General features: G+C 48.2%; 2 protein-coding genes across 8 annotated transcripts; both read left to right on the top strand.

The window, feature by feature from the left end:
* The first annotated feature begins 16,216 nt into the window (after positions 1-16,216).
* ABCC8 (ATP binding cassette subfamily C member 8) lies at positions 16,217-105,510 on the top strand. Of its 7 annotated transcripts, none has more exons than XM_049890578.1 (39): positions 16,217-16,631; positions 18,024-18,165; positions 23,313-23,434; positions 30,019-30,080; positions 32,494-32,736; positions 33,579-33,767; positions 44,543-44,707; positions 48,533-48,688; positions 51,284-51,418; positions 51,795-51,957; positions 65,195-65,235; positions 66,666-66,811; positions 69,478-69,583; positions 69,746-69,862; positions 70,440-70,515; positions 71,346-71,451; positions 79,182-79,214; positions 80,794-80,829; positions 81,781-81,879; positions 83,220-83,304; positions 84,020-84,100; positions 85,459-85,596; positions 87,260-87,385; positions 89,611-89,710; positions 89,927-90,168; positions 90,263-90,429; positions 92,507-92,576; positions 93,602-93,759; positions 95,719-95,811; positions 99,708-99,810; positions 100,368-100,481; positions 100,832-100,952; positions 101,084-101,214; positions 102,204-102,282; positions 102,537-102,645; positions 103,125-103,228; positions 104,025-104,158; positions 104,692-104,754; positions 105,296-105,510. In XM_049890578.1, exons 1-39 carry the CDS (start codon positions 16,484-16,486, stop codon positions 105,431-105,433), a joined length of 4,641 nt encoding a protein of 1,546 aa, XP_049746535.1. In that variant the 5' UTR covers positions 16,217-16,483; the 3' UTR covers positions 105,434-105,510. The 7 variants fall into 7 exon arrangements, with proteins under 7 accessions (XP_049746535.1, XP_049746534.1, XP_049746533.1 ...); XM_049890577.1 differs by having other exon boundaries at positions 29,914-30,080; positions 69,755-69,862; XM_049890576.1 differs by having other exon boundaries at positions 29,914-30,080.
* A 3,992-nt stretch (positions 105,511-109,502) lies between these two features.
* Positions 109,503-111,668, top strand: KCNJ11 (potassium inwardly rectifying channel subfamily J member 11). The gene has a single exon (XM_049889891.1). The coding sequence runs from the start codon at positions 109,714-109,716 to the stop codon at positions 110,884-110,886; it is 1,173 nt and encodes a 390-aa protein (XP_049745848.1). The 5' UTR covers positions 109,503-109,713; the 3' UTR covers positions 110,887-111,668.
* The last annotated feature ends 5,139 nt before the right edge of the window (positions 111,669-116,807 follow it).

Genomic DNA, 116,807 nt, shown 5'->3' with positions numbered 1-116,807 from the left:
GCATTCAAAGCCCAACATCACCTGGCCCCTGACAACTTTTCCAGCTCCATCTCTTGTCAATCATTTCCTTCCTTTCAGCTACACCAGAAACTCTTCAGTTTCCTGGACTTGACATGCTCCATCACTTCTCTGTATCTTTGCACATGTTCACAATGCCCTGTCCTCCTCATGAACTTCTATGCATCCTTCAAGGCCCATGCCAATTATAAAATGGGAGCTCAGTAAGTGTGAGCTTGCTGCTCCCTCCTGGGGTAGGCTGTTTGGGTTACAAGTGACAGAAACCCAACTCCAAATGAACTTTTAAGGAAAAATTCTTGAGTATTTGATGTCAGGTTTGGCTGGATCTAGGTGCTAAAAACAACGTCATTAGGAATTTGTTCTTGCCACCTCTTGGCTCTACCCTCCTGTGGTTGGCTTCATTCTTAGATGGGCTCTTCCTGTATGATGCCAGGGTGGCCTGTAGTATTCCAAATGTATTCTACCAGGTAGTGCAACCCCAGTAGAAAAATCGCACTGTTTCCTAATTAACTCCATTGCTGTCAAGTCAATTCTAACCCCATAGGCCAGAGGAGAATTGTCCTATAGGGTTTCCAAGGAGTGCCTGGTGGATTCAAACTGCTGACCTTTTGGTTAGTAGCCGTAGCTCTTAACCACTATGCTACTGGGGTTTAGTTCTAGCTAAATCCTGATCGTTTACTCTGATGAGCCGGACTTGGGGGTATGGCCATCCCTGATTGGCCAGACCTGGGTCACATGCCCACCCTTGGAGCGAGCGGTGGAGTCACCTGCAGCAGCACCACATGGACTGAGTGGAGAGGAAAGGGTGGTTTCCAAAAGAAAATCGGGGTGCTGTTAGAGAAGAATGGGAAATGGATCTGAGCAAACAAAAAGGGGTGTCCACCAAGAGTCCCCTGTCCCCAGCAGCTCCCTTCTCCCTCTTTTTCTTCTTTTTCCTCTCCCTGTGACCTACTTTGGAGGAACCTGAGGCCCAGGAAGCCAGGGGCCCCCTTGTGCCATCTCTGCAACCTTCGGCAACTCTCAGGACCCACTGCTTGGGTACTGGTTGGGAACAAGAAATGGAAAGTGGGGTGTCTTCTAGGGCTGACATACTTGATCTCCAAATATCCGAGAAGGAAGAACTGAAATCTGACCTTGGTCATGTTACTTAACCTCTCTTCATCTCATTTTCTTCAACTATGAAAGGGATATAAATAGTGCCCACTTCGTAGAATGTAAGTATCAAATGAAATACAGATGATGTGCTTAGAAACAGTTCTTGGTTCTCCAATTAATGTTAACTTCTTAAAAACCTGTGGTAGATGCTGTAGAAAGAGCAGCCTGGAGCCCATTTCACCCCTCATGTGGCTGCCTAAAAGTGGACTCTGAGGCAAAGCACTGTTCCTTACGCTGCCTCTGTATCCCCCACACTTACACCCACAGCAACTGCAAGGGGGCTGTCTCCCCTTTCCCCACATTAAAGAGGAAAGTCCTCCACGTACCTTCTCTTTCCCTAGGAGAGCAACCACTGCTTCCCAACAGGCCTCTAGCAAAATGCGTGCGTGTACACACATGTATGTTGGCTTTACAATATTCATTTTTATTAATTTTATCCTGAAGGTACTCACGAGGTGTTATAGATCAGAGATAGATTTCTTATTAATCACCTTATTAATTATTAATTTAATTAATTACTAAATAATCAGCATGTAGCCCCCCCCCCCCTTTTACCTTTAGATGACTCACTGAAAGCCAGGGTGGAAAAATTTATTATATGCGTGGGAGGACTCTCCATAGGTAAAGGGCAAACAATGGATTTCTCCACTTACATACGAGAGAGAGAGAAAGCCACTCCCTCTCCCCCAGAAAGGAGATGGGGAAAAAGTTGCTCCTTTGAGGCAGATGGAAGGGATCCTGGGTTCTTACCAGAAACTTTTGGAATGTAAATACCTAGGAAGATAGTGCTCTGGTCTTCCTGGCACCTTGGAAGCTTCATTTAGGGACCTAGTCCTGGCTATAAGCATGGCTCTCTCAGTGAGATAAAAGAAGTTCTATTATTTTCTTGGATCAGAACGTTAACAAATAGCTACAGATCTAATTCTTATGGTATGTAAGGAGTAAAATGCCTCTAGGGGAAGTGAGAGCAAAGATTCCTATCTTTATATCATGGGGACAGGAATGTGTCTCAGGAGGCTAGGACTTTTTACAGAAACACAGAGAAATTCAGGGAAGTTTAATTTCCCTCCAGTCCATGTACACAAATGAAGTATGTTGGTCACAGGTGGGCAAATAGCAGGTTCTCCACAAGCATCACTGGCAAGCCGTGAAGGCAGCCGCCTCAGGGGAAGCGGAGTTTCTCCCTCTGCCTGTAGTGGCACTATTGACCACTCTAGCCATGGACTCTTCATTGGTCAAGGGTCATCCAAAATCAGTGAGCCAGTTCAGACTCTACTATCAGGTCCCATTTACTCACCTGGCAGGTACCATGGGGCAAAATTCTGCCTGATGCAGCTTCAAACCCTTGGCACAGATCAATGACACCCACCTAACAGCCACCTCAGGCCTCCAGTTCCTAACTCAAGACTCCACAGGTAGATTTAGGGAGAGTTCATGAATCCCAGCTTTAGATTGCCTTTTAAGGAATGGGTCCAAAGCTTTTCCCAAATTTTCAAAAGTGTCCCTGACCCAAAATCTACTCTCATGAAAAGGTGATAATTTAAACAAACAAAAATTATTACCGATGAAGAGGATGGGGATGTCAAGAACACCCGGAAGATTAAGTAGTGAGCTCCTTTGGAGCCCTGGTGGCACAGTGGTTACAAGCTCAGCAGCTAACCAAAAGTTCAGCAGTTCGAATCTACCAGCTGCTCCTTGGAAACCCTATGGGTAGTTCTACTCTGTCCCATAGAGTCTCTATGAGTCAAAATCGACTTGACAGCAACAGGTTTGTTTTGGTTTGGTTTATGGGGGCAGGCACTGTATTCACCACTGTATCCCCAGCATTAGTAGGATGTCTTTGGTCTGCAGGTCACCTTTCAGCCAAATAATAGATTAGCTTATAACACCTGTGAGTAATGTGCTCCCTTAAACAATCAACTATATGACACCAAAAGGTCAACATTCAGCCAAAAGCAAAGATGAGAAGACAAAGAGGGGAAGCGAAGTCAGATCAATGGAAACAGGACAAAAAGAATGGAAATAATGAGAATGCTGACACATTGTGAAAATTGTAATCAATGTCATGGAACAATTTATATAAAAATTGCTAAATGGGAACCTAATTTGCTATGTAAACTATGCTAAAACACAGTAAAATATTTTTTAAAAAAGAATAATTTGTCAAAAACAGACAAAGAAAATGCATCGCTAATGATGTAATGTAAGTCCATGAGAAAGTCAAGTCCAATTTATAAACATCTGCTTTTCACTCAACTTGGCAGGCACACAGCTATGATGGGTAATCATCATCACTGATTGATTCATTCATTCATTCATTTATTAACAAGTCATTTACTGTGATTGGACACCTACTCTGTGTCAAAATCAAAGCAATATAAGACCTAGTCTCAGCCCTCAACTGACTTCTAGCCCAGTGGGGCAGACGACTCTTCAATATATCATCACAATACTGCTGGTAAGTGCAGGGACAGGGATTATACAAAGTGCTGGTGGCAGGGCAGGAGGGCCTGGAGAAGGGATCTCCAACACTGCCTGCCTGTGGAGAGGGTCAGGGCAGGCTTCTCTTAGAGAGTGACATTGTTGTTGTTGTTAAGTGCCCTCTAGTCTTCGGTTGGACAGTCTTCGGTTGGACACACAGCAACCCTATAGGACAGAGTAGAACCGCCCCATAGGGTTTCCAAGGAGCTGCTGGTAGATTTGAATTGCTGGACTTTTGGTTAGCAGCCGAGCTCTTATCCACTACACCACTGTGCTCTGAGGGAGTGACATATGAGCCCTATGTTGAAAGCTGAGAAGCAGCTTGTCAGGTGGCCCAGGGAAGTGGGAGGAGGGCTGTCCCCACAGAGAGGACAGCACAGCCTCTGGGAAGCCCTGTTTTTAGCTTCCATTGTCCAGTGCTGGGCACACACAACACGTGCTTCCTAAGTGCTGCTGTAGGGGCAGAACTAAATAGGGAGCGCCTTAGCTGGAAATTCCAAAGCACTGGAAATCCCTCCCTTCCCCCGTTATTTTCCATGACTCCCTTCAGTGCACCCTCACCCCAGCAAGGCTTGTTGGTTAACTCAGTGCATCTTGAAAGTTTTATTCCAGCCGCCTGTCACTGGCATCTCCTCTCCAACCTGGGGGTCTCCAACTCTTCTCCATCTGCATGCACTGGGCCATTCTTTTCCCCTCTGGCTTCCGGCAGGTGCCAGTGCTAGGCTACCTCTCTGAGCCCAGATAACCTCCAATTGTTAGTCACTCTTTCTTTTTTATTCAACTCTCACTCCTTAATATCAGTCAGTGTTCAAATTTCCTCGCTTGTCTAATTTTTTTCTTAATAGCTTATTCATATCAGGATCTAAAATAAGGACCATATATGGCCTCTGTTGATGTGTCTCTTATGCTGTTTTTTCAAAATTATTATTCTATTGTAGTCAAATATATATAACATAAGCTTTGCCATTTTAACCATTTTTAAGTGTGCAATTTAGTGGCATTAATTATATTCCCAATATTGGGCAACCATCACCACTATTTCCAAAACTTTTTATCACTCCAAACAGGAACTTACCTTTTTGTTTTGTTTGTATGTTTATCTTGTTTCTCCAAGCAGACTGCAAACTTCTGAGGGCAGGGAACATCCACTACTTTTTCTTAACAGGAGATAATGTGGTAGACAGCAATGATTCTCAAACTTTAGCATGCATCAGAATCACCCGGAGACTTGTGAATAAATAGATTTCTGGACCATACCAAGTTTCAGATTCAGTAGGTCCAGGGTGGGATCCACGAATTTACATTTCTAACAAATCCCAAGGTGGTGCCCATGGCCCAGGACCACACTTTGAGAACCACTGTTACGGGAAGCATGGAGGTTGTGGACCCAGCTGAACCATGGTTCCAGACTAGGCTCTATCTCTCTGGCTGTGTGAGCTAGGGCAAGTCCCTTAGTCTCAGTTTCCTAAGGACACAATGATATTCACTTCGCGTGTTTACAGGGAAGTCTAGAGGGTACACGGTGGGGAGGTCCTCAATAAATGCCTGTTCATTGATTGGCTGATTGCCTCAGTTGTAGAGCACCTGTTGAACATCTGTAGGCTGAGCCAAGATATTTTCCCCAATTAGGGGGATAAGCAACACCTCAACACCCTCCGCCAGGGGCTGGTCTCTGGATCAGCAGCAGAATTTGATTTCTCCAGCTCCAATGGAAAAGGTGATGCTTCTCGACAAACTGGGCTCTTCTTAATAAAACTTTTCCAGGCTTTGTCCTTTGCTCAAGCCCCAGGGCACCCACATCATTAAATAATTGTCTCCTCATGGACACACTCACTATCCAAATAAGCTTCAAATGGAATATATTCACCAATTTGAATTTTTAATGCACACATTTTAGCTAAAAATAGCTTTGGGCTCTACATGGGTTGGGGGCACTTTAGCAATGTTTCCTTAGAGCAGGTGAATGCTAAGAGGTGGCTGTGAGTCTCTGTCTTGGTGTCTCTCTCACTCCTCCCCCATTCTCTCTCTCCCTGTTAGATCTCTGATCTTTCTTTGACCAAGTACCAGAGTGAAGGGTCTTCCTCCTCCCCCCCAGAACCACAGTCTCAGGCCTGGGCACATCTGGCTCCATGCGTACACCAGTGCACACGGAAGTCAGAGATATGCCTTATGTACAGGTGCACACGCTCAGACTGGCCAAGTCCAAATAAAAACAGGGGGCTTGCTCTGCAGACATCGCTCCTGGACAAGCCACTCCCTCCCATCCACCACATCATGCTGCCTTCCAAATGGGTAACTCCCACTCTCTTTTTTGCCCTTTGTGCCTTTTTACCCCATCCCTACCCCAGCTTGGTCCTGTCTTTCAAAAGGATGCCCAAATAGGAGCTCCGGCTCTGCACCTACCTTGCTGGATGACCTTGAGCAAATGACTTTTCCTCTCTGAGCTGTCTCGTTCTGTGTGTAATGACGATTATATCACTTGCCTCAAAGGGAGATGATCGCAAGCCAGATAATGCAACAAAGAGCTTGGCACTAGGTAGGCACTCAATACTATATATACCTGCTGCCATTGAGTTGATTCTGATTCATAACAACCCTATAGGACAGATGAGAACTGCCCCATAGGGTTTCCAAGGCTGTAATCTTTAGCGAAGCGGACTGCTACATCTTTCTTCCGTGGAGCGGCTGGTGGGTTCAAACTGCTGACCTTTTGGTTAGTAGCGGAGCATTTTAACCATTATGCCACCAGAGCTCCTCAATTATATATATATTTATATATGGAGCCCTGGTGGCACAGTGGTTAAGTGCTTAGCTGCTAACCAAAAGGTTGGGAGTTCAAATCCACCAGCTGTTCCTTGGAAAACCTATAGAGCAGTTCTACTTTGTCCTGCGGGGTCATTATGAGTAGGATCAACTTGATGGCAACAGGTATATATATACAATAAGTATCTTGGGTTTTGGGGTAAGAAGCCCTCAGCTGATTTCTCAGAGTGTTTACTGTGTGTCAAGCTTTCTCACACACATGACCTATAAGGGAGAAGTTGTTGTTGTGAGCTGCTGTTGAGCTTTCCCCAACTCATGGCAACCCCATGCACAAGATAACACTGCCCAGTCCTGCACCATCTCGATAATCAGTTGCTCATCAGGCTGTTGTGATTCATAGGGCTTTCATTGGCTGGCTGTTGGAAGTAGATCACCAAGCCTTTTTTTCTGTGGGTGGTGGCTGCAAATGAGGGGCACTGGCCAAGAATCAGAACCAAATCTCCCACATAGAAGGAGAGAATCCTACTACGGAACCACCAGTGCCTGAAGGGAGAGATTAGTCCTCGGATTTCCAGCTGCGACTCAGTGAGGTTGACTTGCCCAAGGTCATGAGTCTGGTCACTGGTGGAACCAGGATCTGAACTCATCACTCCCTGAGCAAGAGTTGGGGTCCAGGTAGCCTCTGCTCAGGGGATGGAAGCTGAAGTCCTTCTAGGGGAACGGGAGAAGGACGCAGGGGAGGTGAATCACTCAGCAGTGACTCACCTGGCCTCAGCCCCAGCTCTGGCCAGGCCCTCCCCCCGCAGACAGCTGAGGCCATGCTGTGCCTACCAGAGGCACCTGTCAGGGGCCAGGCTGTGCCAGGGAGGCATCTGTTTGGCTTAGCCATTTGTCAAGATTCTGCTGCAGTATGGCCTCAGGTGGGCGGAGAGAAGGGCTAGGCATCACACCACACAGGATCCCGCAGCGCTGGGCCAGACTGTGAGCCGCCTCCCTATGTAGCTCACATACAACCTTCCCCTCTGTCACTAAGGGGAGTGGTCTCCAAAACAAATCACAGTGGGGTCATTTGCATGCTGGCTTCATCTACAGGGTGAGTCCCCAGCTCAGCAGGACCCCCTTCACACTCAACTTCTCCCATCTGGCCTCCTGACTAATGCCAGGGATAGGACTAGCTCTTTCCTTGGATTTCTAACACAAAGAAAAGGCTAAATGCACATATGCACTTATTTTCCCAAAGGTCTGTTCTCTGGGGCCTGAGCAGCCTAGCTAACTTGCCTGTACTCCTTCCTCAGGAGCTGAAGTCTCAGAGACAGGGAAATCTTTGGTACCCCCAGAATCCCTTTGGGAAGTGGTTAACAGCACAGGCTTTGAAACCAGGCCTAACTGTGTTTGAATCCTTACTCTGCCAGTTCCCAGCTGTGACCTTGGGAAAAGGGCTTAACCCTCTAAGCCTCAGGTTTCTCTGATAATGGGAACTATAGACAGGGTTACTGTAAGATTTAAAACAGGTAAAGTACACAGCACATGCTGAATAATTAACATATGTTGGTGAAACAAAAGGGAGAAAATCTTATCTTCCCATTTCCCCATCTGCCCAGGAAAAGAGTAGTTTGGGGGATGGTCAGCAACTTGAGAAGGGAAGGGAGGCATGTTTGAAAAACCTGAATGGGTATGTGAGCTGAAGGCAAATGCTGAATTGTTCTGGGGTGGCGGGGCGGGGGGGGAGCGGTGGATTGTAGTGTTTTTAAAACATGGCTGTGTGGAAGAAAGAGGACATGTGAAATAACACATGGGGAGAAGAACATTGAAGGAAGAAAGAAAATGGGGAATTTTACTAGGTTTCTGCTGTAAAGTGTGTGAATGATGTCTTTTCCACTCCCCTGTAGAGTTTGGAGCCCTGGTAGTGCAGTGGTTAAGAGCTCAGCTTCTAACCAAAGGGTCAGCAGTTCAAATCCACCAGCTGTTCCTTGGAAAACCTGCGGGGCTGTTCTACTCTCTCCTATAGGGTCACTATGAGTTGGAATAGACTCGACAGCAACAGGTTTGGTGAAGTTTCAGTAAAGCCTCCATGTTTTATCCATGCACTGAGGAGCTGGAACTTTTGAGGGAATGTAATAAGAGACTGAGTTTGACCTCAAGTGGCTGTGGAGCAACCAGACCATGCACACGAGTCATCCTTTTAGGTTATGCTACTGTAGAGGGTGATCTCAGACCAAAACATGAGGTGACAAGAACAAGAACTTTATTTAATTTTAAGCTCAACTCCCCATAGTCCAGCAACCAGTAACCAGCTGCCATATGGTCAACTTCAACTTAAGGTGACTCCAGGTGTGTCAGAGAACTGGGCTCCATGGGGTTTGTTCTTTTTTCTTTTTATTTATTTTTGTTGTTGTTGAGAATATACACAGCAAAAACATACAGCAATTCAAGTTTCTAAGTGTAGAATTCAGTAACATCTTCAAATTGTGCAACCATTCTCACCCTCCTTTTCTGAGTTGTTCCTCCACCATTAACATAAACCCAATGCCCCCTAAGGTTCCTGTCTATACTTTCGAGTTGCTGTTGTTAATTTGATCCCATATAGATAGCTCTCAAAAGAGCATAATGTTCAAGGCAGACATTCTTTACTAGTTAAGCTAAACTATTGTTTGGTTTAAAGAAGAATTCAGACGCTATTTCTGTTTAAGGTTTAAAGATTATACCAGGGCGATAGTTTCAGGGTTTTATCCAGCCTTGGAATTAAGTCGACGGCAATGGGTTTTGGTTTTTTGGTTCTTATGGCTCTGGAAATTTTGGATTCCATGGTAATTGAAATTATGTTCTGCACTTTCCCCCTTTTGATCAGGATTCTTCTATAGAATCTGCGATCAAAACGTTCAGTAATGGTAGCTGGGCACCATCGAGTTCTGGTCTCATAGCAAAGAAGGCAGTTGTTCACAGAGGCAATTAGCCACACATTCCTTTTCCTCCTCCTATTCCTGACTCTCCTTCTTCCTCTGTTGCTCCAGGCAAATAGAGACCAATCATTGTGCCTTGAATGGCTGCTTGCAAGTTTTTAAGAATCCAAGCACTAAGCAATAAACTAGGAGATAGAACAGAAGCACTAAACATGTTATTAGGCCAATTAACTGGATGTCCCATGAAGCCATGACCCTAAACCCCCAAACCAAGGAACCAAATCCCATGAGGTATTTGGTTGCACGTAAGCAGTCTCAGTAGCTGCTCTTTTTTTTATATTGTTGTTGCAAATATATCTATTGCACAACTTTTGCCATTTCAACTTTTTTACAGGAGTAATATTTACTGACAGCAATTGCATTAATCGATTGTACAACCCTACCCTTAATCAATACAATTTTTCCATCACTGTAAACCCAAACTCAGTACTCCATAAGCAATAACCTCCCCTTTCCCCCTGGTGGCATAGTGGTTAAGAGTTTGGCTGCTAACCAAAAGGTCAACAGTTAGAATCCACCAGGCACTCCTTGGAAACCCTATGGGGCAGTTCTACTCTGTCCTATAGGGTCGCTATGAGTCGGAATCACATCTACAGCAAAGTGGTTTATTTATTTATTTATTTTTTGTCCCCACCCCTGATGTGGTTGTCGTTGTTGTTAGGTGCCATTGAGTCGGTTCTGACTCATAGGTACCCTAGACAACAGAACTAAACTCTGCCTGGTCCTGTGCCATTCTCATGATCATTATGCTTGAGCCCATTGTTGCAGCCACTGTGTCAATTCATCTTATTGAGGGTCTTCCTTTTTTCACTGACACTTTACCTTACCAAGCATGATGTCTTTCTCCAGGGATTGATCCCTCCGGATAACACGTCCGAAGTATGTGAGATGAAGTCTCGCCATCCTCACTTCTAAGGAGCATTCTGGCTATACCTCTTCCAACATAGATTTGTTCATTCTCTTGGTAGGCCATGGTATAGTCGATATTCTTTGTCAACACCATAATTCAAAGGCATCACTTCTTCTCAGGGCTTCCTTATTCACTGTCCGGCTTTCACATGCATATGAGGTGATTGATAACACCATGGCTCAGGTAAAGCACACCTTAGTCTTTAAAGTGACATCTTCGCTTTTTAACACTTTAAAGAGATCCTTTGCAGCAGATTTGCCCAATGCACTGCATCATTTGCTTTCTTGACTGCCACTTCCACGGGTGTTGATTGTGGATCCAAGTAAAATGAAATCCTTGACAACTTCATTCTTTTCTCTGTTTATCATGACGTTGCTTATTGGTTCAGATGTGAGGATTTTGTTTTCTTTTGTTGAGGGTAATACATACTGAAGGCTGTGGTCTTTGATCTTCATCAGTGTTTCAAGTCCTCTTCACTTTCAGCAAGCAGGGTTGTGTCATCTGCGTAACACAAGTTGTTAATGAGTCTTCCTCCACTCCTGATGCCTAGATCTTCATATAGTCCAGCTTGTCGAATTATTTGCTCAGCGTACAGGTTGAGTAGGTATGGCAGAAGGATATAACCCTGACGCACACCTTTCCTGACTTTAAATCACGCAGTATCTCCTTGCTCTGTATTACATAGAGGCCACATAGGATTCATCTTGTTCTCATATTATCCACCCACAAAAGTTATAGAGCAGGGTTCCCTGCCTCTGTCAGCCTAGTGGCTCTGCTGTGGAACAAGGGACACTTCCTTCAAAGCAGTCCTTGTATGGACTTTCTGACACAATCCACGCACAGCCTTTTCCTTTCTGGGATCTGGCTGCTGTCCTCCACTCACGCCCACAGCAGGCAGACAGGGAGGTCAAGCACAGGCTCCCTCTCTCTAGAATTTGTCCCCTTCCCTTCTCCTGACAGCGGGCAGGATGGGGATGGGGGGGAATCTCTTGTCTCTCGCAGGTTTCCACCAAGACATTTTGTTTATATATCAATCCCCTCTCTTTCACTGGTCCTACAGACGTCTAAGTCCCGTGTGGACACAGGCTTTGAAACAACAATTTTCTACTCTCCACCTGGCCACAGCCTCAGCCATCTGCCTGAAGGGGGTGGAGAGGGAAAAGCAGACATCTTCCCATGTCGGTACAGATAGATGGATAGACAGCTGCCTTTGTGCTGACTGACTCACAGCAACCCCATGTACAACAAAACAAAACATTGTCAGGTTCTGCATTATCCTCATGATCACCAGCATTATTTGAGACTGGGAGCATGTTCAAGTCCATTGTTGAGTCAGTACATATTTATTCTCAGTACTTGTTGCATAGAATACCACAGCATGGGTGATAGCATGTTTGTTTCTGTTTTTAACTTGCTCCCTATTGACTGGGGTTATTGAAAGGGTTAATTTCTTAAACTATCACCCTGCTCCGTTACATCACCGTTATTGTGATGACTCCCTCTACTATGGCCACTGGCACACCTGGGTCACTGGATAGAGACAGGACACTAAGGCTTGAACAACATAGAGCTGGAAGAGATCTTTTTTTTTTTAATTCTTTTATTGTACTTTAGATGAAGGTTTACAGAACAAACTAGTTTCTCATTAAACAATTAATACACATATTGTTTTGTGACATTGGTTGCCAACCCCAAAACATGTCAACACTCTTCCCTTCTAGACCTTGGGTTCCTTATTACCAGCTTTCCTGTCCCCTATTTCCTTCTCGTCCTTGCCCCTGAGCTGGTGTGCCCATTTAGTCTCGTTTTGTTTTATGGGCCTGTCTAATCTTTGGCTGAAGGGTGAAACTCAGAAGCAACTTCAGTACTGAGTTAAAAGGGTATCTAGGGGCCATGCTCTCAGGATTTCTACAGTCTCTGTCAGATCAGTAAGTCTGGTCTTTTTTTGTGTGTGAGTTAGAATTTTGTTCTACCTTTTTCTCCATCTCTGTCCGGGGTCCTCTATTGTGATCTCTGTCAGAGCAGTTGGTGGTGGTAACTGGGCACCATCTAATTGTGCTAGATTCAGTCTGGTGGAGGTTGTGGTCCATTAGTCCTTTGGACTTAATCTTTCCCTATGTCTTTGGTTTTCTTCATTCTCCCTTGCTCCAGATGGGGTGAGACCAGAGGAGTATCTTAGATGGCTGCTCACAGGCTTTTAAGACCTCAGACGCTGCTCACCAAAGCAGAATGTAGAACATTTTCTTTATAAACTACTTTATGCCAACTGAGCGAGATGTTCCCTGAGACCCTGGTCCCCACAGCTCTTAACTCAGTGATTTGGTTCCTCAGGGAGGAAGAGACTTGTTTGGAGTTCTATGTTAAACCATCCCTGCACAGGTCCTGCCTGAGCCCACGCCCACCCAGTGTGTCAGTGAGAACAAGAATCCAAGTCCTGTAATCCCAGCCCAGGTTTTCCATTTTGCCAGGAGGATGGCAGTGAATTCTCAAACTGGGGCATCCTTACTTGGAGCAAGCTCCTCGTGTCTTGGGGCATCCTTACTTGGAGCAAGCTCCTCGTGTCTATCCTTTTTCCAGCCCCCTGTATCAGAAGCAGGACAGCATCACTGGAGTTGGGGAAGCTGCAGGGACCCAGTGCCTCCCCATAGAGACATGGGCAACTGTGTGTCTGTTTTTCTTGTCTCAGGGATGAATGGTTTCACGTGGTACATGCTGCTCTGCATCTATATCTAGGACATCTTTCCACATCAGTATATATTAAAAAACAGAAAAGCGAACAAAAAAACTACCAAATCCATTGCCATCACATCCATTACCACTCATGACAATCCCATAATCCTATTTTATTCTCTGCACTTGCTTTTCAGTATTCCACAGCATGGATGTTGTTACTGTTGTTAGGTGCTGGCAAGTCAATTTCGACCCCATGTGAACTGCCCTTGGTGGCACAATGGTTAAGCGCTCAGCTGCTAACCAAAAGGTCTGTGGTTTGAATGAAGCCACCAGCTACCCCTTGGGAGAAAGACTTGGTGATCTGCTTCTGTAAAGATTGTTGTTGTTGGGTCTCATTGAGCCAATTTCAACTCATAGAGACTCCACGTGACAGAGTACCCCTACCCCACAGGGTTTTCTAGGCATTTTTTTTTTTTTTTTTTATCTTTATGGGAGCAGATCTCCAGGTCTCTTTCTCTTGTAGAGCCGCTGGGTGGGTTTAAACCACTGGCCTTTGAGTTAGCAGCCAAGCACTTAACCATTACACCACTAGGGCTCCTCCACACTATGGATAAGACAATGTTTTTTGTTTTTATTGATGTTTTAAGGCATTGATGGACACTTGGGTTGTTTCCAAGAATACAACCTGGGGTCGGCAGAAGTCCTTCCATGCTATTTTGTGTACCTGACTACACTTTTTAAAGCAACTCTCACACCCAGAGCTAGGCCAGGCTTTGTTTGCTTATTTCAAATGGCCCAGAAGAGACAAGCATTCGGCCTGTGCCAGGCACTGTGTGCTGAAAGGAGGGAGAGACCACTAAATAGCCCTCATTGATTGTATTAGTTTCCTAGGGCTGCGGTAACAAATCACTCTAAAGCAAGTGGCTTAAAACAACAGAAATTTACTGTCTCATAGTTCTGGAGGCTGAAGTCTGAATTCAGGGTGTATGCAGGGCCATGCTCTTTCTGAAGGCTCTAGGGAAAGATCCTTCCTCGTCTCTTCTAGCTATGGTAGCCCCATGAGCTCCTTGGCTGGTAGCAGCATAACTCTAATCTCTGCCCCCACATCCCATGGTGTTCTCCCCTGTATGTCTCTACGAGTCAGAATTGACTCAACAGCAACAAGTTTGGTTTTTTGGTTTAATCATAAACAGATTAGGACCCACTCTAGTGACCTCACCTTAATTAATTACATCTGTATTTACAAATAAGGCTGTATTCATAGGTGCCAGGGGTTGGGACTTCAACGTATTTTTGGGGGGGAACACAATGCAACCCATAACGTTCACTGAGGAGCACCCCTGTAGCCTGCGCCATCTCCGCAGTTTACAAACCACATTCACACCCGTCCTCTTATTTTAATACTCCAGGATCAGCATTATTATCTTCCCCATTTAGAAATGAGGAAAACAGAAGCACAAATCTCATAACTAGTAGTGATGGAGCCAGGACTGGGGACTCTGTTCTTGAAAATACATATATTATTATTATTAAAAAGAAAAATAGCACCGCTGAAAGAGTGAAAAACAGAAATTGTAACTGCAAAAAATCAAAATGACAACATTGAGGAAAGTACGAAAAAACGTGGAACCAAAAAAAGCTCCAAAATCTAAAAGAAAAAAATCTTGCCGTGTGACCATGGGTCTATGAATCTTAGCGGTCTCATTTTTAAAGCACAGGGATGATAACAATAGCAATCATAATAATCACCATCGCAGCAATGGTAGCTAATGTATACTGAGCACCACCCTAATGCAACAGCCAGTTCCAAGCCTGAGCTTCCCCTTCGGCTTGCATTCAAACACACATATTTAAGATGCCTATAATCATAAGAAACACACAATTTTGCTTCCTGCTTTTTCATTTGACATTATCTCATAAGCTTTTTTTCCACTTGGCTACATGGACCCAGGTATCACCCTTGCACCAGCTGCATTCACCCTGGTTAATTAACTCCTGTCCCTGGTGCTGGACATTTACTGCCACCAAGTTTTTAGTATTTTGACTGATGCTGCAGGAAACATCTTTCGGCTTCAGAGAGATTCCCAAAAGTCAGAGATGGTCTGAGGCCTTTGGACCCTGTGCTCCCCAGCTTGTTCCTCCATTCCCACCTGCTCTGCACCCTGGTGTCTGGCTCTGCCCTTGCCTACCCCAGGCCAGGGCCAGAGCCATGGTTTTGTCTGACAGCATCCTGGAAAGGCTGGGGGAGGGGGAGGTGGGAGGCATGGGGGTGGGTCAGAGTATCTCAGAACAAAGAAGCTAGCAGAGATGAAGCTCCTAGGGCTGAAAGGATCTTCTCTTGGTGCCCCCCGGCTCCTCCTGAGAACATATGCATTTATGCTCCATACCCCTAACTCAGGAAGTTCTTTAATTTCATCTAAAATCCCATTTTCTCTTTTTTCTTCATAGGCACAGACCAGTGAGAATCTCTCCAGAAAGTGTTATCTTTGTAGGAAGAAAATTTTGTTCTTTATTATTTTATGAGGTTCTGGAACCCCTAAGTCTGTCAGGTTAAGAATACAGTCTAAGGCGACATCCCCTCTCTTGGCTCCCCGCTGCCTGGCATCCCTCTTGCCAGATGGGATCCCACAATCGCCTCTTCCAACTGGACCCAAGATCCATCTACCCGTGATTGTAATGTGTTAGAGGCACACGTGAGGGAGATGGGGGAGGGGGTATCTGAGGAGCTGGGTTCAGGTTCTGCTTCCCCACTTGCTAGCAGTGCGACCTCGGGTCTGTCACGCAACCTCCCTGAGTCTCATTCACCTCATCAGGAAACAGGAGAGGAATTATAACCTGCACTTAGCAGAGGTGTTGAGAGGACTCACTTGTGAAAGGGCTGGATACACTGTTAAGCACCTTTGAGCATCCAGAGCCTAGGGTCACTTTTGAAAACATTCCGAGGGTCCCCCAAGGTCACGTCTTTCGCCACTTTTGTTGTCCAGAAGGGTGGGGCCTTGTGCCACTCAGCCCCAACCAGGACCCTCCGGTCTAACTATACCGGCGCCTTGCCCAAGCAAGCCCACACCGCAGACCCGCGGGCAGTGAACTTGCCCTCTGGGACCCCGAACCCGCCCACTCCAGGCCCACGGGGACCTTTCTTCTCTCTTCTGCTCCGCCCCCACTCTCCCACCTAAACTTGAGTTTACCCACCCACGCACCCGGTATGCCCTACTCTCCCCCTGCGCATGCGCGAAACGGGCACTCACAAAGCGTCCCAGAGCACATCTGGGCGCGCGGGCCGCACAGCTGGAACACGGGACCCCGCGCGGCCCCGCCCGTCGGGCTCCGCGCCGCTCCCCGGGCCGGGCAGGTAGTGGAGCAGAGCCGGGAGCGGGCGGGCTGGTGGGGCGGGGCCGGCGCGGGGAGAGGGGGGCGGGAGCCTGACAGCCGGGCCCGCCGCCCGCCGAGCAGCGAGGGACAGAGGCGCGGGAGGCGCGCGGAACCAGCCGCAGCCCTAGCCAGAGCCGGAGCCCGCGCCGCCATGCCCCTGGCCTTCTGCGGCAGCGAGAACCACTCGGCTGCCTACCGGGTGGACCAGGGCGTCCTCAACAACGGCTGCTTCGTGGACGCGCTCAACGTGGTGCCGCACGTCTTCCTGCTGTTCATCACCTTCCCCATCCTCTTCATCGGTGAGCGCGCGCGGCGACAGGCAGAGGAGGGGAGGAGAGAGGCGAAGGGGGAGGAGGAGGAGGAAGCACCGGGCGCCGCTCGGCTCCGCGTCCCCTTCCGGCCCCGCGACCGCCGCTCGCCTCCCTCTCGGGGTCTCCTGCTCCGTGCTCTGCCTGGCAGTTACGGCACTCACATGCCGCTCATCCCCTCACTCCCCGGACACCCCCAACTCCCGCGCCTCCTGACTCTCCAGGGTGCCCCCGAACCCGCGCGGAACACAGCGGACGTCCCTGACCCAGGGGACCCCAAGTTTCCTCACAGCAGGGCGGGAGCTGGGGTGGGGAAAGGGGAAAGCAGAGGTCTCCATTCGCACTGGAAAGGTCGGGAGGGGGTCGGGCCGCGCCCTCGGTGGAGCAGCTTAGGGAGCCGGGGTTACCCCTCCTCCAAGACACCCTTCCTGCTGGTCGCCGCTGGGCCCAGGGAAGAGAGCAACCTGCGCCTCGGAGGCCGGAATAGAGGCCCCGCCAACTCCTGCGCTTCCCCCGGGCTGAGCCAGGTTGTTGCCTCTGACAATCCCCGGCCCCGCGCGCCCTGGGTGAGGGGAGGCAGGATCCAGGGACTTGGATCCCCTTCCTCAGCTACCTCGCCGGGGCGCGTCTCGGTCACACAACTTCTCAGGCTCTGTGCCCGAGTAGCCCGGACTGGCGGGCGCAGCGACCCTGGCGGCTCCGATCGCCCCGGCCTGAAAGCCTTCTGCAAAGTTGGGCGCCCCTGCCGGGACTGCAATGTGTGCCTTTTCGCTCGGGACCCCTCACCGCGCTCCAAGAGCTAGAATCCCCCAGGTCGGTCAGCTCTGTCAACTTACAGGATGCCCCCTGCCTCCCCCAAAAGTGTTAATTCATTTTAACTAAGGGGGGGAAAAAAAACGTTTACATACAGCTTATAGGGTCGCTATGAGTCGGAATCGACTCGATTTCCTGGGAGGAAGCTTTTTTTTTTTTTTTTTTTTCTGGGAGGAAACGGAAGATTGTCACAAAATTAAAAAGAGAAAGGGTACTGCAGAAGCAGGATTACTAGTTATTGACAAACAACTAGGCTGAAATAGGAAGCATATGCAACATATATTCATATGCGTATCAAAAACTGTACTAGCATTCAACTTCCGTTCTCAACCCAACAGCTTATCTACCTGATGACTTGTCACATGAGAGCCGCATATAAAAATGAGGTGCCTGCCCATGTGGGCCTGCATGGCCTGGTTTCATGTGTACCACTGGGGGATCCTCATGCACACATGTACAAATGTCTACGCTTCCCACGCCTCACTGTGGATCTCATGCACCCTCCTGGGACCCACCAGGTCTCCCCTAGGTGGGCCAGGCCTGCCTGCCTCTCACTGTCTCTCCCTGCAGGATGGGGCAGTCAGAGCTCCAAGGTGCACATTCACCACAGCACGTGGCTCCACTTTCCGGGACACAACCTGCGCTGGATCCTGACCTTCATGCTGCTGTTTGTCCTGGTGTGTGAGATCGCGGAGGGCATCCTGTCTGACGGGTGAGTGAGAGTGGGTCTGTTTCACAGTGCTTCCCGAAAGGCCCAGAGAGCCCTCAGCTCACCTGCATTCTATGAGCCAGCATCATTTCCTAATAAATCTGGCAGCTGTTTACCCCGCATCTTGTATGTCAGGTGCTCTGTGCTGGGTGCTGGAGACATGGAAACGAGTGAGACCCAGGCCCTGCCCTCAGTCCAGGAGGCTAACAGGAACACAGACCTGACTGCCAAGGCCCAGTAAAATAATCCTAGAGCCTGCTAGATTGCCTCAACTCCTGTGGAAGATGCCAGGCCTCTTCCACATTCTGCTGGAGTTACCTTCTTCGGGGGGGGGGGGGGGAATTCTAAGCATGTCACTCACTTGCTTAAAAGTTAAAACCCTTCTTTGATTCCCAGTGGTTTACAAGGTGCAGTCTCAGCTCCTCAGTCTGGCATCCAGCTTTCTCGGGGTCAGCCTCACCTGCCTCTAGCCTCAGTCCTAAACCTTCTTCTCCTGCCCACCTTCCCTGTAGCCTCGCCACTCAATCCTCACACCTCGCTCCTCTCAACCCCTGCTAGCGCACAGATTATATTGTATGTTAAAATCTATCTATTTGCCAAAATGTTTCCCCCTGAGTCAGAAAGCATCTCAGAGTTGGAAGCTGGGTCTTTTTCATCTTTATATTCACAGTGACCCCGTTCAATAAACATTTATTGAGTCCTCAGGAGACTCAATGAAATACTGTTGTAGGTAAATACTCGGGGAGGGGAGGGAGGGGAAGGAGGGCTTGGTTCTGATTAGGAGCTGGGCAGGCTTCAGGGATAAGGGAGATTCTGAACTGAGCCTGGAAGGATAACTTATGTGTTGATAGGCAAGGAGTTAATAGGAGGGAGGACCAGTGGCGCTGGAGCGGGGAGGGAGGAAAGCAGTGGTGGTGGGGAGCAGTGCAGAGTGGCCGGTGCATAAAACACATGCAGGGGAGCGATGGAGGCTGAGGCTGGGAAACCAGGCTGGGACATCTCAGGGAAGGCTTTGAATGTCAGGCTGAGTGTTTGGGTTGGGTTCTGCCAGCAGTTTGGAGCAGAAGAGAGATGTAATCAGTGATGTAATTAACTTTTAGGTGAGGACCTAAGTGAGGGAGGGTAGTGTCCAGGACATGTTGGAGGCAGGGTGAAGCTGGAGGTAGAAACAGCACTGTTATGGATTGAGTTGTGCCCCTCAAAAATGTGTGCCAACTTGGCCAGGCCATGATTCCCAGTCTTGTGTGATTGTCCACATTTTGTCACCTGATGTGATTTTCCTAGGTGTTGTAAATCCTACCTCTATGATGTTAACGAGGTGGGATTAGCAGCGGTTATGTTAATGAGGCAGGACTCAATCTACAAGATTAGGTTGTGTTTTAAGACAATTTCTTTTGAGATATAAAAGAGAGAAGCAGCAGAGAGACAAGGGGACCTCATACCGCCAAGAAACAAGAGCCAGGAGAATAGCGTGTCCTTTGGACCCAGGGTCCCTGCTCTGAGAAGCCCCTCGACCAGGGAAGACTGATGTCAAGGACCTTCCCCCAGAGCCGACAGAGAGAGAAAAGCCTTCCTCTGGAGCTGGCACCCTGAATCTGGACTTCTAGGCTACGAGACTGTTAGAGAATAGATTTCTTTTTGTTAAAGCCATCCACTTGTGGTATTTCTGTTACAACAGCGCTAGATGACTAAGACAAGCATTTAGGAGGTGATTTCCATAGTCTAGGTGAGAGATAACTGCAGCTAGAAATGGTGTGTCAGCAGCAGAGCAGCCATCTCACTAACCAGGCATGAGGCATGAGGCATGGAAGCTTTGGCAGGCTCAGGGATTGCCTGACGGAAGGCATGGCAGTCGGATGGGGGGTGGGCTGGGACATTTGCCTTGACTATCCGAGGTCCTGCCCCTCTAAACTGAATTCAGGTCATGCCCAGGCTTCTCTCCTGCCAGCCCTGGCTCCTGTAGCTAGAGGGCAGGAGGATGGGATGGGATGCTCCCCATTCCCCCCACACCTCCCACCCCTGTCACCTCCCAGTGACCCTGCATCCTGGCTTCAGCAGTCATCTTTGTGATAACTGCTTGCCTTAGGGTGGCAGCGACTCCTGATTATCCAAGTCTGCCATTCCAGCAAGGAGGTCAGAAGGCATACTGCTACATAACTAGCAGGTGACACGTCTGCCTCCCACCCCAACACCCCTTCCAAAGCAGCACAGATGCTAGAGAGGGAGGGATGCCTTGTGAACCCTCAGATCAGAAATACTCCTGGGCTATAATTAGCTGGGGTGACAGAGAGGAAAACTCTCTGACTGTGGAGAAGGAAGACAGGCTTCTGCTATGTACCAGCTATTGACAAGTCATCCAACCTTCCTGGGCCTTACTTTCTCTACCTGTGAAATGAGCACGGTAATCCCTGCCTGGCCTGCCTCATGAAGCCATGGAAGATGTAATTCCAGTGTGGAGAGTCAAGAGCATAGAGTGGCAGAGCCCTGGGCAGAAGTAAGCCTCACGATGGTATATTCCAGAATTTGGGAAACTGGAGGAGTCAGGTCAGGGACTCCCTCTTGCCTGCTATCCAGCAGCTCCTCCTGTATGGGGCTGCACCTCCACCCAAAACTCTCCAGCTCAGTGCATTTGGCCATCTCCTCCCCAAGGGGCAGGTCAGCACCTTTCATTTGGTCTTTGCTGACCTCCATCTGTGAACTCACATCTCTGGGCAGGCAAGCATGGAAGAAGGCTTGGAAAGGGGCAGACAGGAGGACAAGCCATAGACCCTGCCCCTGTGGCACCTCCAGTCCATCCCAGCTTAGGTTTTCAGACCTGGCTGAAAGCTGACGGGGGGGGGGGGGGGTTGGGAGGGTGGCAGGTGGAGAGGCAAGTGGGAGTAGGGGCTGGTTAAGGCCAGGATTTTTCAAACTCGGATTTGGCTCGGGGTAAGTCTCATTTAATGATTAACTAAACCCTGGTGGTGTAGTGGTTAAAAGCTACAGCTGCTAACCCAAAGGTCGGCAGTCTGAATCCACCAGGTGCTCCTTGGAAACTCTATGGGGCAGTTCTACTGTTTTATAGGGTCACTATGAGTCAGAACCAACTCGACGGCAGTGGGTTTGGTTTTTTGGTTTAAGGTATCTTAAACCTGTAGAGCTTTCCTGTCTTCATTTAAGTATTATTTCTGTGTGCAATGCTCTGAATTCGGAACAACCAAAGCAGCGTAGATTAGTGAGGTGTCTTAGTTATCCAGTGCTGCTGAACAGAAATACCACAAGTGGTGGCTTTAACAAACAGAAGCTTAATTTTCTCACAGATAGGAGGCTAGAAGTCTGAAATCAGGGTGCCAGCTCTAGCGGAAGGCTCCTCTGTCTGTCTGCTCTGGGGAAGGTCCTTGTCTCTTCAGCTTCTATTCCTTGGCTCCTTGGGGGTCTTCATGTGGCACGGCATCTGTCTTTCCCCATCTCTGCTCACTTGCTTGCTTGTTTAATCTCTTTTCTATCTCAAAAGAGATTAAGATGCATGCTATACTAATACTGTCTCATTAATGTAACAAAGAAAACCTATTCCCAAATGGGATTATAACCCCTACAGGGGTTAGAATTTACACCACATATTTTTGGGGGGCACAGTTCAGTCCATAACATGAGGTATCATTCAGCAAGGACAAAGGGGGCGTGCTTCTCATGTGCCTCTTTCTTCTGAGGGAGATCATACTGTGCAGACTTTCATCTCGTTGGCAGGAATTAGGTTATGTGGCGGCCCTTAAAGCAATCACTGGCAAAGGGGTATGGAATTGCATGGCTTTTTGGACTGATGGTGATCCGTCCCCAGGAGCTGGGCGCATTGCTGCTGGAGCAAACCTGTAGTTCTTTTAGCAAGGATGAAGGGGAGAAAGCTATTTGGTGAACAGCTCACATGCTCTATATCTACACCCCAGCCCCACCAGACCCCGTGGGATCCCAACATGGCTGCTATGCCCATCACCCCTTATCTGTTGAACTCTTGCTCATCCTTTAAAGTCCAGCCTGGTGCCATCTCCTTTGTGAAGCTTTCCTGGTTCCTACCCCTTCCACTGGGCTCTCTCAGCCTTCTGCCCATTTGAGGTATCACTTACATAGACTGCCCAGTTGGACAGTTAACTCTGGGTATGATTGCCCCTCCTGGCTGTCATCTTCTCCAGGGAAGGGACACCTGGTACTCTGGATAGAAGGAACAGAATAAGCAAGGGCAGCGGGAGATTATAAGAGGCCTTCTGAGAATGGAGAGGGTCCTGACATGGCTGAAGCAGGAAGAGCAGCCTGAGCAGTGCTTGCAAATGGACTCAGTCCATGTCACCTGGGCCTTTGGTGTCAGGCTGAGGAAGGAGCCACGGAAGGGCACAGTCAGGGCCAACTGAGGTGGGCCACCTCACCTGAGGAGAGGAGGTCTGGGAAGCCTGAGGTCTGGGAGAGGGATCTGACTCCCTGTGGGTCTTATCACCAGGCCAGGCTCCACCTACCAGAAAGGCTCTGTGAGTTAAAGTGGGGAGGGGATAATCTGGTATTGCCCATCCCCCTCTTCCCATCTCAAGGGAGGGAACAAAATCAGTGACCTTGGGCATGTTACTTAACCTCTCTATGCCTCAGTTTTTATCTACTTCATGGGGTTTTATGAAAATGAAATGAGTTAATATACATCAAGTGCTCAGAACCAAACCAGTGGCTGTGGAGTCAATTCCGAATCATGGTCATCCCATGTGTGTCAAAGTAGAACCGCGCTCCTTAGGGTTTTCAATGGCTGTAACCTTTTGGAAGTAGATTGCCAGGCTTTTCTTCCAAGGCATCTCTGGGTGGATTCAAACTGCCAACCTTTTGGTTAGTAGCCAAGTGCTTAGCTGTTTGTGCCACCTAGGGACTCCATACTTAGAAAGGTGCTTAATAAATGTTGACTATAATTAGTGTTGTTTTATGCCACCTGGGGAGGGGTGTCAGTGCTGCCTTGTGCTGTTGGCTGTGCCCCTTAGTTACCAGGTATGTTTGGGGCATGGGCTGTGGGCAGAGCAGCCAGTATATGGAGTAGAGCTGGAGGGCCTACTGTGTGCTGAGCCATAAGCACGAGGCGTGGGTCTGCTCTACTGGGGTACTCAGCACATCTACATCCTGTCTCTCTCTTGCCCCCATCTCAGGGTGACTGAATCCCGCCATCTCCACCTGTACATGCCAGCTGGGATGGCGTTCATGGCCGCCGTCACCTCTGTGGTCTACTATCACAACATCGAGACCTCCAACTTCCCCAAGCTGCTCATCGGTAGGGGCAGGGCAAGGGATAAGGAAGGGGAGGGATGGGTGCCTTCATTCATTTCTTCAGATAATGTTTACTGAGGACCTACTCTGTGTCAGGCACTGTTCTAGGCACTAGAGATTCAAAGAAGTGAAGAAGACAGAGTTCCTGCCTTCATGGAGCTTACTGTCTGATGGAGGAGATAGATAGTAAACACACATAAATAAATAAATAGATGGTGATGATGCAATGAAAAACCTAAAGCTGGGTAAGGGGTAGAGGATGATAGAGGTGTTGCTGTTTATAGCGGGCAGGGAGAGTCTCTGAGAGTGAGCATGCAGATATTGGGGGGAAGAGCGTCCCATGCAGGGAAAACAGCAAAGCCTTCTAATAGGAACAAACTTGGCAAAGAGGCCAGTGTGGGTAAGTCAAGTGATCACGGGGGAGAGTGGTAGGAGATGAAGTCAGGGACCAGGAGAGGAGCAAGGAAGACTCCTAGGATTTGGGCCTAAGCGCTTGGGTGAGTGGTGGTACTAATAGCTTATATGGCAAAGGCCGTGGAAGGAGTAGGCTTTCTGGAGGGGCGGGGGGGAAATCAAGTTCCTGTTTTGGCCATGTTGGGTTTGAGATGTCACTAAGACAGCCAGCTCAAGTGTTCGGTGGGCAGTTGGATAAACATACAGGACATTCGGGGGGAGGTCAGCACTGGAGATACACACCCAGCAGTCGTGGGCAGCTTGTAGGTGGCGTCTATAGCTTGAGGCTGGATGAAGCTTCATGGAGAGAGAAGGGAGAAGCCCCGAGACTAGACCCTGTGGCTTGCCTACATTTAGAAAGGATCAACGGGGAGAAGCTGGCAAAGGAGACCTAGGAATTAGTGCCCGTTTAGGGCTTCCGATGCTTGTGACTGAGGTCTCAGACAAAGACAACGGTAATACCTATATTGCGTGGCAGGCTCTGTGCTCGGCTTCTTACACGGATAATCTCATTTAATTCCCCAAATCCCCTCTTGGTAATGTTACTACCCCCATTTTACATATGTGGACATTGAAACTCAGAGAGATAAAATAACAGTGAACACTCATTGAGCCAGGCACTTTCCTAAGATTTTACTTATATTAACACATTTAATCCTTAACAACAACCCTGTGAGGTAGGAACCACTACCATTTCTCCTTTACAGAGCAGAAAACTCAGGCTCAGACATTAAGTAGCTCGCACTAGTCCGCTCAGCTAGTAAAGGGGCAGAGCTAGGTTTAGATCCTGGGGACTCTGCATGTGTTTCAGAGACTGCGTGTCTAAGGGCTGTACCTGTGTCTGGTCCTCAAACTGTGTGCTTGAGCCAAAGGTAGAAATCCACAGGTCTGCTTCTGTGTTTTGGGCTCAGTCTGCATGTCTAAGGTGGGGTTGTATACCTGGCCGTTAGACAGAGTTCAGCTGTGTATCATTAAATCAGACTGACTTTTAGCAGTCACAGCACCTAATTGACATCAAGCCAGTGACACCACAGTGTCATGAGCAGGCAAAGGGTGTTTCCCAAGCTAATCACAGGTCTACCTTCCCATGTAAGGTAGGTGGACTCCATCAGGATCTCCCAGGTGATCCCCTCACCTCAGGGCCCCTATGTGAATGTGGATGGGGGTGGGGAGCAGCAGGTTGAGAGAGAAGAGTGTTAAATACAGGTGTCAGAGAGCTGCCCACTCAGTTTCTGATGCAGCTCCTCATCCGCTGAGAGCCCCTCATTAACCATTGGGGCCTGACTGACTGGCACCCCAGAAACACCCTGTCTGGGCATCTGATGAGTTCATTTTACTTTCTCCAGCAAGCACATAATGTTCTCTCCTCAAAGTATAAATTATCACGAATGAATGGACTGATCATCTTCCAGGGAACAAGGACTGCATAACTCCTTGCATTCCCTTTTGTTCGAGCTCTGTTCCTGGGAAGAGGCTCCGTAGGGCCAGAAATTCTAGAACATGGAAATGTGGAGAGAATGCATCCCATGAGCTGTGGGGTAGGGGGCAGTGGGTGTTGAGGGAACAGCGAGCTCTTTTAGAGGTTAATGTCTGGTCACAGGTCTGGTGTCCCAGAGAAAGATAAACTACAATGTAGCTTATATTATTCTATGGAAGAACCAGGATCCTGGAGCCCCAGATGAGGTCAAGGAAACGTTCCGTGAGAAAGTCATGCGTGAGCTGAGAATTGAAGGGTAGATAGGAATTAACTGAGAGATGGGTGAGAAGAGTGCTTCAGGCAGAGAGAACAGCATATGCAATAGTCCTGAGGCAGGAAGAACAGAGCATATTAGAAAATCTGGAAAAACAACAGAGAGGCTGGAGTGCAGAGAGCATAAGGGAGCTGGACTTTGAAGGCTGGAGTGGCAGGAAGGACCTCAAAGGCCACACAAATATTAGTCTTTATCCCAAGAGCAATGAGAAGCCAAAGAGGGGTTTTAAACATGATCATTTTTTTTTTTTTTTTTATGGAGGAAGGTGAGAGGGAAAGTGGAGAAACCAGTGAGAAGGTTCTCAAGGTGGTCCACAGGAGAGACGGTTGTGGTCTGGACTCAGGTGGTACCACAGAGGTAGAGAGAAGTTGATGGATTCAAGATAGGAGGTAAAATTGACAGAACTTGGGATTGGATGAGATGTGGGCTGAGGGAGAAGAAAAGAGGGGAAGAGAGAGGAGTAATGGGGATTCAGAGCTTAGAACTCTCCTCTGGCAGCCCCTGCCTTATACCATTTCCTTTTTCCTTCTTTTCTCAACCAAGCACTAAGCTTTTGCTGAGTATTGCTGTGTCTGCTCAGCCCCTAGCACTGCAGGGTAACCAAAAACCAAACCCATTGCCTTTGAGTTGATTACGACTCATAGTGATCCTATACCAAAAAAAAAAAAAAAAACCCAAACCTGTTGCCGTGGAGTCCATTCAGACTCATAGCAACCCTACAAGACAGAGTAGAACTGCCCCCTAGGGCTTCCAAGGAGCAGCCGGTAGATTCAGTAGGACTGTGGAAATAACCCCTGGGCTTAGTTCTGGATCCACCACTAACTCCCTGTGAGACCTTGGGAGACCCAGTTTTGCCACCTGGGCAGAAATAGTAAGGGCCTGCCTAAGTCATAGGGTTGTTAAGAAAATCAAATCAGACCATACCTGTTTCGTGTCAGTGGCAGGACTTTGTTGTTGCTGTTGTTAGGTGCCGTCGAATCGGTTCTGACTCATAGTGACCCCACGCACAACAGAACGAAACACAGCCCGGTTCTACGCCATCCTCATAATCATTGCTATGCTTGAGCGCATGGTTGCAGCCACTGTGTAAATCCATCTCGTTGAGGGTCTTCCTCTTTTTCACTGACTTTCTATTTTATCAAACATGATGTCCTTCTCCAGGGACCGATTCCTCCTGATAACATGTCCAAAGTATGTGAGATGTAGTCTCACCATCCTTGTTTTTAAGGAGCATTCTGGCTGCACTTCTTCCAGGACAGACTTGTTTGTTCTTTTGGCAGTCCCTGCCTACTATATTCTATATTCTTCCCCAACACCACAATTCAAAGGCATCAATTCTTTGGTCTTCCTTGTTCATTGTCCAGCTTTCACATGCATATGAGAAAATTGAAAACACCATGGCTTGGATCAGGCACACCTTAGTCCTCAAGGTGACATCTTTGCCTTTCAACACTTTAAAGAGGTCTTTTGCAGCTGATTTGCCCCATGCCATGCGTCTTTTGATTTCTTGACTGCTGTTTCCATGGGTGTTGATTGTGGATGCAAGTAAAATGAAATCCTTGACACCCTCAATCCTTTCTCCATTTATCATGATGTTGCTTATGGTCTAGTTGTGAGGATTTTTGTTTTCTTTCTGTTGAGATGTAATCCATACTGAAGGCTGTGGTCTTTGATCTTCATCAGTAAGTGCTTCAAATCCCCTTCGCTTTCAGCAAGCAAGGTTGTGTCAGCTGCAGGACTAATGAGGCATATTTTTAAGTCTTGGCCCCAGCAGTTGATCCTCATTAAGGGCTAAAGAGGCTCTGATGTACGGGGTTGTGTCTGTCTGGAAGAATAGGGGTGTGGAGGCAGGGGGATGGCCTCCAGCAGTGGGATTCCTTGTGACGTGGAAACCAGACCAAGCTGGGGGCACATCATCCCTGTCCTAAGGGCTGGGACCAGAAAGCAGAGAATTCTGCCTTATAGTTCGAATCTGCCAGTCTCTCCTTGGAAACTCTGTGGGGCAGTTCTACTTTGTCTTACAGGGTTGCTATGAGTCAGAATCTACTCAATGGCAATTTTTTTTTTAATCCTATTAGGATACTAATGACTAATCCTAATGACAGCATCAAGCCACTGGGCAAGCTCAGCTCTGGCCATAGGGTAGGACTTAGTGTCTTGACCTGGTTCCCAGCCCAGGACAAGGCCGAGGCAGGCTCTAGCTTTGGTCCCCAAGGGACACCCTGGCATTCACATCCAGGCCCACCTAGGAAAGCCTCTTTTCTTCACTGTAGTTCTGGCGAGGAAGGAGCTGGAAGGAACTTAGGCTGACCTTATCTGCATATGGAGGGAAACCCTAGTGGCACAGTGGTTAAGAGCTATGGCTTCTAACCAAAAGGTCAGCAGTTCGAATCCACCAGGTGCTCCTTGGAAACCCTATGGGGCAGTACTACTCTGTCCTATAGGGTCATTATAAGTTGGAATTGACTTGATGGCAATGGGTTTATCAGCATATGGAGCCCTGGTGGTGCAGTGGTTAAAGTGCTAGGCTGCTAACCAAAAGGTCGGTGGTTTGAATCCATCAGCTGCTCCGTGGAAGAAAGTGTGGTAGTCTGCCTTGGAAACCCTATGGGGCAGTTCTGCTATGTCCTGTAGGGTCTGTATGAGTCAGAATTGACTTGACATTAGCAGGTTTTGGGAAAGGAGGACTTTATTAGTTATTGCTTTTTTGTTGTTACCAGCTGATAGTGGCTTATGGTGGTGGCTGGGAAATGAGAAGTCAGAGATAGATGGTGGGTAGATGGATGGGTGGGTGGGTGGATGGATGGATGGGTGGATGGGTGGGTGGGTAGGTGGATGGATGGATGGATGAATGGGTGAATGGGTGACAGAGAGATAGATAGACAAGTAGTAAATAGATAGATAAATAGATAAATGGCTGTAGAATCCACCGATAGTTTCTAATGTTTGCCTGCCCCAGAGAAGGCAGCGCCAAGAGGTCTGAGATCTGGAAGTAATAAAAATATTACGAACTAATGTCTAAAGAGCACCCACTGTGTGCCAGGCTCTCTGTGCTAAATGCTTTCCACATATTGCTCACAACAACATATTGAGGTAACACTATTATTATTCCCATTTGTGGATGAGAAAACTAAGACCTAAAAAAAAAAAAATTTTTTTTTAAGGCCTAGATAGGTTAAATGACCTACCCAGGGCCACGCGGTTAAGTCACAGAATCTGAGCCCAGGTGTATCTACCTGCAGGGCTCCAGTTGTAACCACTATACTGCACTGCTGCACAGAGCTGTGACTCACTTTTCCTCAGGGCCGAGAATTTGCATTTCTAACAAGTCCCCAGGTGATGCTAATGCTGCTGGTTAGGGACCAATTCTGAGAACCAGTAGTAGAGCAGTGGTTCTCAAATTTTATTATACATAAGAATTACTTGGGGATCTTGTTAAAATGTAGATTCTGATTCAGTTTATCTGGGGTTAAAATGTAAATTCTCAGCAGGGATTCAAACTGTAGTGAACCAGTTTGAAGCCCTGCTTTTTCTGTATCCCCACCCTCCCGTGGGCTTCCTGAGGCTCTGGGCTGGGAGACCAGGACCTGGGCTCTCACCCTCTTTGTCACTAGCTTGCTGCAAGCTTGGGCATGTCACTTCCTCTCTTCAGGTCTCAGTTCCCTCATCTGAAAAATGAAAGGGCTGGGTTAAATGACCTTTAAGACCTTCTCAGCTTGAAAATTGCATAAGGAAACCATTCTAACGTGGAGTTTATACTCACGGGCACCAGCATTAGGCCAGTCCAGGCTTCATGACCTTGGATCAATTACTTAAGCTTTCTGAGGCTTGATAATTTTGTCTGTGAAATTGGGTGTGACAGCAGTACATCCCTCTTGTGGTAAAGAATAAATGAGATAATGTAAAGTGCTTACTTGGCACAGAGCCTGCAACTTAATGACACTCAAGTAATCATTTTCCTATTCTTATTGTTTATTGTTAAGATTGGTCGACCAGCTTGACTTCCAAGATTATTGATGTTTTTGAAGATACTCGTGGTGAATGTTTTAATGTTTGTGCATTGTCCAGAAGTGACCCACTCTCATATACTCGTGCATGCATATCCCTTTACCCAGAAATGTGCACACCACACCTGTAACACATGGTTGTCACATACATCCCTCCTTTGCTGACATTCATATTCTCTCCTTCCTTCCCATACACTTGCACACACATGAGTGTGCACATTCGTGAACTTGTGCACACACATCCTCTGTGCTCTCCCATCTCTCCTTGGCAGCCCTACTAGTCTACTGGACCCTGGCCTTCATAACCAAGACCATCAAGTTTGTCAAGTTCTACGACCACGCCATTGGCTTCTCTCAGCTGCGCTTCTGCCTCACAGGGCTGCTGGTGATCCTCTACGGAATGCTGTTCCTTGTGGAGGTCAATGTCATCAGGGTGAGGGTAAGCAGGCTGTGTCCAGGCCACACCCAGGCCACTGCCCACCCCAGCACCAAAGACCGCCTGGGCCAAGCCAGGGAGCGGGGATTGCGGTTCTGACCTGTGTCCTGCCCCTGGGTAGGCAAGTCCAAGAAGGAGCCAGCTTGTTGTCCAGCTCCCACAGAGGGGACTTGAGGCCAGTGCTCAGCCACTAGCCAGCTGCCTGCTACCCAAGGCTCCCAGAAGGAGAGGAGGTGACAGGATGTGTTAGCCACAGCTGAAAGATTTTGTGTTTAACCATACAGAAAGAAAAAAGTTTCAGGTACTGTTTTTTTTTAGACAGAGAGGGATTGTTTTTGTTTAGGTCCCTGGATGGTACAAACAGTTTGCCCTTGGCTACTGACCTAAGGGTTGTTGGTTCAAGCCTATCCAGTTGTGCCATGAAAGAAAGTCCTGACCACCTGGTTCCATAAAGGTTGCAGCCAAGAAAACCCTGTGGGGCAGTTCTACTCCGTAACACACGGCGTAACATGAGTTCGAATCTACTCGATGGCAATGGATGTGGGTTTTTTTTTTTTTTTTTGGTGTTTCTGTTTTAGTTTATCCATATAGCCACACATATATATAAATAAGTAAGTGTGATTGCGTACATGTCTTTTGTTTCATTATCCTTTTTGCTTACCCCCCTTCCTTCTCTCTTCCTCACCTTAGATTCAAACCTTCCCTTCCCATGCCCCCACCTTCCCAGGCAACCCAAATTAACAATCTAATTTACCCTTCCATATTTTGTTAACTTATTATTGACATAATGCCATACACATCTATTTAAACATGTATCTTTAGATGTATGTTAGATATACAAAGCCTTTTATTCAGGTTTTGTTTTTGTTTTTTTCTCAGCACATAAATATAGAGTTTTTTCCCTCAATATTTGTTTTCTAAAAATGGTATCATTTTGTATACAGTTTTCTGCACCTTGTTTTTCTTACCCAACAAATACCTCTTAGGACTCCCTCCAGGTCATCTGGTATGACTCCAATTCACTCTTCTTAATGGCTGCGTAACATTCCACTATGTGGATAAGCCATCATTTATTCAGCCATTACCCTCTTGATGAGTATTCACTTTGTTGCCAAGTTTTTGTAAATAATGCTATATTAAATGTATCTTTATGTATCCCTGCTTTTATTTCTGTGGGAGAGATTCCAAGGAGTGGAGAGGCTGGGTCAATTTTAATCGGTGTTGCAGATTGCCTTGCAGAAAGACCATAATCTACCAGCAATAAATGAGTGAGCTCTCTCCCTACCTCCCAGCCAGCAATGAGGGTTTTATCTCTTTTTAATGTCTGCCAGTCGGATGAGTATGAGGTACTACTTTAATTTGCTTTTCTCTGACTCCTCTGCTTTTAGTTGGTGATTCTCAGGGTACAAAGCCTGCCTTAGTCAGGATTCTCTAGAGAAACAGAACCACTGAGATATATATAGAGAAAGAGATTTATTTCAAGGAATCAGTTCTTGCAATTGTTGGGGACTGGCAAGTTCAAGGAGCTCCAACGGTGCAGTGGTTAAAGGCTGGCAGTTCAAATCCACCAGCCACTCCTTGGAAACCCTATCTGGCAGTTCTACTCTGCTCTATAGGGTTGCTATGAGTTGGAATCGACTTTACAAAATTTGTAGGTCAGGTACGAGGCTGGAGACTCCTGCAGGCTTGCATCCTAAGCTCCACAGATCAGGAAGAGTGAGGTAAGAGTTCATCAAAATATCTGTTTATAGTCTAGAGACAGACCATATCCTAGGGAAACCACCTTTTTTGCTCTTCAGATCTTTAACTGATTGATTGAATACATTACATCACATTGAATTACATTATGCAAGGAGCCTCCAGCCTGTCACCTGACCTACGAATTTTGGATTTGCCAGACCCCCCACAATCACATGAGCCTATTCCTTGAAGTAAATCAATCTTTCTCTCTCTCTTGCTGGTTCTAAGCCTCTTCACATTTCCTGTCTCAACTGACCCTCACAGCAACCCTGTGATGCCAAGTACCACCCCCTTTTTAGATGAGAAAATATTTTAGATGTGTCTCGTCCAAAGACACCTTGCTAGTGAGTAGAGGAGACAGGATTTGAGCCCAGTCTGCATGACTCCAAGTTTTGTGAATCCTATATGAAACATGATGGTATCCTCAGATCTGTGGAGAGGATTATATATGGGAGATTCCTGCTCTTCCGCACCTCAATTTCAAGTGCAGCCAGAAGGATTCAGAGTAAACCTTGAATAGTTACAAATTCAGGAGGCCTCAGGATTGGGAATCCTTGTAGGCAGGAGATGGTGCCATGTGTTAGAATTCGAGGGTGGGATGTCACAACCCCAGGTCCTTGCTGGGACAGGGTGGGAGGGTTGCACTTACCCACCCTGCCACCCATGTGCCCCACAGAGATATATCTTCTTCAAGACACCAAGGGAGGTGAAGCCCCCTGAGGACCTGCAGGACCTGGGAGTGCGCTTCCTGCAGCCCTTCGTAAACCTGCTGTCCAAGGGCACCTACTGGTGGATGAATGCCTTCATCAAGACTGCCCACAAGAAGCCCATTGACCTCCGAGCCATCGGGAAGCTGCCCATCACCATGAGGGCCCTCACCAACTACCAGCGGCTCTGCGAGGCCTTTGATACCCAGGCGGTCAGTGGGGGCATGGCCACACTGTTTACTTCCAGCCCTCCAGTTTAGAGTCACAGACAGGGACCTCAGAAGGCATCAGGTCAAACCTCTGGTGGGGCAGCTGGGGAAACTGTGAAGCCCAGTGAGGGGAAGAGCCTTGACCAAAGTTACCCAGTGAAACAGGAAAAAGCCCAGAACTAAAGATTCACAAGACAGACACAGCTGGAATGGCTCTTACAGTTTAGGTCATCTCGTCCAACATCCTCATTGTGCAAATGAGGAAACTGAGGCCCTGAGAAGGGAAGTGACTCCCCTCACCCCTCATGCTCTTCCCTTGGGAGCTCAATGACTCTAAAGGTGGGAATTTTCACCAGATTTGGGAGATGAGGATGTTAGTGGCCTGATCCTTACAATATAACCCTATGAGACAGGCCAAGCAGGGATCTCCCCATATCAGTGAGGAGGAAACTGAGGCCCCAAGGAAGGCTGTGACCCTCCAGAGCTGGCACATAGCTGGCAGAACCACTCTCCCAGCTCCCAGTCCAGTGCCCCTTCCACTGTCTGTGCCCTGGATGCCGCTGCCCCTTACCCCTTCATTGCCGAGCTGTTCTCAGCAGGCAGTTCCTGACCAGCTGTGTGACTTTGATCAATCACATCCCCTCAGGCCTCAGTTTCCACATCTGGACCATGTTGGCATTGATAGGGCCCACCCAGCCATGCACTTGTTGATTCCATGATTTCTTTCCGAAGTTAGCCTGTTCATGCAGACATGGCCACTGGGTTTCCCCAGGCAGCAGGGGCCAGGGGCTTCCCAAGAGTGGGCTCTGGGCCACTCTGATCTGGCCATGGGTCTTTCTGGGCAGCGGAAGGACACGCAGAGCACACAGGGTGCCCGGGCCATCTGGCGGGCACTCTGCCATGCCTTCGGGAGACGCCTGATCCTCAGCAGCACTTTCCGCATCTTGGCCGACTTGCTGGGTTTCGCCGGGCCACTGTGCATATTTGGGATCGTGGACCACCTTGGGAAGGAGAATCGGGTCTTCCAGCCCAAGGTAGGATGCCCCAGGTTAGGGCAGAATACCCTCTGGAAGGTTATAACTCATGCATGAGAATGAACTGTGTGTGCAGGAGGCCACTGTGTGTGAAGGGTGGTCACACAGGGGTGGCTTTCACACAGGCACGTAGCCCTCAACAATATCAGCAATACTCCGCAATTCAGAGGATGCCCAGAATCTGGTCAAAAGAAATGCCAGGAGGGGAGCTTTTGCTCCGAGAGGTTTATATTGTCCTACTCCCTGCACCACACTGTCACCACCATAATACCTCTCCCTGTTGTTTAGAAAGCTGCAGGAAATGCATTTGTTTACCCAGTTTCTAGAGCTTCTATGATTTTTTAAATTTATTGGTGTTTGGTTCATGTCACCTTAATAGACTCTAAATAGCTTTTCAGGGATTCTGTCTTCTTCAGCTCTGTATATCCATAGCACTTACATCAGTTAGGATTAAAGTCACTGAGAGTAACAGAAAACTCGGAATAACAGTGACTTGAACAACATAAATATTTGTGTCTCATTCACATAAACCCCAAAGGCATCTTAGTTTCCTAGTGCTGCTGTAACAAATACGCCACGAGCCGATGACTTTAAAGAATAGAGGTTTATTTTCTCATAGTTCAGGAGGCTGGAAGTCTGAATTAAGAGTGTGGCTATAGAAAGAGGTCCTTCTTTGTCTCTTTCAGCTTCTGGTAGCCAGCAATCCTTGGTTCTTTGGCAATCTTCACGTGGCATCTATCTTCTCGTTTGTGTTCAATTGTCTCTGTGTCTATACCAAACCAAACCCATTGCTGTTGAGTGAATTCTGACTCATAGCAAACCTATAGGACAGAGTAGAACCACCCCCATAGGGTTTCCAAGGCTGTAATCCTTACGGAAGCAGACTGCCACATTTTTCTCCCAAGGAGTGGCTGATGGGTTTGCAGCCAAGCACTTAACCACTGCACAATCAGGGCTCCTTCTCTGTGTCTGTACTGCGCTTTATATTGTTCAGAAGTGATTAGGTTTGGGACACACACTACACTGATATGGCTCCGTTAACATAACAAAGAAAACCCTGTTTCCAAATAGGATTACATCCATAGGTATGGGGATCCACATTCCCATACACATATCTTTTTTTGGTGGGGCGGGAGGGGGAGGACATAGATTCAATCCATAACAAAAGTTAAACAGTACAGGGCTGGTTTGGTGGTTTCATGAGCTGGGGCCCAGGTTCCTTCTATCTCGTTTCTCTACAACCTAGCTTTTTACTTTATGGCCCAAGGTGGCTGCTCTAGCTCCAGCGACCAGGTCAACATTTTCAGTTAGTAGGAAGGTAGAAGGAATGCCTACAATCCCATTGGTCAGAATTTTGTTACACGGCTACATTCGGGTGCAGAGGAAGCTGGAAAATACAGCATTTGTTATAGGCAGCCATATGTACGATTAATAATCAAGGGCTTTGTATTCAGGAAAAAAGAAGGAAAGGCATATTAGGAAACAGCTGGCATTCTCTGCCATAGCCCCTTCCTGGCACTTGGCACATAGTAGGGGTAAGAACTGTGTGCTGAATTGGCTTTAGGTAGATAGAGTGAAGTCGAGGCATGTTGAATGAGGCTGAGATGGAATGAAATGGCTGAACTGATCATTAAAATGCCTGGGGAAAGATCCATTTAGTTGAGCCCTAGAGAATCTGTGGATAGTTCCCAGTGGTATAGATACAGGCTGGTATCTGTCCTACGGGGAATTTAATTTTAGGAAAGGAATCTGGCCTCTGGCCTTTGGAAAAAGAAGACTGCTCATGAAGCAACTTGGAACCTTGTAGTTGGTGCTCAGAAAACAGAAGGGCTCAGAAAGCCCCAGGGAATCTCAGAACCTTAGCCCTTGAATTTCTATTCACTACAAAGGCAGGTTTCTGGGGGCTGTCCTGACCCTTCGGGTGTAGTCCTGACCCTTCGGGTGTAGTTGAAAGAAGTAGAGAGAAGTCAAGAGACCTGGCTGTAGCTCCAGCACTGCCACTCATTTGCTGTGTGACCTTGGACAAGTCACTTCACCTCTCTGGGCTTCAATGTCTGCCACTGAGAGGTGAGAATGGACTAGACACAAGGTTCTGCAGAGGGCGTCTTGGAGCCTGCTGTAGGGGTAGAAGGGGTAGAGGAGAGGCAGATCTCCACGGGTAGGGCTTTTTCTCCGCAAACTTCAAAGCCGTCCTAGTTTTATTAATTTGTTAAACTTTCACATTAAACCTTCTTTTTTAAAAAGTGTTCCACAGCTTAAAAACATTACAAGTCAATGGACTAGATGATATCCAATGGTCTTTCCAGCTCTAAAGTTGCTACAAACTGAAATATGTTAGACAAAAAGACAGAAAATCTCTCTGGGGGGTTATTTTCCTTTACTTGAGGCAGTTACATCTACACATGGAGGAAGGTCTTTATTCTTTCCTTTGTTTCTTTGCTGCTGCTTAGGTTTAGATGGTCACAAAATGGAAAATTTGTCACTCCTAGTAAGACTCGGAGTTTTATTTTCCAGCTTGGACATCATTATAACCTTCTAACCACAAACAGGCAGTCTAAAAACAATTCAGAGAATTAGCAATTATGGATCTTAATAATTTATGCCACCCCCTTGGGTAATGTTATTCATCTCATGGGCTCTAAAACCGCAGACAGTAGTTAATCCTTAGGAGGTTTATATTAATTTTTCTGTGGATATAATTAATCATCTGAGCACCTCTGGTCAGGAATATGAGACGCTCCACATCTGTTTGATTTAGTCAGCAAATGTTTATTGAACTCTATTTCGTGCCAGACCTGGGTTGGGCCTTGAGAATAAAGAGGCAATGATTATGACAAGGACTATTAACAATACTGACAACCACTTACTGACTTTTTAATATCTACCTGGATGTGTACAGTAGCTTGCTTGTATTACCTCATTTAATCCCTGAAACAACTGTTTCAAGTTTTTTTTTTTAACAACTTTATTGAGATGTACTATACAATTCATGAGGTAGATATACTCTTCCCCATTTTACAGGTAAGGAACTTGAGACTCAAGAGGTTAAGTAACTTTCCCCAGGGTCTCTCAGCTAGTTAGTGACAAAGTCAGGATTTGAACTCAAGTGTCTTTCACTCCATAACATGGGTTTTACAAGCATGATGTTAAATTGACTCATTATTATTATCGCTCCATCACCTTTGGGTCCAAGGATTGTGAAATCCCATGGGAGAAGGAGAAATGGAAATAAAATATTTTAATGTGATGTGTTAAATACTACTATTAGGAGGTATACACACACACACACACACACACACACACACACAGGGAACTGGGAGAAGATGGAATGACTAACTCAGCCAGTGATCATAGAAGGCTTCAAAGAGGAGAGGGTATTTAAATTGGGCCTTGATGGATGCGTAGGAGTTGGCCAGACTGAGACGCAAAGGTTTCTTGTTCAATCAAAAATGTAAGAACTCTTTTTGCTTATTTAGACTGATGGCATTTGAGGTCTTCTCTGGATTTTGAGCCTCTGAACTTTACTTGGCGTAAAAAGAGAGGGCAGAAAAATATTCCATGCTTATGGGTTGGATGACTTAACATTGTGAAAATGTCATTACTACGAAAAGCAATCTGTAGATATAATGCAATCCTGATCCAAATCCCAATGACATTCTTTAATGAAATGAAAATACTAATCTCAAACTACATATGGAAAGGAAGGAGGCCCTGAATAGCTAAAGCAGTATTAAAGAAGAACAAAGAAGGAGGCCTGACACTTCCCAATCTCATAATTTACTGTACAGCAATGGTAATCAAAACAGCCTGGTACTAGTTTAATGACAGACGCATAGACCAATGGAATAGAATTAAGAACCCAGAAGTAAATCCATCCATCTACAGGCAGCTGATCTTCAACAAAGGGTCGAAGTCCATTCTGTGGGGTAAGAAACCACCTCTTTTAACAAATGGTGCTAGTAAAACTAGATATCCCTGTGTAGAAAAATGAGACAGAATCCATACTTCACACCATATACAAAAACTAACTCAAAATGTATCAAAAGACCTAAATGTTAAAGCTAAGACTATAAAGTTCCTGGAGGATAACATAGGGTCAAAACTAAAAAAATTAGGTCAAAACTAGGGGACCTAATTTTCAGCATAAATAGCCTAATCGAACAAAACTAAAAATGCATGAATGATAGAAGCAAATTAGATAACTGGGATCTCCTAAAAATTAAATACTTATGCTCCTCAAAAAACTTTACGAAGAGTAAAAAGAGAACCTACAGACAGGTGAAAAATCTTTGGCAATGACATACCTGGTAAGGGGCTAATCTCTAAAATATATAGAAAACTTCAACAACTCGACAACAAAAGGACAAGCAATCCAATAAAAAAAAAAAAAATGGCAAAGGACATGAACAGACACTTCACCAAAGAGGACATTCAGGCAGGCAACAAATACATAAAAAGATATTCATGATCATTAGCCATTAGAGAGATGCAAATCAAAACTACAGTGAGATACCATCTTACCCCTGAAAAAATAGCAATGATAAAAAAACAGAGAACACAAAATGTTGGCGAGGTTGTCGGGGGGACTGGAACTCATACATTGATGGAGGGATTGTAAAACGGTACAACCACTAGGGAAAACAGTATGGCATGTCATCAAAAAGTTAGAAATAGAAATAACTTACGATCTAGCAATCCCACTCCTGGGTGTATATCCTAGAGATACAAGAACAGTGACATGAACAGACATATGCACACCTAGGTTCATGGCAGTATTATTCACAATAGCAAAAAGATGGAAACAACCTAAGTGCCCATCAACAGATGAATGGATGGATAAACAAATTGTGGTACATACATACAATGGAATACTATACAGCTAAAAAGAATAATGAGGAGTCCATGAAACATCTTATAACATGGATGAATATGGAGGACATTATGCTGAGTGAAATAAGTCTATCGCAAAAAGACAAATATTGTATCATCCCATTATTATAAAAAGTCAAGAACAGATATAAACAAAGCGAAGTTCTTTGATGTTTACCAGGGATGGGAGGGAGAGAGAAGGGCAATTACAATTACATTCAAGATAGTAGACACTTGTCACTTTTGGTGATGGGGACCAAATCAAAACCAAACCCATTGCTGTCGAGTCAATTCCGACTCATAGCGACCCTATAGAACAGAGTAGAATTGCCCCAGAGAGTTTCCAAGGAGCCCCTGGTGGATTTGAACTGCTGACGTTTTGGTTAGCAGCCATAGTACTCAACCACTACACCACCAGGGTGATGGGAAAGGCAATCCCAAGTATGGGTGAAGTCAGCACAACCTGACCAAGGTAAATAAAGACAATAAGAAGTACATGATAAACAGAGACAGTTTTGGGAAAAACATATACAATTTTGCAACAACAGTAAAAACAACCAAAAAATATGTATGTGGTTACATAGGTGGATATGGATGCGTATATGTGTCTAGAAGGCGTATGCAAGTAAATGCACGTGCATGTACAGGTGTATCTGTAGGCATGTAATACTGTATATATATCCACATACGTAACAAACCACATAGGAAGCCAGCTACAGAGCCTTCCTAGACGTATCCAAACAACTTGTGGAATTGGTTTACAGGTTTAAAAGGCCTGGGACCATAGCCTTGGGGGAGAGCTTGGTTGACATAACATAGTTCACAAAGATAACGTTCTATATCCTAGTTTGGTGAGTAGCATCTGGGGTCTCAAAAGCTTGCGAGCGGCCATCTAAGATACAACTACTGGTCCCTACTCATATGGAGCAAAAGAGAATGAAGGAAATGAAAGGCTCAAAAAAGAAACTAGCCCACAGGACTAATAACCCACACTGACTACAACCTCTTCTAGACTGAGACCAGAAGAACTAGATGGTGTCCTGCTACCACTACCAACTCTTCTCACCAGGGACACAATAGAAGGTCCCAGTTAGAATAGGAGAAAAATATAGAACAAAACTCAAATTCCTAAAAACGGCCAGACCTACTGGACTGGTAAGAGACTAGAAGAACCCCAAGACTATTGCCCTAAGATACGCTTTGAACTTGGAATTGGAGCTATTTCTACAGCTCACCTTTCAGCCAAATAATATATTGGCTGATAAAATAAACAATACCACCAGTGAGTAATGTGCTTCCTTAAACAATTAACTGTATAAAACCAAATGGTCAACACTTACCCAAAATCAAAGATGAGAAGGCGAGCAGGGAGGGGAAGCTAGATCAATGGAAACAGAACAAACAGAATGGAAATAATGAGAATGCTGACACATTGTAAAAATTGCAACCAATGGCACAGAACAATTTGTATAAAAATTGTTAAAGGAGAGCCTAATTTGCTTTGTAAACTTTCACCTAAAACACAATAAAATATTATTTTTAAAAAACTAGAGGCGAATCTATGAGTCAGAATCAACTCGATGGCAGTGGGTTTGGTTTGGTTTTGGTTTAGAGGAGAATCTAGACAGCAACAGAAAGGAACTATTAGCCACATTTTCTTTAGGCACAACAGTCTATAAGTTTTAGCAGTTTCCTAGTGAGGAGAATTGAAAGTAAATATTTTAAATTATTTGTAAACAAACAAACAAAACAGCAAGAGGGACTGCTAACCTTGTTCAGAGAGTGTCACTTTCAGCTTTGCTCTGACCATAGGAGACCCCAGCATACCCTTCCCTGGCAACCCCACAGTGACAGGGAGCCATTTGTTAATATTTTGGGGAAGTGACCCAGCCAGAGCCCTTAGCAGCTTGTCTACACCATTGTTTTCTTCCTGCATTTCCCAAACTTGTGGGATTCTCCTAAGAGAGAGTTTGGAGGCGGGATGTACCAAAGAGGTGGTGAGAACAACACTTAGAACTTTAACTCATCTGAATGTTAGCTTTGCCTTGGTTTATACATAACCCCTGAGATTTCCTGTCCCTCATAGGAATGCTCTGGTCCCAGTTACTTGTCGGCACATAAATCTCTAAGCCAGATGGCCCTGCCTCAGTGGCAGCAGGCCTTATCAGATTTAATATTTGTTCCCTGTAGCCCAAATACAATCAGCAAATTACAGACATAGAAATGAGAGCTGAAAATAAATATAGTCTCCAGTGTCATATCCCTGGAGTTGCCAGGGATATGGTGTTATTCTCATTTGGGCTTCTAGACGCAGAAAAGGGGGAAAAGGAGTCGTTTATTGAGGTCGTCTGGCTCTAACTCAGAGAGATAGGTGCCATTCTGGTCTTCATGAACTGACAGAAGAAGGGATCTCTCTCGCCACATGTTGCAGTGTTTAACAGCTGTCTTGGTGAGGAAGCCAAGCTCTCTGCCCAGCCTGAGTCCATCCTGCTGCAGTCTGCAAAGCCAGGCACCCATTGTTTACATCATTATCAGTGGTTGACCAGTCCTCTCTGCCCTTTACAGGACACTCAGAGTTGGCAAGAAATACACTGCCCTTGGCATTTGCAAGGACAAATATATTTTATTTCTTTAACTGCTGCAAGTGTCAGGGGCTGTCAGATACTTAATGCTTCTGCCTTCTTCCACTCCTCATGGAAAGCTGGGTCCAGGCTGACCATGGCCCGTGATCTGGCCTGGAGGGCAAGAGAATTGGATTCACAAAGACCTGCTAGCTCCTGAAACCTGCCAGCACTACTCTAGGCTGTCAGCTGAGCGAGCCAGAAAAAGAAAAAACAGTCTGGGTTTGACCTACGGGCCAAAGCTTCTAACACACCTCTAAACCTCAGTGGGGAAATGTGTGTAGGTTTGTATTTTGTTTCTGAATCAGTTCTCCTGAAAGCTGCTTATGAATCTGCGTGCGTGTCCTTGTGTCTGTCCCTGTGTCTGTCAGGGTGCCTTTTTCTGTGCATGTCTGCTAGTGTGTCCATATTTATGTCTATCACTGTGAGCGACTTTGTGAACTTATACGGACTGGTGCTTCTTTGACTTAGTTATGTCGGTACTTGTGTTGATTTCTTCATGAAAATACCTATGTAGCTGCTATGGACTGGAGGACTCCCCTTCACCTCACTAACTTCTTCTCAGCTATCAAGACTTGACTCAAATGTCACCTCTTCCAGGAAGCCTTCTCTGGTTGGGTTATATGTCGTTCCTCCATGTTCCCTGACGACCTATGCTTCAGCCAACAAAACACTCCTTGTCTCCTTCCCCAGCTTGACCTTGAGCCCCCTAAAACAGGAACTGCATCATCTGGCCTCTGTGTGCCCAGTACCAGGCTCTGTGCCTGACATCCAGGAGGCACATGGGAAATGAATTTTTAATGAATAGTGCAGAAGTTACTATATATTGAGTGCCTATACGCTCTGTTTTTGTTTTTTACCTGCATTGTTACAGTGAATCCTCACAACAACTCCCTGAAATAGAGACCCTTAATAGCCTGATTTAGGTTGAGGATGAGGGCTTGGAAACAGGAAACTGAAGCTCAGATAGGTTGAGGGTGAGGGCTGGAAAAATCAACCGATTGCTTATGTTGTTTATTCTACAGGTAGTGTTTGTTAAGTGCCCTTGTCAATATTTGTACATTTTTAAAAAGCAACAATTTCTCTTTATACAGCTCTAAAGACAAAGCCTTAACAGCACCCCCCGTGCCCTTCCCCACACCCCCCCCCCGGGGTCAGAAACTATATTTCTTCGGATCAAGAATTTTGTGACTTATTAAAACTCTCCCTACAACTATGAGTCATTAGGCCATTACAGGGTTTCTCTTGAGAGAGACAGCTTAGAAGGAATGGAACCTGGGATAACCAAATTTTGATTAAGAAGTGGATACTAGACTAGCCAAGAGCCCTGGGGTGCGATCTAAGGAAGGCAGACCCTGGGGGAGCCCAGCAAGGAGAGAAGGGCCTGGGGAATCCAGGAATGAGCGTGAGGACACTGGCCACTGCCAATAACCTGAAGGCACCACAGCAGGAGATAACACATCAAGGACTTACAATTTGACGTAAAGAGAATTTGTCGCTTTGTTTAAAATGTACAAATACTGACAAGTATATTTAATAAATAAATACCATATAGTATTTTGTTTGACCAGAACAAGGGGATACTGCATCCTTTAAAGTCAAGAAAGGAGTGTGTCAGGATTGTATCCTTTCACCATACTCATTCAATCTCTACGCTGAGCAAATAATCCAAGAAGCTGGACTATATGAAGACCAACGCGGCATCAGCATCGGAGGAAGACTCATTAATAACCTGTGACAGGCAGATACACGACCTTTCTTGCTGAAAGTGGGGAAGGACTTGAAGCACCTACTGATGAAAATCAAAGACCACAGCCTTGAGTATGGATTGCACTGCAACATGAAAAAAAAATAATAAATCCTCACAACTGGACCAATAAACAACATCATGATAAACAAAGATTGAAGTTGTCAAAGATTTCATTTTACTTGGATCATAATCAGCGCCCATGGAAGAAGCAGTCAAGAAATCAAACAACACAACTGGATTGGGCAAATCTGCTGCAAAAGACCTCTTCAAAGTATTGAAAAGAAAAGATGTCACTTTGAGGACTAAGGTGTGCCTGACCCAAGCCTTGGTATTTTCAATCACCTTATATGCGGAATCTTGCATGTACCCCTCAGTGGTCTCCCTAAGTCAGCTTCCTGCTGTCCCTAAAAGGAGAAGACCCCAATCCTAGAGAGCAAAGGAGAGACAGTTGTAAGCTGGACCAGACAGTCCAGGGAGCAATGAGACCTGGTTTATGGGGTCCCCATTAGACCAAGGGGTGAGGTCTTTTCCACCATCAGGAAGCCCTGCATCTAAGACCCAGGAACTTCTGACTCTAGAGAAAGGTCTCCCCTCAGCCCGCTCCTGGACGTGCCCCCCGGCTCCTGCTCATCACTAGTTCCAGTTCCCTTCACTCTTTACCCTGCAGCAGCTCCCACACCCTTCCAAATAGCTTGCAGAGTTCAGAGCAGAGTCTTTGAAAGGGAGAGTTCTGCCTTCATGGAAACATTGATGTGACACCGCTGATGAGCAGTGGACTTAGTCAAGGTCAAAGTTGTGCTGGGAGCTGTTGATGCTGAATCTGGAAACAGAAGCACTGTTGTTCTCTGGTATCTTTAGCAACAAAGTCAGAACGTTTGTTTTTCTCCATTGCTTATCATCTGAGATCTTGCTGGGAGTGCAGTAACGGAACCTTAAATTTAAGAGGAAGTTCTGAGAGCCCACCAGGCTGGGGGCCTTGGGTCTGAAATCTGTCCAGTCTATTTTAAGTGCGAGTTTACAACCCTCTTGCGGGAACACTGCAGTGCTGCGTTTCCACTGGTCTTTTCTACCTAGACATCACTACAGAGCAGATTGTCAGCAAGTATGGGACAAGACCTCTGCTAATTCTGTTTTTATGGCAGAAAAATAGAGAACACACATTGTGGGATTTATTCTAGGAGTTGTGGCTGTTCCACGGTTCATTCTGTTTATTCTTGTTCCATTCAGAGTGAGTGCCCCTCGGCCTGGTGGCCACAAAGCAGGAACTCATATTTATGGGGCTTCACGTTAGAAATGGGCCCCATTCTGTCCCCCTAAGTGAACGAGGAAGAGGCTATAGGCAACCCTCCCTGAAGTTAGAGAAATGTTTAGTTGGATTTATCAACCTGGTTTCCCACTCATAAACAATTGCACTGGGCTTTCCAAGTATGAAGGGTCCTTTAATAACCATGACCATATGGCACAGTATTATGTACTAATAATGGTTGTCATTTTGCTGGCCATAACAGCCACCTCTGAATTTCTCTTTCCAACAGACACAATTTCTCGGGGTTTACTTTGTCTCATCCCAAGAGTTCCTTGCTAATGCCTACGTCTTAGCTGTGCTTTTGTTCCTCGCTCTCCTGCTGCAAAGGACATTTCTGCAAGCTTCCTACTATGTCGCCATTGAAACTGGAATTAACTTGAGAGGAGCAATACAGGTACTTAGATGATTATTTTTTCATGTCACAGTAAGAACCTCATTATTCATCCCCATGGACACTCAAGAAAAATTCTGCTGTGAATTTATTTTTTTGTTGCCCTTTAATTAACAGTGTTTTGAAACACTAACCATTGACAGGGCAGTGTGCAATGGAGGAAAGCGCGTTGGACTGGGCTCTGTAATGCAGTTCTAGTCCTGGTTCTGTAACGTAGTAGCCATGTGACTTTGGGCAAGACACTTCCTTTCTTTGGGCCTCCCTCTTCTCCTTTGTAAAATGGGAGCCTAGGACTAGATCTGAGATATTGACTACCCAGCCCTTGTTCTTCAGCCGTGAATGTGGCAGACATCACTAATCCATCACAGCACTGTCTCGTGCTTAGTGCAGATGCAGCCTAAGAATCCTTCTCCAGATGGTGTTTTGGGTTCTCCTACCAAGCAGTTTTCTTTGGATTAAAAAAAAAAAACAGAAAGAAAACTTTTGACATATTAGGACTAGATAGCTTCTTAGATCTATTTGAGCTCTTAAATCTTGGGTCACTAATGAGAGAGGACTTATCTATTCTGAAAGTTCACGTAGGCCTAGGCTTTTCCTCCTACCTTCTTCTGTGGCTTTCTTTTTGAGTAGGTTGGAAGGATGGCCAGGGTCGAGGAAGATTTAAGGCCTCTTTGGGGACATTAGAGTTATCCAAGCATCAGTGTTTTCATTAGAATTTTGGTTCAGTTGTTGCAATAGAGAGACCCACTATGACAGCAATAATAGGGTAGACATTCGTTTATTTTTCACATAGTCAGGGTTGGCAGTCTGGGATAGTATGGCAGCTACACAATCATCCGAGACATGAGTTCCTTCTATAATGTTTCTCTGCCAACCTCACTTTTGGGTAACTTTTGTCTCATGGTCCAAGATAGCTATTGAAACGCCCACTATCACATCTACGTTTTTAAATCAGCAAGAAAAAAGAAGGGACAGGAGGGGGGAATGCCTCTTCCCTTTAAGCCCATAACACAGAAGTTGTACATATCATTTCCTCTCCCATTCCATTGATGAGAAATTGGCCACACGGCTATACCTACAGAGGCTAGAAAGTATGTTCTTTATTTTTGATGGCCATGTATGCCCTGCTAAAATTTCTCTTTGCGAAAGAAAAAGAATGGGTTTTGGAGGACAACTAGCAGACCAGCAATTCTCAGGTGATCAGCAGCATGATTTTACAGCTAAATCCCAAAGATACTTCCTTATTCAGAAATGTTCCTCAGAATCATTAACATTGACGGGTCCTGCGGGAAGCATAATCAGAGGCTTTACAGCAAAGGGTCTAAGAGGAGAAGGGTATAACCTGGGCTGGGTAGGGTGTCATGGTCCAAACTCTGCTGTACACCATGTGAATGGTGCCCGTGGAGTTGTGTAGTGTACAACCTGTGCAGTGTAGGTGACAACCCTGCCCACTCCCAGTGTTTTTCACTATGAAAGCAGGGTCGTTTACTTAGGGATGTCACATGTGAGAATGGTGGGAAGAGCCCAGGAAAATCTAAGACCCTGTAAGAATCACAGGGCTCAGAGCCAGGAGGAATCAAACATTGCTCAGTTCACAAAACCTCTCTGAAAATCCCAGCCTCTGCTCAGGCTCCTTCAGCAGGCTCACACTGCCACAAACAGCAGCAGTTTTTGTGGTGAGAAAGTTCTGTAATTGAATTTACTCCCTATTTGTATATCATAAATCACATATCAGCCTAGTATTTTCCAATTATGCTAAAAGAGCCAAGAATGGTTTTTTAAATGTATTAGCGTGTAATTGTTTTTATTAAACTGTCTGAATTTTTTTGCATTAATAAAAAAAGAAATTTTTTATTAATAAGAGAGATTAATTCATATGCCACAAAAAGGAAATGTGGACATTAATTATGAAAACAAATTAGAGAGGAAAAAAACCTTCCTTTCAGAGATTTATAGAAAATTATAGATAAGGATCTGTGTCTTCATGAATTCCAAAACAACCATGTTTCTTGTGTGAAAAGTTATTAAGCAGAGAGAGTTCTTGCATTATGTATATATTATTTTTATGCTATCATTACATACGTTTAATATATAAAATGCAGGAACTGTGCCTGGGTGGTACAAATGGTTTGCACTGGATTACTAACCAAAAGGTTGGTGGTTTGAATCTACCCAGTGGCACCTTGGAGGGAAGACCTGGAAATCTACTGCATAAAGATTACAGCCAAGAAAACCCTATGGAGAGCAGTTCTACTCTGTAATATATGGGGTTGCCGGGAGTAGTAATCAATTCAAATGCAGCAGGTTTAGTTTATATAATATATTGTTGTCGTGTGCCATCAAGTTGATTCTGACTCATACAACCCTATAGGACAGAGAAGACCTACCCCACAGGGTTTCCTAGGCTGTATCTTTATGGGAACAGATCGCCAGATCTTTTCTTCTGCAGAGCAGCTGGTGGGTTCAAACTGCTGACCTTTCGGTAGCAGCTGAGTGCTTTAACCATTGTGCTACCATGGCTCCTTATACACTACATTATAAATATATGCACACTTGACTGATAGTAGTATATTTCAAAAATGTAAATAATATATGCTATATATTATTTACATTTTTGAAATATACTAGCTATTAGTCAATTGTGCATTTCTGTGTGTTCTTTACTTAATAATGCTTCATTTGAGAACTCTGTGTCCCTGAAACTAGGTGGTTATTCTTTGAAGCATGATTTCACATAACCCAGAATTTGCATTACCAAAAAAAAAAAAGTTGTCATCGAATCCGACTCATAGCAACCCTGTAGGACAGACTATGGGACAGAGTAGAACTGCCCTATAGTTTCCAAGGAGCAGCTGGTGGATTCTAACTGCTGACCTTTTGGTTAGCAGCCAAGCTCTTAACCACTGCACACCAGGGCTCCAGAATTTGCATTGATTTGTAAAAAAAAATCATTCCCGTTATTTTAAACCTTTCCCTTGGTACATATATGCTCACAAAAGGGCACAGAGTAGATTTATGCTTTAAGCAAACCTGACACAAAAAAGCCTCGGTTTATACAATAGATGAATTAGGAGCTGAGGACCTGCCTTACAACAAAATGCACAATAGAATTTCATTCAAGAGTGCGCAGCCTGAAAACTGCAATTATTTTTCCTGGAGGCACGGTCACTGCACAGAGAGCTTTTAGGTTCAGACCTCACCGGGGAGTCATTACATGGCTGGTCTCTGTCCACACCATGGAGGCAGAGCAAGGTCCTCGGGGGTGGCTGGACCTCAAGGACAGCACCGATGGACACTGACATTGTCATGTCTTGCATCAGACCTTCCCAGGCTCAATTAAGCCAGGCCTTGGCCCCAGGGTGTGCCCCCTCCCCTATGGGAGATGGCCACATTGAAGCAGAGCCTGCCTGCTTCACCATTTTTATGGCTCTGAAGCCTGTACTCCACTGGCCTGTGGTAAATCAAGAATACAATTGGACATAAAGATCTGCTTTTAAGATTTAAGAGCTAATTAAGTCCTGTCCCTGAGGGAAAGGCCTCGCTTGCCTTGGAAGCAGTTTTCTAAGAAAGTAGCAAGTTCTGACGAGGATTCCTCATTGGGATGCTGCCTCCTAGATTTACCTGTTTTGTAATCGAAGCCCTTTACCTTCTGAGCCTTAGTTTACCTCATTTGTAAAATTGTAACAAGAATACAGTGCCCACTTACATGGCTGCTCTGAGGGCTCCGTGAACGTCTGAGACTCCCATGGCACGCTGTAGACATATGGCATCTGGAGTGGCAGTTACAAGGATGGTGATGCATGTGACACACTCTGCTCTCATTTCTAGACCAAGATTTACAATAAAATTATGCACCTGTCCACCTCCAACTTGTCCATGGGGGAAATGACTGCTGGGCAGATCTGTAACCTGGTTGCCATCGACACCAACCAGCTCATGTGGTTTTTCTTCTTGTGCCCAAACCTCTGGGCTATGCCAGTACAGGTAAGGGATACGGTAGGCGGGGGGTGGGGGGGGCACACAAAACCAGAATCTGATTGTCCATGTCCAATGACTGGGAGCCTACCATCTTCCAGTCCTTCTTTTCAGGCTTCAGACTTGTAGACAGTCCTGACTTAGTTGAACCTAAACCTGTTTGCCTGTACCTTCTACTCCCTTGGGGTACCTTGGGATCTCCATGGGGTGTACCCCTGCATCCTTATACTGCCCCAGGCTCTGCAAGTGGTCTGGGTATCTCTCTTGATGATCAGAGAAGTCAGTCTCATTGAGACTTTCAAAGTGCACCCAACCTTAAATAAATTTCAGAATAATAATACGTGGAACACGTTTACAAACAATAAAAGTCATATTGTAGCAGAGTAATTACCTTGGAATTATAACTACTTAATTACATTGCAAAGTGTTCATGATATACTTTTAAGTGAAAAGAGCAAGTTACAAAATAGAATACGGAGCATGCTGCCTACTAAATTGGAATATATGGGTGCATATGCTCACACAGATTCACACACAGAAAAAGGAACCGGAAGGTAATTTTTATTTTTTGTGTGTGTGTGTGTTTCTAAGTTTTCCAATAAGCCTGTATTATTTTTGGAAATCAAGAGCATAATTTTTTTTTTTTTTTTAAGCCAGACAACCTTAGGAGCTGGCTCTGGAGATGGTACATTCCCTGCTGATGATGGCAGGAGAATCTCCAGCCTGCTTTACCGGACCCCTGGCCTCCTCTGCTCTGTCTCCTCAGAGCTCTTTCACCGCACAGTCTGTGATCCCTGTGCTGTGAATGAATCTTTGCTCTGGTGCTCAGGCCAGAAGCAGAAATCCCAGATCCAGGCACTCTTCTAGACTCCTATCATATATGTTCATTTAATCTTCACGGACATCCTGCAAAGCGGGCATTCTAAACACCATTTTTAAAGATGAAGAAGCTGAGACTCAGAAAGGTTAAGTGATTTGCCCAGGGTTGCACAGCTGAAAAGCACTGAGCCTGCATTCAAACTTAGCCACAGATTCAAGGGACTGCGGTCTTCCCATTACACTACACTCTGAATAGGGAACAAAATAGCCTTTTTATGCCCCACGCTTGTTTTGCACACTTGGAATCCCTGATTTCTGATATTCTCCCCCTAAGCCACAGATTCAAGGGACTGCGGTCTTCCCATTACAGTACACTCTGAATAGGGGACAAAATAGCCCTTTCATGCCCCACGCTTGTTTTGCACACTTGGAATCCCTGATTTCTGATATTCTCCCCCATGAGGTCCATTCAGACGCCTACAGGAGAGAACAGTGGACAAAGGAGTCTGGGAGCACAGGGGGAGGGGCAGCATGAGAAGGAGCCTGGGAGCAGCAGCTCCAGCTCCAGCTCCTGCCCCAGCAGCTTCCAAGCACCTAGAGGTGGTTTGGGTGCATGAGCCGACCCAGCAGGCACACTGTGAGTGACTCTGGGAGTGCCCTGGGAGTTTACATGGTGTCTCTTCACCCCAAGCTGGCTGAACGACACCCTGATTGCTTCCATATGAGCAACTGATGAAGGGACTGGATGTCAGGAACAAATACCCAGGAAGGTGATTGAAGTGTGGCCCAGCAGGGTGGAAGGGTTCTTCATCTCCCAATGCACTCTTCTGCCCATCTGTGCCAGCATTTAATGTCAGTTAAACACTAGGAGGCAGATGGTGAGGGGTTACTAACCAGCCCCTGTGGTATCTGTTAGTGCAAAAGGCATTCGTTCTGTGATTAATGGAAATTACAGAGCCTCCACCTACTCCTCTGTCCTTGAGGTGGTGCTTGATGCCAAATTGGTGTAGGCCTCCTGAGGTATAGGGCCAAGCCAGGGATACTTTTTTTTTTTTTTTCAATCGAGGAAGGCAGCAATCTGTTCCTCTAGAATAAGCCCTGTAATTAGAGGTGCCGGCCTTTGATGGAACCTGAGAAACTGTTATTTTGACGCTTAGGAGCTAAAAAGAGTGATTTACATTTCTCATAAATATTCAGAAGCAGGCAGTCACTTATATAATGCTAGAAATAGAACGAGTTCCCCTTTCAGAGAATACTCGCCAGATTCACCAAAAAATTAGACACAACATGCGTAACGAATAAAAAGCAAACTCTGGGACCCTGGGGCGGGGGGAGTATCGTCTGGCATGGATGCAGCAATTTTACTCCGTTGCTTATCTATCACTTTTTATCCATTGAGTGCGAAATATCAACCGTGATAGCCAGCAAACAGAACAGAAGGTGCTGTCACACTCACCGTGACACAGCACTGAGACTTCCATCTGGAAAACAGACTTGGAGAGTGCGGACGCTGCGGCCAGCCTTGTAGATAAATGCAGTTAGTTACCAGCCCAGAAGTGTTCGTAGCTCTCTCCCTGCTGGTGTGAGAGCCTGTTATGCTAATCCCTCTCTCTGGAATTGCTCTGTCACATTTCCTGCCCCAATTTGGAGCCCTGGGTACCGGGGCATGTCCTACCAGGGGCCTAGGGAAAGAGGGGTTTTGCCGACACCTCCTGGCAGGGCAGCCACCAGGTCAAAGGGAACTCACCGCCTCCCCCAACCCCTGCCCCCCGTGATCCCCTTCAGATAATTGTGGGTGTAATTCTCCTCTACTACATCCTCGGAGTCAGTGCCTTAATTGGAGCAGCTGTCATCATTCTCCTGGCCCCTGTCCAGTATTTTGTGGCCACCAAGCTCTCCCAGGCCCAGAGGAGCACGCTGGTGAGTATCCACAGGTGTGCAAGCACCTTTTCCCCCCAGCCATCCCCCATATGTCTACCTGCTCCCTCTCCCTGTTCAGTCCTCTCACATCAGTGGGTCAGTTCACTTTTCCCCCCAAGCACCTCCTCTTGTGCTGCTTGGGCCAAACCGCCCCGCTCCCCCCACATTGACCTGTCGTTGACCTGGAGCGGGTCACTTCCCTAGGCTCAGTTTCTTTGTGAAATGGGGTTAATGGAGAGGGCAGGAGCATCCCTGTGGGGCAGGAACACCCCATGGGCCAGAAGCTGGGCAGGGTGGTGAGAACATTGACTCGGCTCTTTCCTCTTGGGTGCGGTGGCGAGGGGGGACATACCTCTCTGACTTGGTGATCCCGCAGGAGTATTCCAACGACAGGCTGAAGCAGACCAATGAGATGCTCCGTGGCATCAAGCTTCTGAAGCTGTACGCCTGGGAGAACATCTTCCGCACACGGGTGGAGGTGACACGCAGGAAGGAGATGACCAGCCTCAGGGCCTTTGCCATCTACACCTCCATCTCCAGTGAGTCCACTCCAACTAGCAGCCTGGGTCAGCTGCCTGTATGCTAGGATAGGGAGTCAGAGCTTGGTTGGGTGACAGAGGGGAGAAGTTTGGGATTATCCAGTCACACAGGCTCTGGTTGCAGAGCCTCGGAAATCAGCATGTTCTTCCTTCATTCATTCAGCAAATATGTGTTGAGAGCCTCTATGTGTTTGCAGTGTGCTGGCCCTCAGGGTGCAGTGGTAAAAAGGAAACATGAGGTCCCATTCCATGGAGCTGATACATTATGGAGAGAGAGCAGTAAATAAATAACAACAGTTTCAAATTCTCGTATCTCACACTCAGCTGCCACTGCCCTGGGGAAATTACAAGGAAACTGCTATCTATGTGGGGCCACATGACGTAAAAAAAGTTATCCTTAAAAATCAGAAGCCCAAGCTTAAGGCACTCACAGCTGTAAGGTCTGAATTTATACTAACCATGTGGTTTGGGAATCCCAAGCCAAGAAACAAGGAAAAAATAAACAAAAAAAGACCAAAACTGGTAAAACTCCTAGGGTTCCAGGAGACAACACATTTAAACAACTCTGCAGAGAACATGGGACTCCCATGGCAAATGTTCCTGTTGAATGATGAGCTAATAATAAATAAAAATTCACAAGAGAAAATATACAACCAAGAGTGAGAGTAGATAAATGCAAAAAAAATAGGAGAATATGTCCCTCAATAGCTGGAGATAATAGGATAGTCTGAAAGACATAATAAAATAAGTACACACAAAATAAAGAGCTAGAAGAAGGTATAAAACCAACAAGACAAAACAAGGAAGTATGGAGGGAAACAAAACCAAAAGAAGTTCTAGAAATGAAAAATTTAGTTATTGAAATTAATTCAGTTAGTTTCAACCAGGGACAATAGTTCCCTGATTAGAGAGAGGGCTTATGAAAGTCAGGTAATCAGTGGAGTTCTGGCCTTGGTTTATCTCAGTCAGTCTCACAGTCAGTGTAGTGGCTCCATAGACCCAACTCACGGTGGTTACTGCATAAGCATGTAATTAGGATATATATGACAGATCTCACACTGTAGCTTAAGAGTCATTATGATGGGATGGGCCAAGTGGAAGCCCCTGGGGAGGAAAAGAATAGAAATAAAAAAACAACACAGCGTACAGGTTAAACAAATTAACATAGCCGAAGAGAGAATTTGTGAATTAGAAGATAGATCTGTGGAAATTACACAGAATGTGAAAAGAAGAGGTAAATGGAAAATATTTTCGGCAACTTGGGAGAAAATGTGTTAAAGGAGTAATTCAAAAGGAAAGCATACCTGGATATTAAATGTAAACACAAACAAGTAAACATAACAACATGTCAAACTGCCACCACCCATCTGTGAGTTGGTCATACCAGTGCCCCCAGCCCCATACACTGGTCAACCTTTTATCTGTCAGGTCTGCCTCCCCTGGAGGATGGCTGTATTAACAGTAACCCCATACAGACCCTGAGTTACAGGCACCTGGTTTCCAGACATCCCATCAGTGGGAACAGCTGCTGAGGAGGGGGAGGTCTTACCCCCAAAGCCAGGGGATTCCCTCTCCCAGCAGTAGCATAGCAGGGTAGGGGAGGGTTCGCTCACCAATGCTGTGATGGGAGAGAGGGAAGAGAAGCAGCAAGAAAAGTGGGGGCCCTGGGTCCCCTAGATTCCCAGCACAGCAGGCAGGAAATAGGGGGCAGCTTCAGATTGTGTAGATGGGGGCAGGTGGTAGCTACTTTGGCTGCTCCTAGGATATGTATACTCATTTCCTGCATTCCGAACTGCAACCTGGGACATGTTTTCCTATGTAAACAGCATTACAGATGTCTAGGTCCCAGGCTAGCCCACTGAAACCTATTAGATAGGTACTCTTTGTCCCATGGAGCCCTCTGAAAACTAGCTCTGGGGGTGCTGATGAACCCCATTCACAGGGCACTCAGCACCTCTCCCTCTCTTCAACCTAGAGTCTGGATATTCTTTGCAAGTCTTGCTGTCCCTCTGCCCCCACTCCACCCCATGGCTTTTTGAAGGGCTGGGGCCAGGAGGACCTAGAGAGAGGAGATTTCATGTCGTCAAGAGCTGAGATAACTCTGGAAGGGCTGAGGACCCTGGAGCCATGCAAGGCCCTGCCCAGGCCCCTCACCTGTCCAGGGCTGAGGAATTCAAATGGATAAACAGAGCAGCTCGGTCGGTCCCTGGCAGAGGGAAGTGGGGAAGGGAAAGGGCAGAGCCCTAAGTGAGAGCTTTGAAAGCCAAGTGCTGTTTGCTCAGTGTGTTTGCCCTTTCTGGGATGAGTTTCTTTTTGTTAGTTAGCAGTGGAGGGGGGATGAAGGGAGAGACAGGGTGGCAGGGTGGGGTCACCTCCGGCTGCAGGCATATACCTTGAGTGCATTTTGATTTACCTCCTCCTGGACTTCCTGCCTCCTGCTCTCAGTTAGCAGGGATCAAGACACGGGTCATTAGGCTTGAGGTAATGGAATATCTCTCATTCTTGCCCCTGGCACCAACCACGGGGTCCTGGCACCGCGGAGGAGCCCCAGAGTTACATTTCCTGATGGGCCCATCCAGGTGAAGCCTGCGGGCCTTTCAGCCTGGTCGTCCACGTGGCCCCGCTGTCCAACTGTCAGGCAGAAAAGATTATCTCTGACACTTTATCTGATGGTCTCGCATCAGCATCACTGAGAGCTCCCTGTGTTTGGAGCCCTGAGCTGGTACAGGGCGAGGCAGGGCATTGCAAAGGAAACAGTACTGTTCCCCCAACATCAAAATCCAGAATCAGCATTTCCTCTTGAAGAAACACAGAGATGTAAGTCACTCAGTGTGTCTTGAGTGAGCCCCTTCTGTGTGCCCAGCTTGGTGAAAGCAAGAGATGATAAGTTGTGCTCCTGGACCTTAAGGAATTTATTCTCTAGCTGAGAAATCAGAACTAACATATGTAGAACAGTGGTGGCAGGGAGTGCTAAGCTGTGTGGGCAGCTCTGTGCTGGCTGCCTAGCAAGGCTGATTGCAGTTACTCCTCATAACAACTTTGTGAGGTGTGTTAGCTCTGTGGTCCCCATTTCACGGCAGAGAAGACTGAGGCCTAGTGAGGTGAAATGACTCATTAGGGTCCCCCAGCCAGTAAATGGCAGAGAACAGAGAAGAAGGAGGCCCATTTGGACTGGGGGTTCACACAGAGCTGCATGCAAACGAAGGCTTGGGCCGCACCTTGCAAGATGGGCAGGAAGGACTACGATGAGTAGAAGAATCCGTGGAAGAAAGATGGAGGCAAATGCTGTGGTCGCTCCCCTTAGAAGTCAGTTCAATTCTTATTTCCTTGCAGAAGCAGCATAACCCCAGGTGTCCATCTGGCCATGTCTTTAAGGATAAGCTTTGCAGAAGTGACAAAGGAGTCCCAGGCCCTACCAGTCAACCGACTGGCATGCTGCCAATTCCTTCTGCCTTTTGTGCAACATCCATTCTGAAGCCCTTTCTCTGCGCCAGGCCTTACTGGGCCCTGAGGGTTAGAGGAGGTAGGAACGGTCCTTGCCTTCCCAGTCCTGTGGGAGACAGAGCCCATGAGCAGGAGCTGTGTGTGTGTGGTCAGAGCCACAGGCTCATTTCCTGCTGCTCTGCTTTCTATTTTGTAATACTCAACTGGCCCAGACCGCTTTTGTTTCTCCCATTCACTTGTTGTTAGGTGCTGTCGAGTCAGTTCCAACTCATAGCGACCCTATGCACAACAGAATGAAACACTGCCTGGTCCTGAGCCATCCTTACAATCGTTGTTACACTTAGCCCATTGTTGCAGCCACTGTGTCAATCCACCTCGTTGAGGGTCTTCCTCTTTTCCACCGACCCTGTACTTTGCCAAGCATGATGTCCTTCTCCAGGGACTGATTCCTCCTGACAACATGTCCAAAGTATGTAAGACGCAGTCTCTCCATCCTTGCTTCTAAGGAGCATTCTGGTTGTACTTCTTCCAAGACAGGTTTATTCGTTCTTCTGGCAGTCCATGGTATACTCAATATTCTTCGCTAACACCACAATTCAAAGGCGTCAACTCTTCTTTGGTCTTCCTTATTCATTGTCCAGCTTTCACATGGATATGATGTGATTGAAAATACCATGGCTTGGGTCAGGCGCACCTTAGTCTTCAAGGTGACATCTTTGCTCTTCAACACTTTGAAGAGGTCCTTCACAGCAGATGTACCCAATGGGATGTGTCTTTTGATTTCTTGACTGCTGCTTCCATGGGTGTTGATTGTGGATCCAAGTAAAATGAAATCCTTGACAACTTCAATCTGTTCTCCCTTTATCATGATGCTGCTCATTGGTCCAGTTGTGAGGGTTTTTGTTTTCTTTATGTTGAGGTGCAATCCATACTGAAGGCTGTGGTCTTTGATCTTCATTAGTAAGTGCTTCAAGTCCTCTTCACTTTCAGCAAGCAAGGTTGTGTAATCTGCATAACACAGGTTGTTAATGAGTCTTCCTCCAATCCTGATACCTCGTTCTTCTTTATATAGTCCAGCTTCTTGGATTATTTGCTCAACATACAGATTGAATAGGTATTTTGAAAGAATACAACCCTGACGCACACCTTTCCTGAATTTAAACCAATCAGTATCCCCTCGTTCTGTCCAAACAACTGCCTCTCAATGTATGTAAAGGTTCCTCGTGAGCACAATTTAGTGTCCTGGAATTCCCATTCTTCGCAATGTTATCCATAATTTGTTACGATCCACACAGTCGAATGCCTTTGCATAGTCAATAAAACACAGGTAAACATCCTTCTGGTATTCTCTGCTTTCAGCCAGGATCCACCTGACATCAGCAATGATATCCCTGGTTCCACGTCCTCTTCTGAAACCGGCCTGAATTTGTGGCAGTTCCCTGTCGATATACTGCTGCAGCTGTTTTTGAATGATCTTCAGCAAAATTTTGCTTGTGTGTGATATTAATGATATTGTTCTATAATTTCCATATTTGGTTGGATCACCTTTCTTGGGAATAGGCATAAATATGGATCTCTTCCAGTCAGTTGGCCAGGAAGCTGTCTTCCATATTTCTTGGCATAGACCAGTGAGCACCTCCAGCGCTGCATCTGTTTGTTGAAACATCTCAATTGATATTCCATCAATTCCTGGAGCCTTGTTTTTCGCCATTGCCTTCAGAGCAGCTTGGACTTCTTCCTTCAGTAGCATCGGTTCCTGATCATATGCCACCCCCCCTTTTTTTTTTAATTATTTTTATTGTGCTTTAAGTGAAAGTTTACAAATCAAGTCAGTCTGTCACATATAAGCTTATATACACCTTGCTCCATACTCCCACTTACTCTCCCCCTAATGAGTCAGCCCGCTTCCTCCTTCCAGTCTCTCCTTTCGTGACCGTTTTGCCAGTTTCTAACCCTCTCTACCCTCCCATCTCCCCTCCAGATAGGAGACGCCAACACAGTCTCAAGTGTTCACCTGATACAAGTAGCTCACTCTTCATCAGCATCTCTCTCCAACCCATTGTCCAGTCCCTTCCATGTCTGATAAGTTGTCTTTGGGAATGGTTCCTGTCCTGGGCCAACAGAAGGTTTGGGGACCATGACCACCAGGATTCTTCTATTCTCAGTCAGACCATTAAGTCTGGTCTTTTTATGAGAATTTGGGGTCTGCATCCCACTGATCTGCTCCCTCAGGGGTTCTCTGTTGTGCTCCCTGTCAGAGCAGTCATCGGTTGTGGCCGGGCACCATCTAGCTCTTCTGGTCTCAGGATGATGTAGTCTCTGGTTCATGTAGCCCTTTCTGTCTCTTGGGCTCATAGTTATCGTGTGACCTTGGTGTTCTTCATTCTCCTCTGATCCAGGTGGGTTGAGACCGATTGATGCATCTTAGATGGCCGCTTGTTAGCATTTAAGACCCCAGACGCCACACTTCAAAGTGGGATGCAGAATGTTTTCATAATAGAATTATTTTGCTAATTGACTTAGAAGTCCCCTGAAGCCATAGTCCCCAAACCCCCGCCCTTGCTCCGCTGACCTTTGAAGCATTCAGGACTGCCTTTTGCTGTTAGAGAAGGGAAGAAAGAGGGCACATGTACAGAGCCCTTTAGTTTCTCGCGCTAGTACTTTGTAGTTTTCATTGTATAGGTCTTTTACATCTTTGGTAAGATTTATTCCTAAGTATTTTATCTTCTTGGGGGCTACTATGAATGGTGTTGATTTGGTGATTTCCTCTTCGATGTTCTTTTTGTTGATGTAGAGGAATCCAAGTGATTTTTGTATGTTTATCTTATAACCTGAGACTCTGCCAAACTCTTCTATTAGTTTCAGTAGTTTTCTGGAGGATTCCTTAGGGTTTTCTGTGTATAAGATCATGTCATCTGCATATTTCACCTCTTGAAATGGTTGAACATCGACTAATACGTTTTGGTATAATGATTGTGTATTCCTTCCATCTTCTTTTGATGCTTCCTGCTCCATTTAATGGGAAAATCCCCATAGGATCCTTCACTATTGCAACTTGAGGCTTAAATTTTTTCTTCAGTTCCTTCAGCTTGAGAAACACCAAGCGTGTTCTTCCCTTTTGGTTTTCCATCTCCAGCTCTTTGCAAATGTCATTATAAGGCTTTGTCTTCTCGAGCCGCCCTTTGAAATCTTCTGTTCAGTTCTTTTACTTCATCAATTCTTCCTTTTGCTTTAGCTGCTCGACATTCGAGAGCAAGTTTCAGAGTCTCCTCCAACATCCATCTTGGTCTTTTCTTTCCTGTCTTTTCAATGACCTCTTGGTTTCTTCATGTATCGTGTCCTTGATGTTATTCCACAACTCGTCCGGTCTCCGGTCACCGGTGTTCAATGCGTCAAATCTCTTCTTCAGATGGTCTCTAAATTCAGGTGAGATATACTCAAGCTCATATTTTGGCTCTCGTAGACTTGCTCTGATTTCCTTCAGTTTCAGCTTGAACTTGCATATGAGCAATTGATGGTCTGTTCCACAGTCAGCCCCTGGCCTTGTTCGGACTGTTGATATTGAGCTTTTCCATTGTCTCTTTCCACAGATGTAGTCAATTTGATTTCTGTGTGTTCTATCTGAAGAGGTCCATGTGTATAGTCGCCATTTATGTTGGTGAAAGAAGGTATTTGCAAGGAAGAAGTCGTTGGCCTTGCAAAATTCTATCATTCTATCTCCAGCATTATTTCTATCACCAAGGCCATATTTTCCAACTACTGATCCTTCTTCTTTGTTTCCAACTTTCCCATTCCAATCACCAGTAATTATCAATGCATCTTGATGGCATGTTCAATCAATTTCAGACTGCAGCAGCTGATAAAAATCTTCTATTTCTTCATCTTTGGCCCTAGTGGTTGGTGCGTATATTTGAATAATAATCGTGTTAACTGGTCTTCCTTGTAGGCGTATGGATGTCATCCTATCACTGACAGCATTGTACTTCAGGATAGATTTTGAAATGTTCTTTTTGATGATGAATGCAACACCATTCCTCTTCAAGCTGTCATTCCCCGCATAGTAGACTATAAAAAATTGACCAATTCAAAATGGCCAATACCAGTCCATTTCAGTTCACCGATGCCTAGGATATTGATGTTTATGTGTTCCATTTCATTTCTGACGATTTCTAATTTTCCTAGATTCATTCTCCGTACATTCCAGGTTCTGATTATTAATGGATGTTTGCAACTGTTTCTTCTCAATTTGAGTCGTGCCACATCAGCAAATGAAGGTAGTGAAAGCTTACTCTATCCACATCATTAAGGTTGACTCTACTTTGAGGAGGCAGCTTTTCCCCAGTCATCTTTTGAGTGCCTTCTAACCTGGGGGGCTCATCTTCCAGCACTATATCAGACAATGTTCCACTGCTATTCATAAGGTTTTCGCTGGCTAATACTTTTCAGAAGTAGACTACCGGGTCCTTCTTCCTAGTCTGTCTTAGCCTGGAAGCTCAGCTGAAACCTGTCCTCCATGGGTGACCCTGCTGGTATCTGAATACCGATGGCATAGCTTTCAGCATCACAGCAACACGCAAGCCCCCACAGTATGACAAACTGACAGACACGTTCCATTCACTTATTTAACAAATATTTACTGAGCACCTACTATGTGCCAAGCTCTCTGCTCAGCGTTGAGAATGCAGTGGTGGGAAGACAAGTCAATTCCTGCCCAAAGGTTGCTTACAGCTTAGTTAGGAAGCCAGCCAATCAAACAAGCAATATCAATGGCGTGATGAGTGATAGGAACAGAATGGGTATCCTGAGTACCCACAGGAGTTGTCTACATCCTAGTCTTAAGGTAATGGGTGGCAGGGAAGCCTTGTCAGAGGTGAAACCTATTAGTGGGCACTGAAGGACGATGACAAGTTATCCACGTGGGAGAAGAGTGTTCCAGGAATAGGAAACAACAGTCACCGACGCCTAGAGGTGAGAAAGAGGATGGTTGTTCAAGACTTAGACATAATTCAGTGTGAAGAGTGTAAAAACTAGACCAGGACATGTGGTACTTTGTACACTGTGTTCAGCCCCTTGGATATTATCCTGAGGGTCAGGGGAGCCACTGAAGGAGTTTGAGTTAGGGCAAGATGTGTTTCACCATCTCTTCCACTGGTTAGGGGTCTTCCCTCCCTTCCCAGCCCGAGTCTGAACCACAGTCAGGCAGGGCCTCCTTAGATGAATGTGACTGGCCTCACACTCTGTCCTAAAAACAACAGACAAACAAAAAACCAACTCTGCCATCATTGGAGGGGAGAGACATGGTGGTGCCAGTGATCCCATTCACATGGCACCTAACATCTGCCCCTCCCCACAGCCCAGGGTCTGGATATTCTTTACAAGTCTTGCTCTCGTCTGTCCTCCTTGGTGGAGGCCCTAACTCAGAACAGCCAGTGCTGGGGGACAAGGTGACCTCAAGACTTGGTCCGCCTTTCTTCTCCAGCTTCCTGAAATTCTTCTGCCAGTTGGCGTGGCCACAGTGGGTTGCTTTGCATGTCCTGGCCTGGTTTGTAGGGAGAGGGTGATTTAGGAAGAGCTGGGAAGATTCATCAATTAACGAGGCAGAAATCAGTGCGACTGCGGCGCCTCCTCCACACTACCTCCCCGGCAGCCAGCAATAGACACAGCATTTACCTGCTTTCCTTCCCCCTCGCTTGATTTCCTGGACACTGAGACTAAACAGGGAGTAGCCCCGTGCCCTTCAAAATACATTTCCCCTCCTGCAGCTGCAACTTGCAGTTAGGCTCAGGGCGGAGGCAAAGCTGAAGTTAACCAGAGGCACAAACAGCCGGCTATGCCTTCCTGACTCAGGGTTTATGAAATATTTATCACTGCTTTGGAAACCAACAGCTCCTGGTATTGTGATGCCCTGCTGGGGACCCATGAGGCCAGGCAACATTCTTTGGGCAAAGCTAGGGAGAGGTGATATTTGAGCCCTGCTTTGTTTTTTTCATTTGTTTGCTATTTTATTTTGTTTGGGGGGCAAAGTGTTCATGAGAAGCTGACACAATTGTTCACCATTGCACCCCCAGAACCTAGCATAGTGCCTGGAACAGGGTAGACCCTTGAAAAATAATTCTGGAATGAATAGCTTTTAAAGGATTTTTTTTTTTTTTTTTTTTTTGCAGAAAAAACCACGTATCCGTATTTCTACACATTACAAAAGATCTTTCACTTTATAGAGGTTGCCTTTCAGCCCTGCCTACATGCAGCTGAACTTTTCCACGCTTACACGCATCATTTTGTATTCCTCTGTTCTCACTTAACGTTATTTAACCAGTATTTCTTCCTCCCTAACGTTCATTTGAGTACTGTCACGATCTTTTTTTCCCCTAAATCAAATCAAGGTGAGTCAGCCCACCCCATGCCAAAGTTGAAAAAAAAATCTATTCTTGGTCTTATTCCCTACCTCTCCACCACCTTAGAAACTTATAGGGCTTCATGTGGTTCTGGAAAGCAGAAGGCAGACCTCAAGTCTTTAACTCATGACAAATGGACACCCAGCTACCTTCTGTCCCCTCCCCGTGCCCCAGCTATAGAGTTCAGGGGTGCCTGCTGGGCTCAGAGAGATACCAGTGCCTGCAACATCCCCAGCTCCCTAGGCTCCGGCACTCACATCCCACATCCCAGCCACATCCACCCCAGGGCCTGGTGGATGGGGGGGTGGGTGTTATCTCCAGAGAGGCCTCTAAAACACATGCAGCTGTAGATTCCAGCCCCCGACCCCAACCATCACCAGGAAGGAGACTTAGAACCCCATAGACAAAGGCTGTCCTTGCAAGAGAAGGTGAGGGAAATGGAAAATTACATTTCATTCTTTAGCGTCTCCACACAACAGCCAGAACAGGGCAGAAATTAATTATAAGCATACTCCACGCTGCTGCATCAGCTTCAGAATGTTCATTTTTAAATTTATTTATAGCCTCATCCCTCAAAGGAGTTCAGGCAACTACAAGAATAAATACAATAAAATAGAAAATTAAAAAAAAAAAAATCAGGACCAGGGAAAACATGTAATAGAATAAAATGTCAATTAGGACACATTTTCTGACTATAAAATCTCTCCCTAGAGTTGATGGGCCATCCTTTACTCCTCCTCTTGGCTGTTCCTTGTTAATTGGTTTTGGGTGATTTGTGGTGGTGGTGGTGGTTTTGTTTTGATGTGACAGATAATGTGACAGCTAACACCATCTTGACCACGGCTTTGTGCTTCTGTTGAATGATTATGCAGGATAAATTCCCAGGGGAGGGATTACAGGGTCAGAAGGTCTGAACTTCTGTGTGGCTCTAGCTACAAAGCACCAGATTGTGTTCCAGGCAAGCAATAGCAATTTACAATCCATCTCTGATCTTATTTTGTAGCTGGGAGTGGAGCCACAGACTGTGTGGGAGAGATCTTGGCCTGGGGCAGGGGAGCTGAAGAGTAGTGTGTAGACCTCTCCTCTAGCTTGAGTACCCCCTCGGTGGTAATTTATAGGGAGGGGCAGAAGAGAGACCCCTGCCCTGAGGGAGCTGTCTGGAATAACTGGCCCTGTGGGGAAGGGGCAAGGCTACTACATATTTAGAGCTATAAGGTTAGTGATGGTCAAGGGCCCAGGCGAGAGGAGGGTCCGCTGTTCCTCTCGTTCCCCAGACAGTGATGAACAGGCTGCTGGCTATGCCCTATGGCCCAGATCTGGGTAAAACTAAGACTGCTTATAGTGTCCCTTGCTGGGGACCTTGAGAGAGGGGCTATGGCATTGCAAGTGGGCACCTGGAGACCATCGAGCCCTCTTTAGAAAGGGCACTTAAAGCACAGTCACATGTGATACTGGTGTTGATTAAAAGCCTAATAGAGAGGTTCTCAGTGTCCCACAGGCTCAGTCATATCCCACCCATGTGACTGGGAGATCCTCAATGGCAGGGGCCATGTCTCCCCCATCAGATTAGGACTCTCCCAAAGATGGGGACAATGTCTCTCCTATCTGCCAAGGAACTCTTAGGGGTAGGGGTCCTGTCTCTTCATCATATCAGGGGCTCCCTGTGAGCATGCTTCCTGTCTCCTTCTTTAGATTGGGAGCCCCCAGAGTATAGGGCCAGTTCTCTTTCACCCAGCTGGGACTCCCTGAGGTTAAGGTCACATCTCCAGGGTGCACTGTGTATGTATTAGCCGGTGCAGGATTCTTGGAGTAAGTGGGCAGTAGCTTCTTGGAATTCTGTTGACCATCTGGACTTGTTCAGAGTGTCAGACTTTGCCACTCATTAGACAGGGGCTGTGTACCCAGGCTGAGCCCTCTGTCTCTGGAACCCAGCTTCTTCTGCTTTAATTCAGCTAATTGCAGAACCAGGCTCCTTTCTGAGCTGGCCTGGAAGAGGTTCATGGAAGGGAGGAGGGTAAGATGGGAAGAAGACAGCTGAGAAGGTTACCTCTTACTCCATGGAGTTTCTCCATGGGACTTAAGGCCTGAGGCCAGTGTTCTCTCGGGCATCTCATACCTGGGCCAGAGCAGATGTGGCCTTGTGGAGCAGGGCTAAGCTCATAAAAAAAAAAAAAAGTAGCACATGAAATACCATGCTTAGCCAGCACAGGGCTCACAGAGCCTGTCACCTGCATTATCTCCTCTGTCCTCAGAACGAACAGCCCAGGTCTATAAAGAAGTACGTGTTTATAAAAATCCAGTGAGGAAACTGAGGCACAGAGAAGGTAAATGGCCTTACACAGCTTATAAGTAACAGGGATTTCCCCCTTCTCTGACTTTTAGTCCAGTTCTCTTTGCTCTCTGGGGATTAGAGGCAGTTATTTTTTTTTTTATGTTAATGAGGCAGAACTCAATCTACAAAATTAGGCTGTATCTTGAGTCAATCTCTTTTTGAGATATGGAAAAGACAAGTGAGCAGAGAGATGGGAGACCTCATACCACCAAGAAAGCAGAGCCAGGAGCATCCTTTGAATTCAGGATCCCTGCCCTGAGACGCTCCTAGACCAGGGGAAGATTGATGGCAAGGACATTCCCCCAGAGACAGAAAGCCTTCCTCTGGAGCTGTCGCCCTGAATTCAGACTTCTGGCCTCCTAAATTGTGATAGAATAAATTTCTCTTTCTTAAAGTCATCCACTTGTGGTATCTCTGTTACAGTGACACTAGATAACTGTGATACCCCTCCCCTGACCCTTGGTGGTTTGTCTTTGATTAAGTGACCTAGTCAAGAGCAGCTGCCCTGGGCATGGCCTCTAAGCCTTAGATCAGAGGGAGGTTCTGCTTTAAACTGTTTTTAGTCACTAATACCTAAGTGTGAATGAGTTTGAAATCCTTCCCAGGAGCCACCGGAGATTAAGAAGCCACTAAGCCTCAGGAGACCCGGCTAGGGAGGATACAGAAGCCAAAGACAGAGGAAGGAGTAGCAGCTTGATGCCTGAGAAACACACCCTGCTGACTTTACAATTGGCTATGGGGAGCCAACTCTCCAATTCCTTCTCCGTTCACTTTCCCATGGGGCTTCTCTCACCCTGTCCACATGTCCATAAGGGCATTTACACCTTTATTTAAAGGCTTAAGTCAGCAATAGAGGTGAGGGCCCATAGGACAACAGTCTTGAGGGAAACAGGGTAAGGAACTGGAGGTGCCATAGGGCTAGAGTTCAGCCTTTACCCTACTCCAACGTCATCCTGTAGGCTGGGAAGAGGCCTCCATGGGTTGCACTGCCTCCAACCACCCTAGGTGTCTTCGTTTTTTGCTGTCTCATTCCTCTGCTAAACTATCCCTTATGCTTCCTCTGCAGTTTTCATGAACACGGCCATCCCCATTGCAGCCGTCCTCATCGTAAGTGGGTCCCCTTTTTTTATGTCCTGGTGGGTGGTGATGGTGGGATGTCTGTAATGAAGGGCCACCCAGGGTTTGGCCTTTCTGTTCAGGCACCTTGGAAGATAGGCTCAGCAAACCCAAAAAACTCACTGCCATCTAGTTGATTCTGATTCATAGCGACCCTATAGGACACAGTAGAACTGCCCCAGTTTCCAATGCTGTATGTAAGTCTTTACGGAAGCAGACTGTCACATCTTTCTCCCACGGACCGAATGGTAGGTTTGAACCACTGACCTTTCGGTTAGCAGCTGAGCACTCTAGTCACTCCACCACCAGGGCTCCTTTAGGCTTAACAGCAGGGCCAAAAATGGGGTGATTGATTGGAAGTCTATATACAGAGTATGTCCCTGCCCCCCTCTAGGCAGACAGAGAACTCTGCTTCCAGGCCTGAAAAAGCCAAGCCTTAATATTTAGAGAAATTAAGTTTTCTTTAAAAAAAATCGCTATCAAAAGTTTTAATTATAAGAGCAAAAGATGTTTATTGTTGTAATGTTGGGAAATTCAGAAAAGCACAAAGAAAATTAAACTCGCCCATAATCCCACTGGTAATATCCTGACTGCGTTTCCCTCCCATCTTTTTTAAGGCCTCTGATATGTCATTTCTACAAAAATAGGATTGTGCTGCACATGCAGTTTTGTAACCCACTTTTTTACACTTAAGAATATGCCAGGAACAATTCTCCATGTCACTAAATATCACAGTGGTGGTTTTCTGAAGTGCCTTTGATGAAAGCTGTGTGTGAGCTCAGCAGTGGGGCCGGCAATGCCCCTAGAGAAAGGCCGTGCCCCCATAAGCCTGTGGACTCCTCACTCAGGGCTCCCCTCCCTGGCTTCCCTGACAGCTGCAAGTCTTTTAAAAGATGCATTTATTTCCCCTGAGGCCAGAGTCCCTGATCAGTCCTGAGTTCACAGCCTGTCAGGCACGCTTGGGAATTCACTTTCAACATGATTTGTAGGCCTAGCTCTCTGGGGAACTCTGGGTAACAGCGGCCACTGAGCAGGCCAGGTAGCCAGGGGGCAGGCACAGAGAGAAGGTGGCTTTGTAATTATTGTATTTACATTTACCCGCCCACCCACCCCCGCCGACTGAGGGCTGGGGAAATAAGCACTCAGGCTGCTGGCTGAGGAGAGCAGCGCTGATCTAACTTGAGGACTCCTCCTTGGTCATTCCTGGTAAGGAGGGGCCCGGCAGGGAGGGCAGCCGCCTCCCTCCAGCTTGAAGTCCTGAGCTCACTAGAGACATTTCCATCATGAAGGTGTCTCTAACCAGAAGGTCCCTGAGGTCCACCCCAGCCCTGTTGATTCCTTTCATGGGGCTGTGTTTTCAAAGTAGGATGCGGGCCCACGCCCTGACACACCCCCTACCTCCTCTGTGCCTCTGTCCACAGACCTTTGTGGGCCATGTCAGCTTCTTCAAGGAGGCCGACTTCTCTCCCTCGGTAGCCTTCGCCTCCCTCTCCCTCTTCCACATCCTGGTCACACCGCTGTTCCTGCTGTCCAGTGTGGTCCGATCCACGGTCAAAGCTCTAGTCAGGTGAGAGGAGGGCGAGGCCAAGGGCATTGGACAGGCAGCTCATGCGTCAACCCCCGGGCTTGCTCTTGTGACCACTGGAACAACAGCTGTTTGGTCCCAGGACGTGCCTCTGCATTGATCTGGGCAGCCTCACTGAAGCTGTATGTGATTGGTAGGAGGGATATAGGCCATATGTGGCTTCCCTCCATGTCATCCTTCAGAAGGGACTACCCAACTTGCTTATATACCTCTAAGGATAAGGAATTCACTGTCACCTCCCAGAATAGGGAACTCACTGTCAGGAGAAAAAATAATAATAATAATGTTAAGCCAAAATTGGCCTCTGTAAAATTTCTATCCATTGGTCCTACCCCCACCTTCCAGAGCCACCCAGAATGAAGACACTCCTTGCCCCCCAACATGACAATCCCTCAGGTATTCATTGGCTCTTGTCTTCTCCACGCTATCTCCTATTCTTTCCATGGGTCCCAGAGCCTTAATAGCCCCAGTCAATGAAGCAGCTTCCCCCAGGCACCTGCAGGTCATGTTTCCAACTGGCCCTCAGTTCTGGGAGGACCCCCCTTCCAGGCTCCAGAGCCCAGTGATGACTCTGCCACTTTTCCCAGGGACATTGCTCTCTTGAAATGAAAGCTTGAATGTAGAGGCTCTGGCTAGAGAATGCCACACCTGGAGAGTACAGATCTCCTTTGGTCCTCCGAAATAGCTCTTTGAGAACTGGCAATGCCCTTACCATTGCCACTAGGACCAGAGAGTAAAAACTGTCCACTGTCCCCAAGCCCCCATAGGCTTGAGGAAGGTGACACCCCTGTCTTATAGAACCCTGACTGGTCTCAGGCAGCCTGCAAGAAAGAGTAGCTGTTAAAATGAAGTAGCTGATGGGAGGGGAAGGGGCAGCTTGTATGGGGAAGCTGTGGCAGGGACTCAAGGATGGACGGGAACATAACTCAGCAGAACTGTGGTCAAAGGAGTATCTGACAGGGAGCAGCTGGCTGGAGAGGGAGTAGCTCCCATTTTCAGTGGCCCCACTTTCAGTGGCCATAACAGAGTGACATCTAATGCTCAGCCTTCTTCCCACCAAGCCCTCTGATTCTGTGTAAACACCACAGAGTCAAGGCTGCTGCACCTGCTAGAAACCTTTTTAGCTGATCCATAATATTTCCATATGCACACATGCCTAGTCCCACTGTTTCCAGGAATCAGAAACACCAGGGTAGCTGAGGCCTTTTTAATGACAGCGATTAGACTTTCGGTGATGGTGGGGAGCAGGACACACCTGAAGCTTTACCCCAGGAGATGAGGACCAGCGTCACTGTTCCCAGTCACCAACTATTGAGAGTGCCAGAGGGTGGGGGAGGGGACACTGGAGGCAGATATTGGGAGCCTGATGGTCTGCTCCCCTAGGAAAGGGAGGCCACAGAGCAGGGGCTAGGGGCCTGATTAGAGCCCTAGGCTGTTCTTGCCTTGAGGATCGAGGTGTAGGGGCTGTCCCCAGGCTTGCTGGCCATTTAGCAAAAGAGGGATGAGGGGGATATAAGCAATTATCTCTCTAACACCCCCAGACAGCTTCCACAAACCCAGGGATGGGAGAGAAGGAACAGTAAGAGCAAAGCTTCAGGCATCTCCTCTGGGTCCACAGGGAAATTTCTCAGGGAGAAAACAGCCTTTTTGATGATTTGGGACTCATAACACCTCCCCTGTGCCTTCCAACCTGGGGGACTCATCTTCCAGCACTATATCAGACAATGTTCTGCTGCTATTCATAAGGTTTTCACTGGCTAATGCTTTTCAGAAGTGGACCACCAGGTCCTTCTTCCCAGTCTGTCTTAGTCTGGAAGCTCTGCTGAAACCTGTCCTCCATGGGCAACCCTGCTGTTGTCTGAATACTGGTGGCATAGCATCCAGCATCACAGCAACACACAAGCCCCCACAGTACAACAAACTGACAGACCAGGTTGTTATGGGTATTAAACTATATGATGTTTCTGAAGCAGTTAACACAGTGCCTGGCCATACAGGCTCAAACAATATTCAAAAAAAAAAAAACAACAAACCATTGCCGTCAAATTGACTCTGATTCATAACGACCGTATAGGACAGAGTAGAGCCCCCCCCCCCCCAGAGTTCCCATGGCTGTAATCTTTATGAAAACAGACTGCTACGCCTTTCTTCCACAGAGCACCTGGTGGGTTCCAACAGCCAACCTTTTGGTTAGCTACAGAGTGCCTAACCACCGCACCACCAAATGTTAGCTATAGTTATTAATAACCAATCCTAACCCTAATCCTAACTAACCTTAACACTGACCAACCATAACTCCAACAGTAATAAAACCCAACACCAACCATCCTTAACTCTAATTAACCTAGACTAACCAACATTAATATTAAACTAACCCTAAAACAAACCTATCTCACCTCTAATCCAGACCCTTTGAGGGTAACAATCTACTCCAGCCCACTGGTCAGTCCTGGCAAGCCCTGTCACACTTCTAACCTCGTGTCCATGAGGATGCCCACAGTTCTGTTCCCACTCCATTCCTAGCTGCATGGAGGCCACACCTTAGGACTTACACCTTCTCAAAGCTGCTCTCTCAGGCCACCCCTTCTTCCTGTTCCCCTCAGTCTGCTCCTGGCAAAGGTGGGGGTATCACTGTGCTTCCTCTGCAGTGTGCAAAAGCTGAGTGAGTTTCTGTCCAGTGCAGAGATCCTTGAGGAGCAGTGTGCTCCCCGTGAGCCTGCACCCCAGGGCCAAGCCAGCAAGTATCAGGCGGTGGTGAGTGCCCGCGCCTCCCCTTATTGCTCCCAGCATTTTTCTCTAATGCCTGTTCATGCCCTGCTGCATCTAGCCTCAGCCCTTCCTCCCAGTAAGAGGGGCTCCCCCCTCATGCATAGCTCTCTGCCCAGTGGGCCCTCACCTCCTCCTAACTATCCCCAGCCCCTCAAGGTTGTGAACCGCAAGCGTCCAGTATGGGAGGATCGCCGGGGCCTCACGGGGCCGCTGCAGAGGCTGGCCCCCAGCGCAGATGGGGATGCCGACAACTGCTGTGTTCAGGTGAGTCCTAGTCTCTGCACTTCTCCAAGTCACCCAGCACCATCTCCAGGAGGAGGCTCAGTACCACCTCCAGGAGGGAGCTCAGTACCACCTCCAGGAGGAAGCTCAGTACCTGGAAGGCTAAAGACTGGTGCTGAGTTCTGTGCCCAAGAGGTTACCCAGCCCTGCTATGTCCCTTGTCCATAAGAGTCCTGAAACCAGAGACAATGTTTCCATCTCCACCGAGTGGGGTGACCCTACCCAAAAAAGGGTTAGTTGCTATCATCATATTATTATTTATTAAACATTTACTGTGTAGCATTTCATTTTGTCCTTGTGACAATCAACATGGTAAGTACTTTTATCAGTGAGGTGACCCCAGCCAAAAAAAAGGGTGGCCTTCCTCTTAGGGAGGGTACCTTGAGCAGGGGTCAGTGTAAGAAGGCCAGTTTCCATACTCCCCTGGCCTGGAAATTATCTAGGGACTGGAATCAGTGTCTTTTGGCTTTCATGGGGGAGGGGAAGCAAGAGACGATTTACACTGATGGCTCAATGGCCTTTCTATTTTCTTCTGGGCAATGGGGTGTGGCCAATGAAGATCATCGGAGGCTTCTTCACGTGGACCCCCAATGGGATTCCCACACTGTCCAACATCACCATTCGTATCCCCCGAGGTATGCCCAGCTCACCCTTCCATCATGGTCGAGGGGTGTCCCCCTTGGAGACAGAGGAATTCAGAGGGTACTTCTATAGCCATACCTGAGGGCCCCTTCCCCATGTCCCATTGAATGACATGGAGAGAAGGAAAAACAGCATTTATTGAATACCCACTGTATGCTCACTCTTGGCAGGTGCTCTGTGTAGGGAAGCTGGGGAGGGAGGGGGTGGCTATCTCCTCAAGGAGCTTATGTGCCAGGTGGCACATAATCAGCAGCAAGGCAAGGCAAGATGGCAGGCCTTGGTGTTACACCATCTGCTGAAGACAGTCTGGGCGAGTCTCAGAAGATCAGACCAGAGTAGTCAGGGAAGGCATTGTGAAAGAGGTGGGGTTTCTGAGACTAAGCGATGTCCCTCAGGCCACAGGGCAGGGCATTCTGGCAGAGGCAGCACCTTGGGCACAGAGTGGAGGTGGGACTGAGGATGGTGTTTGTTGGGACCAGGAGGAGTAGAGCTCACCCTGGGAAGCACTGGGTCGGGGGGAGAAGCAAGTACTTAGGAGGGGCGCAGGGGGAGCAGAGCTCACCCTGGGGAGCAGAGCTCAACCTGGGGAGCAGCAGGGGGTTGGGGAGTGAGTGCTTAGGAGGGACTCAGAGGTGGAGGAAGGACCTGGGGATCCAGAAGGAGACGTAGATTGCAGAAGGAAGGGGCCTAAAGTAGGAGAGGACTTGCTAGAAATTCTAGGTAGAAGGAGAGAAAATGGGGCCCCAGGGTTAGGTGTATATGTCTGTCTTTCAGGGTGGTGGGTGCTCAGACTCCCTCACTCCCATCTGCTGCCTCCCTGCAGGTCAGTTAACCATGATTGTGGGGCAGGTGGGCTGCGGCAAGTCCTCCCTCCTCCTAGCCACGCTGGGGGAGATGCAGAAGATCTCAGGGGCCGTCTTCTGGAACAGGTAATGAATCCACCCCCAGGGCTAAGATAGTGGGGAAAGACTCAGGTGGGCAGCCCTCCTTTCAGCCAGAAATGGTCCCTTCCAAAAGGGAGCGAGTCATTGTTTAGGAAGGGTTGAGTTTCTGTTTATGGTGATGGAAAATTTGGTAACTGATACTGTTGATGGTTGCACACCATGATTAATGTAATTGCTGTCACTAAATTGCACACTTGAAAAACACTGAATTGGCAAATGTTATGTTATATATAATTTTTACAGCAATAAAAAAAGAAATGGGGTCTCCTTATCAATTGAGGTTACATCATACATTTATTGAATACCTACTGTACATTCAGTAAGTACTCAATAATTGCTGTTCATTGTTACCAATATCATCATTGTTATTATTTATTAAACCCTTACTATGTACCAGGTACTATGCTGAGTCTTTTGGGTGCATTATTTTATTTAATTCTTATGACAGTCAGCCAGATGAGTACTGTTATCAGTTCTCATTTTATCAGTGAGGGTTACACTATTTGCCCAAATTCACACAGCTGATAAGTGACAGAGCCAGAATATGAACTTAGTCCTGCTTGATTCTAAATCTCGTGCTCTTAACCACTCAGCTACACTGCTTCCTAGTGTGGGCAGTTGCAATGCAAACATTGATTTCCAGCTTGAGTCATCGGCAAATCAGATATAGACCATTCAGTGGGTGTTTTGAGGAGCCAGAGATAACCCAGACATGTGGGTTTCTGGGCAAAGATCACTACCTTAATTAAAGAACCAGAACCCTCAGGCTGAGTCAGTCCTGACTCTATTGTTTATACCTACCTACTTCCAAAAGGAGCCCTGGTGATGCAGTGGTTAAGAGCTCGGCTGCTAACCAAAATGTTGGCAGTTCAAATCTACCAGCCGCTCCTTGGAAACCCTATGGGGCGGTTTTACTCAGTCCTATAGGGACACTATGAGTTGGAATCGACTTGACAGCAACAGGTTTGGTTTGGTTTGTTTACTTCCAAAAAGCACTAGAAGCTAATTGATGAAAGATATATATAAAATAGAACCTGTTTTTTAAAAGTAAAGGGAGTCAAGAAGGGGGTGTTAAAGGTATAGAGAAACCTGGGCAGAGGACAGCCACTGCAATCAATGCAAAGCCTGGCTCTCAGCTCTAGCCAAGGGAAAAAGATATCTGATCGAGGTTTGTAGCTCTCCCCCAAGAATAAAGCTTGTGCAAGGCACTTTTACTTCACTGTCTCAGTCACTTTTCACCAAACTCTGTGAGGTAGGTATTATTATTATCCCCGTTTCTCAGATGAGGAAACTGAGGTAAAACAAGTTGCCCATGGTCACCCAGCTCTTCCGTGGCAGAAATGGGATTTGCACCTTGGTGCTCAAGTTCGCTGAAAGAGAAGGGGGCCCAAGAGCAACATGAAGAAATAGTGCGACCGCCCAGAAGCCAGCTCCTGTGGCAGTGACACACACACGCCCTGCCTCCTCAGCAGAGCCATCCCACCAGTCTTCACAGCTCTCGCTCATCAACACTCACTCTCCCAATAGACAACCAGGCCCCAACTCCTGGCTCTGTTCAAGATGGGAAGGTGAGAGGGATTGGGAGTGGCTGTGAAAAAGATTCTCTTATCTCCAGGATCCACTGTTTGCTCCACTGTCCAGCTTCCCTCCCAGACATAGAGAGGGCATCAGGTGAGCTTGCAGCCAGCACTAGGAAGTTGTGAGAAAGTGATTTATGCTCCAGTTTCTCTCCATGGATTTATTCACTCACCCAATGTTTACGGAGCATCTACTATATGCCAGACCCTGTACACTGCAACAGGATACAAAAATGATGAAGATACAGTCTCTGCTTCTAAGGGAGGGGAAATGAGATCAGTGCGATAATAGTACCTCTTTGCCATGAACAAAATTCCTGGTGCACAGAGGAACAGTAACGAACTCTGCCTGTGCAGTCAGGAGGTAGTTTCACTGTGGACATGGTATTGAGCTGCCCTTGACGGATGAGTATAGTTTAGCGAGATGGAAAAGCAGGAATGCAGGCAGAAGGTGTTCCAGGCAGGGCAGCAGCATGGGCGAAGGTTTGCTGATGTGAAACAATAACTGTTCCTGGAGCACTGGTATGTTGAATGCAGTGATGGAAAATGGGGCTGAAAAGTAAGCTTGGCTTAGATCACAGACACCCCTATATACCGGCCCTGATAATTGATATTTACCTTGAATGCTATAGAAGAATTCTACTGGTGATAAAGAAAGATGGATCAAAGAGAGAGACTGCAGGAAGGGAGACCAGTTAGGAGCTCATTACAGTGGTTAGGAAAAGAAGGAGTATGGGCAGACACGACTCAGCTGGCTTCGTCTGCTGTTTGTCTCAAAATCCTGGGCACATTCACAGCTCTGTCCCGCCACCTATCCTGAGTGATGAGTTATGCTCTGGGGCTGTGTGTTGGGGGCCCCCCTCTATTACTGGCAGGAGTTCCATGCCTCAGCTATCCGGTCCCAGATTTGCAGAGAGATGATGCACTTGCAAAGTGAGCCAAGAGCAAGATAGCATTTGAGCCGGCAGCCCCTCCGGTGACTCTGGCGCCGGACTTCCCATCCACACCAGGGCAAGGCTGGCTGACCAGGCGGCCAGAAAGGGTTCCAGGAGGCACAAGGCAGAGGGCTAGGGGTATAGAATGGAGAATGCTCAGGGGAGATAGGCGCTTTATTTGCACAACCATTAGTTCATTCCTTCAGTGAACAAGCGAGCAATATCGCTGAGCAAAGGCTCTGGAACCAGGCTGGCTGGCTTCAAATCTGGGCTCCATAACCTACCAGCTCTGTGCTTTGAGAAATTACTTTCTATATCAGTTTCTCCTTATCACCCATGGGGACTGATATGAGGATTAACCTAGCATGTAGTAACCAAAACCAAAAAAAAAGTTCATTGCCATTGAGTCGATTCTGACTCATAGTGACCCTACAGAAGAGAGTAGAACTGCCCCATAGAGTTTCCAAGGAGCAGCTGGTAGATTCAAACTGTCAGCCTTTTGGTTAGCAGCCAAGCTGTCAACCTCTGCACCAACAGGGTTCCAGCTTGTAGTAAAAACCAAACCCATTGCTGTCGAGTCAATTCCAACTCATTGCAACCCTATAGGACAGAGTAGAACTCCCCCTTAGAGTTTCCAAGGAGCACCTGGTGGATTCAAACTGCCGACCTTTTGGTTAGCAGCCATAGCACTTAACCACAGTGCCACCAGGGTTTCAAGCATGTGGCAAGTGCCCCATAACTATTATTATAAGTATTATTATTTGACAGTGTACTTCTTTGCCATGAACAAAATCCAGAATCCCCTACTACCCTTTAATTGTAATACAGCCTGTCTCACTGGAGAGATAGTAATGAGCTCCTTGGGGACAGGGGCCAAATCTTATATGCGTCTCTGTATCCACAATGCCTGACATATAGTAGACGTAGTATTTGCTAAATGAATGAACCAGGAACAACTTATGACTTTCAAGATACTGCCATTATAAATACATCTTGACATCTGTCTATGCCATATGCCTTTATCCAAGTTGTCCCCTAACCCAGAATTCCCCACCCAACTTCTCCATCAACTTTGGAATGAACTAACTCCTATTGTTATGGGGTGGAAACCCCAGGTTCTGCTCAGCATGACTCATACTGGCCACTAAACAATATACTGAGGTGGGGGAGCAGAAAGGCACTTTTATTTCGTTGTGCGAGGAAAGGAGGCAGCCAGAGCTGCTGCTGCTGCCAAGACTGCTCAGCGAGGGCGAGGGAAAAGGTTACTTTTAAGAGGTTTACTAGTAGGAAGTTCATACAAATTACATCAGCAACATTCTTAATCATACTACTCAGGTGCAGTGGGGTTTGCATATAACTTCATGCATCACCAGGGTTTTAATGTAAAATTATGGGACGTCCCAAGCAAAGGAAAGAGAATTCTAATGCAAAGCTGCAAGGGAGCTAAGCAAGCTAGCTGTTTGAGGCAGTGAAATTTTCCACAGCCTGGGGACCTCTGCCTTATTATTAGTGCATACTTCACACTATATTGTGATTATCTTTTAATGGACCTGTCTCCCCATACCACTGAGCTCCTTGAGGACAGGGCCGGGGATTATTCCACATTGTACCCTAGGCATTTAGCGCAGGAGTAATTGTAAGATATGTATTTTGCAAACTGTTCTGTGCAGGCTACAAAGACCTGGCCCTCATCCTTGGGGAGCTTATCAGCCCTGGAGAAAGGTGCACAGACAAAGCCCCAGGGTAGGCATGGAAGGTCATGGAATGAGGTCCTGTAGACCAGGCCGTGGCAGCCCTGAGTCAGCCCTGCATGTCAGCAGCCTGGCTCCAGGCACCTCCCAAGCCTTCACTTTTTTTTCCCCCATATTTTTCCAGATCTCATTCTATGTATATGCAAGCTTATATTTTTAAAACGAGGTCTTATTATGCACGCTGTTAGGGAAAGCAACTTTTTGTTTCTCGCTTAATGTATTGTGAACATCTTCCCATGTACAGTATTATCAGCCTACCTTATCCCCGTTTTTTTTTTTTTTTTCCTTTTAATAGTGTAGACTTTATTTGTCTAGAGCAGTTTTAGGTTTGCCAAGCCTTCACTTTAATAACAGTCACCTGCCCCTGCCAGGCTCTGCTTCAAATAAGCTGTCATCCTGGGTATTTTCAAATTATCTCCTTAATCTTTAAGAGGAAAACATTTTGATAAAAAGTCAATATTAGCAGATAACATGCAGGTGAAATTGTTTTCCTGAAAACAAAGAATAAGGCCATTAATATCCAAAGTAAAATGACGTTAAACACCCTCAGGGAGCCAACGGGAAGCAGGGCCCTGAGAAGAGCCTAGCCAGGGAGGAGTCCTCCCCACCTCCTGCTGAGGCACTGCAAATCCAGAAGCTCCCTGCTGCTCCTCTCCACCACCATCTGCTGTGGTCACAGACTCTGCCATCAGCTTCCCATATATCAACTTTTTATTATTCCTGTCTGTGTCCACTTGTGAAGGCTGGCCCCTGCATGCCCTGGGCCTACCTCGGAACATTATTGCCTTGTGATAGTTGGTGTGATGGCTGGCTCCTGAGACCCCTGACTCCCTAGGAAGTGAGAAATTGGTTCCTCTCAGGACAACCCTGTAGCCCAGTCTGTCCATACAGTTCCCAGAGCCTTTGGAGGGTAGGGGGTCAGGGGCTCAGATGCACCTGACTTTCCACTGGAGTAGGCAAACGGAAGGGGTGTCATGTGGAGAGGAAGGGGCAAGCTCACGATCTGGTTTTTAGTGCTGACTTTGCCTCTTGCCAGCAAGCCCCTTTACCTAGAGGAACCTCCATTTATCTCTAAAGTGGGGGTGGTGTTACAAGCCTCACAATGAGATCAGGAGGATGTATTATAAATTCAGCTCATAGCTGGTTGGAGGGAAGGTCGTGGGGTTGGAGAGCTTGAGAGGAATCATCCTTTCAGCTCAGTGCTTGGTCCCAGAAGTGCAGACAGGAGGAATCTACTGCCTCCAACACTCATGTAAGGCCCCAGCAATCAATGAGAGAAAGTGCCTGTCAGATGTACCATTCATTAGTTTTCAGACTAAAAATACAAAGCCTTGAGGCTTATTCCAGGAGGCTCAGTCTGGGTGCCACACTGGTAAGAGGAGCAGATAAACCAGGATTCACACCCCAGCTTTCCCACTTTCTAGCTTAATAACACTGGGCATGTTATACAAACTCCAAGCCTCAACTTTCCCATCTGTAAAATGGGATGCTAACACCTTATCATAAGGTAGTTGTGAGGACTGAATGAGATAGTGAGTATAACTAACTTAGCACAAGTTTGGACCAAAATGAGTCCTACTTTCCTTGTCCTTCTTCCCAAATGATTAATATGTCTGTTAGCAGTTACCATTTCTTAGAGATCTTCATGTGCTAAGCAGTGTGGGAGCAGAAAAAGATGCTCTTCCTGCCTTAAAATCCCATTGGGAATAAAAGATTTACACAGGAGCTGATTAGAGAGTAGGGTAGTCCATTATGAGGGCTAATTGAGCAGCCCAGGCAATGATGCAAACTTAGTTAGGCCAGAAAGCTCGTTGTGTGCTGGGATCCTCAGGGAGCCTGCAGATACGTCTTCTCCCAGATAAATAATAGCCTTTGCTTCTGGAAACAGTCAAGGCAGGAAGGCTCCAGAGACAGGCTTATCTGGGCTGTGGCTGCAAAGTTGGAATTTTCTTTTTATCTGTCTCGTGTTACCAGCTTGTCCATAAATTACAGCAATCTGGTAACTGGGGAGAGTGAGGTTAGACTGGGTTGAGAGGATGGAGTGAAAAGGATCAGAGAACAGAACCTGGTGAGGACTGGTAATTACATATCCATCAGAGTTTCCTCTTGCTTCTGGCCCTCAGCAGAGAAGGGAATTTTTCCATCCCTGTTTTTGTCCATCCTGACAGAAGGCATTTATCAGAGCTGTAGAGTGGGAAATCATAGTGAAGTTATGTAGCAAGGTAATTCAGAGCATGAAGCTTTGAAGTCAGATCAATTTTCTCTGCTACTTGGTGGCTGTGTGACTTTAGGCAAGTTACTTAACCTCTCTGAGTCTCACTTTCTTTATCTGTAAAGTGTGTGGGGGGAGCAATTTAAATAAACCTCCTTCATATGTCTGTTTTGAGCTTTAAGAGATAATACTATTACAGTGCTATCACAATGCTTATAACAGTTCAATGAATGTTAGCTGTTTGTTGCGTTATTAAAGTAGGATCTATATGAAAACAAAGCAGATTGCTCTTCCCCAAATGTGCATGCCAGAGTACATATTTCATGGGCAGGGGGCTGCTTCTGGAAAGTTACGGGGTGGCCGGGGACAGAGGAAAGAATACTGGCAAAGCTGGCATCGAAATCAAGGCCACTTCACTCAGTGTTTTTCAAAAAAATTTTTTACTATAATTGACAGTATGAAATGCATTTTTTAAAATCCCAATTCAGTACATGCATGCATTGATAGATAAATTTAAAAATTCACGCAAAAAATACAGATCTTGACCACATGCAATGGTCTGTTCTTCCTTTTTTTTTTTTTTTTAAGGCAGTTGCAACTCATTTATTTCAGACCCAGTTATTGGGTCCTAATTGAAAACCACAATGTGAAATGATTGTGATCCTGGGAAAGCCACTTTCCCTCTGTAGGCCTTGGTGTTCCCAGCCAGAAAACAAGGTCTGACTTAACGATCTTGGTGCCCAACCAGCAGCACTGCTGCTCTGAGTCAATGCCAGGAACAGTGATTTAGCCCCTCCTGTCTGGAGGTGGGAAACCCTGGTGGCATAGTGGTTAAGTGCTACGGCTGCTAACCAAAAAGTCATGAGTTTGAATCCACCAGGCACTCCTTGGAAACCGAATGGGGCAGTTCTACTCTGTCCTATGACCAAAAAAACCAAACCCAGAGCTGTCGATTGTGACTCATAGCGACCCTATATAGGGTCGCTTTAAGTCAGAATTGACTCGACAGCAGCGGTTTGGTTTTTTTGGCGGCTCTGGAGGTGCTCATCTAGGTGCTGCAGAAGGGACAGAGATTGAGACGAACAGTTTTTGCCCCAAGGAAGCTGACTGGGGACCATCCAGTTGGAGGGTGGGGAAGGGAGCCAGGGATTTCTTCTCCCCAAAGACCCTGTGTGATGCAGAGAAAGGTAAGTAGATGAGAAGTAACCAGTGTTGGTCTTTCCCATTTGTGCCCCAACAGCCTTCCTGACAGCGAGACGGGAGAGGAGGCCAGGTACAGCCTTGGGGCTGGGTTGGAAGTGTGTCCTGATGAGGGTAGGGGCTGAGTGGGGTGGGGGGAGAGCTTATAAATGAGGAATGCTGTATATGGATTCAGGGCGTGCAGCCTACTTACTTTCAGAGGCCCAAGCATTCACAGTGGGGGCAAAAATTGGTTCTTATAAGGTTTGTGGCCTCCAAGGGGCCACAGCACATAAACAGATAGACAGTGTATCTGTGGTATTAAAATTTCACAGCAGATAAAGTCAGCAAGTTGATGAGTAATGGTTCCCAGGGGCTGGAAAGAGGGAGTGACTGCTAATGTATACGGGGTTTCTTTTCAGGGTGATAAAAATGTTCTGGAATGAGATAGTAGTGATGGTTGTACAACTTTGTAAATAGAAAACACTGAATTGAAAATAAAAATTGATTGCAAGGGAAGGACACTTAGGAAAAAAAGATCTATGAAGGCTGCTTAGGTGGGGTGAAAATGAAAAAAGAAGTTGACAAGCACTGCTCTAAGGAGATGAGTTGGGCATCCCATAGACCAAACAGGAAGAAACAGTCTTGTTACTTTATATTCCATGTACAGATCTAAAAAACTCAAATGGAATAGATTAATGAGGTTCTGAGACCCTCAAAATCTTTCCTACTGTCACCTCTTCCCAGGACATTTGACACCCACTAGAGGCAGGTGAAGTCTGCACTGGGAAGGTGGACACAACTTTGTAGATAAGTTTAAGCCTCTGACCTTCGCCCTCCAACACCAAAGAAGTTTCACTTCCCCAAGTATTCTTTGCCTTTTCTCCTACCTTGTCCTCAAGTGCCGGGGTATGATGACAAGCCCAGCCTCTCTAGCCACAGTGATCATCATATTACTTGAGCCAAAAATCAGACCTCACAGTATAGAACAAGTATGAGGGTGTGGATGAGAACAATGGGACAGAATGTTTGACACAGGAACAGTTCAGGGCAGGCCAGGGCACGTGGGCACCGCAGCGGACAACGCCTTCTCTGGCATGTCCCCCAGATCGCGTGGCTATCTTCTGACAGGTCACATGGGCCTGCAAAGTTCGCCTGGAGCCCTTCTAGCTCTAGCTGCCACCCCAAGTTCCATCGGCTGTGGGTTCCCACCCACACACAGCAGGCTCTGATGTCCAAGGCCTCAGCTGCCCAGAGAGCACTCCCTGTCTGAGCTGTTTGTGCAGCGTGTCAGCCAGAGATGTTGGCTCTGCAGAAACTGGGTCTGGAGGAGCCATACTTTGGACTTCGTACTGTTCTGCCCCAGAAAGTTTTTCTCCCAAGAGCCAATGGTGCCTTTCCCACATTCTCCTTCTTACTTAGCCAGGTTCCCCAGGGCCCTCCTCACTCACCCAGAGGCGTATTCCGGATGCCACACAGATTCAGGCAGTGGAGGTCCCCCAAGAAGACCATGACCCACTCCCCACACCCCTCCATGTATGTGTGACTGCAGACTGGCCACAGGGATGATAAAGACACACTCATGTTTGGGTTTGAGGGAGCTCAGAACATTCATGGGGGACTCGGTCCACTCACGTGAAGCCTGAAGGTGTGTGTTTCTTCCCCTGCTGCAGCCCAGAGCGGGAGACATCGGCTGACTCGGATGTCAGGTACTATGTCCCAGGATTTGCCTTCCAGGACAGGCTCCTTAGAGGAACTCTCAGGCCCAGTGAGCCCATAGCTCTGGAGGGCAGCCCCCAGCTTGGGTCTTGCTGCTGGGAGAAGGCCTGTGGGGGGAGGGGGGGTGGGCTCCAATAAGTAATGATTTGGAAGCCACTGCTGCTTTTTTTTCTGCTCATGTGATCCGAGCTTCTCCTCCCCCACAGACCATCTTTACCTCATTGTCATTTTTCACCTTTTTCTTTTTTTTGCCTTCAAAAACCATATCACTCTAAATGTGGTTTCCTTGACTCTGCTTTAAAAAAAAAAAAACTTGGAGAGCTACTTGCCACCTTCAAAGTCTAGCGATTTGAGGGCTACTGAGGAGGAAGGACGGCAGGATTGAGTTTTTACTTGGTCTGGTCATGCTTTAAACCCCAGAGCCCTGGTGGCGCTGTGGTTAGGCGTTAGGCTGGTAACCAAAAGGTCAGCAGTTTTGAATCTACCAGCCACTCCTTGGAAACCCTTTGTGGCACTTCTACTCTGCCCTATAGGGTTGCCATGAATCCGAATCGACTGGATGGCAGCAGGTTTGGCTACACTTCGAGCTCCTCCGTGGCTCTGTGTAGAGTCAGGAAGGAAAGCAGACTGCAGCAGTGGGGCAGGCTAGGAATAGGGCAGGGAAGGCCAAGGTCCTGTCCTTCAGTCAGCAGACCCCCTCCAGCCCTCAAAGTCAAGCACCTCACCCAAGCATCCCTCAGGCTCAGGGGAGGGAAAAGCCACCAGAGACCACACTAAACAGATTCTGACTGCACCTCCCCTTCTTAGCACTGACCCAACCCCTTGCCCCAGCCATGAAAACCTTATGGAGTGCTGTTCTACTCTAGCGTCAGCTTGGCAGCTGCCTCACAGAGCCCCTGAGAATGCCCTCCACCCCCACTCTCCCACTCTCATTTTTCCAGGAAGAGAGGCTCCGTGGCCTATGCTTCTCAGAAACCATGGCTGCTAAATGCCACTGTGGAGGAGAACATCACCTTTGAGAGTCCCTTCAACAAGCAACGGTAAAAGTGCCTTGGAGGGAGGTGGGCTGGGGGAGGCAAGACTTGGTCATGGCAGCCTTAACCAGCCTGCCTGGTCCCCACAGCCCCAGCACGCTGCCCTGCGCAGCCATCCATCGCCCACGCCAAGCCGTCCTGCTCTCCAGGCTGCTGGTCTGGTCTCCAGCCTGTTTCATATGGTCTGTCTGGAAACAGATCCACATGTGCCCAGGCATATTGGGGCAACCCAACTGGTGTGGAGGAAAGGGTGGAAGGGAGGGCGGTGCCGAGTGTTGCTGCCTTCTCCTGAGGCCCCAGAGCTGGTGGGAAGGCTGACCCCACCCTCCACGATTCTGCCTCAGCCCCCGCCTGACCATCCTCTTTGCCCTGCCGCCATCGCCATCCCAGCTCCAAGGCTCGTGCATTATTTTCTCTCCAGTGATAATAATGGCCAACATTGAGCAAGTTCTTACTGTGTGCTGGGCACAGTGCCAAACTATTTGTATGTGTTATCTCCTCTAATGCTGATGACAGCCTTAATAGGCAGATCCTATTATTATCCCCAGTGAGTACCTGGGTGGTGCAAAGAGTTAAGTGCTCAGCTACTGACTGAAAGGGTGGTAGTTCAAATCCACCCTGAGGCACCTCAATAAAAAGACCTGGTGATCTGCTCCCAAAAGCTCGCAGGCATGAAAACCCTATGGAGTGCAGTTCTACTCTACACACATGGGGTCACCATGAGTCGGGATCAACTCAAACAGCAATGGAGCATTATTATCCCCATTTTATAAAGAAGAAACCAAAGCTCAGGAAGGTTAGGTAACTTGTTCAAGGCCACCCAGGCAGTAGGTTACAGAAATGGAACTCAAATCCAAGGCTGCCTAACACCTAAGTACACACTCATCACCAAGACACTCTGATGCCTCCATGAACCCTGGCTGGCACCTGCCCAGGCTAAGGCTGGCTACGGAAGTATAACAGGCTGGGCAAATATTTGATCAGCCATCATCATTAGTGCCTAAGCCAACCAGCAGTGATTTACCCCAGCGGTGCCCTAATCATGGGCACTGGCTGCAGCTTTTCCACTGCGTGGGGATCATGGGGCCCCTCTTGTCACTTACTTAGCATATTTGCTGCCATCCAATTTCATCCTTCAAATATTTAACTTGCCTCAAGACTGTGTGAGGTGCTGACCTCAGCTCTTTTCTAGCTCATATGGTGTTTGCTTGAAACCTAACGGGAGGCCCATTAAAACCATTGCTCACCACTAGCACAGCTGCCCAGAGATTAATGAGCCTCAGCAAGTGCTTAGGCCCAACTCTGACCAGGCCAGTCAGCTGTGCCCCTACTCCCACCCACTCCAGGTACAAGACGGTCATTGAGGCCTGCTCCCTGCAGCCAGACATCGACATCCTGCCTCATGGAGACCAGACTCAGATAGGAGAGCGGGTTAGTAGCAGCCTCCAAGGGGTTTTCTCAAAGCCAAGACCCCCAACCTCCTCTGTTCCCCATCCATCGGTCTCCCTCGTCTGCACCCCCACCATGCCCCAAACTCATTCTCAGGAAGAGCAGGAACTGAGAAACAGAAAAGGGATGAAGGCTGAAGAGTTGCCTGCAGTGGAGTTAAAAATGATTTCCTTGAGCCCTGGGTGACTGGTGGTTGTCCTAGATAGGTTTTCAGAGCTACTTGGTGGGAAAGGTCGGCCTAGAGTTGGGGAGGACTTGACATCTCTTTCGTTCGTACAAGTATGTATTGAGAGCCCATGCAGCTCTGTGCTAGACCCAGAACTATGTTGTTTGTGTCCACTCTCTAGGTGGGACACCTCTTCCATAAGCTTAAATAGGACTCCTGTGACAGTCCTTACTGCTGACAGCCCTCCTTTTGTATGCTTTGAATCCCTGTGTTCCCCGTCTTGGTTTTCACTGATCAGATGGTCCCTAGCACCTGCATGATGAATTTGCAAAGAATTAGGGATCATGTTCCCCACTTCCGAATAAATTCAGTAAGCATGTCTAAGTTCCTTCTGTATGCAAGGAGAGGAAGGAGCAAAGAGTGGATAGAGCCGGGCCTCTGTCCCAAAGAGCTTACAGTTGAGGAGGGGCCTAGACGTGGTTCCCTGGAAGGGCCATAAGGATATGACGTGTTCCTTTTCTTTGGCATCAGGGCATCAACCTGTCTGGGGGTCAGCGCCAACGAATCAGTGTGGCCCGAGCCCTCTACCAGCACACCAATGTCGTCTTCTTGGTGAGTGCTCCAGTCCAACTGGCACTTTCCTTGGGGCCCTCACCTCTGGCTGCCTCCCTGGCTCATTGCCTGTACACACACACGCACACACGCACCATCCCCCAAACAACCTCAGACCCTCTTTAGGAGCAAACCTCTCCTTCCATAGATATTACCCACTCATCTTACTAATAGACAAGAATATCCTTACTGGAGGTAAGGATAGTGCAAATGACCCACTACAGACTTCACACTGAGTTTTGCAGCAGCCATGAGGGAAAGCGAGTACTGGTTACAGGCTGTCTGCCTATAGGACAGCTCCAGTCGGCCAACACTTACTTAGACTCTACCATAAGAGTGGAAAATAGGTGGAATGTGTGCTGCTACTTCCCATTTCAGGCCCAGGGCAGACGTTGCTAGTTGATCAGGACATTGTTTCCCATAGAAACTAACTTTGGCCTCAGAATCCTTCTCAACACAGCACTCCAGACAACTATTAAGAATCAAACATGAGATAAAGCTTATTAACTATCCCTACCCTACTTCATGCTAAACTCTGTGTCAGGTGCTTTGGTTGATATTGAAGAATTCTAAGGCCCAACTTTTGGGCTCAAAGGTTTAGAGAAACAGAATTTATCTATACTTAGGAGCCACAGCTCAATTGAGGGCCCAACTTTGTGGCACAGACTATGAAGGGCCTTGTTCAGGATGTCAACCATGAAGGCTAGAGTAATCAGGGAGGGCTCCCTGAAGCAGGGCCTTGAATCATGAGTCAGTTAAACAGAAGGAAAGAGGGAGACCATTTGGACAGGAAATTGGAACAAGAAACTTCAGGTCCCTGATACCTGGTTTATTCCTCTTCCCTGAACACAGGCAAACACTCTCCACTAAACACACTTCCAAGACACAGGACACAGGAAGGGCTTGTGCTTAGATGGAGCATTGAAGAGTAAGTAAGAGTTCACCAGGCAGACAAAAGATAGAGCAGCAATCCAGGTAGAGGAAGCAGCTTGGGCAAAGGTCAGAAATGACAAGTTCCCTGGAGACCTGGAGTATAGGATGGGGCAAGTGATAGGTGAGGCTGGAAAGGTTGTGAAGGGCCTGTAATATCATCCTAAGGAGTTTGGTCTTTATAGACATTGGGGAGCCATTGATGGCTCAAGAGTCAGGAAGTTGAGTGATTAAATCTGATTGAGAGCGATAACTAAAAACAGCCCATTTTAAGATGAGGCAACTGAAGCCCAGAGAGGTTAGATGAGTTGTCCGAAGGTCACACAACTAATTAGTGTCAGGCCCTGGACCAGAGCTGGTATAACTGGTTGTTTTTATGCTGTTACCTCTCTTCACTTACTTGCTTCTGCCCTCTTCTCTTTACCCAGGATGACCCCTTCTCAGCTCTGGATGTCCATCTGAGTGACCATCTGATGCAGGCTGGGATTCTTGAGCTTCTCCGGGATGACAAGAGGACAGTGGTCCTAGTGACCCACAAACTACAGTACCTACCCCATGCAGATTGGGTGAGGGGTTCTCAGGGGAGTCAGGCTGTGGAGGGCTGAGAAGGGGGCATTCAGGCATCTGCAAAGGAGTCAGTCAGGTGTTTTGGTAACAATCACAGAAGGCCATGAAGCAGAAGAGACCAGCATTGGACAGCTTCACGTAGACTGGGTGGCACCAGATGGGGCAGCTCAGGGAGATGCTACACAGCCTGGGGGTTTGGTGTCTGTCATCTGAGACCACTGACATTCCCCAAGCTTGTTTGGGGCCCCTGTGGACATACCCAAGGCTGGCACCAAGAATTCTCAGAAGGAAGCACTCAGTTTCTACCTTCTGCTGATTCCTGCCATTTGATGGCCCATCCCCTAACTTTAGGGAGTTCCCATTTGGAAGGGAGCCATCCCACCCTCAGACTTACCAGAGGTAGATGGGTTTCAGTTAGGATCATATGGAAACTGTAGAAGCAAACCCTAGCAATCATAATAGAAACTTCAATATAATCAATCAAATGCAATTTTGTAAAACTCCATTAACTAAATTCCCATAATATTCAGTATGCAGACTTGGATTAATCGGAAAACACTTAATTTTTAAAATGCAAATTATATGACTTTTGAAATCTGGGCCTTGCCTGGCTCCCTGTATAAATTTGCCCCTGATCAGCAAAATTTGAGGCCCACCCACCTGAGTTTGAAACCTGTGCCATATGACCCTGCCCAAATAAATGCACATGTGATGAGGACCCCCAATATAAAAAAGATCTGAAAGAAAAATCCAGATTTAAAAAAAAAACTATTAAAACAGGTGCAGAGTTTCTAGTGTCTCGGGTCTTAAAAGCCTGTGAACGAGCGTCTAAGATACTCCACTGGTCTCACTGCATCTGGAGCAAGGGAGAATGAAGAAAACTAAACATACAAGGAAAAGATTAGTTCAAAGGCCTAAAGGACCACAACTACCACAGACTCCACCAGACTGAGTCCAGTACATCTAGATGGTGCCTGGCTACCACCACTGACTGCTCTGACAGGGATCACAATAGAGGGTCCTGGACAGAGCTGGAGAAAAAAGTGGAACAAAAGTCTAACTCACAAGAAAATACTAGGCATACTGGCCTGATAGAGACTGGAGAAACCCTGAGAGTATGGCCCCTGGATACCCTTTTAGCTCAGTAATGAAGTCACTTCTGAGGTTCACCCTTCAGCCAACGATTAGACAGGCCCATAAAATAAAACAAGACTCAAGAGGCACACCAGCCCAGGGGCAAGGACTAGAAAGCAGGAGGGGACAGGAAAGCTGATAATAGGGAACCCAAGGTAAAGAAGGGAGAGTGTTGACATGTCCTGGAGTTGGTAACCATGTCATAAAACGATTCATGTACTAACTGTTTAATGAGAAACTAGTTTGTTCTGTAAAACTTCGTCTGAAGTACAATAAAAATAACTAACTAAAAAAAAAAAAATAGTACGTCCTGCTCAAGCTAGCTGTACCAAATTCTGAATACTTGCAGTACGTTGGTAAAGGTAGGTCATCACTTCCGGCCAAATGCAGAACGTGAGCCTGAGGCCATTTGTGGTGAGGGAAGGGACGAGTGCACCCCCATCTCAGATTCCTCAGTCAGGACGGGGAATGACTGCCACTCCCCCTCTCCAGCCAGCCCCTGGACCGGGTTCATGCCTGCCTTTCCAGATCATTGCTATGAAGGACGGCACCATCCAGAGGGAGGGCACACTCAAGGACTTCCAGAGGTCTGAGTGCCAGCTCTTTGAGGACTGGAAGACCCTCATGAACCGCCAGGACCAAGAACTGGAGAAGGTGAGTGTTCCCTGAGGGCCAAGCAGCCACCACTGAAGGAAAAGTTTCTATTGGAGCCTTCCTAAAGGCCTTCTCACCCTTACTAATCCTGAAATCCCCCAAAGGACAAATGTGGGAGCTGGGCATGAACTTGCCCCTTTGCAGAAGAGAGCCAGTACCTATACCAGCTCCCCAGGGCAGAACTAGGTGGGCACTACTCCGTATCCTGAAATAGTCAGATACCATTTAGTTACACAGTTCAAAAAATCAACTCACAATGGTTAAGCAAAGAAAGAAGAGGAAGTTAAGGATTTATTGGTCATGATACCAAAAAGTCATTCATAGCTTCAGGTGTAGCTGGATCTAGGTGGTCAAACAATGTCATCAGGAATCTGTTTCTCCCTATCTCTTGACTCTGCTCCCTACATATTGGCTTCATTCTCATGGTGGCAGTGAGAGCCATCAGTATCTCAGGTTTACATTCTCTCAGCTCAGAGCTCAACAAAGAGCCAGAAAGAGAGTGCCTCTTTCAAGTAGTTCAGCAAAAGTCCCAGGGCAGACTCTCATTGGTCCAGTTTGGTCATGTGCCCACCTCTGAACAAATCATTGTGACCAGGGATATGGAATGTGATGATTGGCCAGTCCTGAGTCACATGTCTACCCTGGAGCCAGGAAGAATGACCAGTCCCACTGGAATCTCAGACACTAAGAATGGGAGAAAGTGGTTCCCAACAGGGATGTTGGGGTGCTGTGAGCTAATGAATGGGAAGGAGTAAATACTGAGCAAGACAAACATGGGTCCATCTCCTATAGCACCGGCCTAGACAGTCCACCTAGTGGACCCCGTTGGCTGTGTCAGTCAAAGAGTTAACTACCACCTGGCACAATCACCGTGGGTCCCTAAGTTCCTCCTCCCAGGTGCCGGGGATGCATCCTGAAGTGGTGGGAGGAGGGAACAGGAGTGCAGACACTTTGTGGGCATCCCTCTAGGACCCTAGAAAGGCTGGAGTTCTTCCTAGTTCATTCAGGGGGCTAGTGAGGCAGCCAGGGGCCTGTGAAGTACATTTCTACCAGATGTGGGACCTGTCTATCCATGGGCACAGAAAAGCCTGCCTGCAGGCTGTGATTTGGGGAATCCTCAGCCCCTCAAAGGTCTCTTTCTTTAAGGCTGTAATTCCACTATTCAGATCATTCTTTGAAGGCTTTTTCTATCTGTTGAGAACAAGAGCCCTTTGTTAAAATGCAGGCACCTTGGCCTCATCAATTGCTGCTCGGGAGGAAGCAGACCCTGTTGATGGGTATTGAAGAAGAGGAAGGATAGGAAGAGTGGCTGGAGGGAGCCTTAGAAGGCAACATAATGTAACATGCACAACTGGGTCCCTGTCCCTGAGTGGCCTCCGGGCCTCAGTTTCTCCTCTGTGAAATGCTGCCTCCTAGGTCAGCCTGAGGATCAGGTGGACTCCTGGGTATTGAATGCTTTGTAACTTGAAAGTCCTGCACGTACACAAAGAGATCTTGTTATTGAAATTCTTCTGGTTGGTGTTGTCTCTCAGACACAATTAGGAGGGTCTTGAGGACATGGCCTGGATTCTCTTCTTTTATATTTTCCCCAGAGCCTGGCCCCAGGCTGTGTATAGCTTCCCCAGGTGTAGGTTAATACGAAACAGACCGATGTTTGAATCCCAGCTCCACAAGGTATTCATGGTCTCTGGCCTTCAGTTCACCTGTCAGTAAGAAGGGGATAATAAAGCCAACCTCCCTACGTTGCCATGAGGAATAAATGAAATAATATGGTTGGAGTTCTTAGCACAGTGCCGGGCATATAGTAGAGCTCAGTGATCATTGGGCGAGGGGCCATGAGTTATCACTCAATTGGGAACCCGCACACCTGACTCATAGCCTGCTGCCTCTCTAGAGCCCTACAGCCTTGAGTTCTGCAGAGTCTGCCTACCTCCACCCCCTGGCCCCTAACCCCAGGCTATTTATCCTCTCCCTAGACTGGCCCTCACCATCTGAGCCCTGCAGCATGGCCAGACTCATCATGGTGGGCGAGGGCCCAGCAGGCCAGGCTAGATTCCCAGCTCAGAGCAGGACTAGCCCATCCCACTACTCCTCTGGACCCTCCCCCAGGCAGGGGCAACCTGGGAACCTTACTCTGGTCATCACCAGGTGCAATTGCCTCCCACTGTCCTTCTCCCCACCCTGTATACCCTGAGGACATTGGCCAGACCCCACCTGTTTTTCAGGAAACCGTCATGGAAAGAAAGGCCACAGAGCCATCCCAAGGCCTGCCCCGGGCCCTGTCCTCGAGAGATGGCCTTTTGCAGGATGAGGAAGAGGAGGAAGGTACAGGTAGTGGGGCTGGGTGTGAGATTCTGGCCTGAGGCCTGATCAACCATGGGGTACTAAGGTTTGGGTTCCTGGGTGGTGAGATAGTGAGCCTTTGATGAAATCCCCATGTGCCTCATTTTCCCATCTGTAAGTGGGGATAAAATACCCCCTGGTTCATCCCTAGAGGGATGCAGAATGTGAAGCAACAGGGTAGTTCCTTGATGCCTGTAGAGGAGGTGGCTGAGAGCGAGGAGGAAGACAACCTGTCGTCGGTGCTGCACCAGCGCGCCAAGATCCCGTGGCGAGCCTGTGCCAAGTACCTGTCTTCCGCTGGCATCCTGCTCCTGTCGCTGCTTGTCTTCTCCCAGCTGCTCAAGCACATGGTCCTGGTGGCTATAGACTACTGGCTGGCCAAGTGGACTGACAGTGCGCTGACCCTGAGCCCCATGGCCAGGAACTGCTCCCTTAGCCAGGTGTGGCTGGCTGCCCCTCAGCACTGGCCGGGTGGGGGTGGGGGCTGAGCCAGCAGACAGCCCAGGGACCTGCCTCACTCTCTGCCCGGCCCAGGGGTGCTCCCTCGACCAGACGGTCTATGCCATGGTGTTCACGGTGCTCTCCAGCCTGGGCATTGTGCTGTGCCTCGTCACATCTGTCACCGTGGAGTGGACGGGACTAAAGGTGGCCAAGAGGCTGCACCGAAGCCTGCTGAACCAGATCATCCTGGCCCCCATGAGGTACTCTCCTCCCCCAGCCCTGGTGGGGCTATGGGGATGTCACAGTTCTCTGAGTCTCAGTTCTCCCATCTGTAAGATGGGGATGTATGACCTCTGTCCCTCAGTGATACAAACGGTTTGCTCTCAGCTACTAACCTAAAGGTTGGCGGTTCACACCCACCAAGTGGTGCCATAGAAGAAAGTCCTGGCAATCTGCTTCTGTAAAGATTGCTGTCGTTCTGTGCCGTGGATTTGAGTCCAACTCATAGTGACCCTATAGGACCGAGTAGAACTGCTCCACAGGGTTTCCTAGGTTCTAATCTTTACTGGAGCAGATCACCAGGTCTTCTGTCCTGCAGGGTGGCTGATGGGTTTGAATTGTCGACTTTTCAGCTAGCAGCCGAGCGCTTAACTATTACACTACCAAGGCCAAGAAAACCCTTTGGAGCAGTTTTGTAGCACATGGGGGTGCTATGAGTCAGTGTCGACTCCACAGCCAACAAGTTTGGACCCACGGATGCAGCATGTGTCAAAGTGTCCTCGGTGCCAGGAAGGAGAAAGAGACTAGTATTTACTCAGCCACACATGCAGGCAGTTTGTATGGTTATCTCACCTAATTGTCACAACAGTCCTTCAAAGCGAGCTTCTGCAGGCTCTAGGTAAATGTTTGCTTCCCTTCCCTGGCAGATGCCACCTGCCCATCTCCACCCAGGAGCTCAGCACCCACCCCCCCCACCTTTCTCTCTTCCCTCAGCCAGCCTGCAGGAGCTGACACTGGGACACAGGGAGCTGTCCCTCTTGGTGTGAAAGAGTTTTAAGGTTGCCATTGCCCAGTGCCAGGTCAGCTGGCCAATTGGGTTTAAAAACTTAATAGGCAAACACACTGAACTTTTCACTGCCTCTGTAGTTCTGTATTTCCCAGACTATAGAGACAGTAAAAAGTTCAGTGGTTACTAGGGGGCTAGGGGGAGGGAAAAGGGGTAAATAGGTGGAGCACAAGACATTTTAAGAGCAGTGACACTATTCATTATGATCGTGTGATGGTGGGCATGTAATATTATGCATTTGTCAAAACCCATAAACTCGCTGCCTTTGAATTAATTCTGACTCATGGCGACCCCATGTGTTGCCAAGTAGACCTGTGCTCCATATTTCATGGCTGTGACCTTTGGGAAGCAGATCTCCAGACCTTCTTCCAAGGCGCCTCGAGGTGGATTCGAACCACCAGCCTTTCAGTTAGTAGCTGAGTGCTTAACTCTTTGCATCACCCAGGGGACTTTTGTCAAAACTCATAAGACCTTACAATACAAACCTTGAACCCTACTGTAAACTAGGGTCTTCGGTTAATAATAAAGTGTTAATACATGTACCGCAGGAATGCAGGATGTTAATAAAAGGAGAAACGATGTGCAGGGGGGAGGGGAGTATATGGGAACTCTCTGTGCTTTCTGCTCAATTTTTCTGTAAACCTAAAACAGTTCTAAAAAATAAAGTCTATTAAAGAACAAACAAATAAAAACCCACACTAGGCAGACAGGTTATCTGGTCCCTTGTCAATGCCAGACCTCACCATCTGACTACACATTTTACTTTTCAGCCTCATGAGCTGTCTCTGTGGCCCACCGACATGGCCTCAAAGTTTATTTATCCTCTACTTGCCCCAAATTTGTGGTTCTAGAGTCCTCTTGCTGAGGCTGGGCTGACTCCGGGTCACAGCCAGAGCGATGACAGCCAGAGTGTCCTCGCAGGGTCAGCCAGCTGAAAGGCTGTCCCCAGAGCCCTGTGTGTCCCCATGAGGACAGCTGCTGAGTGAGTCGGGTGGGCCTAGGACCTGAGAAAGGTGGCAGCAGTCACACATGGGCTTAGAGACAGGCTGATGAGGGGCCAGCAAACTTTTGGGTGGCCGCAGGAACTCTCTGGGACATAGGCCAGAAGTCTGCAGAACTGCAAAGGTGACTGCCCCCAGGGAGCCAGAACCGGCTCCCTAGACATTCTGCAGATGACTGCAGAGACACTTAAATAAATAACTACTTTCATTCAGTCAACAGGAAGTAAATGAGAAAACGAATGAGTAACTGCTCTTCTGGTTGCCTCTTAGGTTTTTTGAGACCACACCCCTGGGAAGCATCCTGAACAGATTTTCGTCTGATTGTAACACCATTGACCAGGTACACAAGACCGTGACCCACTTCCCCCAGTTCAGAGAGAGGCCAAGCCCCTGGGGGCTTTTCTACCTGGTGCCAGGCTCCCCCAGATCAAGTGATCAGAGCCCTGTGGGTGGAACCCAGTGGCCCCCCCTCCCCCCGCCCCATCTGATTATAATGCTGTCTCAGGAGCCTCTCTGGCCAAATCTCATACTAAAACTCAAAAAAAAAAAAAAAAAAACCCTTGCTGTTGAGTCAATTCCTACTCATAACAACCCCATAGGACAGAGAAGAACTGCCCCCTAGGGTTTCCAAGGAGCGCTTGGTAGATTCAAACTGCCGACCTTCTGGTTAGCAGCCGTAGCTCTTAACTACCACGTCACCAGGGTTTCCAATAATAAGGAATAATAAGGCTGAAGAAAACCACACCACTTTGGCTTTTGTATGAGATCCCACTGGTTCACTCTGGTAAGGTTCCAGCATATTCTGAACCAAGGTGGCTGATTTTGTAGGGAATATTCGTTTTTATTCAGCCTGTATTTTTTATTTACCATTGTGTTAGAGGAAACCCTGGTGGTGTAGTGGTTAAGTGCTACGGCTGCTAACCAAAAGGTCGGCAGTTCGAATCCGCCAGGCGCTCCTTGGAAACTCTACAGGGCAGTCCTTCCCTGTCCTATAGGGTCGCTATGAGTCGGAATCGACTCGACGGCAGTGGGTGGGTATTGTGTTAGATGGTAAGAAAACAAAGCCCTGATCCCTGCTATCGTGGCAGGTAACACCAAACATAACTAAATACCAAAACACACAAGACCGTTTACATGCGGTGAGCAATTAGAAGTTCAAGTGTAGGCTTGAGGCACTGGACTAGGCTTCATGGCAGCTGTGAAATGTGGCCTAACCCTATAGGAAGGACTTGTCTCCTTAATTAAGCAAGGTGCTCCGTGAGGGAACAGAAACTCCCCTACAGAGTGTCGAGAATTCTCTGAGGTCTTTTTTCCTGGAGTTCACCCCTGCCTGGACCTCACCTCCCTCTCTCTCTCCTCCCCCAGCACATCCCATCCACACTGGAGTGCCTGAGCCGTTCCACCCTGCTCTGTGTCTCAGCCTTGGCCGTCATCTCCTATGTCACACCCATGTTCCTTGTGGCCCTCTTGCCTCTGGCCGTTGTGTGCTACTTCATCCAGAAGTACTTCCGGGTGGCATCCAGGTGATGGCAGCCTTTGCCAGCCTCCAATGGGGAAGGGGGAGGGTTGAGGGGTGGAAGGTACTTTGCAATGGGCAGCTTGTACATTATTAGATTCAGCACCATAAAAGTGGTACAGTCATGTTCTTCAAAATAATAATAGTAATAACAATAGAAGTAAAGGATATAGAAATACTCACATAACCACCTGTTAGCACACATACACCACAGCTAAAATCAGAATTATTTCCATGGGAGTTATGGTCAAGATTGGAATTGCTAGGTCAGGGTGGGCACATACTTTTATGCCTTTCTTACATTTTGCCCAAATGCTTTCAGGAGGATTCCATGATTCCAGTGGCCAGGCTGATTGCTAATGGGTGAAATCATGGGGGTGGTTATCAGAGGGCGCCTGGCATGGGGGATGGTACGGCAATCACATCCAGCCCAGGCGATCCAGGAAGCCTTGACTTGGGAGAGTGGGGGAGCCTCTCACAGCCATCCCCATTGATTATATTTGCCCTCATGAGGCTTGGAGCCATGTTCACCTCTTTCCTACTCAAAATTTTCTAAGAACGTTCTCTAGGAAGTTCTTTCTGGGAATCATTCTGTTGAACTCATAGATCCAAAGAATTATAGGGAACATTTTAAAGAACCTTGAGGCAGTTTCTCAAACTGCCAGTTACAACCCATTAGTGGGTGATGAAATCAATATTGTGGCTTACAACCAGCATGTTTTTTTTTTGTTGTTTTTTAGTGAAATAGGATAGAAAATATCAGACAGTATTCACATAGTAGCGGTAAGCTTCACTGCAGGAAACCTTTGTTTTGGTCGTGTAGGTGTGTATGTACTGATGGTGGTATAAAATGACTTACTCTGGGCTGTGGCAGGTTAACACAGAACCTGTCCCCAGGGCACATAGTTGGTTAGAAACTGGAGAAAAAAGTACTGATTAGCAACAATAATAATTAAATTCAGATCCAGTTTGGCCATAATTACCTTACCCACAAGGATCAACGTTTGTGTAAGTGGCTTTTTGCCTGTGTGATCCAGAATCCCCTGGCACCCACAAGGAACATCCCAAACCAAACCAAACCCAGCACCTTCGAGTCGATTCCAACTCATAGCGACCCTATAGGACAGAGTAGAACTTCCCCCATAGAGTTTCTAAGGAGCTCCTGGCAGATTCGAACTGCTGACCCTTTGGTTAGCAGCTGTAGCACTTAACCACTACGCCACCAGGGTTTCCACAAGGAACATAGCGCGTTGATATTCACAAAATACAGTGGCTTTTTAAACACTGTACGAGCTGTTCTACAAAGTTCGTTTCTTCTGCCAGAGAAGCCGCCTGTTCCCCTGGCACTCAGTCTGGCCCTGGAGACAGATGGTCCAGGAAGCTGCTTCCTCCATCACAGCCTGGCCTTCTGGCACTAATGCACTTTGTTAAGGTGCAGCTGTGGGGAGTGGCAGGCAATTCTGTTGCCGTGGAAACCTCTGGCTTTTCCTCCCCAAGGCTCTCTTTAGATCCTGGCCTGTGATGTGCAGAAACCTATTGTGGTCAGGGGTGGGGTGGGGCAGTGTATTGAAAGCTTTGAGTTTGGTCTTTGGATTCCTCTGACCAGCTGTTTGAAGGCTCAGGTCGTTCACCTATGAAACGGAAGTAGCACTGCCTGGAAGCCTGAACTCAGAGCAAGGTTGTGCAGCAAATGCACACAGCCAGATAGAGATACGGTGAGGCAGGTGATGCCCAGGATTACAATGACAGTGCCTAGCATGCTCTGCTTACTTATTTTCCATAAAGTCCTCACAACAGCTCCATGGGGTGGTGCCAACGTCTTGCCTTTTCATAGATGAGGAAACTAAGGCCTAGAGAGGCGAAGTCATTTGCCCACACACTAGTAGGTGGTGGAGCTAGGATTCAAATGTAGGCTGAACCCTGAGCCTAACTTCTTAACCATCCCACTCTGCTCCCCATGGCACAGGGACCTGCAGCAGCTGGATGACACCACCCAGCTCCCATTGCTTTCGCACTTCGCTGAAACTGTGGAAGGCCTCACCACCATCCGGGCCTTCAGGTATGAGTCTAGATTCCTCCAGGTATGGGTGGGGCCAGGGTCACAGGTCATTGGATATAATCCTCAGGACTCCACTTAGTAAGGTCCAGGACACACCTCTCCCAGCCTCTCCTCAGGTCCTAAGCCCACAAGATCTCCATCAGAGGAGGTCGGCCAGGTAGGCTCCAACTGTATGAGCCACGAGAAGCCCCAGAGAGAAAAACTCCAGCCCTGCAGACAAGCCCAGAGCCTCTGTGAACTAAGGTAGAACATGACAAGAAGCAAGGCTGGGACAAGTCCTTATGTATCAATGCTAGAAGTACTTCAAACACCAATGGCATTCGTTCTGTACTGCAATCCTACGTGGTCAGCATGATTATTCCTGTTTCACAGACAGAGAGACTGAGGCTCAGAGCAGTTACAGAACCTCTCTGTGTAAGATCCTGTGAAGCCCATACTTGAACCTAGTTGTTCATTCAACAAACATTTACTGAGCACCTACCATGTGCTAAGGCCCATACCAGGCACTAAAAGGACAGAGATGAGTCAGACAAACCCCTGCCCTGGATTATTTACAGTCCAGACTCTGAGCAGACCAGGACAAACCCATGTGACAGATATTCTGAAAGAAGGGGGGACACAGGTTGTGGGAGTGTAGAAGAAAGGCAGTCATGGGAGGCTTCATGGGGGAGGTATCACTGAAGCCGAGACTCAAAGGATAGGTAGGAGTTCACCCTGCTGGAGGAATTCCCCCACAACTTCAGGGACTATGCCATCTTCCCATCACCCTGTGTGGTGATGTTGGGCAGGATGGGAACATCTGAGGCGGCCTGGGGGTGGAGGGAGGTGTTACCTAACCTCCATCTGATTTATAGGGTATCTCTCCTCCGGCCAGGAAGGACAGAGACACCTAATAGTTGGGCTCTGATCTCCAAGCCTCACCCAGAGAGTGATTCTAGGTTATTTTTAGGAAGGCACAGCTGCATAGAATGGCAGCGACCATGCGACACCAAGCCCCGTGTCCAGAAGTAACCTCAGGGCTCAAGGACCAGCTGAGAGTCCAGAGAGGCTTACATCTCCTTCCACCAACTCCCAAGGCTCAGCTACAGCCCTGGAAGAGGGGCCCAGCCCCACCCCACCCCCCAGAGCAGTGCTGCAGCTTCTGTTCACTCCCTGGGTCCTCGGAGGCCAGTGGGAAAAAGACCTCTTAGGAGGCCTGTCTAAGCAAAGCAAAGTGAAGCAGAGCTCTAAGCTGGGCCATAGCCCTGCTCCCTGGACACCTCTTAGCCCCATACAAGCCTGCAATGTCTTCCACATAAAAATTCTTTGGAAACTGGCAAATGACTCCAGGGTCACCTCTGAGCCTCCTCCTCTTCTCCAGCCTGAACTTGCCCCATTCCTTGAGCTCCCAGGGCCAGCATCTGCTCTGTTTTGGCAATGTTCTCCTTGTAATTGGTATCCCAGAGGCCTTCGTGCTGGGCCTAGGGCCGAGAGATTGTGACTTTCCTACAGTGGGCGAGACCCTCTTGTGAGTGGATCCTGGTATCCTGTAACCACCCTCAGACGCTGCTGGCTCAGGCTGAGCCTTTGGGCAGCCAGAGGAAGTGCTGCCCAGTGAGGCTTCCCACACCTGGCACTTACATGTTGGGTGAATTTTAAATCATCCCTGTATGTGTTTAATTCATTGGCTTTAGCCCATTAGCCTGCCCTGCTGAGAGCTACCATTTATTAATTGTGCACTTACCATGTGCGAAATACTGAAGAGTGCTATACATGTATTATTGCATTTAATCCTCGCAACAGCCCCATGACATAGGTAGGAGAAGCCACATTCTACAGATGAAGACACCGAGACTCAGGCTGGGTAACCAACTCAAGGTCACATAGACAGTGAGTGCTGGTGTTGAACTTGGAATCTTCTGTTTATTCCTGAGATACCCTAATTTTTCCCAAAAGAGTTTCAAGAGTGCTCAGCTCTTGGCTCAGTATTTTATAGAGATTGCCTCAGTCCATGTGGGAGGCAGTATTATTCCCATTTTACTGATGAGGAAACTGAGACTTAATCCTGACACACAACCAGTAATGATGCTCATATTCCAACGTGGGTCTGCATGGCTCCAGAGCTGAGGCTCTTAGTCCTCAGACACAAAGTCACACACTCAGGAGCTCCCAAGTTACACACCCACATGCACACACCCGCCCCTCAGATCAGTCACACACCCCTCAGACCCTCTGTCACTTACACAGGGCCCTCAGGCCCACGTACTCTGAGTGCCCCAGTCCCTCCTCTCACACACATGTGCACTTGCACACACACACTCATCTTCAACATGCACTTACTCAGTTCAACCCTTCAGATGTACAATTTCACACTCACCACAGACACATCACTCACCGCAGACATCCACCCCTTGGCTGTGCAATCGCACACTCTCTCACACCTTGGACTCGTTTCATCCCCTTCAGACATGTAGTTCAGATGCACACTCTCCACCCAGAAATAATCAAAGTAGAGCAAACACCTTTTGGGAGTGACAAGCCAGTGCCCAACAAGGCACATCTTGAGTTCCTCTGAGTGCCCTGGGTTTAGTCGTCAGGCCCAGTGGTGCTGAGGCTGCTTTTCATTTATTCTTTTATTCATCATCAAACAAGTGCTCCTGCCCCTTCCTCTGAACCCTGCTCAAGTCAGCCAGGTCTGAGGGGGGTGGCCAAGGAGAGTGATGCTAGGAACTCAGGCTGGTCAGAGAGAGGAGGCAGGTCCATGGGCAATAACACAGGGGAGAACATGATGAGGAAACAAGGGCCCTCCAGAGCTCCATGTACTGAGAGATCTACCCTAGAGAATTAGGGGACACGCCATTCAATTATTAATTCAATATTTATTATAGTGTCAGGTTCTGGGGTACATTGGTGAACAAAACAGACATGATCTTGGTCCTCCTGGAGCTTACAGTCTTGCGAGGGAGATGAATCATAAACAGCTAAAGAAATGAAGCAAATAGCTAAAGACTATGAAGAAAACAGGCTTCAGAGATAGAGAAAAATAAGGGAGATGTGCCTTAGGTAAAGTAGTGGTCAGGGAAGCCCTCTCTGAGGAGGTGCCATTTAAGGTAAGCCCTGAAGGTTGAGAAGGAGTCAGCCTTGTGAACAGTAAGGGAGAAAGCATTCCAGGCCTGGGAACAACATGTGTAAAGGCCCTGGGGCGGGGAAGAACTTGGTATTGTTGCAAAACTGAGAAATGGCTGGAATGGCTGCAGCACAGTGAGCCAGGGGACTTGTGGCATGGGAGAAGGTTGGTGAGGTTGGCAGGGGTCAGTTCTCACAGCCTTCTGGCAAGGAGATGATTCTTTATCCTAAAAGCAATGGGAAGCCATTGATATTCTAAGCAGGGGGGAAAGAGGGAGATGATGCAATTTGTTATTTAGAAAGATGCTGGCTGCTATGTGGAAAGGGGGAGTGTAAGGAGACAGCAGGTAGACCTATTAGGAAGCTGATGCAGTAGTCCAGGTGAGAGCTTGCGGTGGACAGGAAGCTGAAGAGAGGTGGGCAGAGCCAAGGGCTATTGTGGAGGTAGAAATAAGAGGACTTAGTGATAGATTCAATGTGAATCCAGGATGATTCCTAAGTTTCTGGCCAGCACAATTGAATGGATGGAGGGGCCCTTTACTATAATGGGGAAGATCTGGAGAGAAGAATGGGTCTTGGGGTGAAAAACAAGAGTTTGAAGGAGACTCTTGACCACTTTGGACAAGTATAAAAGAGTGGGCATTCCAGGGAGGAAAAGCGTTCGTTAGGTGGCAGAGATGGCATGATTGAGGGCTGATGAAGCCTACATGGCCCCCTCTGTAGGTAGGGGGAGTCCCAGAGACCTCGTGAACCAACACTACTCCTTCAGACTCTCCTCATCTTCCCTCCAGGTATGAGGCCCGGTTCCAGAAGAAGCTCCTCGAATACACAGACTCCAACAATATCGCCTCCCTCTTCCTCACAGCAGCCAACAGATGGCTGGAAGTTCGCATGGCAAGTGCTACCGACCCCTACTGTGGGTCCCAGAATAGGTGGTTCTGATAGTGGTGTGGAGCCAGAACAAGGGCCAAATATGGACCAGAGGGTGGGAGGAGAGGAAGGGATACTGGGCTGTGCGGGTGCACAGTGAACACTGAGCCCTCCTGCCCAGCCCAGATGTCCTTCCAGTGTCTAACCTGAGACCCTTTCCTCCATATCACTGCCTGGGGGGTCGTGTATCTGAGGTGTGTGCAAGAATAGTGTGTGTTTAACTGTGATGAGTGTGTGTCATATGACATATATATTGTGTACATATGTGAGCCAGCTGATGAGGTACATGTGTGTAGGTGTGTGCCGGTAGCTGGGGAGTAGGGGAAGCATAAGCTTGTGTGTACATGTTGTCTCACAGGGGCCCCTTTGTGGTCTGATGATGTGTATGTGAGTCGGTGGGGGCTGGGGTTGAATCATGGCTGGCCTGCTCTCTGCCCTAGAAGCGAGTGAGTATGTGGTAGGGTGGGGGGCACTGTGGCCCCAACCTCTGACTGCCCAGACCATCTCCTCTCCTTCTGCAGGAGTACATTGGTGCATGCGTGGTCCTTATTGCAGCCGTGACCTCCATCTCCAACTCCCTGCACAGGGAGCTCTCGGCTGGCCTGGTGGGCCTTGGCCTCACCTATGCCCTCATGGTGAGTGGGCAGTGGGCTGGAGCAGGGAAGGGTCAGATACCAGCACTCAGGGAATCCCAGGGCACCCTCTGCATCCAAAACACCTGTAGACCATACCTTAACCTGATTTGATGCCAGAGGGGCCATGTGGTCAAGAGGTGGTGGGAAAGAACCCATATTCATTGTAACCCTCCTCCTACCTCCAGGGAGAGCCACCATTAACAGCCAACTGATGGGCAGCAAAAGGCAGTTGAGGGCCCCTTGCCCCTCCTCAAGCTATGAAAAGAGCCATCCTGGTGGCAGGAGATGGGACCAAGTGATCGCTGTCTGTGGCTGATTGCTTGCCACTCCGTGCCCTGTTCTCCCTACAGGTCTCCAACTACCTGAATTGGATGGTGAGGAACCTAGCAGACATGGAGATCCAGCTGGGGGCTGTGAAACGTATCCACGGGCTCCTGAAAACTGAGGCAGAGAGCTACGAGGGGCTGCTGGGTGAGGAGCACCAGAAGAGGACTCCAGGGGGAAGGGCACGAGGAGGGCAGGGTTTGAGCTGGGAACCCCAAGGGAGCCTGGGGGTAGGTTGGCATCCCTGTGCACTAGCTGACCCCCAGCCTGGCCCCCAGCACCATCACTGATCCCGAAGAACTGGCCAGACCAAGGGAAGATCCAGATCCAGAACCTGAGCGTGCGCTACGACAGCTCCCTGAAGCCTGTGCTGAAGCACGTCAATGCTCTCATCTCCCCAGGACAGAAGGTTAGATGGCACTTCTGCCATGAGGACAGTGAGCAGTGTGTGGTGCAGCTTCCCAGCCATTCAGACTCTTAGTCTCCCCATCCAGGCCCCTCACACTGACGAGGTTCAGTCCTCCTCTCCTCTCCTTCCCCCTTCCCTTCTCCTGATGCCCTCAGACCCTGCCTCCTTGACTGTCCACTAATGTGATGGACACCTGGGACTCTCCTGGCTTAGAGGGCATTGTCAGGGCCTCCCTGCAAATGGTCAGGGTCTTTCCCCAGGGCACCCCTCTCTGAGCTTCAGAGCAGGGGTCAAAGGACAGAGAATGAGACTGCCCTGGTCCCTGGGGAAGGAGGCCCAGTCTGGTGCTCTTACCCAATTCTGACTCCATCCTCACTCCCCGTGCGTGTCTCTCTGTCTCTGCTGCTCTTCCTCTGTTTCTGTCACTTTGTCATTATCTGCGGCTGTCAGTCTCACTATCTCTGACCTTTGGATGTACCTCTGCCCTTGCCTTTCTCATCCTTCTACGTCACTATCTCTGTGTTGGTCCCTTAATTTCTGTTGGTACCAGAAAGAGCCAGGCAGCGATGGAGTCAGTGACGGCTCGAGTACAAGGCAGGGCACAAACACATCCCTGCACACTCAGCCATCCCTGTGCCCTCCCACCCCATCCATGCACGTGGAGACTCACCAGTGCCCCCCACTTCCCTGCAACCAAGTACCAGACCTGCCCAGACCCACACCAAGGCCCAGGCAAATAGACACCTACACTCCTGCACTTACAGACACCCCCTGCACATGCTCTCACATCCCTGCTTGAACCCCTCTAAACCCACTGCAGGAAACAAGCCCAAACCTGGGGCCCAAACAGAAGCTGGTCAAAACACCAGGACTAGAAGAGAAGCTGTGACCTCCCACACCTGCTGACACCCTCAGAGCTAGGACTGGGGAGCCCCTCCACTCTTAGCAGCCCCCAGAGCCCCAGAGGATGCCTGCTTCTCTCTTTCTAGATTGGGATCTGCGGCCGCACAGGCAGTGGGAAGTCTTCCTTCTCTCTCGCCTTCTTCCGCATGGTGGACATGTTCGAAGGTGAGACCAGCCTCCCCGACCACATGCAAACGCGCGCGTGCACACACACACACACACAAACCACCCCTCTGGCTGTGCGGTAAGCACCCCATGTGTACCCACAGCTACCAGACAGGACCTCAGTCCTGGTGTATGGTCAGGCATCACACAGGAGGCCCAGCAATCACTACCTTCCCCTGCCTCCTTGTGAGGACCCTGGTCCCCAGCCCTGCTCCCTGCAGCAGTGTCCCAGCTGTGACATCATCTCCGTGCAGGGCGAATCATCATTGATGGCATCGACATTGCAAAACTGCCACTGCACACCCTGCGCTCTCGCCTCTCCATCATCCTTCAGGACCCTGTCCTCTTCAGCGGCACCATCCGGTGAGTCCCACTACACTGCCTGTCCTACCCCAACCCCGTGCCTGGCTTGGCCCCATCAGATCTGCAGTATGTAGAAGAGAGGGATAGGGAAGGCCAGGAGAGCCCATGCCTGGCATGGCCCCATCAGATCTGGGGTATGAAGGAGAGAAGGATAAGGTAGGCAGGAGGGCCCTGGCGGGTACCCAGCTTTCTAGGCAAGCAGCCCTGCTCAGGCTTTGGGCACTGTGGGCTGGCACTGATTCTTCAGAGGATCCACATTTTACCCTCATGCCCTCTCTTTCCCATTAGGCCTAGGCAACACCCCAACCCACAGGTCTTCCTCACTGCTACCACATTGGTGCTCCCATCCCAGGCAGACTGCTCAAGTCAATTAATTCCAAGGCACTGATTCCTTGACAGCCTTGGCCTCTGTGAGTCCTCTAGGATGGAGCTGGGACCCTGCTCCTCTCCCTAATGGGGTTTTCTGTGTCATCCTCCAGATTTAACCTGGACCCAGAGAAGAAATGCTCTGACAGCACGCTGTGGGAGGCCCTGGAGATCGCCCAGTTGAAGCTGGTGGTAAAAGCACTGCCAGGAGGCCTTGGTAACTACTCCCACCTGAGCTGCTGGGTTGGTTGGGCTCTAAAGGACCCCTGTAGGGGCTGAGGAGGTAAACCTCACACCCATGTCCTAAGTGTGACCAGAGTTTGGAGTCGGGGCTCTGGCAGGACCCCAGAGACCATTTAGGCCTACCTCTCATCATACAGGGGCCCAGAGAGGTCAAGTGACTTGCCTCAGGTCACACAATTAGTTCAAGCCTCTCTGCAGGTTTCAGGGGGGAAATCTGGGCTCCCTATGGGGCCCAGATTGCAAGTCCTTTGTTATGATGGTAGTGTCTTCAGAACTGCCCTGCCTCTTCTACCTGCCTGCCCAGTTCTGCCCTGGGGTTGGAGAGGCCAGACTGAGAAATCACAGGCTCAGGTCACACAGCAGGGCTGCTAGGAAGACTCTGCCCCTCTCCAGCAGTCAGTAGAGTCCTGGTCTATGTGCTGCAGCTCCTGGAGTAGTGGGGCTGGCCAAGCCTTGGCTGCAGAGAATCACCCAGAGAGGCCCCACTAGGGCCCACATGCATGCAGCACATACATGTTCAGTGCACACATGGCCTGCTCCTGGTTCTGCCCAGGGCTGCAGCAGTGCACACCTCTAGTGGACACCATTCTCATGGTTATCCATGCAAATTGTACCCATGGGACTATACAAGGTGTAGCAACCTTGCACACAACTGTACTCACTGACACACACACCCAAATATACACCTTCATACACACCTTCCTCAACACGCTCCAAGCCATGCCATCTGCCCTATTCAGCCCTGTTCCCCCTTCTGGGGCTGTTTTCAGATGCCATCATCACAGAAGGTGGGGAGAATTTCAGCCAGGGCCAGAGGCAACTGTTCTGCCTGGCTCGGGCCTTTGTGAGGAAGACAAGCATCTTCATCATGGATGAGGCTACAGCATCCATCGACATGGCCACGGTCGGTTCTGGGCACATTCATGGGACAGGGCTTTTGGCGGGAGGCCTGGGTGGGGCTTTAGGGAGAACCTGTCCTGAAGCTCAAGTTACCTTTAATGTCCAGAGTCATTTGTGGCAGAAAAAGCAAAAGGCTGGGGGACCCCTGACTCTATCTAGTCTTAGGGCATGTTCATGCGCACACACATACACCCCGCACACAAACCCACATAGAATTCACACCCGTCACCCACCTCACAGGTAAATATACAAAAAGAGGTACACATGTACCACACACATACACACAACCCTACACCCAACATATATCACACAATGCACACACACACACACACAGTGCTAAGCTCCCAACAGGTTGATTGTAGCTCCTGAATGCTGGGAACCTGGTCAGTGCTCTGGGTAGAGATAGAGGGTGGAGGTGGGGCTGGGATTGGGGTTAGATAGAAGCTGGGCCACAAACCTGGGCCCCAAGTCCCCAAAGCCAGGCCTGACCCCATCCACTGGGCAGGTGAGCCAACAGCTGCTGCCCCCACCTGGCAGGAAAACATCCTCCAGAAGGTGGTGATGACAGCCTTCGCAGATCGCACTGTGGTCACCATTGCGGTAAGGGGTTTGATGATGGGGTGGGAAGGAACACCTGGAGAGAGGGCTGACCTCCACAGCTGTCATTAGTGGGGCAGCCCCTGGGCTCACCTGGGCCTGGTAATCAAGAGAGTACCCTACAACAGGACAGGGCAACAAGTCTGGAGAGCTACAGGGAGCCTGGACTACAGGATTTGGGGTACAGGGGATTTGCACCTGTGCTTGCCTCAGATACGCCCCTCTTTCTCCAGTTCCCAAGGCCCTGCTCCTGTCCCCAGGCCCTGTGAGCTAGACTGGGGTTACTTCTCCATGAGAATTGGGAGGTGGAATATCAGGGTAATTTCTGGATCTTGAGGCCTAAAGGTAGAGGCAGAGCTGAGACTTGGTGAGGGGAGAATGGTGGTATTAGGGGATGAAGGGTTCGTAGTCACAGTCACCTCAGGAAAAGGCAGTCAGCACAGAAATAGAGCATTCTGGCAGTAGCCTCCTCAAGGCTGCAGGAGGGACACCCTTCAGCTCCCCGCCCCGCCCCCTCCTGACCCGCCTCTCCTGCCCCGCCCAGCACCGCGTGCACACCATCCTGAGTGCAGACCTGGTGATCGTCCTGAAGCGTGGCGCCATCCTTGAGTTTGACAAGCCAGAGAAGTTACTCAGCCGGAAGGACAGTGTCTTCGCCTCCTTTGTCCACGCAGACAAGTGACCGGTCGCGCCCAAGTGCCATCCCCCACTCCTGCCCCGCCCCTCAACTGGGCTTTCTAACTGTAAATCACTTGTAAATAAAGAGATTGATTATTTCTTACTAGAGGCCCTGGTCTGATGGGGAGGGGCTGGTGACAGGCCATGGGTACAGTGGAGCCAGCCTAGCTTTGGCATTGGGTACACCTGGAGAAGCTGTGTGACCTTGGACAAAACCGTGTTTCTTTGTGTAGGGTTTCTGTGAGGATCTCATCAGATAGGTATCAGACCCCATCAGCTTGGTCCCCTCCCCCATCCTTCTCCTTTTCATTCTTGGATTGGAATTATGGAGCTTGGGTACCCTGCGTCAGCAGATTTTCAGCTGCAGGTGACAGGAACCCAATGCAAAGTGGCCTAAACAAAAGCTGGAATTTATTGTCTTAGGTGAATGAAAAGGCCAGGAGGTGTACTACTTCAAGCATGGCTGGATGCAGGTGTTGACATTAGGGATATGTCCCCATTTCTGGGCTCCATTTTCCTCTCCCCATTGACAGGTGGCTCTCGTAGCTCCAGCTTACATCCTGTCCAATTAGTAGCCCCGGAGGAAAATGAGATGCTCTTTCCTAATAGTTCCAGCAGAAATCTCAGGAGTGAATTTCAGTGGACCAATTTGGGTCACATCCCCACCCGCACACAATCTGTGACCAGAGGGATAGAATACACTGACTGGTTAGGCCTGGGTCACATGGCCCTTCTCGGTTCCTCAAGCAGGGGCATTCAAGGGTGAGAGAGGGATGGTTCTTCAGAGGGAAAGCAATGTGCATATACCACAAGTTGGTCAGGTAGCGGCTGGGAGATGCTGGGGCCCAGACACCCGGGAGACCAAAACAACAGCTGGAAGACCAAAACAACAGCCGTCTTCAGACTCCATCTGCATCATAAAACAGGAGTGCACACCTGCCCTCAACCAAGAAACCCAGGTGCTCATTGACGTATCATTTTATTATCATTTACATGTTGCCTTCAATATTGGCTGTTCCAGGCCTGGAGGGTATGGACCCAGGAGTCTTGCGACCTGCATCCCTCTTGGCTCTGAGGGTTCAGGGCCATAATTTACAAGTCTCATTGGAAGAGGGCCCAGCACAGACCCTTCTGGATGCTGCAGGAGACAGAGGAGCTCAGGAAAGGAGAGCTCTGTGAAGCCTGGTTGGCTGCCTGGAAGGGGCAGGGTTTGTGTTGGGCAGTGGGAGGGGTAGGATTTGGATAGGCAAAGGGGTTGAGAAAAGGTCTTTGGGGTGGTGGCAGCAGGAGCTAAAGAGTGATGTGGGAATGACTTAGGAGTGTTAGTTGGCCAGGAAGGTGGAAGGGAGATGAGGGCAGTGGGGTGAGACATCAGAGAACCTTCAGTGTCAGGACAACGAGTTTGGGATAAACCTATGAACAAAAGGGGACTGGAGAAGCATTTTGAACAAGGAAGTAACCTGACAAGTGTAGTGTTTGAGGGAGATAAACGTGAGCAGATGTAGAATGAAACAGTAGGAGGCTGAACCTTTTGGGTAAGAGGCTTGCCCTGGTGGACTAGATGGAGCAGGGAATGGCTGAGGCCTCAGGGCTGCTCTGAGATGCCTCTAGGGGCCCAGCAGCACCCCTCACTGTGGGCTTCCCAAGAGCAGAACTGGGGGAGGGAAAAGAGGATCCTTCCCATGCCAAGAGATTGGAAGGAAGGGGCATGGCAGGGATTCCCAAGGCCCTCTATAGCATCCTTGATGGCCACCAACCTTGGCTTGGATACCCCACAGATGTGGGTCATCTCTAATTATTAGAACTGACTCTTCCATAACTGAAATCAAATCCTGCCTCTGTTCTACCCACTGTCCTGATTCTACCCTTTCAGCTACACAAAACAACTACTGTCTCCTTTTTCAATCCCAGAGGTGTCCACAATAGTGCCCAAACCTCCCAGGGGACCCTCCGAGGTGCCTCTTCTGATAACTGAACAACTGTAGTTGCCTCAGAGGTTTCCCATGTAACTCTGTCTTCTTGAGCTCCTCACTCATTATGTTTTCCTCTCCCCATCACAGACACTGAACCTCTGTTAATATAGCCCAAGATCATGTTTACCATAAGTGGCAGTGTTCATTCTGCCAGCAGGTGGGTAAAAGAGAGAAAGAGCAAAACTCAATATGAAAGTCAGACCCTGCCCCCACTGTGACCCACATCCCCACTGCCTCCTAGCTTCCCAGCCCCTGCCTGTAGGCCCTACTCTAACAAATGGCCACACATGGGTCAGTGGTTCCTCTGCAAGGATCTGAGCCCCACAGAGAGGGTGAGGCCATTACTATTCCAACAACAGAGACCTAGCAGGCTTTCCCTCCCAGCTGAGAACTGGGGAAACCCATGTGGGGCCCAGGCCATAGGGGCAACCCTAGGCTGATGCCTGCAATGGAAATACTACCCATGTCCCAGCCAAGAGCCTGGATGCCCAAGCTAGCCCCAATACACCACTCACACCCAGGTGCCTCCCATTACCTAACCAAAAAACCTACTGCCATTGCGTCAATTCAGACTCACAGCGACCCCATAGGGATTCCAAGGCTGCAGATCCGTATAGTAGCAGACTGCCACATCTTTCTCCCGCGGACCCTTCGGTTAGCAGTCAATGGCTTTAACCACTGTACCTCTAGGGCTCCTTCCCATTACCTAAGGTGCAAGAAATCAGGCTTCAGTTTTGAGGAGGTGTAAAGCCAATGCCAGAGGCTGAAGCCCGCTTTAACATGCAGGGGCGGGGTGGGAGAGGGAGTCCTGATCGAAAGAACGGAGCCGGCCAGGCTTCTGGGCTAGAGCATCTAGCATCCCCTGTGTAGTGAATGTTAAACTGTGCTCCTACATCTATTAAGGTACATAATTGTCTAGGGACAGTCCGTGGTTTCCATCAGATTCTCAAAGGGTCTATGCCCCAGAAAAGATTAAGAGCGTCCCCTAAAAGGAAGAAACGGTTAGTCGAAAAGCCTTCGGTCCACCTAATCTCTCTCCAGCCCCTTTCCCATCCGTGGCGCAGCCTCTCGGCGCCTCCTTTCCCTGGGGAACCGCAGAGCCCAGCACTGCGCGAGGCGGGTATCGACTCAACTGCGGATGGGAAAATTGGGGCAGGGGTGCCGAGGCGACAGGGGCTGCGGTCTCCGGACAGGAAGGGCGAGTCACCGAGGAGTGAGTCTCGCTCTCCCCCTCCCTTCCCCCAATTTCAAGGCGCTCGAGGCGGAGTCCTGAGAAGGCGGGGGCGGGGCCTGCGCCTGGGCCCGCCCCTCTCCGGCTCAGGAATAGGTTGGGCTCCCCCTGGCGGCCCCGGAGCCCCACGCCGCTCCTCCGGCGTGCCCCCGCCCGCAGTCTTCCACCCCCACCTCGCACAGGTCCGACTCGGCGGACCCATGCACTGACCGACGCAAGGACTAGAGGCCCGCCCGCCGACAGCGCCCCTGCGGCGGGAGGGGGCTGGGAGGCTGCGGCTGCGGCTTGAGGGGCAGGAGCAGGTGCTGCGGCGACGAGCGGGAGGGGCAGGGACAAGCGCCGGGCCGGGGCCGCCGGCGGGCGGACGGGTGGCGGGGAACCGGGGGGCCGCGACTCAGTGCGCCCGGCCAGGTCGCGCAGGGGGTAAGGGAATCCGAGTGGAGCCGGGCAGGGTGGCGACTCCGGAGGGCTCACGATCCCCAGGAGACAGAGAGGGCGAGAGCTGGAGGGGAACCTGAAGAGCAGCGGGAGCGCTACCGGGGAAAATAGGGGCATATCAGGAGGTGAGACTGGGGGTAGTCAGGCTATGAAACAGGAGCTTGGAGGGGAGCCGGGAGTGGGGTGGGGGTAGGGGATAGGTGAGGCGGGAAACAGTGAGGGATGTGTGACTAGTTGGTCAGATCTGGAGGTGGTAGGTTTGGAGGTGGAAGGTTTGGAGGTGGAAGAGGTAGGCTGAAAAGGAAGCCTGGGTGGGGAGAAGGAGTCTTAGGGGGAGGACCAGGGTGATTGGCTGGTGGAGGTGCTGAGCAGGGATCCAGGGCTAGGAGGGGAATAGGCAGGGTTGAGGGCTCAGGAGGCATGGGCAGGTGGACTGGGATTGTGAAGCTGGTACGGAGAGGTGAGGCAGAGCTCAGGTGGAGGTGAGGAAGGGTCAAAAGTGAGGCCAGCACAGGCTGAGGGTGGTCCCAGGGTGAGAGGGTGCCAGGAAAGAGACCCCAGAGTGAGGCCGGCTCAAGAGCCCTAGTTCCGGTCGGGGGGCACCCCCATGGGAGAATCGCCTCCCAGGGGGCGGCTGGAGACATGCTGTCCCGCAAGGGCATCATTCCCGAGGAGTATGTGCTGACTCGGCTCGCGGAGGACCCTGCAGAGCCCCGGTACCATGCCCGTGAAAGGAGGGCCCGCTTCGTGTCCAAGAACGGCAACTGCAACGTGGCCCACAAGAACATCCGTGAGCAGGGCCGCTTCCTGCAGGACGTGTTCACCACCCTGGTGGACCTCAAGTGGCCCCACACCCTTCTCATCTTCACCATGTCCTTCTTGTGCAGCTGGTTGCTCTTCGCCATGGCCTGGTGGCTCATTGCCTTCGCGCACGGTGACCTGGCCCCCGGCGAGGACGGCCCAGTGCCCTGTGTCACCAGCATCCAGTCCTTCTCATCGGCCTTCCTTTTCTCCATCGAGGTTCAGGTGACCATCGGTTTTGGTGGACGCATGGTGACTGAGGAGTGCCCACTGGCCATCCTGGTCCTCATTGTACAGAACATCGTGGGGCTCATGATCAATGCCATCATGCTGGGCTGCATCTTCATGAAGACTGCCCAGGCCCACCGGCGGGCAGAGACTCTTATCTTCAGCAAACATGCAGTCATCGCAGTACGCCAGGGCCGCCTCTGCTTCATGCTGCGTGTGGGCGACCTCCGCAAGAGCATGATCATCAGCGCCACCATCCACATGCAGGTGGTGCGCAAGACCACCAGCCCTGAGGGTGAAGTAGTGCCCCTCCACCAGGTGGACATCCCCATGGAGAACGGTGTGGGGGGCAACAGCATCTTCCTGGTGGCCCCCCTCATTATCTACCACGTCATTGATGCCAACAGCCCACTCTATGACCTGGCACCCAGTGACCTGCACCACCACCAGGACCTCGAGATCGTTGTCATCCTTGAAGGCGTGGTGGAAACCACAGGCATCACCACCCAGGCCCGCACCTCCTACCTGGCTGATGAGATTCTGTGGGGCCAGCGCTTTGTGCCCATTGTAGCCGAGGAGGACGGCCGCTACTCTGTGGACTACTCCAAGTTTGGCAACACCATCAAAGTGCCCACGCCACTCTGCACAGCCCGTCAGCTTGATGAGGACCGAAGCCTGCTGGACGCCCTGCCCCTTGCCTCAGCCCGTGGGCCCCTGCGCAAGCGCAGCATGGCAGTGGCTAAAGCCAAGCCCAAGTTTAGCATCTCTCCGGATGCTCTGTCCTGAGCCATGGACCCTCGGGTCCCACACACACCCTTGAGTGCACATGGGCAGTGTGTATGGTATGTAGAGTGGATGTGGTGTGGGCCCTGTGACCAGGCCAGGACCTCTGAGGCTGGGCCCTCTTCAGTTCAGCCTCCCCCACTGCTGCTCGGCCACGGTGTTACAAGGCACTGTCACTACGTTATTTCTGGCCTCAGCAGGAGCCTATACTGGGTTATTTTTGTCCATGTGCCTCCCAGCCCCAGCTCAGGACTGGCTTGTGCCCCACCCACCCAGCACGAGGCTGTGGGAGGTGCTGGGACCTAGAGCTGCATCTCCTGTCTGAGGCCCCCAAGATCGACCAACCACAAGATGGGCAGGTGGGGGGGGAAGAACAATCCCCAGGTTGGAGGTCTGCTGCTCTATTTCTGTGGCACCAAGAGATGCCCATGGTCAGGCTCCAGGCCTACTTGGTCCGTGGAAGCATAATGGGCTAATGGTGGGCCCCGGCAGCCCCCGGGGGGGCAGTTGATGATAGACCACACCCCAGCTGGAGAATTGGAGCTGTGGAGCCTACACAGAAAGGGACAGGCTGAGAATGGCAGGGCTCCCCTCCATGGGGCAGACTCAGGCCAGGAAGGGGGAGGCAGCAGGGGAGAAACGACAAAAGGAGGCTTTGTTTAGATGAGCCCTGGGAAACTAATGACATGGGAGGGCAAGTGCTCAGGCACAGGGAAGAGAAGATGGGGTCTGTGCCCCTTGCCATTGCCCCAACACCAGCCCTCTGCAGTGAGGGCTCCGTGAGCTGTGGCTGCTGCATCTGCCTGTGCCCATTCTGTCCCCCTTCCTGGGAGGCTGGGGTGGGCTGGGGCAGCAGCTGCTACTGCTGCTGCAGACACTGACATGCCAGTTAGAAAGAGGGTGAGGAGAGGCGTCCGGGGGCATGCCACACGCCGCAGGCCTCAGACCAGACTCGGGTTCTGGCTCCCCAACAGTGGCTGCCACTCACCTTGTCTGTCCAGAGGTGGCCATGGGCATCTTTGGGTTGCTGGAAAAGGAGGTGTTGGAAAGCTCAGGATGGTGGGCGTGAGCAAGGTTGCTGAGGCAAGGAAGCCCTTGATCGTGAGCCTGGACTCTTGGGGCAGTGCTGTGTGTACTTGCCCAGAATTCTGCCTTCTCCTTTGTCAATAAAGCCTCTCCCTTCATGACCTAAACTTTGGGCTGTTCTTGGGGAGACAAAATGTTCATTTGCAGTGAGTGTGTTGGTGAATAGGGAGGGCAGGGGCTGGCAGCTGTCACCTCACACTCAAGAGGTGCTATGGACCCTAGCAAGGAGGCCAGGGAAGGCACCTGGAGCTGGCTCCTCTTCCCCCAGCTCAGAGGGCCATTCCCCTTTATGCCTCAGGAGGCCCAGCCCTCTGGACATCTCCACCTTTGGACATTCGCTGAACTTATATCCCTGGGCCCTGTCTCCACTCCCAGGGATCTACTAGAAGGCTGGGGTGCTCAGAGAGAGAGAGATGGTGATGTCATTTGTATTGGTGTGGTAATTGTAGCATGAGCTCTTGAGCTCTAGCTGTAAGACCTTAATCTGTTTGTGCCTCAGTTGCCTCATCTATAAAATGGGTGTACTAATAGTACCTACCTCATAGAATTTTTGTGGGGAGTAAGTGAAAAACATATGTAGAATGCTTAAGTGCCTGGTCCATAATATGTGTTTTAAGAAATGTTAACAATTGTGATTGCTGTTCAATCAGCCACATGATGAGAAAACTGACCAAGCAAATGTTAAGACAGAAGGTCCTTTTTTATTTCTCCTCAGTGATGAATTTCTTTGCCTGATCTTACTTTCTACACAGTGCCCCTCCCAACTCAGACCCTGATTACAGGTGCCGGGGCAATGCCTATTGCCTGATCTTCTTGCTTCTGGCCTCACCCCCACGGTGAGTGGTCCTATTAAGATGGTTGTGATCATTCCCTCCCATGTCAAGCACCTGATTCAGCACTCTGCCTGGCACTGAGTAGGCACCAAATGAATGAATGAATGAATGGTGGAAGAAGTGTACAGGACAATTAGCCAGGGTTGCTGCTGCAGTGAGGCCTGGGTTTTCATCTGATCAGCAAGTGTATGTCCCAGGCTGCTCCAGAGGGAGGGCTCCAGGAAGCTGCTGGTGCAGGTCCAAACTCTGGGCTGCCCAATCCCCGCTCCCATGCAGCCCCCCAGTGTGGATTCTTTTCATGCTAAGCTGCCCTGTTTCTTGTTTAGAGGGAAAAAGGTAAAAAGCTGCTCAGAGCCTGGCTCTTGAGACTCAGCTGGCTCTCCTTAAGGCCAGAGGAGGGGCCAGACTTACAAATGAAGAGCCCCTCAGCAGCCCCAACCTTGGGACCCCATGCAGAATAAACTCCCTGTGTGCTCGCAGGCACACAGACAGGCTGATGACAGTGAGCCCGAGGCTAGCAGAACTGAGGACTCAGTGCCACCTGCTGGCCACAGGGATAACTTACTTGACCGCAGAAAATCAAGGCCACTGATCCTAAGCTTTCAACCAATCCTAAGCCTTAAGGCTTTGCTCAGGGAGGGGCTGGAAAGCTCCAAGCATGGAGATGCAGCTGGACCCTGCTCTTTAACTCCTCCCACTGGGGTTACTTGCCTGCTGATGATGCTACCTCCAGCTGAAGGCACCCCCCTCTCTAAGGCACTGACCCGACCTGGATGAGGAAACTCCCCTGAGCTCAAAAGAAACTTCAATGAGAATTTTGTTTCTGATATTCTGCCTCCAGGACTGCATCGGTCATCACAAGTCAATCCAAGCAAGTCCACACCCTGTGTGCAGAGCTAGCTGCACTCCAGGCCCCAGAAAGCGGAAGGGAAGTAGCATGAGTCACTGTGGTCCAACACTACGAAGAAAGTGCTATTTGTTCTCCTGTGAGTTTATAGACGAGACAGGATCAGAAGTTATCTTGCTAAGATCTCACAGCTAGGAAGTAGCAGATCCAAGTTTTGGACCTGAGTTTGCCCAATGCCAAAACCCTGCTGTTTGCCCTGCCACACAATCCCACTGACCTGAGCTCTAGCTTTCAGTAGGGGTACCATCTAAGTGTCAAGTCACCACAGGGAGACAGTTGTCTCCAGGCCAGGAACAAGCAGGAAAGTGTAACTCAGCAGGTCCCTGGGCCTTGCTGAGGTCCCAGATTTGAGATTGACAGCCTAAATTATATCCAACACATCCAGAGAACCAGAAGGAGCTCACAGATGAGATATGCATGATGAACCTCCATCTTCCCCCTTGCTCCTAGGCTCCCCCCAGCCATTCAGGTGGCAATGTAGCCTGATGGGACATATCTCTCACCTGTCTTCCCCCAACTCACACCAGATGGTGTGACATTTTCCTAGGCCTTAGTCCTGAGCTCAACAGGGGAGAAGAAGCCAGGCCACCTTATTCCTGTAATGAAATGGAATTGCTAGTCTGGAAAAACTAGCCCGTTAACCACGTGGAGTTGGCTTCTCCAGCCAGTCTCACCATGAGGCCTACATATGACCCACAAGGTGCATTCTGGCCCTTCTGCTAGAGAGTACTCGCCCAGCTTCTTCAGGACCCATTTCCTGTCCACAGGTGGCATCCTCCCAGCTCTGCCCTGCACTTGAGCTGCCACCCAATATCTTCCTTTCCTAGGAAGAAAGAACTTCCTCTCACCGTCACAGGAACAGAGCAGCCTGGCTCCCCACAGGTCTCTGGGCTCACCAGGGCCTCTGAGGTCTCCCCCAGGTCCAGGTATCAGTTCTATCCTATACCAAAGCACGCAGAAGACTTGAGGAAGAAGACATGAATTCTGCATGTCATGGTGATGTTGAAAACAGATTTATTCCAGTTTGAAAGGAAAGAAAGAACCAAGGAATTAAAGAAAAGCAGAACTGGGACCAGAGAGTGGGTTTTGTTGCCCTAGAATCTAGGTTATTAGAAGCCTCTTTGCCAGGCACACCCACCTGGGGTGTTGTGTAGCTTCTTGGAAAGGGGAGCAGGTGTTACCTAGACTCTATTCTATTTCCATCCTGGGAAGGCCCAACTCTAGAGTGATGTTAAGTGCAGGCTGCTTAGATTGGCCAACCTGGGTGCAGGAGTATGAACTGCTGCCTTTCCCTTGACCTTGGTTCCTTCCAGGCACTGATGCCAATGAATGGAACTGCTGATTCAAAATGCATATCCAACTTAAGAATGGTTAAACTGGCAAATATTATGTTATATATAGAGTCATACATTGTTTATGTTCTGTGAAATAGGACATTATGTCATTTGGACATTGTACGAACACCATATTATATATAGGTACTCCCCTAGCTTATGAACGAGTTCTGCTCCTAAGTCTGTCTTTAAGTCAAATTTGTAAGTTTTAAGTCAGAACAGTTAGGTATGGTTTGTGTCTAACATCAGTTAGTCAAATGTTTGTCTGAGTATATAGTGTACCTTTCTATGCATAAAAAAAATTAAAGAAACACTTCCAAATACACTAAAACATCTTTAACTTAATAATACAGTAATAAAAATAATAATGTTTTGATGTGTGTCACAAAATAGAGCCTGTTTTATTATAAACCTTGAATTTTTAATATAATGGGCTTCATGGGGGTTGGCTCATACCTACGGGTTGTACATTAAGTTGGACATTTATAACACAAGAACAGTACAGTATATAAATAAGCCAGTAACATAGGCATTTAGTAGGACTATCAAGACATGCATATTATAGGTTATATATGTACTGTACCATTATACACCTGGCAGCGCAATTGCCTTGTATACAAGAGACATGAGATACACGTGTTGCATGCAGGAACCTGTTACATTCGCTACTCCGGTTACATCTGCTACTTCCTGTTTTCTGACTGGGATTATTGAACCCTATTATACCCTTATGGGACCGAGGTCAAATGTTGCTGGAATGGATGTTATGTGGCACATGACTGTATATTTTACTACAATAAAAAAAAAAAATATATATATATATATATTAAGCATATCTTTAGATTTTATAAAAGGCATGTATTTGCTTTTTACTCCAGGACATATATTCATATAGCGTGGCATCCTTGATTTACCTTTTGGGGGTATTTCAACAACCACTTGACCAGTTAAGCCATCAATTGATTTAATCGATTGCTAAAACATGTCCCAGTTTTAAAATTGATAGTTTATATCTTTATTATATAAGAATATTATGTACAAAATACAAGTAATATTGTACACAAAAGTTAATGATTAATTATAAGAATGAATGAATGATTTTTTTAAAGAATCTGGGTTCAAATTCCAGCTATGCTACTTATGAGCTTTGGGATGTTGGGAGTTAGACAGTGAAATGTGGGGATAATACCTACATCACGGAGTTTTAATTTAATTATAAAGAGTAGATGTGATAAAATAATACTGAAAATTGTATTAATATCTAGTTCTATACCTGTAATATAGTCTAAACTTAATAAATTCTGGCTCTTTTTCCTGGAAAAAAAGGACATATGCAACTACACAATTTATTACCTTCACTGGGAGAAGCAACAGGTCAGCAGTACCCAGAAGCTTTCTTCAGGTTTAAGTTATATATTAAGTTATATGTTAGCCATATACCTCCGCTTTATAAACTGGTATCCTTCTTTGCAGAACAAATACATCCCAAACACCTCCTCCCTGGATCAGCAGTATCCAAGGTGAAGCAAACGGACTTTGGGTAGCCTTGCCTCTGTCAGTAGTTGCCAATGGTGAACTCAGACATGCTGGCAATTGTGAGGATGCTGCAGGACCAGACTACATTTTGTTCCATTGTACATAAGGTTACCACGAGTTGGAGTCCACCCTACAGCTGCTAACAACAGTCTCTGTTTACTCTTTACCTCATTTGATCAATTTCAGTTTTTCTCGTAGCGCATTATTGTTGGGGGTGGGGGAGTTTCA

Source organism: Elephas maximus, chromosome 7, assembly GCF_024166365.1.
Source record: "Elephas maximus indicus isolate mEleMax1 chromosome 7, mEleMax1 primary haplotype, whole genome shotgun sequence".
NCBI classification, from domain to species: Eukaryota; Metazoa; Chordata; class Mammalia; order Proboscidea; family Elephantidae; genus Elephas; species Elephas maximus.
This window is presented reverse-complemented; position numbering and strand designations above follow the sequence as displayed.

What these genes read in the sequence shown, in the direction of transcription:
- ABCC8 (XM_049890576.1), top strand. Translation starts at nt 16,484, where the DNA reads ATGCCCCTGGCCTTCTGCGGCAGCGAGAACCACTCGGCTGCCTACCGG. An exon ending in ACGGTCAAAGCTCTAGTCAG is followed by an intron (nt 66,812 to 69,477) that starts GTGAGAGGAGGG and finishes CTTCCTCTGCAG; the next exon opens with TGTGCAAAAGCTGAGTGAGT. An exon ending in GAGACGGGAGAGGAGGCCAG is followed by an intron (nt 79,215 to 80,793) that starts GTACAGCCTTGG and finishes CCCCTGCTGCAG; the next exon opens with CCCAGAGCGGGAGACATCGG.
- KCNJ11 (XM_049889891.1), top strand. Translation starts at nt 109,714, where the DNA reads ATGCTGTCCCGCAAGGGCATCATTCCCGAGGAGTATGTGCTGACTCGG.